Genomic DNA, 144,179 nt, shown 5'->3' with positions numbered 1-144,179 from the left:
TCAACAACTTTTTTCCTTCAAATTTGTAGTGTTGTGATTCACCTTGTAGCTTGGTTGGCTTGGTTCATGGCTTATAAATCTTAAACAAAGACTATTTTAAAATAAAAATAGTGTAAAATAAAAAAACTTTCAGAACCAGCGCTGCTGTAAAAACGGGTGGGCACTGTTGCACTCTATTAGCGATTGGCTCTTTTATTTAAATGGCAGCACTTATTCCACCGTATTGTGAGTTGCACTTTTTCCCATTCATTTATAGTAATATGAGTGCACCGTCTTTGTATATATAAAGTCTTTGTTATTAATAACCATAACTTCACAGTCGTACAACACGTTCACAATCCGTCTGTCTTGAAAGGGTTATTCATTACCACTAAAAATCAATTTCTCTATGGAGAAAATGCATGGGATTTTAACTTCCGGACTCCGACTGTAGCGCTCTATAATGCTCGTCTTCCCACATGATCCATGAAGATATACTGGTCTGTCATTCGTACTGCTTATCCAATGCAGTACAATTTATCAAACAACTTCCATTTTGCTAACGTTCAGCTTTCCAGAACTGCAACAAATAGAGATGCACAACTTTTCTTTTAACCTATATCTTCACATCGCCAAGAGACAAAATTTACATGAAAAGAACATTGTTGCTCCCTCTCGCTCAACACTGAGCATGTCCTACAAGCAACATTTCAATGTACAGTATGTGTCAGGAAACGTGACAAAATTGGGACAAAGGATGAGGAAATATATATGGATGCGGGAATAAGCTTGTTTCCTTTAGTGTGTGTGTGTGTGTGTGTGTGTGTGTGTGTGTGTGTGTGTGTGTGTGTGTGTGTGTGTGTGTGTGTGTGTGTGTGTGTGTGTGTGTGTGTGTGTGTGTGTGTGTGTGTGTGTGTGTGTGTGTGTGTGTGTGTGTGGAGGTGAACAGAGGACAGGTGGTGAGCTAAGAGTGCTGTGTGTTGTGTAGAGGTGCGAGACAGGCTCGTATGCCCGCCAGACGGCTCAATTTTCCCATCTTGAGCTCCCATTTGGGAATTTGATTGCACAAGGAACGTGTGTTTACTAGGGTTGAGAAGTAGGTTCCATCTTTTAAAGCAGACTGCAACCGAGCCATAAGTAGACTTTTTTTTATGCTGAAAATGCAAAATTAGGGTTAGCTTGTAGTGATTATAATTTGTTTTATCTAAAAAAAAAATCAATGATAGACCAACCAGCACACAGCAAAAAGTCATTTTCTTCCTAATTATTTTTGTGTTGATTTGCAGTACAAATATCTAATCATTCTTTAATAAAGATATATTTATTTGAGATGCAATATGTTGTTTTCTGAGAAGCGGAATTTATGCTTAAAATAAGGAAAATATCTGCCAATGAGGCAAGAAAAATAAACTTAATTCAAAGTGAAAACAAGTTTATTTTTCCTGATTTCTTCATTTTAATTTTTATTATTTTAATCAATTTGTTTATTTTATCTTACACTATTTTGCATCTCAAGTAAATGTTGAATTTAAAAATATTTATATATGTGAACTGCAAAATAACACAAAAATACTAAGTAAGAAAACTTGATATCTGGCCATTTTGAGAATATAAAATAGTCAATAACATGGCTGGTTAGTTGATAAACCCATTAATCCAATTCAAAATCTAATGATAGGATTGCTATTGGAAAATAATTGTCTTTTTGTCCTCAAAGTTCTCATTTGGAATTGTATTATGAGTATACTGCATTATATCAACCATTAGTCAGCCTCGTTTTTAGATCAGTAACACATCGGTTCACCACTAAAAGCAACAAAAGTCTCTGGCATGACCTTATTTAGATAACTAGATAGCACATCCATTACAACTCAAACAATATAGAGGAGAGTCTCATCTTATGGAAAATTTCTTTGTGCCAAGAAGCAGGTCTCAACGGGACGGTCATGCAATGTGCACGTCCCACAACCAAAAGGATTGTTATGTCCATCCCAGCAAGAGAAATCGTGGACGCATTATGGCTGCAAATTCTGCCCGCCTTCGAGCGAAATCATACAGAGACCCCAGGCATTTGCGTTGTCATGGTTACATTGCCTAACCAGCAGGATGGAAACATATGAGCCGGCTAAGATGTGCAAGTGCACATCCCCCTCAGAACAAAAAAACGCACAATCGCAGGGCCGGGTTCAGATCACCTCTCCACTGATCCCTCACAGAGTAAGAGGTGTGAGGGAGAAGTGTCGGATAAAGCTGATTACTTTCTCTCCTTCAAGCCGCCACAGTGCTGATGTGAATGAAGCAGCCGTAAATCGGAGTAAGGTGTGAGAGTGCAAACGCTCACTGCAGACACAGTGTAATCCATTTAGAAAAGAGAACTTCTAACAGATCAAAAACCACAACAGAGTGTCAAATGACATGCTTGTAAATGCCAGACATGCAGAAAAAATCCAACTGATATGACATTCATAAGAATTGCAAGGAATTCTGGTTCTCATTTCACAAACGTACTAAAGAAATTGTGAATGGAAGCATCTCTGATAACAATAACTTTATACTAAACAAAACAATACGCTAACATTTTAGTAATGCAACTCTGTTCCAAAACTGTATCTTTCTGTTAGGGGTTGCTGCTTTATGGCAAAAACAGGGCCCTATAATTTCGAAATCACGGAATACAGTCCAAAAAAAAAAAAAACAGAATTTACTGTATAATGCGGAATGTCATGGATATGTCAGGATAAATAAAAAGTAGGTTAGTACACTTAAATCAATTTGCGATATAGAGCAGCAGAAAGTCAAATCTGCGTGTGTGAATGAATGGCACGCGCTTTCATTTTCCACAAACACACTGAAGCAAACATGATGCTCGCTGTGTTTTCAACCTCTGCTGCCTCACTATGAGAGCACATGAATGCATGAACTTCTTCTCCAGAGCCCGTCTGAGAGTCACTTCATGAGCATTTTATAGTTTCATTTGAGAAAAGCTATTGTCATATCATAAACCCACAGAAACTCAAAGCAGGTCTTCACGGCAACCCGTCAAAATAAAAGTTTAACTTGGTTGTCTCAATGTAATAATAATACTAACACTAATAATAATAATAATAATAATAAATTAATCAGCATATCGAATCATGATTCGGATCACGTGTCAAACCGCCAAACTGCTCAAATCACGTGACTTTGGCGTTCCCAACCGCTGATTCGATACACTGATTCATAATGCTGCAAAGCTTCCTGAAGCAGTGTTTTGAAATCAGCCATCACTATACAAGTCGCTATTTTGTTTTTTTGCCACACCAAAAATATTCTCGTCGCTTTATAATATTAATATTGAACCACTGTACTCACATGAACCGATTTAAATATGTTTTTAGTACATTAATGGATCTTGAGAGAGGAAATGTCATTGCTCCCTATGCAGGCCTCACTGAGCCATCGGACTTCAACAAAAATATCTTAATTTGCGTTCTGAAGATTAACGAAGGTCTTACGGGTGTGGAACGGCATGAGGGGGAGTAATACATGACAGGATTTTCATTTTTGGGTGAACTAACCCTTTGAGAGCAGCAAGGAGCTAATATACTGTAACACACATGTGTTTTCTTTCTGAACTGTTTACATTCATTTAAGACACAACCAACTGTGTTTACAGAGATAACTGCCAAAATGGCATTTCAGCATTATTGTGTGTTATTTGACCATTTAGGTTGGTATCTGAAGCCCACAGTATACTTTGCTTATGCGTGTTCCGCTCCATCTCAGAGCACACGGACAGAGAGGTGCCTAGGGAACAGTGTGTCTTTTGAGGCTTAATGTGCTTATTATAGGGTATGTTTACACGACAACAATGCACTAAAAACGTATAACTTATAACTCATGAGTTCAACAGTGATTTAGGAGTCATTGATTCATTAAAAAGAATTGCTCATATAAGTCTATCAAAGATACACCTCTACTTTATATTAATATGCACTGTTTTAGTGTTTGATAGAGTACAAAGGTGTTTCTTTGAATGTGTATGACAGGGTTATTATAGTTAACTAAAACTAAAACCATTAAAATAATCAGTTAAAACTCTTCAGAAATACTGAACTCATGGTGCAAATTTAGTTAAAAATGAGCTTTTTGCCAAGTATTACTGTGAGGGTAAATCCTTAAACACAACAGCTTAGGCTGACATTATTATTCCGTGAAGAATGGGGGTCAAAAACGGCATGAGCTTTACATCTCACAAACGGCCTTCTGAAAAGACACACACAGCTGTCAGCTGTGAGGAACCGAGGGGCCCCATTCACAGATTAGCTTCTGCTGGACACCTCCTGTCTGAAAGCGCTCGGTAATCTCAAGAGGAGCCGCAAACTACGGGCCGATCGGTTTCTCTGAAAGACGGTGGTACAGTACAGATGACAGAATGCTCTATTGTTTTGGAAGTGGCAGCAGGGATTTGTCCAATCGGAGGGTTTTGTATGACAGGACACTTCCCTGGGGCCCCGGCTCTTGGAGACAAAGGAAAATATTTACATGTGAATTCAGCGGAAAAGTACATTACAGACACTGAGCAGGGTTGTCTTCTCCATCACATGTGAGTTATGTTTCGGAATATCGAGTGTAAAATGAACACTGACTGATATCCCACTGAACTAAATGAGCCTTGGATGTGAGCAGAAAAGGCGAATATTGCACATTTAGCACCTGTAGCGGCTCCCAAAAGAACTGGGAAGAGGTTTGACACATGGAATATATAACAAAAATGACAATGGAATTGAATGCTGAAAGCTTTGGGTTTCTAGATTGAAAAACCTACATTAAAAGAATGAAATCAACCAAACATGACTACAGCACACCATAAAAAATTATTTTCATGATTTATCACAACATTTTTTTCTTTTGTCAAATCAACATCAATAATTAATGTGGTACAGATAACATAATATTTTGAGTTTCTGTTGATTGAACCAATTGCCTTCATTGTATTAATTAATGTACCTAAATAAATTTACCTTCACTGTAAATATATATATATATATATATATATATATATATATATATATATATATATATATATATATATATATATATATATATATATATATATATATATATATATATATATATATATATATATATATATATATATTATATATATATATATATACACACACAATATATACACATACATACAATTTACATACATAATTTACGTTTATGGAATTTAGCTGAATTTAACTTATGCTTTGTAAAGCTTATTTTGCTAAATAAAATTTCTAAAGCTTATTTTTCTAAATTCCCAACACAAATTTATATTGATATTGATAAACTGGGGGAAAATAAGTATATAATGTAGGCCTATATAGTGATTAGTTTGTCATGGTATTAAATTGTGAATATTTTTTTAGTAGAGCTCACACCTGGTTAAAGGTTTAAGAAGTAAAATTTATTCTCTGTAAAAAAAGAATTGTTGGTTTAACTTAAAGTAAGTGACCTGGTTGCCTTAAGTTCATTGAAATTAAAAATTTGAGTTAATGCAATGAAGGCAATTGGTTCAATCAACAGAAACTCAAAATATTGTGTATTATTATTATTATTATTATGCATTTGGCTGATGCTTTTATCTGCTATTTACTGCATTGATTCAAGATAACAATTTATCAGTTCATGCATTCCCTAAGAATCAAACCCATGACCTTTGTGTTGCTAGCGTAATGCTCTACTGTTTCAGCTTAATCTTGACTTTTGATCTTAACTCTTGAAATTCAAAAGAAAGCTGTTTGTGTCATTTTAACAGTGCTGAAGCACTCACAGCTGAAAGTGGATGGATTTGTCAGTAGATAAACTCTTGACTCTTTACAGCTAGAGATGTGCTGGACATCAACTGTGTCCGTCCGCCGGATATAATGGCCGAATGCCAGCGGAAACCAGAGTCACTACAGAAGGGAGATAACTAGCAGCTTTCAGCCAAGTGGAAAGGATGTGTTAGTCCTTAAAATAACATATTATTATGATCTTCCACTCTGGTATAATGATCACTGGGACTTACAAATGACAAACTGTCAATATCAGCTTAGTTTTTAGTTGTAGTTCTGTCCTGGTTCAGTCCCAAACATTATTAAACTTCAGCACACAGCTTGTGACTTAGCCTATTACTTTTACTAGCAATTAAACTATGACTATTCCACAAAATTAAAAAGGAAGATTAAGTTGATCACATCTTTTTTTTTTTTCCAATAGCAAACACCCATTGATTAAGTGTACACAATAAAAGCAGAAACATTGATTAAAAGAAAATGTAAAATGGTTTTTGATTTTGTTGTGTGTAGTACAAATGCATAGATGTTTGAGGGTTGTTAAATAGCAACTCTCGTGTTGAAGAGCTCTTCTGAGCAGCCAGCCAGTAACACAGCGACACAGCTGTGTTTGCTCGGCATTAAAGAGGATCTCCATCCCGTCTGTCTACTCACAAAAAAAAACTAAAACAGATGCTAACAATGAGCAAAATGACCCTGCCTCTCAACAATTACTCACCAAAAGGTGTGCACAACATTCATAACTTACATAGCACATGTTTAGTGTATTCAAACTGAAAAATTGAAACATGCAGTGCTAGTGTTTTAGAGAACAAAATACATTACTAAAAAAATACAATGTCCAAAGAGAGATTAAAGTAGCTTTAGTGTTTGGAAAAAAATCAAATCTGCTCACTCACTGTAGGACTGGGCTGTATCACCATATACAAATGCTCTATCATTTAAACTTCAAAAATGGGCTATTTCACAATTTAAAGTTTGGTATTCCAAAATTTGTTTTATTTATTTTTTTAATACCGACATTAAATTACTCATACTGTGATGTATCATTTTGGTCCTAAGGAACATTATGAAATTGCCTGGTATCATAACACACTGTACTGAGGGTCTGTCATATTTTGATCAAACACATCCACTCAAGCTCGAGCTGTTAGGTCATTTACAACAATCCTTTATTATATTAACTGGTCTACTAACACAGTAAAACCGTAACATGGTACGTGCCTGTTCAAAGCATCCATGCAGAAAGACAGAGGCTGGCGGCAACACAAATTGATTGTGCGATGAAGCAGACAATGAAATAGACAGCCACCATCAAATGGCACATTACAATTGCCCAGAATGCCTTCAGACCTGTTACATCCATCAAAGATGGTCCATCAACATCAATTTGATGTAGAGTATGTACTACAAATTAGCCTATAATCTTTACTCTACATTTGGTTTCTATTTTTGGTCATAATAGTAGTACTTGGGTACCAGCATAACCCAAGCCATATCCAGAGCAGGCCTTTGCAAGAATGCCTTAAGCAAACCCGCAGTTGATATGTGGCAAAACTGAAGATAACTAAACAATTAGGATGGAAAAAAGTGCCTGTGGCGGTGACATCTCATTGTTTTGAGATCATAATATATAGTATTGTGCAAGGAACCATGCAAATTAAGTCTTTATTAATCAATAATGTGCACCTGTAATCATAATTTGTGTTCATTTCAGCTGGAAAGTGCATTGAATTATATGTATAAGTACAAGTTTTGCAGAAATATATGCAAGTAGTATTTCCAATAAGCCTAGGTTGTCATGAACATCAGAAACCACTGCTGATGATGAAACAAAGTTGAGCAGATATTATGCAAATGTGCAGTGATGTGAAGACCAATGGGAGTTCAGAAAGGGGAGGTCATCTGATCTGCCTAATGATATCAGTTAGATATTATAGTCAAGTACTAGGAACGTCAATGGTTGCATTTGTGCACTGTGCATTTGTGTTTGAAAATATTAACTTTTTTTGGCAAATCAAATGCAAATCAGAAGATCAGATTTGCAGAGGTATGTTTATTTGGGATCACTCTGCTTTCACATGCATCAGGAACCAAATGTGTCTTTGGACCACTGACAATACTGTTGAGACTAATTCAACTACCACACAAGGAAAGTTGACTAGTTTCTACTTTACGCCATCTTAAGACTTAATAAAAACAGCACTATAATGACCAATCAGACGTCTAAGTGGGTCTAAAGCGCTGCTGTTGTTCTAAGGCCACAAGTTCATGTGAAATGACGCTCATATTGGGTGGTAATCCTTCAAAATCCAAAATCTTAAAGCGTTCGGGTCACAGCTGTGAGACTGGATCACCCCTCACCCTCGGGTCACCCAGAGATCACAACGCAACTCCAACCAGAAAGCCAACAAAACCCATTTATGAGCTCAGAAACTAAGGAGTGAAAAGTCTGTAGTTCAATGTGGGATGAATGCAGTGCAAAAATGCAGTACTAAAGGGTAAGGGGTTTGTTAAAAAAAAAAAAAAAAGAAACTTAGATGCAAAATCTCCTCAACAGAGCTCTGATGTCCCTCCACAGAATGTTTCTGTCAGACTTGTTCAGAAAACACATCTCTGATGCCCACTCTGCTGCCAGTCTGTTCTCTGTCCCAGCTTAAAACTGACAGGAGAACAGATTCACTCTGATTTAAAAACAGCAAAGTAATACAAAGTATGACTCCAAAACATGATGTAGTTTGTTCTGAAAGGACGGGCTATTCGAGGAAACTTCTAAAATGTCTCTGCGGCCGCTGCCAGACAGAAACCTGAGAGAAATGTTCAAAATCACACAAACCCTTTGCTCAGATGTAATAAAAGGTCAGCGGTGCTTTTCAGAATGCTGCACTTTACAGTTTGTGCCTGAATCTTTCATGAACATTATCCAGTGGCTCCAGTTTCTTCCATCCTAAGAAAATGCAGACTTTTATTAGCCTATATGATGTCTGGGGGGGGAAAATAAATAAATAAATAATCACTTCAAAATGAAAGTCATCAGTTACTCACCCTGTGTCGTTTGAAAGCTTTGCAATTCTTTGTGGAACACAAAATAAGCAAATCAAGTTGCATTTAATAACAGTAACTGTGTCTGTCAAGCTCCAAAATGCCACTTCTATGATGAACAAAAAATAAGAAGATGATTGATGAGGAATATGTATTGTTTTACAACCCCTAATGACCTACTACATAAATTGAAATACTTGATTAAATAAAGTCCAGCTCTACTTTTTCCCCTTAGTGAATGGGGGTGTCGCAATATACCAGTATTGACAATAACCGTGATATTCAAAGCATGAAATATCGATATTGTGTTAATTTAGGGTGTGACGATATACCGGTATTGACGATAACCACAATATTTAAAATTAATAAGACGCTTATGATATCATGACATGTAAATACTCCAGCACCAGTACCTGGTTGAGCTCTCAGGTGGCAGTATTGCACCTTAACGCTGACACCTGTCAAACGTAGCGCGCACAGCTATTCTGAGCGGGAGAGTGAGAGGCTCTGTTCACACCCGAATAAAGTAAAGTAAGCTCGACAGTATGGGAGTTTTTCGGCTCCTTAGACAGCCCTGTTAACAGTGATTTTCTGTGTTCATATATTTAAATAAAGCGTGATTCTTTTAATAAGTAGCCTACCGCGTTCTCTTTACTCGTCTTATTCAGCGTGATGTAGTTATGCAAGCAGTTATATGCCCTCAAAATTCAAGATACATAGGTATGTTTTGCCCCGACGATTTTTTGTCATTATATCATATTATAAGATTTAGTTGTTTTACAATATCACACGAGCAAAAGTGCCGTTTTCCCCAAATCAGCACAAATTCAATGTTCCTTCAATTTATTGTTAAATGAACAATGTGAGTTGAATTTTAGACACAGTACTGTTAATATTGTTTTTTCCTTTATTTTGCCAGTGAAAATTTCAAAATCATGAACAGCATAGAGTCCCCATGAAACAATAATGTTTTGTTATACTGACTGAATCCGCATTTAGAACGAATGAATCCGAGCTTCGTTCCTGAATGAATCAGTCATTTGAACAGATCGGTTGACTCACTCACTCATTAAGACAATGACTTGCTGCCACCTACTGGCAGTTTAGTTTAGTTTCATATTTAAGGGACATTTTAAAGCTGCAGTCCGCAACTTTTTTCATGTTAAAAATGTACAAAAATTATATAAGGAGAATATACAACATGAATCCATTTTCTAAACTGTGTTTTTGTCATACTCTGAATCATTATGGTACACTTATAATAAGTGTTTATATTCTGACTATTTCAGACCGGACTGGTAGGACTCGCCGCAGAGTATCACAGTAACTGCGTGACTCGCCATAGAGAAAAGTAGCTCCGGCTACAATGTTCTTCCGCAAGACGCGTGCAGTTCTGTTTATTAACTGCTAGAGGGCCAAAAATCACAGACAGCAGCTTTAATTAAAAAGTTAAAATTAGAAAAAAAAATTTAAATATTGAATTAAATTTATGTAGACAAATTGTAAATGCTGTGTAAATATATTAATGCCACTTCTCATTCTGTGTCACCTCTGTATTGCAAAGATGGATTTTGTTGATAATGATTTAATTTGATTGGTAACAGCCATAATGTATAGGCTAGTATTAATTTTTATTTCTTCAGGTCTTAAAAAGCCTTACATTTGACTTTAAACATGTGCAGCAACCCTGAAAGAGAAAAACTAAATAAACAAAGTAAAAATTATTTAGACTGATATATTTTTCGCCCCAAGGATTCTATAAATATCGATATTCTATATATATATATATATCGATATTGTGAAATTTTTTGGCCACAATTACCGTGGTGTGAAAAATCTATTGTGACAGCCCTATTAGTGAATTTAATTCAGAAATTCTTCAGTCTCGCTGAAGAAGTAAAACAGATTGTGAATGCCATTTCACGTTGACCTTAAACAAATTTTTCAGGCAGTAAAAACTAATTTAAATGTGTAAAACTTTCCACAAATGTTTTATGGCAGGAAAATTGATGCCTTAAATTAGTTTTAAGCCCCAGTGTAAGGCGTTTCCTAACTCTGCTTACATATGATGCACAAAAGAGATTTAGAACAGCCCAGCGGCATGACGGCCCACATGGACCCAAAAACAAGATCTGAAAAGCCAAAACAAAGCAGCTCCAAAATACAGCTTAACCAGATTAGTGGCTTTGTCAGAAAATATAGTTTCAACAATAGTTCAGAAAGCAAAACAGCACGTCAACAAGCCAGACAATTTGAGTCGTCATTTATATCCAAAAAGTGAGGGATGAGTTATGCATTGAAGCACATTAGGTTTAGAGGTGAGATCAACCTGAGCATTTTCCTAAAGCACAGTTGCATAACAGCATTTCAACCTTAAGTTAAAAGCGTGCCATGCAGAATAAAAATCAGGGCGCTGCTTCATAATGTAAAGAGACAAGCTCCTTCTGACTCACTAATGAAGCCAGAAAGAATATGCAATTGATGCCTTGATCACTTATGCCACATGCCACAAGGACCTGCTCACCCTGACCAGACAGGATTCATCTGTTTTGACACACGCTTCGGTTACACAAGATTTTTGGAAAGACTAGTTTGGAAAAGAACATTTCATCCAAGCATATGCCAGCAAAGCACATCTATTTGTAATGCAGCATTTACAATCAAGTTCCTACTGCCAAGACATATCCAAACAGACTAAATGGTGGCTGGATGTCTCATGTTCTGCCTTGATACAAAACAATCTGGAGAAATCAGTAGAGCCCGGCACAAATGTTGAAGTACAAGTTCACTCAAAATGTGATATTACTCTCTTTGTCATTCCATTGCATACAAAAGGTTAATTTTTAGAGACATTTCACTCACTGTTCATAGTGACTGTGATGAGCAGGGTGGGTGAGAGCCGTGAGGGAACAGCACGAGTGTTAAGGGGCGTCAGCTGCGTGTTGCACCGGTCTCGTATCTCTCACGGCTCTCGCCCACCCTGCTCGCTACAATGATCAACTCACAGGAGCGTTTGAAAGCACACAGAAGTGTTTTGAATCCATCAGCGGACCAGTCTGCTGATAGACGCCTGCTTTCAAACGCTCCTATGTGTATCTGTGTAAAGGCAGGAACACACCAAGCCGATGAACTAGTGGTGACGAAAGCAGACTGTGGGGTTGGCTTACGTCGACAGCGTCTGGGTTCAAAGTTGCCCTGACACTCCAAACAGACACTCAACGGCCAAGTAGCACATCCGTTCGGCGCCTCTGTAAGATGAAACGCCTTTCTGTACCAGCAGGTGGCAATAGCTGAACAGCCAATAGGAATGATCAGATGATCTAACAAGCTCAGATGACGATTCAACATGTCGAATCGTCTGAAAAAAAAGCAGACGAGGACCAACTTCAGCTGATGGTGCGGAACACACTGAGAAAACTTCCGTCGGCTTGGTGCGCTCCTAAGAGCTCTGTGTAGAGTGTCGTTGATGTCTATTTACTAGGGCTGGTTCGTATACCTTTTTTTTTTTGAGCTTCGAAGCTTCGGTAGTAATCAACACCGAATATTCAAAGCTTCGGAGGGAGGAGGCTGAACATATTCTTCTCTAATAAAGGCAGTGTAACGAGTAGAAATATGGTTGTATGTGCGAGCACTGCATGTATGCGGGTTATTTCCCAAGGGAGTGCAGTCACATTTGGCGCAATATGGACACACAACATGTTCAGAATTAATAAACTTTTAAATAAACTACAGAACAGTGAAAAACTAGCTGAAAGCAGCGCCAGCCCTACTATTTACAACATGTTTTGAAGCGTTGGTCAATGTAGCCAATCACAGACATATCTGATGAGCATGTGAACACAATGGCCAATCAGAAGTGCTCAAAGTGTCACATTTTTAAAATTTCAGTACTGACTTGGTATCGAAGTGTCCATTGTGTTCACACACTCAACAGCTATATCTCTGCCGAGATATCTTCGCCGAGCGCTTACACAAATACATAAGAGAGCATCTGATAGAGGCCTGCTTTCAAACACTCCCGTTTGCCAATCACAGACATATCTGTTGAACATGTGAACACAATGGCCAACCAGAGTTGTTTACGAATCTGCTCAACAGTGCTCAAAATGCTAGGGGAAAATGCTGGTATCGGCACATTTTTCAAATTTCAGTACAGACTGCAATAGCTTTGTTTGAGGATCAGAACAATGTTTAAAGACCTTGTTTAATGAACATTCAAAACAATAGGTTTTCAAATATCATTTTTCATTCCACATAATCATTGTATTTATGACACATGCAAGGACCAGGTCAAACCTGGCAAGACCTCTAAAGACAATTTTTAACCATGGTCAGAAATAAGATCATATGATTACGGTCAGTAGTATGAACTTTTGTTCTAAAAAGATCTGCAAGAATATTCTTCAAAAGAATAAATGTTTGCACATCTAGAGTAAGTAAACCATTTGGGGTGAACTATTTGTTTCAGCCCTATACTGTATGTGATGTTAACTGCAATCGCTTCAAATTCTTCTCAGTCCACGAATGCTAAGTCTGGAAAACCACAAACACGTTTAAAACAAGCTCATTCGAGCACACTACGTTGTTAGTTGCAGCATAAATGCAACTCAATTTGCAAGACAATTTGGGAGGCAGCAGTTCACATACCGTGAAACCAAAGAAGCAAGAGAAAACATTTTAAAAGTGGGGCACTCTTTACAAATGCAAATGGCAGTAATGATAATGAGGACTTTGGCATCACATGAGACATTAAATGGCTCTCTAAGCTCAAAGCACGATGAAGCCATCTGTCACCAGAGACTCATCACTGATAAATGTGCTGATAAGATGGCATAATGGAAACACGACTCGGACGAGAACAGAAGCGGCGGTGGAGTCCAGTGACAGCTCAGCGCAGAGACATGACAACCAACCGTTCAGAGAGCCGCACTGCTACAGGTTGATACGCCACTGAATGAGTCCCTTTCTGCTAATGAAGACCATTTATCATATATACTGATTTGAGGAGGAAAAATGCATTACAATAAAATTCATTTATTCATTTTTTTTTTTTTTAGAATCGTTACTTATGATTAAAATGTAGGACTCTCTTGGTGGAAACAGGCCTACTGCAAAAAAGAATGGTTCTCTTTCACCAAATGATTTTGTGTGTGAAATCAGTGTTCAAATGTTTTACAAACAAATAATGATTAATCTATAAGTTTTGTTCTAAATTTTATTTGAAAAAAATTTAAGAAACCACACATACGCAAAAAAAAAAAAAAAAAAAACCCACATATTTTATACATACATATTTCATCATATAATCGAGCTGTGAGTTTCCTCTCCATAAAGATTTTCACATTTTCGTGCATGTGCATCTGGATAATCAGAGGTCTGTAATCTGGGTCTTTATTAAAGGTGTTAACTGAGTTTGAACTTGTTTTGAGGATGGCACACTTGGCATTGCTCGAGGATCTTTCTTTTTTGCTGCATCTTTTCAGATGAGAACGCATCTTTAGAGAACGTCAAGTTTGCTGAGAGCGACGAAAGGAAAAAGTGTGCAGAAAGCCCTTATATGGACATGGTTTGGGTGTGCTTTATGCAAATTACTAACCTTGGGCATGTGATCGCTCATTTAGGGTACGTTTATAGACAACGATGTACTAAAAACAGAAAAGTCTTACTTTTGTGTTTTTCTTGTACAGACAACAAAGTTGTCAAAACGATCCCCGTTCACACAGATCCGCGAAAACAATTAAAAAACGCTGTTCTCTGCTGCCAGGCCAGTAGTTGGCGATGTCACTTTGTAAAGAAACACTACACTCCTATGAATACATAATACGCGTGCACATGACATCACAGTTTTCACAATTTTGCGTTTTTGTAGTTTACATGAAGGTATTGTTTTCAAAAACGTGCACTTTGAAACCCGTTTTCAAAAGTTTGCATTTTCAGGCCCCCAAAACGCCGTTGACGTGTACAGTAAATGAACGAACAAAACACATAAAAAGTTTTCCATTTTTAGTTGAGAATAGGGCTGCAACGATTAATCGCGATTAATCGTTTGCAAAATAAAAGTCTGTGTTTACGTAATATATATGTATGTGTTCTGTGTATAATAATTATGTATATATAAATACACACACATACAGGTATAAAGTTTAGAAATATATGCATGTATTATAAATATATATATTTATATATATTTTATATTACATATAAACATAAATATTTTATATATAAATATAACATTTTTCTTAAATATATACATGAATGTGTGTGTGTGTATTTATATATAAATAATTATTATACACAGAACACACACATATATATTACGTAAACACAGACTTTTATTTTGCAAACGATTAATCGCGATTAATCGTTGCAGCCCTAGTTGAGAATGATGTAAATGTCCCCCTTAGTATACTCCAAATTCATTGGCATTTAAACGAGGTTAAGAATAAATTCATGTGCGTATGCACGTATTGTGAATTATGCGGAAAGTTGTCTCATGTGCGTATAAATACGAAAAATCCACACAATTATTAGTAAATGTGACCGATTTTCTTAATCAGTATTTGTGTCTTGTTTCCAGTAAAAACATCACTATTGTGTACAATAAAAAGACTACCCTGTGAAGGAACATTGAATTAAGTTTCATTTTATTTATTGTTTTAAGCAAGAATATCACTAAATTGTGTTATAACTAGGGCTGACCGATATGTCGCATGTGATTGTCACGCGCATTTCGTCAGTAAAGCCGGTTCCCTGATTACCGCTAAATCACCATCACCTGCTTTCAAATGAAGCAGCATTTAATAGACAGAGATTACTGACAAGCTACGCAATATCGTGTTCATTATCGAAGGCGATTCATCTGCGATATGAACGCGATATTGCGTGGCTTGTCAGTGAACTACGGTTCTGTCTATTAAATGCCGCTCCATTTGAAAGCAGGTGATGGCCATTTAGCGGAAATCAGGGAACCGGCTTTACTGACGAAATGCGCGTGACAATCGCATATTGCCCTAATTAAAACTATGTAAAAACAAGAAAAAACTATTTTCATAATAGTTTAAAAAAAAAAGTGTAATTAAGAAAGTATTTTATGAAAACAAATGTTAATAAGCAATTTTCCTTTTACAGTAAATACATCTAGTTTTAAGGATGTTTATTTTTACTGGAAAACAAGCCAAATATACAGTGAATGTTTGAAAGGATCCAACATTACAAGCATTTGTTTACACTTTATCCGGTTTAATCCATGATTGCACAATTAAATCATATGAATGAATCACTTAAGTTATTCTGCAAAGCCAACGGCCCCTAATTGCTACTCAAGGTCTAAAACATCACTTTTATAAGTCCAAATCTGATCATGTAAAAAAGCAAAGTGCAATTACTAGAGGAAATGTTTCTAAAACCTTTAACATACATTGCATTAGCCTGCCTATTATTTAAAAGCTCTTAACCTTCAGATGATGTTAACTGCACAGTAAATCACTCTTTTAATAGCATTCAGTGTAGATAATGGATTACAGTTCTTGTTCTCTAGGTTATCGATTAGAGCCGAGACTCGCCTGCTCTCAAACCCCCAGAGTGCACTAATGAATAACAACTTCAATTAAGGTTGTCTAATAATTTAACGTCTCCAGCTGGATAAAATCATCTGTCTTGGGAAGCATCAAGCATTCCACAACATGAACTTCAATGCTACACTAGACCAACAAGATTAGGATTACTCAGCAGTTCGATTAACAACATTTCCCATGCATCTCTACATGTCAAAATGCAGACCTTTGCATCACATTACATACTGCTCCTTTCTTTGGATTGAGATCAACCGATGTAAACATGCAATTCATTCATCCAAAACTATACGATAACCATTAACTGCACCATGTTCACTGCACTGCAACTCCAAGCAACTGCTTGGCTTTTCCGATGCACTAGAGATGGACCTATATATCAGCCAGAATGCTTATTCAAGCAATATTTGGACTTTTAAGCATGGGTCAAAAACACTGGACATTCGGCCTAGAGTTGGCCAAAAGTTTTAGTGAATTTGAAGTAAATATTATAAAGCAATTCAGCATTTCATTTCAGAAATTGTGTGTACATCATACACAAACTGCAACCATCCAGTTTCTGCATCAGCCACCAAAAGAAACCCCCATATCGGTCGACCAGTAATGCACAAATAAATATAATAATGGTTGACATTTTGCAGACACAGCCTCCCTAGGATGTTTATTACCCCAAAAATGAGACTAAACACACACACAACAGGTGGGTAAATTTCAAGCCAACGGGTAACCTTTCAAGGCGGGAATAAAATGTCAATATCTCTGCGGCAAAACAAAGAGATCGTGCAAACATTTTCAGGTGATAACAATAATGACATAAAGGTTAGCACTCACCTTATACGAGTAGGGCATTTTGCTCAGGTCTATTCCATCCTTCACCAGCTTATCCCTTATCATTATCTTCAGCTTGAGTTTAGGATACACCACCGGCTCCTTGTGGTTCTCTAGTGCTTTGAAGTCGTTGGAGAGTCCAATCCTGGGCCTGTCCCAGGTAGAACTGACCCATGACTTGGTGCATTTCTGTTTGCAGTCACCAATTTGAGCTGTGTTTGGATACGTGCCATGTGGAAGGGGTTCTAGTGTGAAATACAGCCCTGGTGACACCTTCTTGTCTTCATCTCGGAGTCTCTCCACGGCCCGGAGAACCTTTTCCCGGTGGTGTGGTGTGATGACCCCGATGGCATCCAGGTCAGGGTCTCCTATCTGTTTGCACACCTCCAGGTCATCATAGCCATTATCAACAAAGGACTCCACATACTGACACAGCTGGAGGGTTTTCAGCCATTCATAGACGATAGTGGGTCCGTTGTTCATCATTCCCAAATCACTGGACATTCCCAAACTCCATATGATACAGTCTTCCCATCTTCAGTGCTAAATATGTCAATCCATCATTAGTAAACAAGACTTTCCAGTGCTGATTTCACTATCAAAAGGCAATAAAACGATTATTACATTCCCAAACAGATGAAGAAATACCAAATCTCATCAGCATCAATGTAAACAAAGTTTAAAGTGCATCATATTTACCTCAATACCTTGATAACCTGCCCTTTCATATCGGACATGAAACGAATACAAGGTTTGACATATGAAAATGGAAAAAAATCCCGTCGTAAAACTATATTTCATTACATATCCGAGCTTGTTAGAGTATCACAGCTTGCAAGTTGATGATGGACGCTTGTTTCTTTTCAGCAGACGCACTTTGGACCTCAGAGCATCAGATGATCACTGTCTGAAACGCCGTTTGTATCCAGTGTCATTGAGTCGCTTTCTTCCGCGTGTCGGTTTATTTTCCATTGAACCGATACTTAAATAAACATAGGAAAAGGAAAACAAAGGAGATGCAGCTTCTGCTGAGCACTGATCCAGGCAGACTGAGAGAGTTTAAGTAATTCAACGGAGCGCTAGACGCCAAATTGAAGTTTCCCTCCCCTTCATTCTGATGCGCCTTTCGTAGTTGCTCTGGTTGATTTTGGAGCCCCCTGCAGGCCGTATGAGGAACTGCAGCGCTATTTGACATTCAGACGGACTGCAGTCAGTCCAATGTGCACTACTTGACTTTTTTATTTCTTTTTGGACAAAAAACAAAACAAAAAAAATGTGTCAGTTTTTATGAACAGAGCGTTATCAGTCGCCCAAAATGACCTTATATTAAGGAACACACAGCAGATTTTTGTCAGCTTTATCTGCAGTTTTATACACACTTTATTGTTTAAATAGGCTTAGGCTATAAGTAGCTAGTATTTTTTACTCAGATAAGTAAAAAACTAAGAGTTAGTGAAAGGTTGTAGAGAGAATGAGCATAACTGGCATCACACCTCGTTAAAAAGTTAAATCAATTATTAATTTCTATAAAACATCAGCTTTAGTGCATTCTAACACTTGCTTGCAACATGTATGTTTTCATATTCGATAGCCAAGGTTTCTATTCAGATTATAAATTTATTTCTTATACATTTACTTATTTACACTACCATTCAAAAGTTTGGAAACATTACTATTTTTAATGTTTTTGAAAGAAGTCTCTTATTACTCATCAAGCCTGCATTTATTTCATCAAAAATACAGAAAAAAACAGTAATATTGTGAAATATTATCACAATTTAAAATAATGGGTTTCTATTTTAATATACTTTAAAATATAATTTATTTCTTTGATGCAAAGCTGAATTTTCATCAGCCATTACTCCAGTCTTTTGTGTCACATAATCCTTCAGAAATCATTCTAATATGCTGATTTGATACTCCGCTATTATCAAAGTTGGAAACAGTTGTGTTGCTTAATATTTTTTTGGAAACTGTGATAGTTTTTCAGGATTCACTGATGAATAAAGTCAAAAAGAACAGCATTTATTCAAAATAGAAATATTTTCTAACAATATAAATCTTTATCACTTTTTAACAATTTAACACATCCTTGCTGAAAAAAAGTATTAATTTCTTCCAAAAAAAAAAAAAAAAAGAAGAAGAAAGAAAATACTAACCCAAACTTTTGAACAGTAGTGTATATTGTTACAAAAGATTTAATTTAAATAAATGCTGCTCTTTTTATTCATCAAAGAATCCTGAAAAAAAGTATCACGTTATAAAAAAATATTAAGCAGCACAACATTTGTAACAAATCAGCACATTAGAATGATTTCTGAAGGATCATGTGACACTGAAGGCTGGATTTAATGATGCTGAAAATTCAGCTTTGCATCACAGAAATAAATTATATTTTAAAGTATATTATAATAGAAAACCATTATTTAAAATTGTAATAATACTTTACAATATTACTGTTTTTTTCTGAATTTCTGATCAAATAAATGCAGGCTTGATGAGTAGAAAAGATTTCTTTCAAAAACATTAAAAATAGTAATGTTTCCAAACTTTTCAATGGTAGTGTAATTTATTTATAAAGGGTAAAATAGATGTAATCAACCAGAGTTATTATTTAATTCTTACAAACTGAGAGTTCAAACTGTGACATCTAGTGGCCAGAGTATGCAAAATGAAGTGTGGAATCAAAACGGCTGGAAGTAAATCTTTCTGTTACATTTATTTTCCATTGCACAGTTATGTCTATAAACATGTTTCCTAAATTGTTGGGTGGCAGCAGATTAAGACAAACATTCATGTGAAAGTCTGATTAATAAAACTGTACAATAAGTCGGCTATACTGAGAAAACCTACAACCCCGCGGAGAATCATCCCCAACGACTCCTAAAACCGAACCTTTGCAGGATAGTGCTTCAGGATTTCAGCTAGGCATGTTCAAATGATCATCATGGAAACTCAATTAACAATGCTCTGAGTATACTATAGAAAAAAAAGAAACATAATAATCAATAATAGAGAGTAAATACTCGTGATTTGTTCCTTTACAAACATCTCACTAGCAGGACTAAAGGGGAAAAAGAGCCAAAACATAATGTAGATGGATGTTTCAAGTTTGTAAACACGATATCATGCTGCCTTTTGTGCAAGAGAAATCAGAGGACAGACAGTACAGAGAGATGGCCAATGATTTCAGAGATCCTTTAGCTCGTCTTTCCCTCTTTAAAGGATTAGTTCACTTTCAAATTTAAATTTTCCTGATAATTTACTCACCCCCATGTCATCCAAGATGTTCATGTCTTTCTTTCTTCAGTCGAAAAGAAATTAAGGTTTTTGATGAAAACATTCCAAGATTATTCTCCTTATAGTGGACTTCACACTGTAAACCCTAATGCTCAAAATACTTAATTGTTTTGAGTAGGACAAACTTAAATTGAACAAATTAGTTCAAAAGAACACTGAGATATTTCAAGTAAACTGAACTGTTTTATTGTTTTGAGTTGTATGAACTCATTTCTTTTAATTTAGACTAACATAAGTTTAACTGAAACTGGACGGTTGAAGGTCAAAATTACAGTTTCAGTGCAGCTTCAAAGTGTTCTACGCAATCCCAGATGAGAAATAAGGGTCTTATCTAGAGAAAGCATCACTCATTTTCTAAATAAGTAAATAAATAAATAAAATTGTATACATTTTAACCATAAATGCTCATCTTGAACTATAGCTCTCCTCTTCTTCTCTATTTGAATTGCAGCAGTGTAGACACTGCTAAGTGTATTACTGCCCTCCACAGGTCAAAGTTTGAACTAAATTGTCATATACAATATGCTAGTGCAAGTATATAACAATTAGTTCAAACTTTGACCTGTGGAGGGCAGTAATACACTTAGCAGTGTCTACACTGCTGGAATCTAATAGAGTTGAAGAAGATAGCTATTTCAAGATGAGCATTTATGGTTAAAACATATATAATTTTTAATTTTATTTTTAGAAAATGAGCGATGGTCTCTCTAGATAAGACCCTTATTCCTCGTCTGGTATCATTTAAAGCGCTTTGAAGCTGCACTGAAACTGTCATTTTGACTCAACCGTTTGGAGGCCATTGAAGTCCACTAAATGGAGAAAAATCCTGGAATGTTTTCATCAAAAACATTAATTTGATAAATTAATTAAACCTTAAATTTATTTTTGACTGAAGAGAGAAGGACATGGACATCTTGGATGACATGGGTAAATTGTCAGGAAATTTTAATTTGAAAGTGAACTAATCCTTTAAGCAGATGGCTCGCCGTAAAAGGTTTCAGTGAGAATATATACATATATATATATATATATATACACACACAACCAATTTATATATCTTAAAATGTGCCCTTTCATTCCAAATAATAGAATAAAAGTATTTATTTGTAAATATCTGAAATTAAAAGTAAATTATATATATATTTCAAATGTATAAATATATTAGAATATCATTAAACTGGCAATGAGGACAAATGTGAGAGTGTGAGCCACCTCATTTACACTTAGCATCTGTCTCAGTTTGGTCTTCCTTCTTAAAGAAACAAAATGTCCAAAATGAAGAACACCACCAACTACAAAAATAGTAATAATAAAATGACTCTGATGACATTATAATATAAAACATAGTGCAAAACCACACAACTGCTCATAGAAAAGAAAAATATATGAAGCAGAGAAGCTGGATTAGATTTTCAGTAGATCAAAATGGCTATTTTGGTAGATATTTACACAAACACCATGGCAACTGAAGGAGTGGTTTGCTATCTATATCTATATCTATATATATGTGTGTGTGTGTGTGTGCAGATTCCATGACACTTATGTTTTAAATTATAAGGAACATCCTCTTCGTGAGAACAACTTCCACAGCAAAGCAACTCTTTGGAGTCTAGTCAAATCACGGCCTCCATCTCAGTCACTTTGACAGCATCGTCAGCACTCTCAAGTTTGTCTTCAGAAGTATTCATATTTACAACATTTGGCAGCAATGTGGCAAACGAACAAAAAACAGAAGAAGCGTCAACAGATGCTCTGAATTAAACACAAATAGCAGCAATTTCTTGCACCTCATAAATAAGAAAACACACTTAAAGAAAACATATGCTTTCAAATATATTGTATCTTTAGTTTATATAAACGTGAGCATACACATATTCTTGCGTACATGTATGTCCACGAACACACACGTATACGCACACGAGTCGAGGTTAGCATATATTCATGGGTCGCAAAGCAAAGGCAGAAGGTAACCCCTCTCGAGGGCTGCTGATCAAGAGTATGGAGCTGCATTGAACATTTAGTGGTCACTTCCACTGCAGCAACAAACACAGAGATAGATATATTCACCTCTCTGTGAGGATGACAAACTCATGCATTAGTCCATCCAAAAGGCTTCTTAGAAAATACCATTCGGATGAGGAGGTCACCCGGTACTGTACTGAGTCCCCCATGAGCCATTGCGGGAACCTGTTTTGCATATGAAGATTCAGTACTCTCGGCACATTCCGCCGGTGTCCCGTCCGTAGGAGCTCGCCGGAGAGCAGAGCAGAGCGGGACGGGTTTCTGACATGTCAATCATCACAAGGCACATAATCAAGATCATGCCTCACACTTGCGTTCAAAAATAACCCGCTCCTTTAGAACAAAAATAATTGACGCTCTTCGGGTCACTGTTTGTATATAACCAGCAAACATTCAGCAGTTATTCACACGGGTGAAACCGGTTAAAGGAACGCTCCGCTTTTTTTGAAAATAGCCTGATTTTCCAACTCCCCTAGAGTTAAACGGTTACCGTTTTCAAATCCGTTCAGCCGATCTCCGGTTCTGGCGGTACCACTTTTAGCATAGCTTAGCATAGTTCATTGAATCTGATTAGACCGTTAGCATCGCGCTCAAAAGTGACCAAAGAGTTTCGATATTTTTCCTATTTAAAACTTGACTCTTCTGTAGTTACATCGTGTAATAAGACCGACGGAAAATAAAAAGTTGTGATTTTCTAGGCCGATATGGCTAGGAACTATACTCTCATTCCGGCGTAATAATCAAGGAACTTTGCTGCCGTATGGGTTCAGCAGGCACAATGATATTACGCAGCGTCTCTCACAAAAGTCTCCATGGTTGCAAGGCACACTCCCTGTGCAAACAGGGGGTCACAAGCTCTGCGTAATATCATTGCACTGCTGCACCCATGGTACGGCAGCAAAGTTCCTTGATTATTACGCTGGAATGAGAGTATAGTTCCTAGCCATACCGGCCTAGAAAATCACAACTTTTCATTTTCTGACGGTCTTATTACACGATGTAACTACAGAAGAGTCAAGTTTTAAATAGGAAAAATATCGAAACTCTTTGGTCATTTTTGAGCGAGATGCTAACGGTCTAATCAGATTCAATGAACTATGCTAAGCTATGCTAAAAGTGGTACCGCCAGAACCAGAGATCGGCTGAATGGATTCAAAAACGGTAACTGTTTAACTCTAGGGGAGTTGGAAAATGAGCCTATTTTCGAAAAAAGTGGAGTGTTCCTTTAAGAGCATGTCGGGGTCATGTTTCAGCCCAAAAAAAAAATATCGGCGAAATACTAAATTAGATTTTGTTTACAGAAATCTAAGCCCATTTTTTGCACTTTTTCATGACAATCAGGCACATTTTTATTCTGTAATGCAGGAAAAACAAATAGCGGGGGGAAATAAATTTAAATTTAAAAGAAATATTTATACATCATGATAGTATTTGTAGCCTTTAATTCTGATTTAAATTTAATGTATTGTTTTCTAAGCACAATGCAAAATTCTGGGGTGAAATACGAGCCGGACATGTTTCTGTGAGATTCACCTACGTGTTCTCTTTATATATTTAATTTAAAAATGAACAACTTTCTCCAGTGTCAGCGCAGCGTATAGTGTACATCATAGTCAGAGCTCTTCCGTAAAAGCTCTTTGAGACCTGATCAGTGTAAACCAATACGTCGTTTAGACGAAAGAATCAACAAAATGATGCATGATCAGATCAGCTTCACCACCCAGGCCTGTCTGCAATTTCATATGGCAAAATAATCACATGATATGTGGTAAATACAGCAACTTCCAGCCCTTTAGAGGTGAAATTAAATGGTACTTCATCACACCTTATGTAAGACAATCCGGCCTTTTCCAAAGGTAACATGATTACTGAGTGAATCTCATGAAATCCAGGTTATGTTTCACCTTAAAATCAAAATAAACAAGAAATAGTTTGCTTAAAGAGTGTTTTCTTTATGCAAAATATTGATTTCGAGGTGAAATATTATCTGGATGAGATTCACTCTAATTCGTAAAATAAGAAAAAGCACTAATTTCCTAAATTAAATCACTAGACATGCAATCTTTTCTTGCTCTAGTGACAGATTATCAGAAGCATTAAGCTTGGCTATGCAGACATTAGACCTTCTTCTGTCAGCTGTATATCTCTCTAACCCATTCATTCATCTTAAATAATTTCTTTTCCCAAAATGTCCCACAATCCTTTCTGTAGTTTCTTTGCAGATAGAATGGCAGTAAAAATGACAGCGTGGTGAATGAAGGTATAAGACAGGGGGCAGCACCAGTGACAGACCCCCTCTCCCAACTCCAAGACAAGATACACGGCTTTGTTTTTTTTAAGGAGAGGAAACTCAACTGCCACCGAGAAGGGAAGGAAATCCCGGCCTAATGCGCCTGTCCTGTTCCTTCCCCTCCTGTCTCCTCTGTCTTTCCGCAGCTCCTCAGCTTGAGGTAATGCCGCGTGACGTTGTGCTGAGCGAGAGTGGCAGTCTCTGGACATCACAGAGAGAGAGACACAGGAAGAGAAGGAAGAAATGGAGGAGAGATGATGGATCTGCTGTTTTCACAGGAAGGTCCGCTGACTCCCTGCAGGGACCTCAGAGCTGGTACCATTTCTTGTCCTTGTATTTCAGCATTATCTGGTGAAGAAAGACAGATGGTTTACCCTCTAGGAAACAAATTATCCAACACAATCATCCTTGTTTGACAAAGAATACGGCTGCATCTTAAAAACCTAGTGAGCTGCCAACCTAAACAGCATTTTTGGACCCCAATACCAACCAAAATCACTGATTCTTAAAACTCAATAGCAACAACACAATGAAATCAGTCCCACCAGGACTTTGCAGGAGATTTTCTGGATTTTGCGAAATTGCCACTGCGCTGCAATCGAAATTACATGTAATCAGGTACCACCTGATGTGTAATCAATACTATTTACTATACATTTTAAATTAAAAAATCATTTTAAATTCAAATTCAAATTTTAATTTTTTTTTTTTTTTTTTATAATAGTATTATCAGTGATTGCATTCACTAGAAATATTTAAAAAGTATATATACAGTAAATCTAGTGGTGAAATCAGACATGGGGACTAGCAAATATTTGCCCCAATATACATCATATGCAGAATTACAAATAGAGGATTAATGCTATCATTAACCTCTAGAAACTTTTATTTCGTCCAACACACTTAACACGAAAATATAAACAGGGTTGGTTTACTTGCACAGCCGGGTCATTCCTACAATTTGGTGGATTTTGGATTGAGCAGACTTGATGAAAACATTTTTAAAATTCAATTATTTTTTAAGTCTTGTCAGAGGAAGAAAATGCCTGTCTATCATAAAAACACACTGGTCAAGCTCAGGTCAGTATAATCTAGTAATCCTGAGCGAATATTTCATATTTCACATTCACATATGGAATGTGTCCACACTGTTTCATGACATTTTTACAAAGCAGCGTGTAACAGGGTGGACGTTATTTTAAAAATAAACATTTTCATGTCCAATATAAATTGACAACAGGGTGGACATGTTATGTTTTAAGCTATTACGCTATTAAAACGTAACACAAATTAAAACTGACTTATCCAGCGAAAATTCATGACTGATTCTTATTTTGTTCTTGGAGCTGCTTTCCCTCCAAGTAATGATGTCACTTCCAGCAAGTCATGAGATTTAGTGCATACGCTTAAGATTTTCAAAGGCAAATAGCACCAGTGTAACAGGGTGGACTGGAGTTTGAGGGACACAAATCATTTTAATGGTTTTACACATTATAAAACTATGTACGACAATAAATTGTATTGTATGTCAAAGAGAAATGTATATAAATGTAAATGTATATACTAATACTTAATTGCTAATTTAGAAATCTACATGTAACATTTATTTCAAAGCGAAGTTGAGAAAACATGATTGGGAACATGGGAATTTGCATGTCAAGTGCTTCAAAAAGTTTTTTTTTTTTTTAATAAATGATTCTTAGGTACTAATCATTATGAATTTTTGTTAATTAGGGTACATCTATGCATGAAAGACCATGTGGCATGAAAGTTGATTAACATTTTATGTAAAATATGCAGTATTGTTTAATAGGGACATAAACTCCACCAAACCTTAGGAATCACCCGTCTGCGTCTCTCTTGCATATTTTGGAAGGGAACAGGTTGAAAAGACAATAGACAAGTGAAGGTCATGAACAAATGATGGGGATATATAATTCGATATTAAATATTACCCTGTCCAATGCTCAAATGGGCTGTGTGTTACAATTTTTCTTTCCTTTCAAAACATTTGTATAAAATCAGGTGTCCCAGTGCTTCATATGGGGACTTTACAACGGAATTTACTGCAATGCAGTGGCAGGACACTTAAACATGTATTGATTAACTTGTTTGGACTTTGAATCATAGATTTGCAGAAACAAGAAAAGCTTGTTTGATTTTTTGCATTAAATACTGCTATTGCGAAAATCCTGGAAGGACTGCCATATGCTCACAAGTTTTGAAACATAGCCTTTGTATCACTCTAAACGGCATCAGTCGTGTTGAACTGCAAGTGATCATCTTACATCATGTGCGTGTCTGGAGAAGGAGTCTGCACTGGACATCATGGCTGCTGTCCTCTCCTCCAGCTCGCCTAGTTTCTGTCCTCTCTCATCCAGAGCTATCCTCGCCCGTGCCAACTCTCCCACCACACCAGACGCGGCCCCCTTCATGCCCTCCATACCACCTGGACCTGGGATGTGCTGTGCCAGACTGCGCGAGGCCTTACCAGCAGCCACCTCTCCAACTGTAGATGAGAAGAAACATGAGAGATCTTGAAACTAGGCACATTTCTGACAATATCAAGTATGAAAAGAGGCACCTAAAAATCAGTACTGGCCAAAGTAGGCATTTTTTTATAGGGGTGGGAATCTTTAGGCACCTCATAATCCGATCCCAAAACGATTCTTGATCTCCTTTTTATTATTATTATTAATTAGTTTACTGATTTGAAAATCTTAAAATCTTTTTTTTATTATTTAATTACATATGTAATTATAAGTCTTTCATTTCTCCCTTTGACAAGTTGGTTCCAAATGGCTTCATTATGACACACAAGTGCCCTGCTCCTTCCAATCCCCTCTTCAAGGGCTCTGCCCTTCAGAGTGAGTAGGGCATAGAGATGCTCACTTCCGATTGGAATTTGCCCTCTGACATTACATGGCATTTCTGGAACAACAGAAATGCAGCCGTTAACCCGGTAACCCCTATAAACAAAGCAGCTGCGCTACTTTCTGTTTCTGACCCACTGATCTATGATCAGAACAGTTTTTAAATGTTTTAAAAAGCCATTCAGATTTTTGCATTCACTATGGTCATTATCATCAAAGCACCAAATACCTAAATACTTATTAATTAAAGAATTAACAGTCTATCTATTTTTTAAACTGAAACATTTTTACTTTTAAATCGGGACTAAAACATGTCCTAGATATTGACTAAAAAAGTTCTGATTCTTTATTATTGTTCAATAACACTTTACAACAAGGTTCTATTAGTATGTTTGTATGTTTTACTGAAATATAAATCTGCAAATATAAAAGTTATATTAGTTGATTCATTAGTTAACATAAACAATAAAAAATGCTTCTAAAGCAATTTATTAATATTAGTTAATGTTAATTTCAACATTTCCTAATACATTATTAAAATCAAAGTTGTATCTCTTAATATTTAAATGGACCTGAGCTAACATGAACTAATAATGAACAGTTGTATTTTTATTAACTAACATTAGCAAAGAATAGTAACTACTGTAACAAATGTAGCTATTGCTCACTATTAATGTCAGTTAATGCATTAACCTTATAGTAAAGTGTTATCTATTGTTATTTATAGTTCTTTTCCACTTAAAGCTGCAGTCCATGCTTTTTGGCCCTCTAGCGGTTAATAAACAGAACTGCACACGTCTTGTGGAAGAACACTATAGCCGGAGCTACTTTTCTCCGTGTACGTCTATGGCGAGTCACGCAGTTACTGTGATACTCTGCGGCGAGCCCTACCAATCCGGTCTGAAATAGTCTGAATATAAACACTTATTATAAGTGTACCATAATGATTTGGATAATGGATTCATGTTGTACATTTTCATTATATAATTTTTGTACATTTTGAACACAAAAAAAATAATTACGGACAGCAGCTTTAAAGGTGCAATATGTAATATTTTTGCAGTAAAATATCCAAAAACCACTAGGTCAGTGTTATATATTTTGTTCACTTGAGTACTTACAATATCCCAAATGTTTCCAACAAGCATTTAATATGATATTCTTAAATTGATCTCTTACTACAGTGCGTCTCAAACAAGTGTCTCACGGCAGCCGCCGAGCGAACGCACAAAGTAACGTTATTCATTTTCAACGCACTCAAATGTATCTAATATAATAAACAGAGCTGCGTTAGGTTCATATTCACGATTTTGAATAGGCCTCTAGCGGACAGAAAATTGTACATATTGCACCTTTAAATCAGTTTGAAACATTTGTTTACTATATACATTTTTTTGTATTATTTTATTGTATTTAAATGTTCAGAGTTCTCTTTCTTATAAGAAAAAAGTTCTGTTAGGAGGACAATACTTATTATAACTTAATTCAATACCATGGTAATACAATATACCATGATAAAAGCTTCAGTAATTATCGTTAAATGAGAATCTGATACCATCACATGCCTATTTCACACATTAAACCTGGTAAATTATAGTAAAATTACCAGATTGACTTTTACAGTAAATACACAATTGTACTGTTCACAACCAACAAGTTTTCTGTTTCTTTACTGTTAAGACACCATTCACACATCAGAACCAAAATACCAGTAAACTCTGTGATGTCAATCAACAGAAATGACCTTTAAACACTGCAGTTTTCTTCATCCGCCCAAATGAGGAGAAGCTCTTAAGATTCACAGTCCAATCTGACATTTTTTTACTTCTGAATGACAGGCGTAAGGGGCTTATCATACAGAACATGATTTTGTTTTTAAAAACAAGAGACTCTGCACAACAGATTTAAATCCAAAGCCGCAGCACTGATGAATGGAAAGGAAGGCTGGGTCTCAGGATGTGACGTTTATGCAGAGATGGTGATAAAGCAAGACACAACACCATCCATCTAGCATACGTTTGCAAAGAAAAACTATTAAAATTATTACTGTAAACGGTGCTGTCGCGTCATCTACATCAGAACCTTTTGGGTCTGTTTATACCTGGTGACTTCATGTGTTTTCTCTGATCAGATAGCTATCCTATTGTGAAAAGATGTAAATGGGTTAAATGCCCTCTGAAACGCTTCCGGGACAGATTTAAATCCGGTCACTCAAATCACTTCAGGAGGTGGTCTAAGATGCATATCAGACGAAACTGAACAAGAGTAAATGCATCTGGTTGTTGAAACCACATAAGTAAATCTTACTCTTCCCAAAATGTTAAAAACAATACAAGTGTGGGAGTGTGTTATAGGCTAAATAAAATGTAATAGCCACATATGACAGAGATACTGCATCATGCATCGCCGCAGATGAGTAGCTGAGTATCTCTTCAGCAAGCCGGCGCGCAAACAGCCACAAATGAAACTAAAAGTAAGTCGCAAATGCTCGAAACACAATCATCTTCATTAAAAGTAATGAGACTAAATGATCCTACCAGCGCTGATGCGGCTCTCTCTCCTAATGCAGTCTTTGATCTTGAAATTAGCTGATGATAAATAAAATGCAGCGCAGGTCTGTTGCTTTCGGTGACGTGAAATTCGCATATAACGTGGGATCTTTTTTATATTCATGTGGCCAAGTGTAAATGGAACCATTTTAACAAAGCAGATAACTATCTGATCAGTAAAAACACATGAAGTGACCAAGTGTAAACAGTCCCTATGACTGGCCCTGAAGGGGGCGGATTCTGGAATCCACTGCCGCTTCAATGTACATCTTTTGAGTGATTTTATAATGAAGTTATTGATCAATATTTATCTGTCTAAATATTAAATAATTTGAATGACCTCCTCAACGTATGTTAATGCATTTATTTTACTTTTCATCCTCAAACTCTAGAGAATAATGATGAATATTGTCTGTACCTCTCACTGTGAGAAAAGTACAACTTATCTATATGTTTTGGGGAAATATCCTGCTCAACCAACTTCAACCTTGGAGAAGCTACACATCCTTTGTATCTTTGTAGGTGTGCTGGTATTCTTGTTGCAGAGCAGTATTGGTGAAAGATGAACAACTGGCACCCTGGATGATGGAACGACTTGTTTTTCTCGACAAGTTGGCGCCTAGAAGAGCTGTTCTGTGACCTTGGTGGGTCACTCTGTGCCTAAACCATGGTCTTGTCGTCATCTGTATCATCTATGGAGACATGCTTATGCCCATCAATCCATGTGTGGACAATTTCTAATTTGTATCTATTTCTTAGCCAATCAGAATCCTTTTCACCTGAAGTAATGATGTAGTTAGTGAACTCGGTTATATAACTGCTGCTGTATTGAATGTATGCGGGTGGCCTACGAACTCCTTGTGAGTGATGAAGCTGACTTCTGCTGATGAAACTGCATTTTAAACTATTCTTCAGTAAAATTTTCTTCAAATTAGTTTTTTTAAAACTCTGACTCCAGGTTTTCATTCATCATATCTGGTCTTTTGGTCAAAGCAGACCTTGTACATGCTCATTAAGGTAATGCTTTGTTCACACATTCAGTAGCATCATAACTAGGGGTGTCCCCGACTATGGATTTACATGTCAAATTAGGTCTGGGCGATATGACCAAAATCTTATATCACAATAGTAATGAGTAATTTTATATCACGATAATAATACATATCACGATATAGTTATTTTTGCTGATGACTGATTGAAAACAGTATAGATATCAGCTAAGGCTGATAGGATTTTGTATCTGTGAGTGACAGATTAATACTTACACAGGTCCTCTCTGTCCAAGGACTGAGCACCGCCTCCAAATAAGCCCTTGAAGAACCCTCTGTTCGGAGCCTCTGGTGTCTCCACTGGAGTAAACAGCTCTCCAAGCATCTCCTGCAGAAATGAGCACCTCATAATAAATGGATATGAAATGGATATCTGATTCTTAAAGGATTAGTTCACCAACAAAATTTCTGTCAATAATTACTCACCCTCATGTCGTTCCAAACCTGTAAGACCTTCGTTCATCTTTGGAATGCAAATTAAGATGAAATTCAATATATTTTTTTTATCCCCTATAGAAAGCAATGTAATTAACATCAAAGACATCGTTACAATAGTCACCGTGACTGCAGTGGTTCAACCTTAATGTAATGAAGCGAAGAGAATACTTCTTGAGAGCAAAAACCAAATAAAAATGACTTTATTCAACAATTTTTTTCTCTACACTGTCAGACTCATACGCAGTTGGTGCAGTGAACGCATTGTAGCGCTTCCGTGTTTACAACGGAGCACTGGCCGGCTCCTACGTCAGGCGTTGGCCAATACTGAAGCGCTACAATGAAAATAGTGTAGGAGAATGACAGGGGAGAGACAGATTTGTTGAATAAAGGCGTTATTTTTATTTTGTTTTTGTTCACAAAAAGTATTCTCGTCGCTTCATAACATTAAGGTTGAGCCACTGTAGCCATGTTGACTACTTTAACAATGTTTTTAATACTTTTCTGGACCTTGAATGTGGTAATTTCGTTGCTTTCTATTGAGAACAAAAAAAACCCCTCTCAGATTTCATCAAAAAATATCTTAATTTGTGTTCTGAAGATGAATGAAGGTGTTATGGGTTTGGAACGACATGAGGGTAATTAATGACAGAAATTTGATTTTTGGGTGAACTAACCCTGCAAATAAAGGCACTGCAAATAAAGCACTACAGACTGCGACTAAATGGTTGCATTTTTCAATCTTTTTTCCTGCTGCTGTGACTGAATTTTGTTAGAAGTCGCACTGGTGCCACCACCACATTGCACAACTGATAAAAGCTGCTCAGCACGCTCTGATCTCGATCAAGTGACACTGCTTACTACACATCACTGGGAGATCCAGTGAGAAAGCATTTTAATTCCCAGCAGAATTAATAACATCGCTGCAAGATCTAGCAGGAAGCATTCAAATTCAGCACAGAATTCTTTAAACCACAGATATCAGATCAAAGAACGATGACGTGGAAACCAGGAGAAACATTGTGCCATGAACAAGTTATGGCTCCCCAGTCCACAAATCACCATGGATTAATGTAGTAACGCTTACTGAAACTAGGTATTGTGGCAGAAATACTCAAATGTTTTGACATTATTAATTTCAGGGTCCATGCAAACTTATGAGAGTGAAATTAAAGCACTTTTCAAGAACTATTTAAAGTGCTTCACACTTTTACCAGCACTTAAAAGGTCTACATATTATCCAATTTAAATGTTATTTCTAATGTGATGATTTGTAAAACTAAAAGTTTAAAGGTGAAGGAAAACTACTATAATACTTTTAGGCAAACAAAACAACAACAACAACAACAACATGAAATTACCAATAGATGGCGGCAGAGAAGCACTCATTGACTCCCTATTATATGGAAAAGTACAAAAACCCTGCATCCCAATGTCCATACTATCCATCCTAAATAGTATGTGAGATTAAAATAAGTGTGTCCCAAAGCATAGTATGTTGAAAAGAGTATGCCAAAAGTCCCCGGATGGTCTACTATTTCCGGTAGATTTTCGAAGTGTGGATCCGTGCACACTATAAAGGCTAATATTGCCCACAACCCATTGCGCATTGGACGAGGATTCAGTTAAGAACTACAAACACGAGTAAAAAGTGCTAAAAAAACTACAAAACATGGCGGATATGCGCGATCGACGCTGAGAGGTTTGAGTGACTAATAATCGGTTCAAATTGATAGAAAATATTTATTTATTGTTATCTGTGTTATTTTTCATCTGTAAATACCAATGTGGACTTTTATAAAGATTCGATTGGCAATTAACTTTTAAATGTATCATTATGCATTAATATGAAGAGAGTTCTCCACATGAAAGACCCGACTGCAGATCAACATGGTACTGCATTTCTCTCCGATATGGCAGGAAATTTGCTAAATGAAATGTGGAGGATGTAAGATGATTGACAGGCCAGTGACTGGATGCGACAGAGAGCAAAGACGCGATTGTATGATGTGATAGTATGTCCCAAAGCTTGTCTACTATTTTGCTACACACTCAAAAGTAAGTACTTTTTGTTCACAGAAAGAGTACATACTTTTAGGGCATAGTATAAGTAGGCGAAATGGGACGCAGCAATAGTCTCATGAAAAACAAAAACTTATTTGTGACTGAATTACACAGAAAGAAAATAAAGAGCATACCTTTTATAATCACTAAAGCTGCTATATTTAAAAAGAGTAGACTATTTAAAAATAATAACAAATGTTTTTGCACGTAACTGATAAGTTAACTGGTTACAGGTGTATTACAGGTGCTGGTCATATAATTAGAATATCATCAAAAAGTTGATTTATTTCACTAATTCCATTCAAAAAGTGAAACTTGTATATTATATTCATTCATTACACACAGACTGATATATTTCAAATGTTTATTTCTTTTAATTTTGATGATTATAACTGACAACTAAGGAAAATCCCAAATTCAGTATCTCAGAAAATTTTAATATTGTGAAAAGGTTCAATATTGAAGACACCTGGTGCCACACTCTATCAGCTAATTAACTCAAAACACCTGCAAAGGCATTTTAAATGGTCTCTCAGTCTAGTTCTGTAGGCTACACAATCATGGGGAAGACTGCTGACTTGACAGTTGTCCAAAAGACGACCATTGACACCTTGCACAAGGAGGGCAAGACACAAAAGGTCATTGCAAAAGAGGCTGGCTGTTCACAGAGCTCTGTGTCCAAGCACATTGGATGTGGTAGAAAAAAGTGTACAAGCAATAGGGATAACCACACCCTGGAGAGGATTGTGAAACAAAACTCATACAAAAATGTGGGGGAGATTCACAAAGAGTGGACTGCAGCTGGAGTCAGTGCTTCAAGAACCACTACGCACAGACGTATGCAAGACATGGGTTTCAGCTGTCGCATTCCTTGTGTCAAGCCACTCTTGAACAACAGACAGCGTCAGAAGCGTCTAAAGACAAAAAGGACTGGTCTGCTGCTGAGTGGTCCAAAGTTATGTTCTCTGATGAAAGTAAATTTTGCATTTCCTTTGGAAATCAGGGTCCCAGAGTCTGGAGGAAGAGAGGAGAGGCACACAATCCACATTGCTTGAGGTCCAGTGTAAAGTTTCCACAGTCAGTGATGGTTTGGGGTGCCATGTCATCTGCTGGTGTTGGTCCACTGTGTTTTCTGAGGTCCAAGGTCAACGTAGCCGTATACAAGGAAGTTTTAGAGCACTTCATGCTTCCTGCTGCTGACCAACTTTATGGAGATGCATATTTCATTTTCCAACAGGACTTGGCACCTGCACACAGTGCCAAAACTACCAGTACCTGGTTTAAGGACCATGGTATCCCTGTTCTTAATTGGCCAGCAAACTCGCCTGACCTTAACCCCATAGAAAATCTATGTGAAGAGGAAGATGCGATATGCCAGACCCAACAATGCAGAAGAGCTGAAGGCCACTATCAGAGCAACCTGGGCTCTCATAACACCTGAGCAGTGCCACAGACTGATCGACTCCATGCCACACGCCGCATTGCTGCAGTAATTCAGACAAAAGGAGTCCCAACTAAGTATTGAGTGCTGTACATGCTCATACTTTGGCCAAGATTTCTAAAAATCCTTTCTTTGTATTGGTCTTAAGTAATATTCTAATTTTCTGAGATACTGAATTTGGGATTTTCCTTAGTTGTCAGTTATAATCATCAAAATTAAAAGAAATAAACATTTGAAATATATCGGTCTGTGTGTAATGAATGAATATAATATACAAGTTTCACTTTTTGAATGGAATTAGTGAAATAAATAAACTTTTTGATGATATTCTAATTATATGACCAGCACCTGTATAAGTAACTGCACTTATTTATGCAAAACAATAATAACATGATTAAATTTACCTTTACAATTTACTACTACTTCCTAATATAACTCATTGGAGTCTCATTTCATTGAGTTTTTAGCTTTTCTCACACTGTTAGCGAGATGTTGTATTTTGATATGCTCTCATACTCATTGGATAAAAGATGCTCTATTCTTTGTTCAGTTGGAAAAGATTAAACACTGCCTACATGGTTCCATGGTTCCATTTTCAAGAATTTGGCTATCCTTTTTAGAGCACGTTAAACCTTTGCGGTTGGATGCAGTCTCTATTGACTGATTGACCATCTACACTGCACTATTATTCTTGTCATTCCTGGACAAGCACTTGTCTTGATAGTAGCACACAGTATTTACTGCACGCATGACCAGATTAGGCGTGGGGGTGTTACTCCCCATTATTTCGTATTAAGGCTCTTTAGCCCTCGTCTGTAATATCATATATGGTTCTGCTATATTATATTGTACACATTTGTTTTACGGACTGTGTGTGGTGTTTTTTAGGACCTGAGCACCGATGGTGTGAGGACCCTATTGTAATTGCTCAGTCAAATATTCTTCTTCAAAATTAATCACATTTTTGAAGGTCTAAACATGCTTGACAACTCATGAAACTTTGCACAAATGTCAGAAGTGGTGAAAATTTACATCTGATATGGGTTTCTGAATTAAGTGTGGCAAAATGGCTCAATAGCGCCACCTACAAAAATTCAATTAAACGCCTTTTGCACTAAATGAGATATTTTGAAATTTCTTTGCAATTTTTTTTTTTATCAGATTAACATCATATTCGGTCAATCTAATCTAATGGCCTTTGCAACATTAAATTGCGAAGATCTTTAGATTTCGCTGAAGGGCGTATCCGTGGCGGCCTGACAAAATTCTGATGTTTCGCCATGAAAGAGGAAGCTGTTGTAACTCTGGTATACAATGTATGATCTGCCCCAAACTTCACATGTTTTATTAGAGGCCTGAAGACATCTACATGCCAATATTCAGTTACAGTCATAGCGCCACCTGTGGGTAGCAGGAAATGACATGTTTTACACTGTGATTAACTCCTGATAAAGATTTAACCAGATCAACATCATATTTGGTAAGTCTAATCTTAAGGCCTTAGTGATGATAAATATCAAAGATCTTGAGTTTTTGTTGAAGGGCGTGTCCGTGGCGACTGACAAAGTCTGATGTCTCGGCATGAAAGAGGAAGCTGCTGTAACTCAGGCATACCATGTCCGATCTGCCCCAAACTTCACATGTGTGATAAGAGTCCTGGCCAAAAGACATCTACATGCCAATATTCAGTTAGTCATAGCGCCACCTGCTGGAAATAGGAAATGGCATGCTTTGCACTGTAATTCACTCCCTGAAACACATTTAAATATGCCATGAAGTACCAAACATGCTAGAAACATGTTAAATCATGCAACACTTGGCTAAGTGCTAATTTATGTGATTAAAGCCACAAAACAGGAAGTTGTTGTAACTCAGGCATACAATGTCTGATCTGCTCCAAACTTCACGTTTGATAATAGTCCTGGCCTGAAGATATCTACATGGCAATATTCAGTAATAGTCAAAGCACCACCTGTTGGCAGCAGGAAGTGTGGCACTTTGAAATGACTTTGCTATATTTTTCCTGTATTTACTTGCTTACATACACTGTTTTCAAAGGTCACCGGGTGGTGGTGTGCCCTGGTGCGAGGGCCCTTTCATCGCTGCTTGCAGCTTTAATGTATTTTTGTATTGCTGTGGGGTTTTTTTTATTTGTTTGTTTGTTAGTCTTTCTGTTGTTATGAAAATTCAATAAAGAAATCATTAAAAACACAATGGTAAAACTATTGACCAATAGTCATTCATAATAAGTAATATTATTATGTGTCATTACAAACAAAGGCAGTCATGATAATAATCATGATTATCATTTTTGAGCAAAACAATTGCGATTATCAGTTTAACCATTATCATGCAGCCATAGTCTGAATTAAAAGGTTTATATGTTGTCGCTAAAAATCCCTTTCTATGTATGAAAATGAACGGGATTTTAATGGGACAAACAACATCCTACACACATAAAACATAATGGACACATTCTGACCTGCAGGTTATCACAGGTTTCCTGGCTATAGGTGATTCTTTGGATCTCAGTGGGTGATGTGAGGTACAGGGCCTGTCCTTGGTTTGAGAAACAGAAGGTTCTGGCTATCCTCATGTCCGTCAGAGGAAGGTAGTTCACATCCAGCAGTGGCCGCAGGCTGGGCACACTGAAAACAGATGGTTTACAGGTTTAGGAAAAAAAAAAAGAGAGAGAAAAAAAAATTTGGTGGCATTGATTATCAGGTCATTCAAATTACCTGAGGGTCATAATGTGGCCATTGGCACAGAAACAGGCGAGGCCGACCCCTGCGGGCATCGTCACCACATCAGCTCTAAGTACAAAGGAGGCCTCGGTGATGTTGTGCTCGTAGATGCAGTTTTGGGAGGGCAGCGCCACCACCTTAGCCTGCTTCTCTGAGCAGACCACAGCGTACTGACAATCCTGGTTCTCCTGAGAAGAAGGAGGGGATGTGGGCCGGCGTCTCCGTGGCCGTTCTTTCTCTTCCTCAGGGGCGTTGGGCTCATACCAGGGCTCATAAACATGGGGCAGAAGCGTCCCGCTGGCATCCAGCTGGGCCATACGCAGAATGCCTCCTTTCAAGCGCACCACTGAACCTGTGATGGCAGAAAGTGTCAAACCAACAAGCGTGTCTTTTTCCATCAATAGTGATTTCCACAATGCGGAAAAAGCAGACGGAATTGTGAAATAGTCAAACAAATGGAATTTACAGTATATCGCGGAATGTCAAGGAATTTGGCAAAAATTGGATGAATAAATCAAAACTGAAAAGTAGAACTTAAAGGGTTAGTTCATCCACAAATTTAATTTCTGTCATTAATTACTTACCCTCATATCATTCCAAACCCTCAAGACCTTTGTTCATCTTCAGAGCACAAATTAAGACATTTTTGATGAAATCTGAGTGGTTTTTATCTCCCATAGAAAGTACGCATTCAAGGTCCAGATAAGTAGTAAAGATATCATTAAAATAGTCAGCGTGACTACAGTGGCTCAACCTTAATGTTATGAAGCAACGAGAATACTAATAACTTTATTCAACCTTATTTCCTCTTCAATAAAGTTATTCTTGTTTTGTTTTTGCACACAAAAAGTGTTCTTGTAGCTTCATAACATTAAGGTTGAACCACTGTAGTCACGCTGACTATTTAAACAATGTCTTTAATACTTCTCTGGACTTGAATGTGGTATTTTTGTTGATTTTGATGGAAGATAAAAACCTCTCAGATTTCAACAAAAATATCTTAATTTGTGTTCAGAAGATGAACAAGGCTCTTACAGGTTTGGAACGACATGAGGGTGAGTAATTAATGACAGAAATTTCATTTTTGGGTGAACTTACCCTTTAATCAAATCACAATATATACTAGTGTATGTGAATATTAAAGCGCAAAAAGACTGTTATTTATATTAAACATTAAAGGATTAGTCAACTTTCAAATAAAATTTTCCTGATAATTTACTCAGCCCCATGTCATCCAAGATGTTCATGTCCTTCTTTCTTCAGTCGAAAAGAAATTAAGGTTTTTGATGAAAACATTCCAGGATTATTCTCCTTATAGTGGACTTGATCGTCTTGCATGTGCTTCAGCTGTCCGTATTCTTCAAAAAGCTTACTCTGTATGTCCTACGCCTTCCCTATTCTATTTACGAAAAAAAAAAAAAAACAGAACTGGCGCTGCATTCGTTGGTAAGTTGAATAGGGAAGGCGTAGAACATACAGCGTAAGCTTTTTGACGAATACGGAAAGCGGAAACATGTGCAAGACGATCATTTGTGTTTAAAACGCATATACAGTTGTATTTGTTTCGAAAATGACCAATCGTTTCACTAGATCAGACCCTTATTCCTCGTCTGGTATCGTTTAAAGCTCTTTGAAGCTGCACTGAAACTGTAATTTTGATCTTCAACCGTTCAAACCCACAAAATAGAACCAGAGTCCTATTCCATTATTCCAAGCTGTGGTATTCAGTGCATTGTTTTTTATTCAAAAAATTTTATTGAATCATAAAATACAGAATTTCAGAGGAAAAATATTTCATAGGGCCTTATTATTAAAATTTTTTTATTAATTACACTTTTTTTATTAATTAAATTGACAGGGCATCCTTTATAAACCATTAAAAAATTTAATCCGGAGAAAAAAAAAAAAAAAAGGAATTTCATAACTTCGTAAATTTTCATATTTACAAGGACTTCCACTGATTTTTACAGAGCTGTAAAGCAAGTCTTACCACAGAAACAGACGCCCACAGGCTGTTGCATCCTCTGCTCTGGTGTGGAGGGCACAGTGAGGGCGATGGTCAGCATGCTGCCCAATGAGGTGCCCACCCACAGGCTGGGCAATGCCACAGTCTCACTCTTCTTGGACAGGGAGTCACAAAAGTAGAAGGAGGAAATGACCTCACGTGACTCTCTGTCAAGGCTGGTCACACTGGAGCTGCGTGAGCGGCTGAACGAGTTGTCCCTGGCATCTGAGAACCATCAGGGACAAAAAGACAACAGAAGTAGACAATTAACATGATGCTATGAAGTAAAATCAAGTCTGAATCACCTCAGGACACCTGAAACCAAAAATATTTGAGCAGTTAATACAGTATATATTGATGATATTCTTATGAAAGTTGTTTTATGTGCAGTATTAATATAAACTTTACATTTCAGTAACATGTAGTGTGGAATGAGTAAAACATGCAGTTACTGCACACAAACCATTGCCATCAAATCCCCAAAAACACCTAAAACTCAAACGTTTCCATTGAAAATGGACAAAACTAGCAGTCACCAATTACAAAACATTGTTTTGCGGTTTTATTTGACTCTCAAACACTGCATACATTCAGCATGCATTCAGATATATTTCTGGCAAACCTATAACACTAATTTTAGTATAAATGCAAATTTTAAAAGCAAAGCAAAGATGATTCTCACCAAAACTGACAAGAACACGTCTAGCTCATGTTTCACATTCATATGAATATTAATAAAATAATTATGAATACAAATATTGAGAAAAATATTTTCTGCAAAGACAAAAAAAAACAAAAAAAAAAACATTTATACATAATAGCAGAATTTGTATTTAATTTATTCTGACTTTTAACCTTCATTTCCTGTATGCAAAATAAAATATTCTTCTTTTGATTTGGAAATGACTCTTGATGAAGCATATTGGTCTGTGAGATTCACCTATAAAATGTCTGCAGTTGGTTAATAAATCATAAAAAACAGCTCATACAAGTCAGTAGCAAATCAAAAAGAGAGAAGTTAATACGACACAGGTTATTGTTGGTCTGATGTTGTGTGCTGCTGATCACTGTAGACGACCGGCTGAAAGAAATATAGTGTGCTACGATCACACCATTGGGAATCTAAGGATTACACAGCAAACGTGAACAGTATTTTGAGGTCAGAATCCATAATCTGCTTTGTTTCAGGATGATGAAAGTGTGTAACTTGTGTGTTGCACTAAATATATTAAACCTTAATCTGTAAACAGTTCAAAATAAATCTGTGAAAAAAAGGTGATTACGTTTCACTGAAACCAAAATTGGGCGCCACCATTCAAACAATCGACAAACTGCACACGGCAAGCTCCAGTGAGGGTTAGTATGAACCAGTCCAGATCAGGTCAGCCTGTAATAGGGCCACTCACTGGGGTCACGTAATGAGGTCTCACGGAAAGACGCTGCTTGTTTCCTCTTCATTTCCTTTACACAACTCTGTTGTTTCTTAGCAGGGAGAGAACAGTGACGCCGTACCCTCCTTTCTACACGCGGAACAGTAAGTGTAAAGTTTAACTGCTAATGTATATATTGCACCTAAATACATTTGTACCAACATCCATGCATGCAAGTCTACAATCTACACAGACCTAAATTATAGGTCTACAATACCTGGAGCACCTCTGGAAGCAAGTAGGATTTAAAGTTATTTATTGTCAGCAAAAAATACATTATTGTAGTGTTTACCATTTCAGATTTATTCAAACTCAGCATAAAAACAAGACTGTAACTGGTTTGATTTCAGACCTTTACTGTCTAAGTGGCCAGTTCTAGGCCAGAATAAGCTTTAAACCAGATCAGACTTCATTGCGATAGTCTATGTAGACTACTGACTACTATGACTTAAGGCTCTTTCACACTGAGCGTGACGTGAAAAAGCGAGGCGAATCGGGGAAAAACGGATCTTTCACACCGAACGCGAAACGACTGATCATCTTCTGCTAATTCACGCTAGGTGGCGCCAACCAACGATGCATTTGTCTTCATGTATGTGTCTCATATATGGCTTTAACATCATCCACTGCATAATATACAGCATTAAATGAAAATGAATCAAGTTTGGTACTACATTAGAAACACAAACTATCTATAATGCTTCAAAGAATACATCATAAAATATAATTAGAGGTACAATTAGCATCAAACTACATTTCAAAATTAATGATTATTATTGTCTTTGCTCGAAACGCACTTTAAACCATCGAGTTATTGTAATAACTTCGGATATAATCTAAAGTGGGTTTTGATTCGATAATGGCCAGACATGCATTATTTGTATGTTTTATAAAGGACTGAACGCTAAATCTGCTTATCATTTGTCATAAACATTCTTTCATGGTTTAAAAACACCATGTGGTGCACATAGAAAACATATTGTCAAAATCATGTCTATTTGCCTTCATATTTTATCTGTAGAAAAGTGTTTCTCTCAATTTTTATATACGAAAGAGCAGGAGATATGATTGACGGATCTAAAACTCTCAATCATAACACTCGCGCACATGCATTCTGTGCAACAGCAGCTGCTTTGGGAATGCGCAGCTCTAATTGGCTGCCTGTTTCATCATGGAGCGACAGGGGAAAAAATTTTCGTGCCGAATTTCGTATTCAGTGTGAAAGGGCCTTTAGTGTTGTCAAAAGTACTGAACACGATACCAAGTGGGTACTGAAATTCAAAAAATGTGACACTTTAAGCGCTGCAGAGCAGATTCATAAACACTTCGGATTGGCCATTGTGTTTACGCGCTCATCAGATATGTCTGTGATTGGCTACAATGATCAACGCTTCAAAAACATGTTGTAAATAGACGTCAAGCAGCAACCTTCCTCAGTTTCTCTTGAGGCCAAAACTGAAGTGACTTAAACTGCAATTCATCGACTGGCCGCTAGGGACAGGCTCCAAAAGAGAGCAGAATCTCATTGACCCACATGTTAAAATGGCCAAATTTAAAACAGAAAAAAACATGTTTACAGCTGGTACAAATTGTGGTTTAGGTCTATACTGCAAATTTTGCCCTTCATGACAACTCTGAGGGGGGTTAATTTTTTATAACTCATCCGTTTAAATTATATTAAACTTTAAAGTTCTGCATAATTAAGGGCGTGGTCACTTGAGTGACAGGTCAATTGCCGCTACTTACTGTAAGCCGTCACTTTACCTCAGATAATTCCAGCCGCTGAATTTGGCATCTCTGCCGTGTTTGTGCTTTTTTCGGGATTATTTTATACAATTATAAAATAATATGGCTTGCTGCGTTAATGGTCGAGACTCAAGAAAGATGAGCGTCTGTGTAGATGTAAATGCATGCGAAAGATAAACAGAACACATGTTGTTGGATCATCTTGGCATTGGCTAAAAGTTCGGTTCCTGAGATTTACTACAATGACAATGGCGGGAAGATGTAAAACTCAGACAGCACTGCTTGGATATTATAACTAAAACTGCTGCATTTTGAAAAATTATACTCTGGATGTGGGCTCATTTGTTTGTGATATACATACGATCATATATAGTTTTACAACATAAACGCTGCTCAGGTTGCATAATTTCTTGTGATGTAAATGTGATGCAAACAATGGATAATATATCAATATTTCATGGATTTAATGCTTATGTGGACAAAAAGTATTGTTTTTTGTTTTTCAATGGAGACGCATGGAGTACCATGGATTGTATTCATCTCATGACCGCCATTTCATTATAAAGGTATGAAGTCCCGTCTTGATTTTTCGTGTTGTCATTTGCACACCCAACACAAATTACAATAACTGGTGCTGGAACATCTATATCGTAAAAAAACACCGTAGATTGGCAGTAAACCTTTAAAACTTTCTAATGATATAACTTGTTTGCCCATTTTCAGTTATCCAAGAGTGACGAGCGATGGCGTGCTGCTAAGATGGCAGCGGCCTTATTTTCGCTTCAAAAATGCTCTTCAGAAATCTACGGGTGACATCACGGACATTACATCCATATTTTTTACAGTCTATGATAGACATCAATGATGCTTTTCACTGAGCACTTACACAGATACACATGGGAGCGTTTGAAAGCAGTCGTCCATCAGCTTTCAAAATACTTTCAAATTCAAACACTTCCATGTGCTTTCAAATACTCCCAAGCATTGATCAATGTACAGTGGCAAATCACAGACATATCTGATGAGCATGTGAACACAAAGGCCAATCAGGTGTTTACAAATCCACTCAACAGCGCTCAAAGCCATCACATTTTTTAAATTTCAGTACTGACTTGGTTTCGCGGTCAGTACTTTTGACAACACTACTATTACTATTGCAAATAATATAGATAGTAAACAGTGATGCAGCTGAGCAGGAATACAGTATTAGTACTGTACATACTGCTACATCAAAAGCTGCCCTTTCTATTTGATGACAAATGCCCAGTTCATGTTGGAAGAAAATGATCACCTGCAAAAGATGCACAGCTACTCCTAGAAACTAAAGTGAGAGAACAATAGCTTACCATCTTTCTGATCAGCAATCATGTTAATTTTCCGGGATATCTTAGCTGGAAAAAAGAAAACATTGTTCTAAACATATAATCAAAACCATATTTTGCATATCTGGGAAATCATTGTTACTAAAAATGTTAGATAAGGATGAATCAACAGGTTTAAGAAGACAGAAAAAAGCAGATTGACAATAAGTTGGAGGATCATGATGTAGAACGAAGCCATAGAGCAGCCATGAGCCCATCAGCAGCCTTTAAAAGAGACATTTGATAATCTAGTATGTTACATTCAGAAGCAACTCGATCATGCTGAGAAAATTACATTGAGATTAGTGGCAATGAAACAAGCACAGATCAAGAGTCAGAACACCAGGAAACCTCATTTCTTTCTAACAAAATCTGGCATTGGGTGTAATCGGCCATATGAAGATCTATCTATGATTTCTGATGTTTGGTAGAAATCTGTGAGTAAACAAATGATTCAAAATCAAAGATATGTGGAATGTCTAGCATCATTTTCATTGCCCTGTGTATTTTTACCCTTGACACGCACCAGAGCAGAGTAAAAGCCTGTAATGTTAAACAAGGTTAGAAAAAAGCATTCCAGCAGGAGATACAATTTTGAAATTGTGAGAATAAAAACGTTTTAGATATTAAAGGGGTCATGAATTGAGAAATCAACTTTTCCTTGAGCTTTTGATATATAGGAGGTCATCGTACTATACGAATATTCTAGAAGTTCCAGAACTGAAAACTTATTTGTTAGTCCAATAAAAGCTTTATTGACACCAAGCCCAGCAAACGAATCGGTGTAACGCCGCCTCTGCAGAAGAAATCAACACTGAATTCATCGGTGCATTTCACTGTGGATTCTTTGGTAAAACAATGGCAATTCGGCGCAGGCTTTGCAAACAGACTTTTACGATAAGGACTCGACAGTAACGCAACATGTAAGTAACTGTGTTAATTCTAATGCCTTATCTGATATGTAATGATTCATGTACAGTCAGATGTTCTTTGTCTGTGTTAGCAAATCAAACTAGTGACTAAACGGTCAACTTATTTAAACAATGATTAAATGATACACAGAAAACAATATATAGAAAGTGATCAAAGCTGGAGCTGTCAATCAAACAGTGACAATTTATCAGTGATTGAGTTCTGGACTCGTGCCAAAACTCCCATTTTATTCAACAAATCTCTTTTTGCACATTTTAATTATGATGAAAGCATTTGTTAGTGTGCAGAAATTGAGTTGCAATGACGAGATCACTGCTTTCATGCGCTAAACAACATGTCTGTGATCGGCTACAGTGTTCATCACTGAAAGCTTTCATGGCACAAAACTAAATATAATGCCACAGATCTAAATATGATCAACACTTTTCACGATTAGTTAACCTTGAGAGCTGTAAGAGTAAAAATGTGCTGAAAGTTTTCGAGAGAGAAATATTTAGCTTTTTCATATTGCAAAGATATTAGCCAATCTCAGCAGTGGGCGTGACGGCTAAAATCAGGGTAGGAAAAATGTCTTTTAATTCTAAATTATGACAATTTTTGATGTAAAAAGCATACTAACATTATAAGTGCACCCCAGTAAACATTATAAAACACTGCAGTTCATGACCCCTTTAAAACGGTTTACATTCAACATGGGTAGCATTTACTATTCCTTTCAGGAAAAAACAAAAACACAAAAACATTTCTCCTTACAGTAACATGCACTCATGAATCATTCACAAGACTACAAGGATATGTATATTAAGAAAGTTGACTCTGGTTTCAAACAAGTTAAACAGTGAAAAAGTTCTCACTGGTCCACCATTTATTGACACACTCAACCACCAAGCAACAGACACACAAAGCTCAAGTTCAGCTCTCTATGCACTTAAGCAAACCCATTTTTTATTTTTTTTTATTTGGTTAGTTCATTTGGTTAGTGTACAAGAGCCCATTAGCACAGAAACTGAAAGACCCAGACGGCCATAATATGAACATTATACAGTACCAAAGTCATTGGCAACATTCTTGGATATCTGCTTGCTTTTGGACATCACTGGAAAATGTGTTGAAAAGAACCAAATCAATGAAAATAAAGGTTTTCCTAAGACAGAAAATGGGTGTGTATAATGTACTGTACCCTTGTCAATGAACTTTTGTTTGGTGTCTTCATCAGAATTGCATGGTGAACTGGATCCTACACAGTAGCAACAACACAGTCTGCATAATAATGTGACACAGCCAATGGGGTCTTATGTAACTTTTGGCAACTATCTGCATATCAAAGTCAAACTCCTTGTAAATGAAATTTCCTTGGTCAGCACACCTGACTCCAATTCTGACAACGCTTGCAGAATCGTTTTAATTTTTTGCTGTGCTAAAGACTTTTCAACTATAATAGCTTCACGTCCAATACTCTGGTATAGCAGTGTTTGTCAATATATCTGTCTTTAAGTAGCAGTGTGCAATTTCTGCGTCACCAAACAGAAATGCCAGAGGATTAGCATGAGCTTGAGGGACTAACAGTTTGTCCAAGCCATGCTGACAGGGGCCTTTTTGGGAAACCCATTTTGCAAAAAAGGTGCATAATTATACATTTCACTTTAAAAGGCACAGTCCACAAAACATTTTGTCATCATGAACTCACCCTCATCTTGTTCTAAACCTATAGATGTTAGGCAAAATTTACAGGCTGCACTTTTCAATTCAATGAAAGTAGCTAGTGATTTATTTTTTGCAAGAAAAAGCACTATAAAAGTAGTCCATATGGCATATTCAATGTCTTCTGAAGTCATATGTTTTCTGTACGGTTAAACCATAGCTTAAAAATCTAATTCATGCATGTTTAATAAAAATAAAATGAATAATGAATACAATTTTATTATATTGATCTCAGATATTGTATAGTTTCAAAAGACTTGAAATATGGACACATTAGTATTTTTCCATTTTTGAAGGTTGATTTGTTTGTTTGTTTTTTTAATGTCATGCCAGCTTCTGTTGCTACAGTATATATAGAAGCTTGTTTCCGCCACTAAATAAAAAATAAAAAAGGTAACTGCGACTTTTTATCTCACAATTCAGACTTTTTTTTCCTCAAAATTGTGAGATTTAAAGTCACAATTGCGAGAAAAAAAAAAAAAAAAAAAAGAATTGCGTGTTATAAAGTCAGAATTGTGAGATTTTTCCCCTCACAATTGGATATTATAACACTCAACTGCATGTTTATATCTCAATTCTGAGGGAAAAAAAAGTCAGAATTGCAAGATTTTAAACTTGTGAGTCATAAAAAAGTCAGAATTGCGTGATATAAAGTCAGAATTGCAAGATATAAACTCGCAATTCAGACCTTTTTTTCTCTCAACTGCGAGTTTATAACTCGCAATTCTGACTTTATATCTCTCAGTTTTGTTTGTATCTCGCAATTCTGAGAAAAGTCAGAATTGTGAGATATAAACTCGTAATTGCGAGAAAAAAAAGTCTGAACTGTGAGATAAAAAGTCTCAATTACCTTTGGCAGAAACAAGCTTCCATAAGTATATCTAATATCAGGTTTTTAAAATCTATTTTTGCTAAAAACTCTAAAACCATATTTGGTTTAACTTTGTTAAAAATTTCTTCCAGAGTGTTAACTGGATAAAAAGGTTTCTCAGCACAATCTAATAAAACATGCTTCATGGATAAAGGATTTTGACAAAGCTTGGCAGTATAAAATGAAAGTGGGTGGTGATTTATCAAAAACAAACACTTTCTCCCTAAGATCTTCTTTTATTTTTCACGAAACAAAGAAACACATGTTTGGAACAACACAAGGGTGAGGAAATCATGACAAAAGCTTCATTTTTGTGTGAACAATTTCTTAAAGATTTGTCAATCAACTCATGAAACTACCATCAATTATCTTCATGTTTCACCAGTAAATCCTGTCATATAATCAGGGCAATCAGAGCATGTTTACCTGAAGTTGGTGATTTACATTTCTCCTCTGGAGTGGCTGAAGCATCATTACCATCACAAAGACCTGTTGAAAACAAACACATCTAAACCAAACAGCCAGGCGGACTTCATACAGGAAACATCATAACAATTAAAACTGATAAATAAACATGAAAAAATATAGACTAAAGTGTTAAACAAAGAGAAAAAGAAGAATGCAGACAGATATAAAGAGAAGGACAAGACCTTTGATGAGTGCCATGTGACTTACTGAGGTAAGAAGAACGAAGCTTTTTCACAGATTCAGAATAAAAGTTAGAGAGGCCGGACATGCAAGACTTCTTATGTAGAGTGTCTTTACGAAATCACAGAGAAAGACGAATATTGAAAGGGTGAGACAAAACAATGACACAAAATCAAATGAACAGCTGAAAGGCCTTTGAACTCCCAGATTCAAGAGACTAGATTCAGGACAGTTCGGACACATTTCTTCTGCTTGCTTATTTTTCAATAAATGAGTGAGGTCAAAAAATATTGTATGCCGTATACTGTAATTGTCAGCAAGATTTTCCTCAAGTATGAGTAATAGTAATAGCGATTAACATTACATAATCAATAAATTGCTTTATCAAACATCACTTATAATTGGTATTGGTCAGGTTTTCTGTATCAAATCATCGCTAACAATAATGTAAATGTCCGTAAATTCAGTCTGTTGGCATCTGTGTATTTCAAAGACTGAAACTCATGAGTGAACAACAAAAAGAACAAGCAAAGACAGAGGAGAGAAAAGAACAAACACCAGCACCCCTGTTTTTGAGCATATGGATCGGATGATTTTCTAAGATCAGGGGCAGATGGTTCCTCGGCCAGAGATGACCACCCGCAGGAGCACCACGGTTCGTAGACTGACACTGCTCATAATGAGCATGTGCTTTACTTTATCAGACAGAAAGTGATACACACAGACTGACAACATGCAGAGGTTATGATTATTAGTAAGAAGATGAAGCTTTCTTAGATTTTTGTTCACCTGCCGAAGGCTGTCTGGCTTTGCGGGGTGAGCGTGGTTGTCTGTGATGAGGATCTGTTGAGCCGTACAGCTCGGCTATGCTCATGTTCAGAAGGAGAGTTTTCTGAAGGTAATCAACCACTGCAAGTCCATTACCATTGCCAAAAGCAACTCTGTAAAACACAATGCAGATATACACTATGAGTCAAAAGATTGGAATCATTAAGATCTTTTTATGTTTTTGAAAGTCTTGTCTGCTCACAGAGGCTGCATTTATTTAATCGAAAATGCAGTAAAAACAGTAAAATTGCCCAATTGCCATGGGTATTGTCAACATTTAATTAAAAGTAAAATTACATATTTAAAAAAAAGAAAAAAAAAGAAAAAAGCTTCCTTAAAAGGTGCCGTAGAACGTCTTTTCAAAAGATGTAATATAAGTCTAAGGTGTCCCCTGAATGTGTCTGTGAAGTTTCAGCTCAAAATACCCCATACATTTTTTTAATTCATTTTTTTACTGCTTATTTTGGGGCATCATTAACTATGCACCAATTCAGGCTGAGGTCCCTTTAAATCTCTCACTCCCTGCCCTCCCGAGCTCTCGAGTGCAGTTATACAGTGCATAAAGTTCACACAGCTAATATACCCCTCAAATGGATCTTTAAAGATGTTCGTCATTCATGCTGCATGCATACATCGATTCCTGTGAGTATAGTATTTATTTGGATGTTTACATTTGATTCTGAATGAGTTTGAGGCTATATGCTCCGTGGCTAACGGCTAATGCTACACTGTTGGAGAGATTTACAAAGAATGAAGTTGTGTTTATGAATTATACAGACTGCAAGTGTTTAAAAATGAAAATAGCGACAGCTCTTGTCTCCGCAAATACAGTAATAAACTATGGTAACTTTAACCACATTTAACAGTATATTAGCAACATGCTAACGAAATATTTACAAAGAATTTACAACTATCACTAAAAATATCATGTTATCATGGATCATGTCAGTTATTATTGCTCCATCTGCCATTTTTCGCTATTGTCCTTGCTTGCTTATCTAGTCTGATGATTCAGCTGTGCACAGATCTAGATGTTAATACTGTCTTGAACATGAGCTGGCATATGCAAATATTGGGGTCATACATATTAATGATCCTGACTGTTACGTAACAGTCGGTGTTATGTTGAGATTTGCCTGTTTTCCAGAGGTCTTTTAAACAAATGAGATTTATAAAAGAAGGACGAAGCAATGGAGTTTGAAACTCAACGTATGTCTTTTCCATGTACTGAACTCTTGTTATTCAACTATGCCGAGGTAAATTCAATTTTTGATTCTAGGGCACCTTTAAAGGTTTAGCTCACCCCAAAAAGAAATGTCTGTCATTAATTACTCACCCTCATGTCATTACAAACCATTAAGACCTTCGTTCATCTTCAGAACACAAATTAAGATATTTTTGATGAAATCCCATACTAAGCAACATAATTACCACATTCAAGGTCCAGAGAAATAGCAAAGACAAAATGACTACAGTGTTTCAACCTTAAGCGTAGAGAATACTTTTTTGTGTGCAAAAACAAACAAAAATAATGACTTTATTCAATAATTTCCTCTCTACACTGTCATTCTAATAAGCAGTTTATGTTGAAGACACATTGCAGAGCTTCCGTGTTCTACGTCAGAACGCCGCTCAGTATTGGCCGATGCCGTTTACGTGAGCAGCACGACGCATGTGTGTGATACAGAGTTGGCATTCTGACGTAGAACCTGGAAGCTCTGCAATGCATTCTCAGCAAAAGTATTCTCATCGCTTCATAACATTAGGTTGAACCACTGTAGCCATGTTGCCTATTTTAATGATATCTTTTCTACTTTTCTGGACCTTGAATGTGGTAATTTTTTTGCTTTCTATAGGAAATTTAAAAAAAACAACCACTCAGATTTCATCAAAAAATATCTTAATTTGTGTTCCGAAGATGAACGAAGGTCTTACAGGTTTGGAACGACATGAGCGTGAGTAATTATTGACAGAAATTTCATTTTTCCCTAACCCTTTAAGTGCACTTAAGCATCTGTAACTAAAAAGTAAAGTTCTATTGGGTTTAAATGAAATATTTTTGTTATAAGAGACAATAAAAACAACTTTGTACATCAAAACCACTCCTTTCCTAGTGAGAAAAATTTACTTGATTTTCAAAAGTCAATGAATTTCCAACAGCTGAATGTAACATTTTTGACAAGCCAAACATGTCAGTCTCTGAGTAACATGTAATTTATTTAAGGCACAAAATAAACATCATTCCGTAAAATAAGTATAATGAACTTCGCAAAAAAAGTGTTTTGAATGTCTCCAGCACGATTTATAATTAGCCAACAATCAAACATTATCATGTCTTTCAAGAACTTGGCTGGCTGTTGGTTGGAATAACTAAAAACATGGACATACTGTAACACACTCATGGGCATCAATCACTTCACTGAATACTTGCTGGCTAAGAAATAAATAAGTATTACCATAAGATCCATCCATTTTCAAATCCACATAATTTTGATGTCTGCCAAAAAATAACGTGCACAATACATAGCAGTATTTACGAGAAGCAGAGGTCCAGGGAGTACACACATTTCCTGGAAACCCACCCTACCAGATGTTTTGACTACTTCATTGCTTTCTGAGAAGAGGAGAAAAAATAGTGGGCTGAGCGGCTTCAACATGCTGTCTGTCAGAGACGATAATGTACATAATAGATAACGCAAATGAGTAAAAAATGTTTTCTTCACTCACTGAAATCAAATCGGAATGATGTGAAATACTTCACACTGCATGCAAAACAGAATAAACACCAATCCAATTAAAAAGATTCAGCGTGTTGGTTTTGACAGACATTTTTTCTATTCACAAACTACACATTCTGATTCTGACATTATTGATTTGAAAATGTTCAATAATTTTCTATTCTTGACTGATCTTTGCGTCATAATTTTGGCAATAGAAGAAATGTTTAATAAGTGATCTTGACATGAGTCCCTGTAGTCATCCAATTTGACTCTCATGTGCTGATGTAATATATATTATAAACTTGAAACAGGTGATTATAATAAAATGTAGTTTGATCACCATCTTCTCTGTTGTTTAAAAGATTAAGTTGGATAAAATGTTGTTTAATTTTACAATAAAAGAAGAAAAAAAATTACATGACTTGTTACATTTAATTATTCCTTAGCAGCTTTTGATTTGTTTTTTACCTTTAAAATTGACCGCTTTGCACAACATTCATTTAATTAAAATTTTCAACTCAAGGCTATATGTTAAACTAAAAATCTCCATTCTGAAACCAGTTCAACTTTAAATTCTGCAACAGATGGTTTTATGGTTATTTGGCATTTGTTTATACATAGTTTATAGTTGTTTATAGACTGATAGACTGAATATCAAACTCAAACATCTTCAGTGATGGTATTGTCATGACTCATTGTCATGAGCAGCCATTATTGTTTCAATAGTGTTCAAGTACAGTTCAAATTCCCCTAATTAATACTTAATTATTGCAATGGAGTACAATTATTCAAGTACTTTACATGCCTGCTAGGCTTTATTTTAATGGATCATGTCACATAAAACTTGTCTGAAAGACAATGAACAGCTGTTGTGGAAGGGAAGCATTTTTAAATTGCTCAGTAAACACATCATAGGTGCAGTAAATTAGTTAGTGGTGTCATTTCGTGGACTTACAGGCCATATGCAGAGTTGACGGCCAGGCTAGTGATCTGTTGTGGCGGCTCCCCGCTGACCCACACCAGCTGAATGAGCAGCTCCACCTGGTAACCCGGAGACTGTTTGAGAGGAGAACTCCTGACCCTGGCCAAATAGGACACAGGACACAATTTGACATTTGAGCAAAATAAATAAATCTGATTCATATCATAGTTTATGTTGTTGAAAATTAGGGCTGCACGATATTGGAAAAAAACTGACATTGCAATAAAAAAAAAAAAAATTACCAGATGAATTGAATAGCTCTGTTTGGAAAGAATTAATCATTCTAGGATGATTGAAGTGATTTTGTAGGTGAGTAAATACACATAGAAAATAAACACATCACAAGCAAAGAAAATAAAGACAATAGAACAAAGATATAAATGAAATAAATAGTGCTTTATATATTTTTCAGGTAAGTCTAACAGTATTCAGTTACGGAAACTGAATAATCAAATGTAAAATATCAATAGTTTTCACTGTATAAATTAAATATAATTAATCTGTTTTAACACTACAAAAGTGATTTTTCCGTTTTGCTTTTGTTGTTTGATTATCATTCATGACACAGAAAGCAGCAAGAATATTAGGCTGCTGTCACTTTAAGACTAAATGCACGGATCCAAAACACTATTACACATCCAGTTTTCCTTCTCATTTGAGAATCGTATACTCATCATTCATATATTCATAAACAAGAATGTATACGAGGGTACTTGATGTTTTACGTGCATTTTGACTTTTTTTTTTTTTTCACATGTGTCCGTTCTGGCACAAATGTTTTAAGAAGAAGAAAAAGAAATGATAAACTTTCACTGTATGAGGGTCAAACTTTGCATATTATCCAAGAATCACGTGCGCTTTGAACTGTGGTGCCTGGTCCGTATGGATTACCGATCCCTATACTTGATATCGCACATCACGATTTCAATGCTAAAACGATACATCGTGCAGCCCTATTGATAAAGCCATTTAATCAACATGTTAAAGGTCCCGTTCTTCGTGATCCCATGTTTCAAACTTTAGTTAGTGTGTAATGTTGTTGTTAGAGTATAAATAAAATCTGTAAAATTTTAAAGCTCAAAGTTCAATGCCAAGCGAGATATTTTATTAAACAGAAGTCGCCTACATCGAACGGGCAGTTTGGACTACATCCCTCTACTTCCTTCTTTAATGACGTCACTAAAACAGTTTTTTGACTAACCTCCGCCCACAGGAATACACAAAAAAGGGGGCGTGGTCTTGTTGCGCTCCCACGGAGAAGAGCAAGAGTTGCGTTTGTAGAGTGTGTTTGTCGCCATGTCGTCGAAACGCTGTTATTTTCATCCCGCAGTCCAATCACCTTTGTTTGGCCTTCCCAGGGACGCTGTACTTAGAGATCAATGGTTACAATTTATGTTTAACTTGGTTCCCGAAAATTATAATTGTGGTATCCTTACTGCAATAGTTAATGTTGGACTGCAGTGCACATAATGGCCACAAGAGGGGACTATGTTTATGTATATGGCTGTTTTCCGTATGAGGTACTCTTCTGAGTGAGTGCTAACGTTGTACATTTTCTGTCGCTACTTGTGGAGATTAAAGAGTTCAGTCTCTCGGGAATTATTGTCTTTTGTGTTCATTCGGCACAACACCACAAAAATCCACATGTAAAACTATGTGCAGCACACGTTATGGTAAGAGGCGTGACCTTTCCGGGCAAGGAGCGCTAAGCTGCTGTCGAATCACAACACAGGAACCGCTGGCACAATCAGAACTCGTTACGTATTTCTGAAGGAGGGACTTCATCGAACAAGGAAGTCATCAGCCCGTTTTTATGACAGTGGAAACAGAGGTATACAGATAAGTAAATTATGTGAAAAATACTGTGTTTTTTTACACACGAAACATGAACATGATATATTGCACACTATAAACACAATCAAAGCTTCAAAAAACCATGAAAAACGGGACCTTTAAGTTTTTGTTTGGCTGTTTTTACATGCCGTTTAGGGGCGAGTAAATCTGAAATAGTTTGTACTTGAGACAGGGCACGTTATCTCGCAGGCCGTCAGAGGAGTTGTTGCTGCTGGTGGAGGGGTGGGACTGAGGCAGGCTGGTCTGAGGGCTAGATGAGGTTCCTGGGGTGGAAACGGCCGATGCCTGCTCGCCTCCGCCCTCTGGAGACTCCACTTCATTCAGTTCACACTGCATACGCACCTCCAGCAACTAAACACCAGAAAAACTTTCGTTACATCAGCACACAGATTCATATAAACATATACATAGATCTGCATGTCTATAAATAGAGATTCAGATTTCCATGCATTTAATTAATCTTTCTCTCTGGTTTTATTTTCATAAATTATTTGGACAGAAAAGAACACAGATTTTGTTCATAAAAACAAAATTATCTATGCAAATTGTGTAATATTTTAGCATTTTTTTTTACAAATCTGCCTGTCCTCATCATGACCTGTGAGATACAGAAATGAATGATATGGATAGAAATATAAAATATATAAGCATTATCTCATTGGGGTATTTTTGTTTTTAGAAATGATTGTTGATTCTAGAGGTTGATTCTACAAATTACTTTATATAATTCATTTTTAAGCAAATATATATATTATTAAAGTGTTCTGATAAATAAAAAAAAAAAATAATATATATATATATATATATATATACAAGTCTATTCAGCAAATTCTTCTGTAAAGTGGCTCATAAAATTAATTTATAATTGAGCAATATCTTGGGGAGCCTTAATATTATATAACATTGCTAATCAGGACCCCGACAGGAAGATATTTTCCCGGCATGAAGCTGAAGAAGAGTTTTACCTGCAATTAATTACATTTGTAATATTTATGTGAAGCTACTTCCGTTTTAATTTATTCAGTCCTGCAGTGTGAAACCTACTCATTAAAAAGCAAGGTTTTAGGATTAATAAGCATAAATAAGTGAGCACTTTACTCATTTGTGTGGATGCAGCATATGGTAGACTAACTGTTGGAAATCATGTGTCAAAACAACTCAATTCTTAATGAAATATCCTGCAGTGCGCAAACTAAACTCCACTAAAATGGCTTTAAATAGCATTTTTCTAATTGCATTATAATCACCATGCAGTTTTTTAGGACCTCATATTAATATTAACCATTTGTCACATAGCAGGACCATTTAAAATGAACTCAAGGAATTAAAAAAACGATTAGAAGAAGTAAAGAATGTAAATCAAATGGTGAGCAGCAACATCATCTAAAATTTACCTTAAACAAATACATGCATTTTAAACTAATATCTTGTTAATTTGTCAACTATACATATATACGTCCTGCGTTAAAATGGGTCAGACCTGGACCACTTCAGTGGTGACTTCCTGTTTGCTGAACCTGTAGACTATGACATGAGCCGATACTCCAGCCACACAGAGCACACGACTCTCTGGACACCAAGACAGGATCTGGATGGCAAATGGATCTTCATCCACAATTTCGGTGCTGGATTTCTCCTCTTTACCACGGGGCTTCTCAAAAACCTTTGCTGTTTTCAGCTTATACAAAACCTGCAGCATTACTGACAGACACAACAGAGAAAAATCCATGAACAAGTATCTTTATTAGTTGTTTCTAATCATTTTAGTTTTAAATGAATTATTAGCACATACAAATCTGCAATTTTTTTTGCATTTTCTGAATTTGGGGTAGAGGTCTGCATTCCCGCGGCTCTCCCGCGGCAACCATGGGACCCGATAAGATTTCTTGCTTCTCGGGATTAAATTCTGAATGAATGGCGGATTGCGGTCGGTAACTATAGTGTACTTTAGGCGGGAGCAGACGGTCTGACAATAATCCGGTTGCTCCCGAGATGCTTTGACATCAGCGCATCTGTGCTTGAACTTGAAGTGAACAAAACTTTCTGCAGTGGTGGCGTTCACACAGCCCCAGTTCTCTGTCCGAAGAAACCTATGTTCTTTGTACTAGAGGTCTGCGTGAGTGCACCTTCAGAGAACATTCAACTTTTGTGATCGGATTTTAGAGGAGAGACGTTCTGAAACGGTCGTCAGATAGGGTCATTCTGTTCTTTCGTGGATGTTAAAAAGATTTCATTTTGCAGTACAGCTAGTAAGCCAACAGTTTTCGTTTATGTATTTTTGGCTTAGACTATAGTTTTGAGGGACATGTTGTAGGCTATTTAAATTAGCCTATTTTTCTCTGTGATATTTGAGCCTATTATTCTTTGTGACATTTTTTTCTCTGACATTTTTTAGGGTGTTGACAGCATCATTACACAATCTAAATTTAGCGGGACCTGTCGGGTGGGGAAGAAAATCAGTATATGCAGATAGCGGGTGAACACAGAGTTAATTTTTAGGCGGGGACGGGAGCGGGTGTGTGCGGAATAGAACCTTGTGGGAGTGGGCAGGAGCGGGACGAAAAAAAAAAACAGTCCCGCGCAGACCTCTAATTTGGGGAGCATCTGCAGAATTCTGCAAAATGGATGTAGACAAGTAAAGATATGTTAAAATGTGGCTGAGAGTGCTTTACTCTTATTAGTAGTTGAAAGCAAAATCGGTAGCACTTTATTTTACAGTACGTGTACTTTCCTGGTACATATATAGTAATTATGTTGTACATACAGGTAAAAGAGTGGTAACACAAGGTACTTACCTGACATGTATGTACATGGGAACTAATAAGAAACACTGCTGTACTTTCCAATGTACATACATGGTAACTACTTTGTACCTATAGACAAGTGTTGGGTAATAACAGGTGCTTACTTATAGTGTCCGTATATGGTAACTAACAGACACATTAGTGTACTTACTAATGGTATGTACATGGTGAATATTATGTACTTACAGACAAGTGTGGGTAATAACAGGCACTTATGTGTGGTAACTAGTAAGACACATTACTGTACTTACTAGTGGTATATACATGGTAACTATGTTGTACTTTTGGACAATTGTCAGTAATAACAGGCACTGACTAGTGGTATATACATGGTAACTATGTTGTACTTTTGGACAATTGTCAGTAATAACAGGCACTTACTAGTGGTATATACATGGTAACTATGTTGTACTTTTGGACAATTGTCAGTAATAACAGGCACTTACTAGTGGTATATACATGGTAACTATGTTGTACTCACGGACAAGTGTGGACACAAATAACAGACACTTAACTACTGTGAAACAAATGTGCTTACCAAAATGATACACTGCAGTAACTATACAGCACTTTAACATAGTGTTAATACTTATCCTTTTAAGCAAGGGTTTTGACACATGACAACTGAGTATACCAAGTACAGTAGTGTTACTGATCTGTATGTATGTCATCAAAATACCCCTATTAAGTGAATTATTGTCCTGTAAAGATTAGGCAAGTTGAACCGCAAAAGTATACCATCCAGTACTCAAGACGTATCTTGAACCATGCTTATACCTCACCCTAAGTAATGTGTAATTTACGCATTAACTAACTGGTATATTCACTAGTACGTTCATAATAAGTACATGGAAATAGCACTGTAAAATAAAGTGAACCCTTGTACATAAACATTACATAGGAATTACCAGCTCTTACCAGATGTAACTTACACATTAACTAACTGGTATATTCACTAGTACGTTCATAGTAAGTATATGGAAATAGGACCGTAAAATAAAGTGCATCCTTGTACATAAACATTACATAGGAATTACCAGCTCTTTAACCTTTGATAATAATAATAAGCTTAAGCATTTTAAACAATTAGTAAGTACAGTAATGTGTCTTACTAGTTACCATAAATAAGTGCTTGTTATTACCCACACTTGTCTGTAAGTACAAAATATTTACCATGTACGTACTATTAGTAAGTACAGTAATGTGTCTGTTAGTTACCATATACGGACACTATAGGTAAGCACCTGTTATTACCCAACACTAACTACTTTGTATCTATAGATACATAGTAGTTACCATGTATGTACCATTGGAAAGTACAGCAGTGTTTATTAGTTCCCATGTACATACATGTAAGGTAAGTACCTTGTGTTACCACTCTTTTACCTGTATGTACAATATAATTACTATATATGTACCAGGAAAGTACACATACTGTAAAATAAAGTGCTACCGCAAAATCAAATTAGCCAAAATATTTATTTAACAAACAAACACACACACACACACACACACACACACAAAAAAAAACATTGTGAATGATGGTTGTTCCAATTCTTTGGAAATCTGCAGAACTTCCCTGGTCCAGATTCTGTGTGCATCTGATAATTTCTATTTTTCCAACCCAAAACATTTCCATATAATCTACATGTGACATAAAACATAAGTGTTTATTTTCTGAGACAAACTCACATGCTGAGGCATCCCAAAACTTGATCGATCCATCAGCATGCCTGTTGTTTCAGGAAGAAAAAAAGAAAACAATAACAGCTCTGGAATACTGGCTCCAAATTGAAAAGTATTTTCCTTCCAACAAGTAAAAAAGGTTTCTCTCTCTAATCCAATTATAAAACGTGAATAGGCTTCAGTACAGCAAAGAGTTTATGTATGTGCTTGGAGATCACTTACCCAGTGATGATGATCTCTGAAAAACTTAGCGTTCCCTGGCCCCAGTTACCTCCACTTACTGGCCATTCCTGCATAAACACAGGTTTGTATCAGTCATTTAGATATTTCCTTTTTTTTTTTTTTTTTTTTAAAGAGGACCTACAATGTTTTTTTTGCATTTCAACTTTCTTTAGTGTGTAATGTTGCTGTTTGAGCATGAATTCAAAGCAAGATGGCGCCACGAACGGCCGCCTCTGTGTAGAGCTCTCCAGTTGTTTTACTGTTTTTGTTTGTTTGCCCTGTTTTTTTATACAATCAGTTTCACCAGGGATAAATTCGGCAATACACACCACCCAATATTTCCCCGGTTTTCGACTACTCGTACATTTGCTGGACATTTTAGTTGGAGGGGCAGCTGCACTTTTCAAACGCTCCAGGATGCGCAAAGGTGGGAAGCAAGCCGGCGCGCTATTTAAGCTCAGATAGCGCGGTTCTAAAGCCAGTATCCATCTGGCAAATCTCCGCTTCTTACCTAACAAAACAAATGCTTTCTTCTCTCCCGAACAAATAAAGACATTTCAAACTCTGCTGCTCTGTTTCATGGAAACCTGGCTGAATATCACTCTGTTCCACATACAGCTTTGGAGCTCTCTGATCAATGTCTGGTTCATCTTATACAGACCTACAGGCAGAAACTGAAATGAGCTAAACCTGTATTAAGGACTGTAAAAAGATGAACTAATGAAGCAGAGCGGGATTTACAAGCCTACTTCAAATGCACTGATTGGAATGTTTTTTGAGGCTGCTGCCACTGATCTGGATGAGTGCACAGATTCTGTAACAACATATATCAGTTTCTGTGAGGATACGTGCATCCCAGACTTCCAGGCCTTCGTCAGGCCAAAGAAGATGCCTACAAGAACAGGGACAGAGTCTTGTTTAAATGGGCCAAATACATACTGACAAAGGAGATCAGAGTGGCTAAAAGGAACAATTCGGAAAAGCTGAGAAACCAGTTTTCAGCCAAAGACCCTTCATCAGTGTGGAAAGGCCTGAAAGACATAGAGACATAGAGGTCTGAATGGGCTTTAAACTCGACCCGACCCGACCCCGAACGGCTCTGTAAGACAGCTTTGTAAGACCTACACTGCACATAACCGCTGAGCTACTTAAAAGTTGAATGACAAGATCATATCGTTCAACTTTTAAATAGATAGAAACATCAGACTAAGTAGTAGATATGACACACAGAGGCCATTTGACATGCTCTCGCGCCTCATTTCATTCTGCACGCAGTCATGTATCATATCGTACAATGTTTTAAACATTTAAATACACATATCAAATAAAATAATACAAAATGTGTATGATGTAGTGTTTTACATGGTAGTAGCCTACTCTTGACAAAGCTGATTTCTGAGAGACGCCAAGAGAAACGCGGCTATTTGATTTATGAATGCGCTTGGTCATTTCATTCATATAATTTACACTTATTCGTCTATGATATCATACAATGTTTAAAACATTTAAATATAAATTATATAGCATTTTACAGTAGACCTACTCTATTATGCAAGTGACATATCAGTAAGATTTCAGTAGAATAAACGTTCAGATTTTAGTTTTTCTAAGAAAAAGTTTGTTTGTTTATTTATCCATGTCTTTTCAGATACCTGCTATAAATTAAAATAATTTGCCAGGTCTATGAAAACCCTACTTAGAGGTCGTTCCACATTATTAAGCAAGTCACAGTTCTCATGCAATATGGGGAGGAAGAAAGATCTTTCTGAAGATGAAAAGCATGAAATGGTGCAATGTTGTGCAAAAGGCATGAAAACAACTAATATTGTGTGAAAACTGAATGGAGAATTATCATAAGATTTGTGAGTGATTTAGAGCACATCAGAACACAGTCAGATAAAGGCTTATCAACACTTTGGAGTCTGAGGTATCGCCAGCGATACCACCTCGGTTTTTTTCTTACCAGTGTGAAAGAGACTCAAAATATTCAGTCAATGTTGCACATACAATTAAGAGTTATAGACCATCTGTCGCCTCCCTCTGAACGAAGTTCAATCTGATAGTTCTCAGAAAATGAACTATAACTTAGTGAATACTAATCACAAAAAAATTAGACTTATGTCTAAAGAAACTATGAAATGTCAGGTTTTAAATCGTGTAAGTCAAATCGAAAACAACAATTCTCTGTTTATGTAATCTGTATGAAAAGAGACACATGTCAGACGCCCGTGATTCAGCTCATTATCCGCTAATGCGGCCACACCCACAGAGCCAGCGCTATTCAGATGCAAATTCTGAGGCAATACATGTATACTTTGTCGCAATCATGTATTCATTGTCTTGAAAAGTGTTTATCTGGATGTTATAGCGATCTCTGGAAGCCTCTGTTACTTCCTGGAATGTCACATGATATGCCTCTTATTTGTGGACTAAAAGTGCACAGAGCGCCCTCCGGCTGCACGTATGAATTGAAAACACAGTATCCAGTGCTCACAGTGATGACAGTAAATATAGAAATATTACTCTTCTGTATAGAAAATTGACATAAACATATGAGAATCCATCAATATTTCTCCAAATGTGCATGCTTTTAAGCAATTTAAAGAAATTATGGTCAATATAAGATTTTAAGAGTCAAAATGTGAAGCTTGAGTCTTAGATCTTTTTAATGATGTATAGTTTGTCAACTGCACATTAACATTATCACAGCATTATTCATGATGATTCACACCTCCACGCATTCTGTGTTTCTTGACAAAAAATGTCTTAGAAAATTTAAATCTCTCTATTGTTTTAAATGAACGAGTAGGCAGGATAATTTTTCCATCATTTTTAAGCATAAACTCTAGTCTACAACCTCCAATACCCAGAAGTCGTGTGAACACAGATTTCATATATTTTGTTGGCCTTATTTCAGTGACTTAAGTTTTTTGTTTTTTCAATAACAACGCATAAACATTATTCCTTCAAAAACACAAACATGTACATACATATTCCTCACATATTATTGTAGCCTAGTTTGTGCTGAATACAGTGTAATAACACTTTTGTCATTAATATGTTTATGAACAACTGAAAAAAGCACAAATGTCAGGGCAGTGTTTCCCATACAATGACTAGACTGTGGCGGCCCGCCACATTCTAATTTGTCCCGCCACAGTCTCAAAATGAAACGGAAATTAGGTTTGTTGCGATATTTAAATAACCGTCTGATAATTGTGCTCTTATATGGCAAAAGTGGGAGTCATAGAGTAAAATAAGTTGACTAGCACCAATTAAGTTTTCGTGCACTATATTCAAATTAATCTGAAGCTGTTCCATAGCCTCATGTGAGAGAATATGTACATCATTAAGTTCACGGTCAGAAAATCTTCTTCCCTCCGCTGCAGCTGTCTGTCAATCATTCTCTGTTCAGCAATCAAACAGTGCGTCGCGTTCGGTAACGACAGTCAGCACGGTAAAACTCTCCAATATGATATATTCCCATTTTAATACTTGAAATGTAGATAAAGTGCTGTGGATTTGCATAAAATGACTTTATCTTGCTGGAGTTTTTTGCTGTTTCTGAACGATGTCATCATACTGGCTATAGTGTGTCTGTTAGATCGCACAACACAAGGACTATGTATTTGCATCACACGCACAATAACTGGAATTAACATATGTTTAATAAACTGTTAGATGCAGATATACACAGGGACTCTCTTTGTACCGTGAACTTTTCAATGCGTAGCGCAACTGCGTGCTCTGACTCCACATTGCTTCAAGCACATCATTCTACACCCGGGATGCGCATAAGCGTTTTTTTTGCTGCTGTTTTGAAGCGTTTCATATTATAAAGGTTTTGCACTCTGAAAGATTATTAATAGCCTATTTTGTTCTGTCGTATCTATCATATTTTTTTGCCCCATTAAAAAGCTGCACAATACATTTAAAATAAGCTTAAAATAAGTATTCTTTCTTTAAATACATATAATTATTTACATATAAATTGTTTTTTTATTTCTTAAGAATACAACATTTGAAAAACATTTGGATTTATAAAATTACTGTGCAAAGGTGTTTTTGCTCTCAGAATGCACCAGATTGAAGCATTTAAATTTAAAATGTACAAAATGTTCCTCCGGGGGGGCATGCCCCAGACCCCCCTAGAGGAACCGATGTCCACCCACCACAGTCTCACAAAATCCTGTGGGAAACACTGCAGGGCATGTCAAAACTTTTCCAGGGCCCCAAAAATCCTCAGTCCCCAGAGGGTTAATGAAAGTTCCTGTCAAAAAAGATGTGTGTCGGGTCTACCGGAAACAGAAGATGAGGAAAACACCAGGTCCAGATGGTGTTCCACCAGCCTGTCTGAAATCCTGTGCTGACCAGCTGGCCCTTATCTTCACAGATCACTGGAGCTGTGCAAAGTTTTTTTCCTGCTTCAAGCGCTCCACCATTATTCCCATCTCAAAGAAACCCAAAATCACAGTACTGAATACTACAGACCTGTTGCCTTAACATCTGTGGTCATGAAGTCATTTGAAAGACTGGTGCTGGCGTACCTGAAGGACATTACTGGACCACCTGCAGTTTACTTATGGTGCAAAAAGGTCTGTAGAAGATGCAGTCAAGATGGGACTGCAATATATCCTACTACATCTGGACAAACCAGGGACTTATGTGAGGATCCTGTTTGTGAACTTCAGCTCGGCCTTCATCCCAAACCTCCTCCTGTCCAAATTAACCAAGCTCTCTGTGCCCACTTCAATCTGTCAGTGGATCACCAGCTTAATGTCAGATTGGCAACAGCTAGTGAGGCTGGGAAAATTCTCATCCAGCTCCTGCACGATCAGATCAGCACTGTTGCCCCTAGGGGTGCATTCTCTCCCTTCTCTTCTCCCATCAACAACTGCACCACAAAAGACCCCACTGTCAAACTCCTGAAGTTTTCAGACAACACCACTCTCATTTGCCTCTTCCAGGATGGTGACAAGTCTGCTTACAGACAGGAAGTTATAGAGCTGGCTGTCTGGTGCAGTTATAACAACCTGAAACTTAACATGCTCATAACAGTGGAGATGAGTGTGGACTACAGGAGAAACACCCCAGCATTAATCCCACTCGACATCATGGACAGCAATGTAGCAACAGTGGAGTCATTCAGGTTCCTGAGCACCACCATCACTCGGGACCTGAACTGGGAGTTCCACATAGACTCCATTGTCAAAAGGCCCGGCAGAGACTGTACTTCCTTCGCCAGCTGAGGAAGTTCAACTTGCCTGTTTCTTGTCACTGTCATTCTGTTTGTGCTGTGGAAGCTTCTGTCACCAAAACAAATTCCTCGTGCAAACATGTGCAAACATACCTGGCAATAAAGCTCTTTCTGATTCTGAAAAGGTCTGTAAATGTTACAAAGCACAAAGTCAATCCAAAGGGAGTTATTCTCTATATCAATAAACAATGTTTTTGAACTCCCTGAAACGCCTCGATTGTAGTCTCGAGTTTTCTTCCGGGAACAAACATATCACAATATTCCTCATTTAAATAATTCCAGCCCACAACATACACAAAATAAAGAGTTGAGTCTTAGTTGATTTAGTAGTGTGTTGGAACTCACGTTATGATAAGGTGTGTGACATTTCCCAAACAGAACACATTGCGCTTTTCAGAAGGATGGGCTTCATAGAGACCGGAACTAAACTGAGTGCTACTAACAAACTGGGAAGAGAGGAGCTGCAACAATATATGTGGAAAAATAATGTTCTTCTTTTTTTAACATTTAAGCATGAAAACCTATTCAAGTAGCCTATTCAAAAGGGCAGAATATTACCTTCTTACTGAAGCCCTGTCTTTTTTGTCTGGAGCCAACAGAGTAAAGTGCAGGAATGACTTCAGCAGGACAGTCAGCAAAATATTCGCAGCAGGTCACCGGAGACTCGTGGATGGAAAGAGGATATGGATTCTCGAAGATCGGATACCTGCACAAAGAGCTGTTTAGAAATAAACTGAGCACAAAGGATTAAAGTGTCTATCACATTTGGCATTTATTCACCCAATTTGTGCAAGGTCAATAACAACCAAATCCTTCTCCAGCAGGACAACAACAGCATAAGGCTCCTGGAAATCTGTGGAGATACAGAAGGAATATTTCTTTTAAAACTTAGATGAGACATCATTACAAAATATTTACATTTACATTTATTTTTCCTTATTTATTCAATGAAAAACTGTTAGTAGAAAATAATTTAATAGCTAGATTTTCAGTGCATTTTAGTGCTTGCATAAATGTTTAATCTACATTGCAATGACTGTTTAGACCAAATTATAGTTAATTCAATGTATATATTTTCATTTAGATCACCCAGTCAAACATACAGCACTCTAGTTCTCATTTCATATATATGTATATATGAAACAACCAAAGAAACTTTAAATCAATTTTTTGCTTTTTTTTTTTTTTTTTTTTTTACATTTAAATTTAAAATTTTACAGAATTTACATCTCTGTTGTTTTTATAGGCACTGTTACGAATGCAGTAAAAGTTATTGGAAAATCTAGCGATAGGTTCTTAGGTGACTTGCCGTTTGGATATGGGGTTTCACACAGCGTAAGGAAATCCACTATGGGGTAGTCCATCTCCAGCACTGCAGTGCTTTTCCCATGCATCACAGTCAGACAGGCTCGCCTACCCACTGTATCATATGACAAACCTCCACACAGTATCATGAATGGGTCCCTTAACAAAACAAATGAACAAATCTCAATTTTCCATGATGCAAAGTGAAGCCAAGCCGGAAGTGAAACAAATTAGTGCTTCATTCAGAAGGAGTGGAATGAAGAAAATGATTAAATGCAAAACTAGGCTTTCATTTACAAAATCTATTGTCATATTAGCTTTATATTTTATGTCAGTCCTCTGTAAAACATCTTGTCATCTCTGTAAATAAAAACAGAAGCCACACAATCTCTCGCAATGCAACGTTGCACAAGTCTCAAACCAATGCATCATGCTCTTTTTGCTTACTAAATGCAACCCTGAGTTCAGCTTCCACCCAAAGCCTTACCCTGCTCTGGTAGTTTTGTACTCCACTTTCAAGATGGGTTTGCATGGCTCTGGTTTCTTTCCATCCTTGGGCTGTTTTCCTGAGAGAGAATGCTGCATGTTAAACAAAAATATGCCTTCACGTGTTTTTATTTCCTTTCATCGTTTCACTTTATCTCCATTGTTTTTTTGTTTTTTGTTATTTTATCATGGGAACCCCGATAAATTAAGGTCCGGAATCTTTAAGCACCTCATGGTTTGTTTTTGATTCAGGAGCCACAATATGATACCAAAAAAATGATCCTTGTAACATCTTTCTGCAACAGTGTAGGGACACAAATCTTTGACACATTAAGGTGGCTTGTCCCACATGTCCCTTATTTGAACAGAATTATTATTCTTTTTAAAAAATAACAACAATAAACATTTCTGATGATTCATTTCTGTGGACGGAGTTTTTGAGAAACAATCATGATGCACTTGTAAATAGACTGTTTTGCTCCACCTCTATTAATGATATGGATTTATTAAGTGAAAAGACTATATTATTAAAACTGAAGTTTGTCATTTTTGGGGGATGTTAAAATACATTCTCCTTCTTATCTAATTTGCAGTAAAAGCTTTAAGTAAACCATACAGTATCTCAAAAAAAGTGAATACACCCCTCACATTTCAGTAACCATTTTAGTTTATCTTCTCAAGGGACAATACTATATAAATTAAACTTGGATATATTTTAGAGTAGTCAACGTTCTGCTTGTATAGCAGTATAGATTAACTGTCCTCTGAAAATAACTCAACATAAATCCATTATTGTCAAAATAGCTGGCAAAAAAAGTCAGTACACCCTAAGGCTGCATTCACACGGGGCGCCAGCGTTAACGCTTCTCGTTTACTTTGAATGGGTGACGTCATGCGTTGCCGAACTGAATTGTGGGTTCCGTCGCGTCGCTTCACTCGCGTTGCAAGCGGCAGAAGTTGAAGATTTCTCAACTTTTCAAGCGCCAACGCAGGCGTCATCCAATCAGATTGCCCTATGCAAATACCCTAGAGCAGTCGCAGCCAACTGCGTTCGTGCAACACCGGAAAGTAATGTGATTGGCTGTAATCACTATAACGGTTGCGTCAGCACAAGCTTCAGACACGCCCTCCGTCAAGCGTTGACGCTGACGCCCCGTGTGAATGCAGCGTAAGTGATAACAGCTGTATGTTGTTTAATCATGCAAAGCCATATGTCTTATTCATCATGTTCATGTTTTTGTCTGCTTGACAGGACCATACAAATTTGTGCATCTTGTATTAGAGCAGTTAAAATTTGGTGCTTTGAGTACAATTCTCTCACACTGATCACTGGATGTTCAACATGGCACCTCATGACAAAGAACTCTCTGAGGATTTGAGAATTAGAATTGTTTCTCTCCACAAAGATGGCCTAGGCTATAAGAAGATCTGTAACACCATGAGTTACAGTACAGTGGCTAGGGTCATACAGAGGTTTTCCAAGATGGGTTCCACTCAGAACAGGCCAAAGAAGTTGAATCAAAGAAGTTGAGTCCTTGTGTTGCGCAACAGGTGCAGAAGCTGGCTTCAAAAAACAGATGCATGAGTGCTGCCAGCATTGCTTTAGAGGTTGCAGAAGCGGAAGGTCAGCTTGTCAGTGCTCAGACCATACGCCGCACACTGCAACAAGTTGGTTTGCATTGCTGTCGTCCCAGAAAGAAGCCTCTTCTGAAGCAGGCTCATAAGAAAGCCCACAAACGGTTTGCTGAAGACAACCTGTCCAAGAGCATGAATTACTGGAACCATGTCCTGTGGTTTGATGAGACTAAGATAAACTTGTTTGGCTCAGATGGTGTCCAGTATGTGTGGCGACACCCTGGTGAGGAGAACCAAGAAAATTGTGTCTTGCCTACAGTCACGCATGGTGGTGGTAGCATCATGGTCTGGGGCTGCATGAGTGCTGCTGGTACTGGGGAGCTCTGCTTCATTGAGGGAAACATGGATTTCAACATGTACTGTGACATTCTGAAGCAGAACATGATGCCTCCCTTCAGAAACTGGGCTGGACGGCATGATAATGACCCCAAACACACCGCCAAGATTACAACTGCCTTGCTGAGGAAGCTGATGGTGAAGGTGATGGAGTGGCCAAGTGGAAGAGGATCCCAGCAACAACTTGTGCAGCTCTGGTGAATTCCATGCCCAGGAGGATTAAGGCAGTGCTAGATAACAATGGTGCTCACACAAAATATTGACACTTTGGGCACAGTTTTGACATGTTCACTGAGGGTGTACTCATTTTTATTGCCAGGTATTTAGATAATAATAGCTGTATGTTGAGTTATTTTTAGAAGACAGTAAATCTGTACTACTATACAAGCAGCACATTGACTACTCTAAAGTATATCCAATTTTCATTTCTATAGAATTGTCGCTTTAACATATAATAAAATGATTGCTGAAATGTGAGGGGTGTACTCACTTTTGTGAGATAATGTATGTAGACTTATTTCCTGTATAAACAGAGTGACATCAATGTGTTTGAGAAACCTGTTTGGAAACAAACACTTCCAGTGCTGCTAGCAGCACACAAATGACACACTTCACCCCTACGGTACTTTGATATTTATTCTGTGCTCCCTAAAGCGTTCAACCTGAGGAACTTGGAACAGAGTTTGTTTTGGGCAGAAGCTTACCATGCGGTGTAATGATCTGGGCAGGCTTGGCTGGAGCGCGTACATTCCATGTGGTAAGTGTGCCATCTGAGTGACTGCACACAAACTGTTTCCCCTCGTGATGCCAAGCCACAGAGTGGATCGCCTACAGGCCAAACAAAGGATGAGTAATTAACCACAAGGGAAACCAGGTCAGGCAAACTACGGTTCATTTGATGCGACAGCAAATATGAGTTGACAATAAATACAATCACACACAAAAAAAAAAATCTTAGTTCTGTTCTTCTGGAATAATTTACTTCTTGCAGACTAGAGTTGTTCATTTGAGTACTTTGAGTCTGAACTGCACTTGAATGACAAATTACCGCCAAAAATAACGTCACAGCCAATCCTAAAATTAAAAATGTGTATAGCTGTCATTGAAGTAAATGTTTTTGTGTTAAAGTGAATCACATGCAATTATTCATGTTTTCATGATCAATCACTGCTGTCACATTTGAGTACCAGAAATCCAGACTGACATTAAGTTCTACAGATGGTGGCATCAGCACCTGCAAATTCAAATGCTTTCTCACTGGATCTCCCAGTTCTGTGTTCACTGTAAAAACTTATTGTTGGTTTAACTTAAAGTAAGTTACATGGTTGCCTTAAAATTTTAAGTTCAGTAAAATAAAAAAAATTGAGATTGGTTTAATCAACAGACACTCTGTTAAGACTCTAAGATATATTGTCTGTTTTCATCTGTCATTGTATACTCTCTTTCTCTGTGTGTATAGTCGTGTTTGTGTTCCACGTGGGCGTGGTTTCCATTTACCATTCAGGAAACACTGATTGGTCCAGCTAAGCACCTGACCTGTACTTTTAGGACCGCCCCAAACACTCAGCCTTTGCCTTGTGCCTCGTTGATTTTGTGCTATCGCCATCGTTCTTCGCTTCCATTGACTTTTGATTATACTGTTTGTTTCGTCATCGTATGTTTGAGAGTGTCGTGCCAGAGAGATTGTGAGTGTATAAGGAGATTGTGAGTGTTTGTTCATCTTTAATAATTTTGATTACCTGGTTTATTTGATCTTTGCCTGTTTGACTACACCAATTTAATTACGAAACTGATTTGTTTGCCCAAAACCCTGTATATACTGCTGTAAAAACTCTAAATATTATTTTTAGGGAGGTAGGGGGTTTGACGCCAATTTATTTGTATCTTAATTTCAATTTGCTTATGGTTAAGGCAGATAGGTAAGTTAAGTTGTATTTTGTTTTCTTTATTTTTGGGTGAGGTAATTTAGTTTCTAAAAGAAGATTGTTTTGTTTATTGTTTTGGCCGTGTCTACCCCTGATGTTGAAGCCCTTTTTTTCATTGTGAATAAACTTTGTATTGATTTTGATATCTCTCTGGTATTGAGACACGCTTCTGTTACGGCTGAATCCTAGTAACACAAAATATTACGTTATCTGAACCACATTAATTATGATGATTTGATAAAAGAAAAAAAGTAATAATTTTTAACATTGTAGTAACGGTGTCAAGTGATCGAGATTGGCCTGTGAGTAAACCTGTTCTGAGCTCACACTTCGTATCTTATATTGTGCTGCAAAGCACAAATGAGAAGCATGGTTTTGTTTCATTTGCTATTTGATGTTTTTCATATGCAACAGAAATGGCAGCTCTTATCAGTTGGTCAAAGTGGTGGTAGCACCAATGTGACCTCTAAGAATCATTCTTTGAGGGATGTTACTGAAGTAACTGTGTTTTAAAAAATGCACCAAATTTGTCTTCTGAGACCTAGACCTCAAAATCTGAGATTCAGTCAGAATACAGAGAGGCAACTTTAATCAACAATAACAATGTCTCACCTCATCATAGTTGTAACGGTAGTCAGCCTTCTTCGATTTCAAGTCCCACAGCACAACTATGCCACACTCAAAACCAATTAAAAGCTGCAAAAAAGAAACACAATTTTTCTAAAATGGTACAAACTAAAAGCTGAACAATCAGAAAATATATTTTATCTTCGTACTTTCCCTTCGTCCATGGGGTTATCGCTGATATGAACTACAGGTCCAGGGTGAGTCTTTGAGGAACTGTTGAAGAAAGGAAAATGTTTTGACAAATAGAAAGGCGGTATGCAGAGATCATGCGTGATGATCTTGTGTAAATATCTGGCATAAGACCTTTAATTAGAATTCTCAAATCTAAAGGAAAAAAAACACATAAAAATCACAGGAGTTCACGGTGTGTATACATGAAGCCCTTACAGTTCAATGGCTTTGTTCCACATGATGACATAGCCTGAGAGGGTGAAGGACTCCACATTGACAATGTGAATGTTCCCTCTTTCCGTGCCCACGTACAACCATTTACTCTGAAACGGCAAATGGCAAAACGTGATCCTGCCAAAAGACAAAGAGAGAACTGACCTTAATCAAAGTGAAATATTCACTGTGATTATCTCACACGATGGTGAACATTTGACTGATTTGTGCATCGTGATGCATTAAGGATGAAATGGCAATAACAGCAGAGTGAAATCTGTGCAAAATGAATGAGTCACGGTTGATAAATCAACTGGCATTACTGTGGACGACTGTGCATTACTGCCATTGTCTGTCTTATGAAAGGGACAGCAATCAAGTCTATATGCATTTAAGGACACTTGAGAACACTGTCCTGCCCTCTTGTCTCTGAACAATCATTCATTTCAACCCTTTATTCTGAGTTGGTCTGCTGTTTAAGAGAAAATGGAGAAACCCAAATGGGCACTTTGTCCAGGTAAAGGCCAACTTTTGCATTTTCTGAATAAAATGTGAGTGGTGTTTGCCATCTTGCTGCCACAACGCTAGAGTATTTGGGGTGGTTGCTGGGGCATTGCTAAGCGGTTGATAATGTGTTTAGAGATAACATGGGTGGGTACTAACTTATGCTGTGGCCACGAGGGGATCAGAGGTAACGTTATAATTCTTTAATAATACTATTATTATTATTTTTAGTATTACTTTATTCTTAAAACTATTTCCACTACTACTATTATTTTTATTTGCCCTTTTCCTCATCCTCCATAACCCCCTTTAAAAAAGTAATTAGTTATAGTTACTAACTGAGTTAGTAACAGAGTACATCATTATAAAAGTAACTAATTACCAGGGAAAGTAACTATTGCATTAAATTTTTTTCCTTTTTTTATATATGTCAAATAACTTGGATGCCCCCAATATTAAATATAAGTCTAAAAATAAATTATGCTTAATCCGACTCGTGACTTATGATCCACTCTTGCTCACGACATGAAATTTCTCTATACTGTACTATGTGTTGGTAGCCATTAAAGAAAACGTAGTTTCATATTTATGTTTAAATAGGCCTATGTTATTTTTTAAAATCAACTATTTGATTATGAACAGCATGAGTAAGATAGGATACATCATAAGATGCGCAATATATCGAGAGACATGGAGTGGGTCAGACATGATTTTGACCACTTCGTTAAGTTTTGTTTTGTAGAAAGCCTTTCTTTAAAGTGAATTTCATTTTGTAAAAATTGTATCTTTAATTTTAAATCAATGTTTCATCAACCAATTGCCTGGATTTAATAAATAAGAAGCAAATATAGCAGACAATATAATCATGACATGGAGGCGCCGGTGCGATCACTTGCACGTGAACTGGAGCGCGTCTTTTAAGCTAAATGAACCGAAACTCAGCATATAGGCTGCTTGCCATGTAGACATGAGAAATATATCTATAGAAAGCTTGAAATGTCTACTTTTAAACTAAATAATTCAAAATGAAAAGAAATAGGCTACTCTGATTATGTAATCCGAATGAATTGCGCATTCTCGCTCTAGGTGCGTCCATGCAGAGATGATGAGAGTCAGCAATGTCAACTTCATCTTCCCAGCCGACACTGATTCAGAAAACATTAGTTTATTAATAAACAATTAAAATGTCTCCTTGCTGTTTTTGTCACATTCATAATCATTACTTTTGCCAGTTCTTTATTACAAGCTTTATGCGTGCGCTTGAGTGCTATATAGCCTATGTTATGTAACGCTCATTATTATGGTTTATTCTCTCCATGTATTAAGAAATTAAGTTAATATAAATGTGATTAGTCAACTAATGGCTTAAATGAACAACTACTAGTTGACTAGAAAAAACTTATTTCACATATTTTCGATCCAGCATGTCACAAAGCGTATTCTGGTTTGAGCTTGTGCTCCGCTCGCATGCTCTGACACCCACACACAGAGAGAGAGAGAGCACTGTACATTATTATCAGTTTAAAATTATATTTGTGTATGACTAACCTGTACTATTTCTTTATAACAAAACGCTTTGCAGGTCTATTGTCTCTAGTCACACACCAATCGTCATCAATTAGCATGTGTCACGCCCCAACACACACCAGAGAAAAAACTTTGCAGATACTATGGATAGAGCTATTTGGATGAAAACCGCTTCAGTGTTCTCAATTACAGTAACACGGCATTTTTTTTGTCAGTACCGGTAACGGCGCTGTAACGGGGGGAAAAGTAATTAATTTGATTACTTGTAACTGAAAAAAGAAACGCTGTTAGTATCGGCGTTTATTTGTAACGCCATTATTCCAATCACTGGTGAGGACCCCATTGTAATTGTTCAGTCAATTTTTCTTCTTCTCTGAAATTAATCACCTTTTACGTGCTAAACGTAAACGTGCTCAAAACTCCTCAGAGATTTAACCGGATCAACATCATATTTGGTAAGTCTAATCTTAAGGCCTTAGCAATGTTAGATTGAAAAGATCTTGAGGTTTTGTTGAAGGGCGTGTCCGTGGTGGCCTGACAAAATCTGATGTTTCGCCATGAAAGAGGAAGCTGTTGTAAGTCAAGCATACAATGTCTGATCTGCCCCAAACTTCACATGTGTGATAAGAGTCCTGGCCTGAAGACATCTCTATGCCAATATTCAGTTAGTCATAGCACCACCTGCTGGCAACAGGAAATGGCATGCTTTGCACTGTAATGCACTCCCAGAAACACATTTAAATGAGCCATGAAGTACCATGTATGTTAGAAACACGTTAAATCATGCAACACTTGGCTAAGTGCTAAAGTATGCGATTAACTCCATGAAACAGGAAGTTGTTGTAACTCAGGCATACAATGTCTGCTCCAAACTTCACATGTTTGATAATAGTCCTGGCCTGAAGACATCTACATGGCAATATTCAGTAATAGTCAAAGCACCACCTGTTGGCAGCAGGAAGTGTGGCATGTCGTAATGTCTTTCTCCTGTATTTACTTGCTTACATGCATGTCGTCCACTATTCACTGTTTTCGTAAGGCCACCGGGTGGCGGTGGCCCCGGGTGCGAGGGCCCTTTCATCGCTGCTTGCAGCTTTGATTAATAATTAATAATTTAATAATAATTAATATTATTAATTATTTTTATTAGTATTTGTTGGTTTTACTATTGTTATATTTGTTATACTTATAGCTACTCTCTGGTTTATATTCTCTGGTCTATATGCTTCCACTCCCACACCTAGATACACACACACAGACACACACAGACACACTCACTCACTCACTCACTCACTCACTCACTGTTAGTATGTTTGTTTGTCTTGGTTATTTTGTATTTAGCACATGTATATAGTGTCACAATTTGTGTTTGCACACGTACACGTATTCATACCGAATGGTTCACGAGGCAAATTCCAAGTGGAACTGATCATCCCTATGTGAGCAGGGCAAGCGTGTGCCGTATGTAGCCGTTTGGAAGGCACTTGGCAAAGGGAGCGGCGTAATTTCCTCATTATCTTCAGCTGGGATGTTCCCGTGACAACGCAGCAGAGTGTCCGTCAGCAGATGTCACTGTTTTAATAACATAATTCTTTTTCTTTTTTTTTAGCCAAGCTGTTGCAAATAAAAAACACACATTTTATATTTTAATAATTTTTTTTAAATATGCTATATAATATATAAATAAAAATATAAATTGTAAAATTATTTATGCCGGCGCTGCGCTGTCACGGGAACATCCCAGCTGAAGATAATGAGGAAATTACTCTGCTCCCTTTGCCAAATGCATTCCAAACGGCACGTAACCTGCTCACATAGGGATGATCACTTCCATTTGGTACTTGCCCCGTGAACGGTTCGGTATGAATACGCCCCTAATACTTTTAATTTTTTTAAAAAGCATTTTGCAAAGATGTTTTGAATAAACCCTTAATCCGATTCCTAAATATGAGCAATAGTAACAGTTAGGACTGCACGATTTGGAGAAAGAAAAAATAAATAAATAAATTGCAATTTTTCAGATAAAAATTGAGAGTGATTAAAAAAAAAAAAATCCAGGGTTGTTGTGCTTGTTGGTAGGGCTGCAAATTTTTGTCACAATCTGTGAATATTTATGAATATGGTTATAAAATAATAACAGCCATAGTGTTTATACTAATATGAAGTCCTTCATTTTCAAATGTTAAACCATCAAATATTCATTTTTTGAATGAAAACCACAGCAGCTTTTCTTTTTGATTCTCAATACAAGTTTTGGAAGATAACTGGCATATGTTGCATTCCCAAATGCACACTAAATTGTCCAAATGCAGAGCAGATGCAGAGATGAAGTTTGTGAAAAGCAGCATTTATTGAGAACCGAGCCGCTCTGAGCCGCTGCAAACACCGGTGGATAATGAACTGCTCACATGTTAATGAACACATTGCCAAACTTCACTCTGAGATATGCAGCCTATTTATTTATTTATTGTAGTGGTGCATGGTTTATTCGTATGCAGAATGCTTACCTCTCCCGATTAAATTTTAGAGAATGGAGAATGGCTGGAAGTTTTTGCCTCAGATTCCACAAATGAATACTGTCATCTGCCAAAGCACTAACCAGCGCCCCCTATGGACCAAACACACAAACACAAAAACACAAAAAAGACAGCTCTAAATTTGTAATTCACTACATACTGAACATATTTATTTTAAAAGACTAAACATTTTACCAAAAGCTACAGGCAATGTCAGGAAGAGGGATGAAACCAAGAGAGAAAGTAAGAGAGAGGAAATGACCATACAGATGAACAGGGCAGAACTCACTTCATTGACAAGAAACTCCAGCTGGATGACAGCCGATCCGCTCTCATGCTGGCAGTAACACTCCACTCCTGCTCGGCCGAATCTGCAGGCTCAGTTAAGGTACATACATCTCTGAACACCTCAGAGTACCTGTCAAATGTGCTAAATCCAGAATATAATTATTGTATGAAAATGCATTGCATAATTAAAGGGATATTTCACTCAAAAATTAGCATTCTGTCATCATTCACTCACCCTCATGATGTAATTCCAACAACAGTATTTTTTTATTTTGAGATGAGATTTTATTTAGGCAGAATTCAATATGATGAAACTGGCTGGTGATTTTTCCCGCCAAGGGAAAAAAAAAAAAATAATCACCATAAAAGCAATCCATATGCTTTCAAGTCTTCATAAGTCATATCACGTCTTGTCTGTGTGAGGAACAGACTCAAATTATATTACATTATATTTCAACAGAAAATAGCTCCAACTTTCTGACCATAATTCTCCTTTTGTGTTTCAAAAAAGAAAAAAATACAGAGTTGGATTACAATTGAGAGACTACATACTAGGGCTGGGGAAATAAATCGATGCATTGTGAATCGAGAAATTGTTCTGAATAGATTCTGATATTTTTCCGAAAGCATTGCGATTCTCTATCGAATCGATTCTGAGCTTAGTTTTTAACAGAAGATGGCACTATGTGCTTTAGAAACAGCCGTACTCTGCTTGCATCCAATTCCTTACACAAACCACTTGAACCTTCAATAAATAATCATTCATAAAGTTTGAAAAGTTTGAAGCGAAAAAATCGTGTCCACATGAAAACGCGAAAATGCAAAAACATGCTATGAAGTGCTGTCAAGAGCATGCAAAACATACAGGTGGTGATATAACCCTAACTGTTTAGCCATGTTGGCCAATCAGAAGCCTGGAAAAAATTTTTATTACCGGTTCTGGTTCCGACATCACTACACAAAATCTCCGGTTTCACCGTCTACATGACAACACTGCAACCAGAGTTTCTGAAAATCTTCACCCTGGCAGGAGTTTTCAAAAAAGTTCAGTTTCAGTGACAGGCAGTGTTGGGCACGTTACTTTAAAAAAAGTAATTAGTTATAGGTACTAGTTACTTCTCACAAATAGTAACTGAGTTACATCATTATAAAAGTAACTAATTACCAGGGAAAGTAACTAAAAAAAATCAAGTAAAAAAAAAATCAAATATGTAAATTAACTTTGATGTCCCCAATATTAAATATAAGTCTAAAAATAAATTATTATTTGTTTATGTAGGACTATGTTATGTTTTAAATTCATCTATTTTATTATGAAAAGTGAACAACATGAGTAAGATACGATACATCATAAGATGTGCAGACAATTGGTTTCATCAACCAATTGTCTGGATTTAATAAATAAGAAGCAAATATAGCAGACAATATAATCATGACAGAGGCGCCGGTGCGATCACTTGCACGTGAACTGGAGTTCGTCTTATAGGCTAAATGAACCAAAACTCAGTGGCTGCTTGCCTCACAGACATGAGAAATATATCTATAGAAAGCTTGAAATTCAAATTCGAAATTCAAAACGAAAAGAAATAGGCTACCCTGATTATGTAATCCGAATGAAATGTGCATTTTCTCTCTAAGCGTGTCCACGGAGATGAGAGTCAGCAATGTCAACTTAATCTTTGCAGCCGATACGGCTTGATATAGCTTGAGTGCTATATTACGTAATATATTATATATATATATATATACAAAGTATATTACGTAAACGATCATTATTATGGTTTATTCTCTCCATGTATTAAGAAATAAGTTAATATAAATGTGATTAGTCAACTAATGGCTTCAATGAACAACTTCTAGTCGACTAGAAAAAACTTATTTCACATATTTTTGATCCAGCATGTCACAAAGGGTATTCTAGTTTGAGCTTGCGCTCTGCTCGCATGCTCTGACACACACGGAGCATCGAACATTATTATCGGTTTAAAATTATATTTGTGTATGACTAACCTGTACTATTTCTTTACAACAAAACACTTTGCAGGTCTATCATCTCTAGTCACACACCAATCGTCATCAGTTAGCATGTGTCACGCCCCAAAACACACACCAGAGAAAAAACTTTGAAGGTCCTATGACAAAGAGAGGCTACTCGGATGAAAACCGCTTCAGTGTGCTAAATTTTTATTGTCAGTAATGGTAACGGCGTTGTAACGGGGGAAAAAGTAATTCATTTGATTACTCATTACTAAAGAAAGTAACGGCATTAGTAACGCTGTTTATTTACAACACCGTTATTCCCATCACTGGCGACCGGATACTGCGTTTGCGTGTGGACGAATGGCCAAACCACATAGAAAAAGCTGCGGTTTTGAAAACCTCAGATTCGACGCACAAGCGCTCTTCTTCATGAGCATTTGAGCGTGCAGTTAAAAACTAGCCTAGAGCGCCATCTGCTGTTAAAAACAAAGCTCAGAATCTAATTGTGATGCATCTGGAAAATCTTCTCTTTCCACGAATCGAGAAGCATCACAGCCCTACTACATGATGTACTGTAGGACTATTTAAACGAACCGCAAAAAGTCACAGCACCTATATGCATCTTACACAATCATATAAATTGGAAAAAATAAGGTTCATATACATGTTACTTCTCAACTAGCCATAGACACCAAAAAACAAGGCAAGTAAACGAACAGGGTTCAGCACTAACAGGAATCTGTGTTCCCAGAGGTCTGTGCGTCCTATTACCGAGGGTCTTGTCCATTGACTTAACTAAAAGGATTATACAAAGTCCCTAATCGGAGTCTTAAGTCTTGTCTGTGAATGCTGTTTCAGCCCTCTGGAGTACTGCACTCTAAATGCTCCCATAAACCCCTTCTCTAGTATGACAACAGTGACTGTCTACAGTCAAACAGTCATTCATATTCACCAGCACCATGTTGCACTTCATGCTTTCTATGTCCATTTAGGAACAAATACGAGTACTATTCCATATCAGGTTGCTGATTCCAGGGCTTCATAATGGGTGAAGAAACAGTTGCGCTGTTGTGCGTTTACACTAACAAGAGCTCTTTAAATTCTCTGTTAGATCATAATATCTTTCAAACAATCCCAAATAAAACTAGCAGATACTTTACAGCCTGTATTATGTAAAATACAATACTGGTGAGTAAAAAGAGGCTCTCGCTATAGCAATAACCTCAGATTAGAAAGCTACTTATCTGCCAAATGAAAACACTGCAAAACAACATATGGACACTGTATGTTGTTACCTCAGGACATCTAACACACTTCTTCATGCCAGAGAAGGAATTCTAAAATAGTTAACACTATAAACAGGAAATGGGTTTCTCGTCCGTATTGAATCAGCGGTTTCCTGCAGCAATGTACTAATTTCCTCTCAAGTAACTTGCAATTGCGAAAACATATTTATAAACCAGAGAGCCCTACAAGCACACACCAGCAGCTAACAGTATGTGAATCTTACTTGATGTCTGATATGTTAACTCTGTGCTGTTCGGTCACATATGTCCTATCTCTTCCAGCTAATGTATCTCTGTTAAACAGATCAATTATGGTAAACAACATTGGTAGGGCTGTGCTCAGGAAGAGAGCCATTACACTGAAGATGAACTCACCTTGCTGACACAACGGTTTGCGAACAAGACAGCACCAGAGAGTACAAGAGGGCAATAAACTAAAAACAAGACAAAACTAATGCTTGTTCTATGCATTTAGTCATGTTAATATTTCACTGTAACTCTTATGAAATGCACTAGAGACCAGAAACTTGCAATTAGTCAGCCACTATTATATTGGATTCAAATCCCTAACCTACAGTACCTATTTGTTTAAATTTATAACCTTATGTATTACAAATTCAGGGAGTAATTTACTGCCTGCAAATCATAAAGAGGTGAGCTTTTTTGACTTCGCTGGAGCCCCAGCCCTATATCATAGAGAAAATATGAGAATAACTTATATATATTATGGACATTTTAAACATTTTGGTGGCAATTTATTCATTTATTTTTGCATAGGCAAGCAGCACCATATTCGATGTGAGAGATAACCAATACTATGGCAAATATTATATATCAAAATTGGTTTAGTCTGTTTTATAGAACAGTGTTCGCAACCTCTAAAATGTACTAAATGGTAATTTATAGTAAAACTGGACACAGACATTTTTTAATGACAGAGAGGAACATTCAGTGCTTTTTCCTTACAACTGAAACAAACTGAATTTCACAAACATGTGAAATACATACTTTGCACATAGGAAACATGTGGTTTTAGAACAGTTTCCATGTGAAATCTGTGTGATCACATGTGGAAAATATGGAAAATTTATGTGGTTTTTCTGTAAGTACCATAGAAAAAGAGTAGGCCTATAATGCTTTCAAAGAAGAAAAAAATAGGTGTTATTTTCTGCTTCCAATATCAGCCAGTTCAGTGATATATTACCTACACCAGTGGTTCTCAAACTATTTGGAATGTCGAAATCATTGATCGAAACAGTGACATATAATTAGTACTTCTCTGATGATGTGTTTTGTTTGTTTCAGCTTTTAATTCACGCACACAATCTGGAAAATAATAGGTAAACATGTCAGCAATGTGGACCAATAACGATGCAATGAGTATCAATATGTAAAATTTGTTCAGTTGAAAAACCAAGAACATAACTCGGATTAAATTAATTTCTAAAATTCATACATTTATTTTTGTTTTTTGGGTAAATAAAAACTTGAATTTTGGTTTCTGTATAAAAAAAGCATAGCATTTTGCTCTCTCTCACGTCTTATGTCTTTAGATGCCTTAATGGGAAACCAAACAGGGATGTTTACACAGGAGGCTTGCCTATACCATATTTGGCAAACGAACTGAATAAATAATAGAGGGCTGTTATAAATAAGTTGCAGTGGACCACTGACTCATTATTTATTCATAAGTGTAAGCATCAGGCCCTTGACCAGCCAGTTTCTCCTCAGTTTAAGCTCTCTGTGATGCTGGAACAGAGCCCAGGGTCAGACTCAGCCAGCAGCTCTCCACGTTCCATGGGAGCCGGAGACCAACCGAACAAACAGATTGCTGTTCGATTCTATTACTGAATATCTTGTCTACACTCTGTGTCGACAACAGATAATACTATGTCAGAAGAGACATAGAAGGCACAAAACTCAAGATAAATGCAACGATATATAAATATTAGGGCAGTTAAGCGATTAAAATTTGTAATCTAATTAATTACAAGATGTTGTGCTTAATGAATCTAATTATTTGCAAATTAATCACACATCAAATTTGGCTGAGAAATTTAAAGTCATTATGGGGTTAAAGGTGCCCTAGATTCAAAAATTTAATTTACCTCGGCATAGTTAAATAACAAGAGTTCAGTACATGGAAATGACATATAGTGAGTCTCAAACTCCATTGTTTCCTCCTCCTTATATAAATCTCATTTGTTTAAACGACCTCCGAGGAACAGGCGAATCTCAACATAACACCGACTGTTACGTAACAGTCGGGATCATTAATATGTACGCCCTAATATTTGCATATGCCAGCCCATGTTCCCCACCCGAATGAAAGGCATTAGACAAGGGCAGGCATTAACGTCTGGAGCAGCACAGCCGAATCATCAGACTAGGTAAACAAGCAAGGACAATAGCGAAAAATGGCAGATGGAGCAATAATAACTGACATGATCATTGATATCATGATATTTTTAGTGATATTTGTAAATTGTCTTTCTAAATGTTTTGTTAGCATGTTGCTAATGTACTGTTAAATGTGGTTAAAGTTACCATCGTTTCTTACTGTATTCACGGAGACAAGACTGTCGTTATTTTCATTTTTTAAACACTTGCAGTCTGTATAATGCATAAACACAACTTCATTCTTTATAAATCTCTCCAACAGTGTGTAATGTTAGCTTTAGCCACGGAGTACTATCAAACTCATTCAAAATCAGATGTAAACATCCAAATAAATACTATACTTACGCGTTATATTACTTTGTTTATGGACTTTGTTTGTGAACTTTGTTTATGGTATTTAAGGCAAGCGCGAGCTCTTGGGGCGTGGAGCATGAGATTTAAAGGGGCTGCGTACCCTGCACATTTATAATGATAGGCAGTTAAAAAAATTAATAAAAAAAAAAAAAAAACTATGGGGTATTTTGAGCTGAAACTTCACAGACACATTCAGGAGACCCTTAAGACTTATATTACATCTTTTGAAAACATGTTCTTTGGCACCTTTAAATGAGAAAAGCATTAAATAGACATAAAAAAAAAAAAAAACGATAACATAAAATTATTACACGTAAACAGCCATGAGGGTGAGTAAATGATGACAAAATTTTCATTTTTGGGTGAACTATACATTTATTTTTTTTTTTATTAGTATTATTGATATGGAATATTTTTTTTCCATTTCCATTTTTTTCCATATTTTTTTTGCTACAAAATAACATTCTACATAAGAATCTAAAAACTGCCAGTAGGTGGCAGTAAATGTCTAAATGAGTAAGTCATTGGGCCCCATAATACACCCGGCACAATGCAACTCAAGTGTTGTTTGCTAGTTTCAGTTCGACGCAGTTATTATTTTCACGTCCTTTGCCACAATGTTTAAATAGCAAATGCATTTGTGCCCATTTGTGCGCCCATGGGTGTGCTGGTCTGAAAATGAGCTGTGTTCAGGTACGTTGTTGGCGCGTTACTATTTTGAGGCAACTGAAATAGACTGGCCATTGAAATATTGGCGCAATATTTATTATTTAAAGAGCGTGTTAGTAATATGTGCCTATAGGCGGGTACACAAAGCGCGTACACTCTGCTTATCACACACAGGGATGCGCAGCAGCACACAAACATGCCAAATATTAAAAATAAAAGGATTACAGTGTAAAAGATTATTATTGTGTGCATAAAGATAAAAATGCTTTGGTGGAATCCGGCTGTTTCCGTAGATGGTCTGCTCACGCGCTTTAACTTCACACACGTGAGGCTTGCCATGGTGCGAGCAAAACTGGCTTTTAAAAGGAATGGGAGACTCTGATTGGTTTATTGCACGTTAAGCCCAAAAAACACAGGGACAAGCCTTTTAGACCATGCTCCGGACATTCAACCATTTTTCCTGTCCTTAAACTAGCAAAAGTGGTTTCGGACAGGCACTAAGCGCCGTGCTCTTTAGACAATGCGCTTAGATTTTTAAAATAGGGCCCATTGAGTCATTCATTCATTCAATTTGTTCAAACAAATCCAGAATCATTCAGGAATTAAGTAAATTTGCTCCCTCTATGAATGGGCCATTGAATTATTGGTTCACATGATTGATTTGATCAAAACGCAAATCCATTCAAAAACACCGCTGCAAAATATGAATGTATTATTTATTGAACGGTTGCATAAAATCAGTTTCACATTTGCACTTGTGCTAGTCAGAACAAAACAGCACTCATGTGATATTGCACTCTTTGCTCGAGTGATATTGCTTAACATTGCTTCACATGATGAGGCAAAAACTCATACAGGGGCATTTTTGCCCCAATATCTTGAATTTTAAGGACATATAACTGCAGTTTATTGGCTACATCACACAGTGAGTTGTTGCACTGCATTATGTTCATCGCCATCAACAGAAATGTACATTAAATGCATTATTTTTAAACACGTAATTTTTTTCCATAACAAATTAAATTAAAGTGTTCAATCGACAGCCCTAAAAGATACACACACGCACATAGAGAAAGAGAAAGAGTTTTTCAAGCAGCACATCACTGTAATGCATATTACAAAATGTAACTGTGAACAAAACTATTTTGGCCAACTGAAAATAAAATACAAAAAATGCATGCCAAAGAACAAATTTAAAAAGTATGCAAAACTAAAATGTGCCCTTCATTATTAACAAAAGCTGAGCAAAATGTATTTTCCCTATTTTTTCAATGAATGGCTACCACATTGTTGCACACAGGTGAATTTTCGTTGTATATAAATTCACCTATAAATATACATTTAACATAAGTGCGTGGAAAAGCTAACTGACTGGTTGTGTGAAATGTCAGTCAAATGGTCCCTTTCTGTCCAAGTGGGCAGTTCTTGGCCAGAATACACCATAGGCTGGCTTGTGAGACTAACCTAAAACAGACCATCCACTAAACACAGGCTTGAGATGAATGCTGGAAAAGATGATTATGTGTGCAAATGCCAGGACCTGGATTCTCTAAAAACAAAAATTCCAGCTGGGTTCAAGACTAGAGACACTTTAAAATGACTAAACACAAAAATCGCTGTCCTGTAGTGCACAACGTTGCTGATCTGTGGTGTATCATCTGTATAAAACAGCCTAGGTGCTCTTCTGTACACATTCTTTAACTTTTCCATCGCTGTCTCAATCTTTTTTGCATTGTGACATTTGTTTTCATGACAATTTCTCAAAAGTAATTAATAAAATGTAAAACATCACCGTAAAAGAATCTATGTTGATTTATATCAAAAGAATCTAAGGCAGTACAACAATATTCACCCTGACAATGATCAACAGACTTCTTTCTTTGTTGATTTGAGGGTAAAATATGACTTGGATGTGTTCTTGACAGGTTTCATGAGATTCACCCTAAAATCCCTCTGATTAACGTTTGATATTTACATGCAACACGGTTTAAGTGCCATAAAGTACAAATGAACAAAGCCCTGTGCTAACATTTCAGATGTGAAATCCACACAAAAGTTTTACTTTCTAAAGCGTCATATTGCTGACCACAATGGGTGACTCACTTCAAACAACAGGGGCTTCCGCTGAGAACAAACAGACGTGCAATCTGATAACGTGCTGCCCTAATAATACAGGCCTCAAGTGCAAAAGATTACAATGCAGCTGAAGCAGACAAACTTGTCAACGGTCCCTGCAGCCGCTGACATTTGTTACTGGAAACTGAACAGTGCCAACAAGGCAGTAAACCAGCTCTAAAAAAAGAGAGAACAAGGAGGAGAAGAGCAAAACAGAGAGTAGATATGAATACTGACGAGTCAAGGTGACTAGTCAGAGAACTATTCACACACACATAGGTTTTGCACAGCATGAAATTGGACATCTATAATAAAACTCATCAGAGCATAATTAAAATTCTGCCTCTCTGGCCAAGAACACTTGATTAGTTCATTAAAGAAGACTTGAATATATCTAATGAAAAACACAATCTATTAACTGAAACTGAAAGCCAGTTCATTAAGACAAATTTTGATTGGTTTAACAAAGTTTTGCCTGGAAGCTGAAGTTTGGAGGTTATATACAGCTCAGTGAGAAAGACAGACAGATAGATAGATAATAGCATTGCTAAATGTTGCAAGGATGCTGATAGGTGGTTTAACCCTCTATGGACACACTGAAACTCACCACTGGCAAGTATTTTTATTTTTATTTTACTCGCCCGAGTTTTTACATGAAACACAAGAACAATGCAAATGAAAAAAAATCTACATAAATATATAATATATTCATTTCAAACACTATTAAAGTCAAGTAAACAGTCTACAATAAATGAAGGTCAAATAATCAAACTACAAAGAATAGCACAAATAAACAATAGAAAAGATGCGAAAAAGACGTGAAAAAGAGCTCAATTTAGTTTTTGTGTGCTGTCAGACATGGTTTTCTGGACAAGCCCTCATATGTGGCACACACAAAACTTCTCACACAGCAAGTTATCTTTTGAGTCTTCTTGCACTTGAATGTGCAAAAAAATTGGCTTAATAACTTGCAAAATGATAAACTGTCATGACAACGAAGCACTGTTCCGATCAGGACAAGAACTTTGGCTAAAAAATACATTTTGTAGTCACCTCTCATGAAATTTGGTCACATATGGGACTGATTTACTCGCATTGTAAAGAGGTGTGGTTGCTATTTTTTTCCCCACAGGGCTGCTAGGTGGTTGCTAGGGTGTTGTTAGGTAGGTGTTAAGGTGTTCTAGTTGCTAAGGTGTTGATAGGCAGTTGCTAGGGCATTGCTAATAACATAGAGACAGACAGATACATAATGGCATTTTTAGGTAGCTGTTATGGTGCTCTGAATGGTTGCTAGGACACTGCTAGATAGATAATAAAAATATTAATATCTAATATCCTCCAATCTACAGCAGAATCTTGCATCCTTCAAAATGCTGCTGAAAACAGATATACACATAGCACACTCTTAGCACGCACAAGCTCTTTGCGCAATGAAAAAAAAAAAACACATAAAATTATAGAGCTATTTGACTCCACGGCTTGCACTCTGCCTCCCTGTTCAAGTCGAACTTGAGCCATTAGTAGGTTTCAGAGTGATAAAGTAGAGATAGGATCTGTCCAAACAAGATTAAGAACAGTAATCAAATAGGCCCTGGGTGCCTTAAACAAACTGGAGGAGTCTCAAATGGCCGTTATTTAAAGCACTTATAGTCGGATGCTGCCAACAGCAGCCTACAAGAGGAGCAGAGAGGAGAGGGTCATAGATCACAGGGCAATCAACACTGAAACAGCACTGATGATACTAAAAATAGCACTAATCAATTCAATTTATACCATGCTGAAGCCTAATAAAAAATTCTTCAAGCATGAATTGTAAATAAGCATGAAGAGAACTGAAGATGATATCAGGTTTCAGCACACAGTTCCTGGATGGCACTTCCTCATTCAGATACGTTTCTCAACATTTCTTACTCCACTTAAGTGGTTTAATTTACTGTTGTATATTAAAGGGGACCTATTATGCCCCTTTTCACAAGATGTAATACAAACCCGATTCCAAAAAAGTTGGGACACTGTACAAATTGTGAATAAAAACAGAATGCAATGATGTGAAGTTTCAAATTTCAATATTTTATTCAGAATACAACATAGATGACATATCAAATATTTAAACTGAGAAAATGTATCATTTTAAGGGAAAAATACGTTGATTTTAAATTTCATGGCATCAACACATCTTAAAAAAGTTGGGACAAGGCCATGTTTACCACTGTGTGGCATCCTCTCTTCTTTTTACAACCACTTTTATATTACACCGTCTGCAAACGTCTGGGGACTGAGGAGACAAGTTGCTCAAGTTTAGGAATAGGAATGTTGTCCCATTCTTGTCTAATACAGGCTTCTAGTTGCTCAACTGTCTTAGGTCTTCTTTGCCGCATCTTCCTCTTTATGATGTGCCAAATGTTTTCTATGGGTGAAAGATCTGGACTGCAGGCTGGCCATTTCAGTACCCGGATCCTTCTTCTACGCAGCCATGATGTAGTAATTGATGCAGTATGTGGTCTGGCATTGTCATGTTGGAAAATGCAAGGTCTTTCCTGAAAGAGACGACTTCTGGATGAGAGCATATGTTGTTCTAGAACTTGGATATACCTTTCAGCATTGATGGTGCCTTTCCAGATGTGTAAGCTGCCCATGCCACACGCACTCATGCAACCCCATACCATCAGAGATGCCGGCTTCTGAACTGAGCGCTGATAACAACTTGGGTTTGTGCTTGTCCTCTTTAGTCCAGATGACATGGCGTCCCAGTTTTCCAAAAAGAACGTCAAATTTTGATTTGTCTGACCACAGAACAGTTTTCCACTTTGCCACAGTCCATTTTAAATGAGCCTTGGCCCAGAGAAAACGCCTGCGCTTCTGGATCATGTTTAGATATGGCTTCCTTTTTGACCTATAGAGTTTTAGCCGGCAACGGCGAACGGCACGGTGGATTGTGTTCACTGACAATGTTTTCTGGAAGTATTCCTGAGCCCATGTTGTGATTTCCATTACAGTAGCATTTCTGTATGTGATGCAGTGCCGTCTAAGGGTCGAAGATCACGGGCATCCAGTATGGTTTTCCGGCCTTGACCCTTACGCACAGAGATTGTTCCAGATTCTCTGAATCGTTGGATGATATTATTCACTGTAGATGATGATAACTTCAAACTCTTTGCAATTTTTCTCTGAGAAACTCCTTTCTGATATTGCTCCACTATTTTTCGCCGCAGCATTGGGGGAATTGGTGATCCTCTGCCCATCTTGACTTCTGAGAGACACTGCCACTCTGAGAGGCTCTTTTTATACCCAATCATGTTGCCAATTGACCTAATAAGTTGCAAATTGCTCCTCCAGCTGTTCCTTATATGTACATTTAACTTTTCCGGCCTCTTATTGCTACCTGTCCCAACCTTTTTTGAATGTGTAGCTCTCATGAAATCCAAAATGATCAATATTTGGCATGACATTTCAAAATGTCTCACTTTCAACATTTGATATGTTATCTATATTCTATTGTGAATAAAATATAAGTTTATGAGATTTGTAAATTATTGCATTCCGTTTTTATTCACAATTTGTACAGTGTCCCAACTTTTGTGGAATCTGGTTTGTATAAGTCTCTGGTGTCCACATAATGTGTCCATGAAGTTTCAGTAGAAAATACCCCTAAGATTATTTATTATAGCTTATCAAATTTGCCCCTATTTGGGTGTGAGCAAAAACACGCCGTTTGTGTGTGTGTCCCTTTAAATGCAAATGAGCTGCTACTCCTAGCCTGCTTTCCAAAAGAGGGCGGAGCTTTAACAGCTCATGCTTCAGTTGCTGATCAACAACAAAGCATTCTTGTTAGGAGATGAAAGCATTATTAAATGAGTAATACTACATAAAGAAAACATGAATGCTGGAAGTTTACATCCTGAGCAAATTTGTAAAGATTCCTTTTCACAAGTCACCTGATTTGAGATATCATTTATGTCTGCAGGACAAAAATGCAGACTAAGTTACACACAAAAGTTTAATATTTTGCATTTTAGTGTATTGAATCTTTTTATCCAAGCATGGACTATAAATTGTAACATTTGGCCTTACAAACACTTATACTTATAACCCACAACAGCAGAGATAAACTGCACCATTCATACACTTGTGCACTAATGTACACTTTAGGTCTTCCAAAATTAATCAAGAACCCAAGTATGAGGAATGACCTGGCTCAGTAAGCTAGTCACAAGCTTTTTAACCCTATGACAGCATCACCTGACTGGTTAAAATTCTTACAACATTATGCAGTACTCGTCTTTAGTGACACAGCTGCAAAATAAAAAAAAAAGATGAAAGAAGTTGCATTCTAAAATGAACTTCCTCATTTGGTAAACCACAGTGGTTTGTGGTGTTTCTATCCACAAATGCAAAAGAGGGTTTCACAAAATGTGAAGCCTGAATCAGACTCAGGCTCAAGTTTTGCACAAATCTTTTTGTGTTAAACACAAAAGATTTAGATTTCATATAGAAAAATATCCATTAAACTTAAAAGCTTAATCGATTATACTGCCAATGAGCGTGTTTAAGAAACACTAAAGTCTTTGTTTTAGCATGCACAAAACTTTATCAGATCACATAGTATAATCAGAACAAAAAGCTTTCAACAAGAATCAATTTGTAAATTATTCATGCATAAAACCTAAAAAATGTTTGCTCCTTATTGCTGCAGTTTGTAAAAACACTACCAAGCAGCGACGAGACTGCATATTAAAGTGCGCTTCACTGTTTTTGTGCTGCCAAACATCTTAAACTGCTTGTATTTATAAGAAAGCCAAGACAGCTGAAACTCCACCAAACCTCCTGGACGTCTTGCAAGGCTTCTATATGAACACACAGATTGAGACACAAGGGACCAATCATGTAAAATTAGATATTTACTGTTAGTAAACAACACATTGAGTTTGTGTCTGCTGAGCTGTGCCGGTGTTCCCCAATGCTGGGGCCAATGAGGCAAATCGATACATCCTGTCTTTTGATAAATAGCCCAATCGACTGAATGACAGTAAGCCCATCAGCTCTTGCTGCACATTAACACATCCAGGCAACAGCTGAGCATGAGGACTGAGCCAATCAACTCAACTCTTCACAGCAGTGAAGACTGACCTGGTGGGTGGCTTGTGACTTTCTACATTGACAAAATGCCATTGATACAGTCAAGTCATGGACCATCTACTGCACACCATTACAAAAGCACAATACCAGTGCACTCCCACTCTCAAAACTAAAATCTGACAACACCACGTCTGGCCTTGCAACCTTTTTAGTAGGGGTGGGTGGTATAACACATTATACAGACCGGATGCACCAGAGAAACCAGACCGTAGCTGTCTTTAGAATTTTGTGTAAGCCCTGAAGGCATTTTTAGAGTTGTTTTTTCTGAGTGACATACACAAAAGTAAAGACTGATAACTAGGTATCGATTGATAGAAAACTTTTTCAATTTTAAGAGGAAAATATTAAATTATTTTATTACATTTGACTATTGTCATGCTGAGGAACTGCTGATAAAATACAAAAAAATATATTATTTTTTATTGTAATTTTACATCATTTCTTATTTGACATGCAATAACTCAGGAAAGAAATAAGGTAGGAGGACAACTCTTTTTTGAAGTTCCCCTACACGTGAGCTGCATCTGGACCAAATTTTGTGGTGATAGCATAAAGTAATCAAAAGTTACAGCATTTGGAACCAAGGTTGCCTTTTTGTTTAGTCCTTGACACCCCCTAATGGGCATTTTTAAAATTGTTCCTCCATAAGGAATAAGGAGATTATGTTTATTTTGGACTCATTTCAATCAGGAGCATCCACTATAAGTAATGATGAACCATTTTTCTACGATCTATGCATGTTTCTTGAAGTTATAATTGAAAATGCCACGTGAAAGCTACATCTGTTTTTAGCCAGCGTCTGTGCACCCATGGGGTTTTATGTGTCGTAATTCCATCAGGAATATCTCATGATCGACTCATTGTATTATGTTTGGACCAATTTTAATCAAGAGTATGTGCTGTAAATAATGATGTGCATATTTCCACAATCTGAGCATGTTTCTTGAAGTTACGAGCGTTGTGCAGCATTGGTATATTATTTACATATGGGTCTTGCGAGGCTTCATGTACAAAAACTCATTCAAATTTAGTCAAAGCATTTATGCTTGTTGTATTCTACTCCGCAAGACCTTTCAAATGACACATGACTATCTGAGCTGTATGATGTTTCTGACACTGCACTACATACAGTAGTACAAAAAATATTTTATAAATTATGAAAACATTTTTTTTCAGCAAATAACTACTTAGGAGTTAATCAAATTGGCTACATTCATTGTAAAGTTCAGACTGTGGGATGACTCAGCACTCATTAAGAGTTGAACAAAATGGTTGGAAGTAGTGATGGGAAGTTCGGATCATTTTACAGACTCGGACTTTTGAGTCTCGTTCAACAAAATGAACAAATCTTTTTTTGAGTCATTTCGTTCATTTGAGCAAAATGTAATTAAAATTGTTACGTGTTACTTCCCTAACACATCTACTACTTATGCAAACGTTGATCCAATACAAAACTACACTGCTATAAGATTCAGAAATTATTAATTCATTACCTGGGTCTTCAGTTTATGACAAGCTGATTAAGCTCACCTCACCTCTTATCTGACAAGTCTTTGGGTTTAAGTCATTCCTTAACGACGTGACAGGCAGCCCCATGCTAAACCAATGCAGTCTGAGCCGGTAGGAGAATTGATTAGTTCATTTCATGAGTCTTTCGGGTTTTGAGTCGTTCCTTAATCACGTGACAGACCCATACGCTATTTCTGACATTTCTGTCACTGTTTTTGTTACTGTTTCTTGAGGATCTGTGGTGTGTTATTATAAATAAATAAAGCCCTGTTATAAATAAAATATTGATTAATTTATCTTTTTGACTGTCTATCTGTAAATAAACACTAGGCTATATAATAATATAATAATCCAAGCCTACAATACAAAGTATTTATAGCCTAGTTTGTTCATTTTTACTCCAATTTTGAGTTTGCTGTTATAATAATTGCTTTTCCTAGGCAGACTTGACATATTGGTCTAATATATGTATAAGAAGATTGCTCAAAAAGGACATAATGACATAAATTAAAAGCAAATAACATTTTGAATTTGAATTATTAATGTTAGTTTAAAACATCAAGGTTATGATAACTTCAGCTTTAACAGTTGTAACACAAACTCAAACAAAACTGGAGAGTTAACGTTATTTACTAATAAATATAATGTGCTTGGGTCACACAGCATAGCGTATGGGTCTGTCTCGTGATTAAGGAAGGACTCAAAAACCCGAAAGACTCATAAAAAGAACTAATCAATTCTCTTTCCGGCTCAGAATGCATTGGTAGCGTATGGGTCTGTCACGTGATTAAGGAAGGACTCAAAAACCCGAAAGACTCATAAAAAGAACTAATCAATTCTCTTTCCGGCTCAGAATGCATTGGTAGCGTATGGGTCTGTCACGTGATTAAGGAAGGACTCAAAAACCCGAAAGACTCATAAAAAGAACTAATCAATTCTCTTTCCGGCTCAGAATGCATTGGTTTAGTGTATGGGTCTGTCACGTGATTAAGGAACAACTCAAAAACCCGAAAGACTCATGAAATGAACTAATCAATTGAATCAACAGGTGAACTACTACTAGCAGTACAGAACCTGTAGAATATTGCACATGCGCGACTGAACGAATCACCCCCCGAGACGACTCGTTATTCCCGAGTCACATTAAAGATTCGTTCAAAATGAATGAATCGTTCAAGAACGACACATCACTAGTTGGAAGTAGTGTTAATTTCGTTAACGAAATCTATGAGGAACGCGGAAGCATGTGCAAGGCGATCATTTGTGTTTATAAAGCATATACAGTTGTATTTTCTTCGAAAATGGCCGATCGTTTCACTAGATAAGACCCTTGTTCCTCATCTGGTATCGTTTAAAGCCCTTTGAAGCTGCACTGAAACTGTAATTTTGACCTTCAACCGTCTGGAGGCCATTGAAGTCCACTATAAGGAGAATAATCCTGGAATGTTTTCATCAAAAACCTTAATTTCTTTTCAACTGAAGAAAAAAAGACATGAACATCTTGGATGACATGGGGGTGAGTAAATTATCAGTAAAATTTTATTTGAAAGTGGACTAATCCTTTAAAGGGTTAACTTCAGTTTTTGCGGTAGCTGTGTATATTTCTATGGCATTGCTGTAGAAGAGTAATTAACTGATGAAGTGGATTTACTTATTGTAGAGTTAACAAATGTTATCATGAGCATTGTAATGTTTGAAACAGATATTATAACAAAATAATGTCAGTATACCGGGAAGCGAGCAGTTCCGAGCAGTTCCTTATAAGCAAAAACGGTTCAAATACAAACATTACATTCTAAATGTAAAACAACTGATTGCTTACCATTTAAAAGGAGAAATTAATATGACTAAAAAAAAATGATGAACAAAAATAAAAGCACAAAATGTTTACTTGTACGAGGTATGAAGAACACACAAATGTGTTTGGGAAGTAGACATGCTATACACCAGAACTATTTTAATGATGAACTCATTTGATGATACATTTTAATTTATTTATCACACCGCACAGCAGTGAAGTGAAGTAGGAAAAAAGGTCAAAATTTTGTGTGACCATTTACAGAACATAAGATGTACACTAAAATAGATATTAAAGGGATAGTTCACCCAAAAATGAAAATGTGATGTTTATCTGCTTACCCCCAGGGCATCCAAGATGTAGGTGACTTTGTTTCTTCAGTAGAACACAAATGATGATTTTTAACTCCAACCATTGCGGTCTGTCAGTCGTATAATGCATGTCAATCTATAAGGCCGTGTGTCCACCAAAGTGTTTTTTCCAGCGGCTAGCATACTTTCAATTGTTTTCAATGGGAGCGCCGCATTTTTTTAAACGACAGGAGCGTAACGAGGCGCTGAGCGTCTTTTCATGCTCAAGTGCCGATAGCTCTGCATTTTTTACCGGTCGCCTCGAGTTGAAGAATGTTCAACTTTGAGTAAAACGCTGCGCTCATCACTGTCACTTTTTAGCCAGCCGTCCAATCAGAGAGGAGGAGGGGCGGGACAAATACAACTCCGACCACTTGTCACACTCTTGCTGTACAGCGATATCAACAATCAGAAACCAAATGGATGAGAAATTAATATTGCTGGTCTCCGAACATACATAGCAAGTAATTCCACATTGTGTGAACATTTTTAGTCTGAAACAAATTACCTGCAAAATCAGTTATAAGTAACAGTGACGCGGATATTCCTTATCATAGCAACAAAGTGTCTCAACGGAAAAAACGCTGCGCTGCAGAAGCGCCCTCAAGCGCTCACTGCTAAGTGTTTTAAGCAGAGCGCCAAGCGTTTTCAGCTGGCTAAAAACGCTTTGGTGGACACACGGCCTAAGAGTAAAAAAAAAACATGCACAGACAAATCCGAATTAAACCCTGCGGCTCATGACGACACATTGATGTCCTAAGACATGAAATGATCGGTTTGTGTGAGAAACTGAACAGTATTTATATCATTCTTTACCTCTAATACACCACTATGTCCAACTGCCTTGAGCATCCGGTGTGTGTCTGAAAACACGTTCTGATGACGGAAGTGATCTCTTGCGCTTATACTTCAATGAGTGCGAGACATCACTTCTGTTGTCAGAGCGCGTTCAGACCTCACTAACCGGATGCTCAAGGACATAGTGGTGTATTAGAGGTAACAAATTATATAAATACTGTTCGGTTTCTCGCACAAACCAATCGTTTCGTGTAGGGCTGTCGCGGTTAAGGAATTTCCCTTGCGGTATTTTTGAGTGGCTCAATAGCGCGATATGCGGTATTACCGCCATATATATATATATATATATATATATATATATATATTAGAGAGAGAGAGAGAGAGAGAGAGAGAGAGAGAGAGAGAGAGAGAGAGAGAGAGAGAGAGAGAGAGATCATATTCAATAACGAAACTAAAAAGAGCATTGAAGTAAAGAGAATGTCAAAATAAGGGTCTACAAAACAGAACATAACCCTGACAATAAGATGGAAGAGCTGTTGTATGTATAATAGTTAGTTACGATCATCGAATCTGACTAAACAAGACTTTCTGCTGATATTTCACGAGTATAAGCAGAACTAACGTTACTCATCTCTGCGCGTTCTAGACGGGCTGTCAGTCAGTGCAGTTACATTGTTATGACACAAGGTGGCGGCAAGGGACTGTTTTTGAGTCTTTAAACTGTTCATTCAACTGCACGTTCGAAAACGCAGATTCATTCCAAGAGAGATGAAATGAAACAAGCTGTTGAAATCATTTTAACGTTGAGCGCCACTTTATAAGGCTCAGCTGATCAGTAATGCTTCGATGCTTAGGCAGAGATTTCGCTATCCTTGGACACGACAACTTTTTTTCACGAATATATCTCGGCCTGAAGGACAGACGCAGGTAATCGCACGCGCTCAGTCGATCTCTCTCACATTCACTGTCTGTTTAGGCTTGTTTAGTGCAAATCTACGGAGCCTCTGTACAAATCACCATGGTACACATTATGCTATCATTATTACCTTATTTAATATTTAGTACACGTGTATGAATTGTAAAACGAGAAGGACATAGCCTTTCAAAAAATAGAAAACATGCAAATATCGCGGTTGCTGCGGTTTTTGCAGTGTTCTGCGGTTGGCTCGTAAAAAGCGCGGTATTACGAAATTGCGGTTATCGCGACAGCCCTAGTTTCGTGTCTTAGGACATCAATGTGTCGTCACAAGCCACAGGGTTTAATTTGGATTTGTCTGTGCATGTTTTTTTTACTCTTATAGACAAAGTTCCCATTGTCATGCATTATACGACTGACAGACCGCAACAGTTGGAGTTAAAAATCATCATTTGTGTTCTACTGAAGAAACAAAGTCACCTACATCTTGGATGCCCTGGGGGTAAGCAGATAAACATCAAATTTTCATTTTTGGGTGAACTATCCCTTTAAGCCACAAGAGTGGTACAGAATCTCAACCAGTTAACAAACGTCTTCCGTTGCACAGTATACACCACCCAGCTATAGCCATGTTTCCTTTGACAGAAATAATGGTGTGGTATATATCTGAAGGTGAAAACACTAAGTTGGACTAAATAAGCTGGAGCAGCTTGGCTGAGTGTGTGTGGCTCTAACAGACGTGCCCAGCAGGACCAGCGATGTTTCCAGCACGTGCAAGGTGGCATTCTGGCAGATAGTCGGCAGCACCAATGATGAGACGAGCTCTGCAACATATGGCAACAGAGCTGCTCATGCCACAGTGGATATCATTAATGAGCGCAGCTCCTCTAGGAATAAAGACCCTGCTTCTAGGAAATGTGCCTGTGAAATGAGGCTGCTCGTATACATGACTCTGTGAGAAACGGGCTCCTTTGATTTTTACCGCCTGGAATCAACTGACCTTCTCACTGATGACTGAGCATATGAAGCACCACTTTTGAAATGCTCAATGTTTATATATTTATTTTGCATTTTAGTCAAGCAATGGAGGTACTCCATGTATCGGCCAGGCCATTTCATATCTGAGAATTTCACCATTGGTGGCCAATAACTCTGCCTACTTGTCTGAATATTAAAGTGTGAACATTTACTGAGAATAAATGCATAAACACATCTGTTTACATTATAAAAGCAACGAGCCACATGGTTTTACTACAGTTAAGAGCGTTTTACCCACATAAAATATCATTATCATATTATAAATATCATATTGCCTTAATGTCATATTCCTGCCTTCACATCACATCAGTCAATCAATCAATCAAATCAATAATACTAAGCATGTTGATTTCTAGGCATGTTTTTATCATGTTCATACAAATTTTCCCACAAGCTTGGGTGTTTTTCCTTTAGTTGTGTTGAGCCTGTAGCTCCAATGATGGTTCTCTAGGGTAAATATTCATATCTCCTGGGGGAACAGAAAGGCTCTTAGAAGTGGATTTGCCAGAGGATGTTGTTACTTGTATTTTGCAACTTACATAATCAAATGTTTGTGTGGAGGTTAGGAAAAAAAGAGCTGCACATGCTTCGAACAAGTCCATTACTATGTGCAACAATACTTCCAACACAGAAGGGTGGGAGGACAAACAACACATCCCCATTTGACACTTATTTTTCCTAAGTAAGTTAGGCTAGCTAGGTTGCCAGCTCTTCATAAAAAAGGATACAGTCTTAGGGCTCCGCTCTGTGTGCCAATAGCCAGAATTTTCTGTACTGGGTCAAAAGCCATGGAAGAGGGTTGATAGGGAAAGCCATGTCGCAGTGTCTGTGAAGCAGAACAGGATTTGCATTAAACTACAAACATGACAATGGTGTTCTTAAAGGAATAGTTCACACAAATTAAAGTTCTTGCATCTAAACCTGTCAAGGTCTATCAAGTGCACTATATTTGAATTCTTCTGAAGCCACTTTAAAGAGAAACTGACAGAAATGTAAGTTGTTATTTGCTGATAATCTTCCCTGTGACCAAACACAATGCACCAATAGAGTGCCTCAGGGATGACGCATTTTTGTAGGCAAAACCCGGAAGCGAGTTAGCATTTTAGGACTTCCGGTTCCAACGCCGTAAAGTCTATGGGTTTTTTGAATGGGTTTTGGCTAAATCGCCTGAAATAAGGTCTGTGGTTAACAAATCCTCTAAATACTTTCACGTTTTGATCTATGACATAAAACACACCCGTTATAATGATTTTTTAAACTTATACTGTGTCTTAAAATCGGCGGTTGCTAACAAATTGCTAAAAGGGACTACTTCCTTTGGTAGGGACTTTAGACGTCATCATTAAAAATGGGACAGGAAATATCCTATATTACAATCTGTCCCTCACACAGCCTCAGAAGACTAGAATATGAAGCGTGCTTTTACCATGCTTTCAATGAGATTTGCAGACGTTATTACATGAAAAAGATCTGCGTAAAGATGTACAACAATTCTCCTGTTGTGTTCCATTGGGAATACTACATGAAGGTCAGTAAATAACAATAATTATCATATTTTAATTTTTCCTTTGGAAAATATGCAGGACAGATAACATCATTCCATGTCAATCATTCATAGCAAAATAATCTCTGAAAGACTTGAACAAAGAAAACACGATATTAATTAAACATTACATTTGTAGAAACATCCTAGGTCGGTGCATACTCATCATGAGATACTTTGAGTCAATATACATGAGGTAGATTGATCAAAGAAAAACAAATAGGAACAATATATCAATAAGCCATGTTGAGGAATACAAACAAGGAATAATAATTCATTCCAATTCAAAACACAAATCACTGAAAGTCAGCAAGGCCTTTTTTTTTATTAGCGATAAGAACTATTCCACCATTATCATTCAAAGTAGGCACGTGTTAACTAATGTTAAAGTGATACTGTTTGTTTGTACTATATAACAGGGTTTGAACAGGGTGCGGTATAGTTTTGCATACATTTTTAAACAGTCAATGCAACAATTCACAAATGCACAAACAACATTTGAAGAGTTAAACAGTTGTTATATAAAGTATATTTACAGTTTATGAAAATGGAAATACTATAATATAATTAGAAAATGTTATAAAATATATTTTTTTGTTAAATAGTTTTAGTTATCATATTTACTACATTATTATGTGTTTTTGTAAAGTAAATTATAATAGGGTTATTCTGTGTCAAATCAATTCAGAAACTCATTTCAGAAACTTCTCCAGCTCAAATTTTTGATTTTGTTAACATTTTTCTGAAGAAAGACATACATAAATAGTGATAAAAGCCAAAATATTAAATGTCATGAATTTATATTTACTGAGTAATCCACTATTTTGTAGAGAGACGGTATCTTAAGTGGTATCTTAATAGTCCTATTGTAATTTCAGGTCATTTTGACCCAGAGTTCCCTGTTGAGTTGATACAGAATGACCCAATACTATTTTAACCTGTTTCCTATTTGCAATAGCTACCATTGCCTATTTTTAGTGAATTGTAATAAAGCCAGTTAGGGTCAGTCTGACCCCCAAACATCATAATAATTTTAATAATAAAATAATAGTAAATGGAACCCACAAAAATTAAAAAACAAAATTTAAATAATTTGACTACTGAACAAGGAAATGTCCCCGGTTCTTCCAAAATATGGTCACCCTAAACTGTGGTCACTTTTAAATGGACTTATCTCAGGTATGAATCCTTTAGCTAAGTTTTTTAAGCATCCATTCACACTAGTAAAGGAGGCGTTTTGTTCTAAAACAGACAAGAGAGGTAGGCTATTTCTTGACAGATGAGTATGACAGAAATTAGTCCATCATTCTACCTTGAATCTACTTGAATCAGCTTCCCTTGTTTCATAATAACCTTCAGAAAACCAACAGTACCAACATTAGAGGATGATTATGATGAAGATCCACTATCACTCATCGTGATGGCTTTTCACAGTAACAAATCTTGAATATTGAATCAATATCAATAAATAAATGGTATCAAGTATTATTTAAAATGTAGTATTTTTATTATTATTGTTACTATTATTCATTGTAATAATAATAATAATATCAAACAATATTTAAAGGTGCAATATGTAAAATTTTCTGTCCGCTAGAGGTCGCTAGAGGCCTATTCAAAACAAAGGCGTAGCTTCATGACGCCACGTTTGAGTGCGGAATCTTGGGACATGTGGTCTCCACCTCAACGAACGGTGGAAAAGAATCGGGATAGGACTCTGGAAGAAATCATGTTCATGGATGTGATTATTAACGTTACTGTAGTATGAAGCAGAGCAGGGCCGAGTGTTGTGGGAGCTGAAAGAGGCCGCTGGAGCGATTGCGCAACACACGCCTCACTAGCAGCGGAACTTTTATTATGACACAGTCGCTGGCGCCTCTACCGCTTCTCCGGTCATGAGTATGAGGTAACACAGCTCTGTTTATATTTGAGTGTGTTGAAAATGTTACAACGTTACTCGGTGGCTGCTGTGAGACACTTGTTTGAGACACTGCAGTAAGATCGATCAATTTTAGAATATCATATTAAATGCTGGATGGCTTGTGTTGATAAATGGCATGCGATTAATTTTAAAACATATTGTATGATCGAGAAAATTCTGTATTACTGTTACTAAAAATAAAGCTGCATCTGATTATGCTATGTTAGCTACTTGCCAATATAGTGTTTTTCTCTGATGCATGGTAAAGTACTCACAAAAAAAAATCAAGAAAATTAGATTTAAACAATAAGACTAAAGGTGTTGAGCTATATAACAATAATAAGTTTTCTGTCTATAAATATATCAAAACAGTTGTTCCCTTGTCTATTCAAACATGTAAATATTAAAGCGACTTTGGTGTTTCCATGGTTTCTACAAAATAAAATGGTATGACAATTGACAGGCGACTCCTCTCACGTCCCGGAGCCTTGGTTAAAGTTGCAATTTTCTCACAATTTACAAACAGTTGGAAACATTTGGGATATTGTTAGTGAACAAAATATTTAACACTGGCCTAGTTTATATATATATATATATATATATATATATATATATATATATATATATATATATATATTTTATTTTATTTTATTTTTTTTTTTTTTTTTTACTGCAAAACAACAATTTAATTTATTATTATGTTATTATTATCGAACAATATATTTTTTTAATTAATAATTTAGAAAATTTAATACTACTTTATTTGTATTATTAGTTTGGCTACTACAATTTTCAACAGGCAGCGAACTACAACATAAACCATCCATTCACACTAGTAAAGAGGCCATTCTGTTTTAAAATCCGAATTAAATTGCTAGACAAGATATTAAGCACAAGTATTTCTTGACAGACGAGACTGACACGCCTTCCGGTGTGACAGAAATTACCCTGTCATTCAAAATGACTCATTTTACCTCATACTAACTAATCAGTTTCTCTGTTCCAAAAGTGATTGAAGAGTAAATGAATTCGTCTTAAAATAACCCCCACCTATTAGTCAACTGTCAATTCGGACGTGATTTATCTCGATGAACCGACCTGTGGATGATTATTCCAGTCGGTGACTGTTAAAAACGAGTATGGGGTGACTTAACCGACTGAGTTGAAAACCATCGATCGCTGGCGAGCTGCTCTTATATGCAAATTAAAATATGATTAGAATATTGAGGCGAGTTGGCGCCACTCACATCCACACTCACCCCCCCTGAATGAGATCACAGTAACTAATCCCACCTTGCAGAGCTGGAAATGCTCTGACTGCAGGGTCTCCTGAATCATGTCATTCTCCCTGTTTCCCGACTGAAGGGACGCGGCGGCAGCGGCGGAGGAGGAAGAGGACGCCGCAGTCAAGCCGTCCAACACCTTCCTGATATTAAACTTCTTCATATTACCTCCAGCAAATGCAAAACGAATGCAAAATGTGCATAAACAGAAGGTGGCGGAGACAGCCACACAAGCGCACTGTAGTTGTATTCGTCCTGATGTCTCACATGTCAGGCAGTGTTGTCATCCCGTCTCGTGCCCGAGCGAATGTCATAATCCCATGCTCATTTCCTAAACGAGGCCGGAGGATCAAAATGTCACTTCTTTTTCATTTTAATCGCGACACAGACCGCGTAATCCAGTTAGATTTGGCCAATCTCGCTGTGTTCCGTTCCCTCCCCTCAGCTGGTTCCCCCACTGCTAACGCGGAAACGCAGAGCGCTGCAATCACCGCGACGAGTCTGCGCTGTCGAGCCGACACCCGGATGTGCAGGAGAAACGCCGCTGCGGCGCACTGACTCGGGATCAGCGCGATGGGTCTATGACGGTCTATGACAGTTATCTATAATAACCTTCAGCAAAGTCAACAGTACCAACATTAGATGGTGATTATGATGAAGATGAGGGCAATCACCCACCGTGACACTCAATAACAATACAGTTATACTGAATCAATGGTAATGAAATAATAATAATAAAACAATTCGATTTATTTTAAAATTATTATTATTATCAAACAATATTAGCTAATAAACAAATACCATTTTATTTATTATTAGGCCTAGCCTATTATTTTTATCCTCATCGTCATCATCAAACAATAATAAAACTAATACTTTTTAATTGTAGGCTATATTTATTATTATTACTAATATTATCCAACAATATTTAGCCTAATAAAATAATACTATTTAACTAGGAGACTAAGACTAGAAAAACATGCTTTTCCACTTTTAATGTTCAGGAAAAAGATGTTGTTATTTGACCCTTTCTGACAACATTCCCTGAAGGGAAGGCAACACTTTGCAGTAGTTCCCACAATGGGAATCTGCCATTGTAGTCTATTATGGTAAATGATAGCCTACACTGTAAAAAGTAATATGCTACTCCATTAAATTTTGGCAACAGATTACAAGCAATATTATTAATTAAATTCAACAAATAGAATTGAGTTAGAAATAATCAAATAAATTCCTTAGATGTCAACCATTTAAAATGAGTAAAATTTAATTTAATCAAAAATATCTGAATAACAGACGTCAAAGATGAATTAAAAACTCTTTGAACTTTTTGAAGAGTCAAAGTGGTAGTTGTGTAGTCTGTCAATGGAGTGACATAAACCTCTCAGATTTCATTAAAAATACAATTATTGATCACTATCGTGGTGATCAGTGTTTTATTTAGTTGGCCAGTTTGACTCTTTGCTTTTTATGTCAATTTGTGGGGTTTTGTAATGGTGTTTGCTAATTTGACACATTTTAAATGGTTGACTTCTAAGGAATTAATTTGATTAATTCAGATTTTTATATGTTGAATTTAATTAATAATATTGCTTGTAATCTGTTGCTACAATTTTATTGAGTAGATTTTTACAGTGGCAAAATAAGCAAAGAACAAGTCATAAAACAGCAACATATAGAAATATCCATTCATTGTTTTAAATTGTAGCCTATATAACATATAAAATACATGACAGCTTCCCTGATATTAATGTGGCAATTTGCTCCCAGCTAAAATGAGTGAAAAACACTTTACCAATAGGCCTACATAAAAAACATTATAACAGACTCATATTTTTTTAATGTGGTTTAACCGGTTTTAGTTTGACAGACCCAATTCTCAAAAATGTAATGCAGTTTTAATGGCAACTAACTGTCATGATCACAAGTTGGAGTGCCCTAGTTAGCCACTAGAGGGAACTCCAACCCAGACTAAAAGTGGTGAAGCAATAGTCCGGGTTGGAGTGCCCTCTAGTGGCTAACTAGGGCACTCCAACCCGGACTATTGCTTCACCACTTTTGGACCTCAATTCCCATAAACCACTTCCTGGACTCATTATCCCCTTTCATTGCACCCAGCTGTTTTGTGTTTGTTCATTAGTGTCTCTCTATTTATTCCTGGGTTGTTTCTGCTTTTGTTATGGTGTTTTCATGTATGGTTTCTGGTTTCTCCGTTTTGGTTGTCCTTGTGTTTTTCTTGTTTTTGTATGGACTGTTTGTGTGGATTTTGACCCTTGCCTGTTGGATTACGTTTCTGGATTACCCCATTAAAGCTGCACATGGATCTTACCTTCTCGTCTCTGTGCCATACGTGACAGAAAACACCATCATGCAAAGGTCCAGCAGTATGGGTTTCTGGATCCTTCCTCCAGCTACAATGAGGGAGCGAACGGCTGGACTTCGGGCGTTGATGACTCTACGCCAAGAGGGATGGGAGGTAGGATGTTTCACCCAGACCTTTTGGACGATGGCGGTGGGGCTAAATTATAATGAGGATGCTCTTAAGGAGATTTTTAATAAGTGTCTCAAGGACCTTCTGCCTCAATGGGAGTTGGAGGGGCTTCAAATCCTGGATTTTTGTGGCTTTGTCAATTATCTCTCCCAACACCTGCTCAGCCAGAGCCCGAACCAGCCCGTGAGTCCGTTCCAGAGCCCGTTCCAGCCCGTGAGTCCTCCCCAGAGCCCGCTCCAGCCAATGAGGCCGCTCCTGCTTGTGAGACCGCTCCAGCCTGTGAGTCCGCTCCAGTGCCCACACAGGAGGTAGGCACAGAGCCACCGCCTCACCCACGTAAGAGGAGGAAGAAGAGGAAAAAGGCTTCCTCCTTCCCTCAAGGCCCGGAGGCCTTCCCAGAGCCCGTGGTAGGCCCGGAGACCACCCCAGAGGTCGTTCTTTGGCTTCCCAAGCGTCTTGCCCTGTCGGCGCCACCTAAGCACCTTGCCCTGCTGCCGCCGCCCAGGCCGTCTGCCCTGCCGCCGCTGCCCAGGCCATCTGATCTGCTGAAGCTCTCCTGATCAGTTCCTCCAGTACCACCCTGGCATTCAGCCCGGACTCCAGACCTGCTGGAACCCGCCTGGTCAGTTCCTCCAGCACCGCACTGGTACTCAGCCAGGACTCCAGACCTGCTGGAACGCGCCTGGTCAGTTCCTCCAGCGCCGCCCTGGCAATCAGCCAGGACTATAGACATGCTGGCACCCGCCTGGTCTGTTCCTCCAGTTCCCCCCTGGCCTTCAGTCAGGGGCTCTGGACCTGGCCCACAATCCCTCCCCCTGGTCCTCTTCCAGTACACCTCCCTACTGAGTTTTTTTTGTTTGATATTTTGTTTGGTTGGAGCATCTGGGATCCGCTCCGTAAGGAGGGGGTACTGTCATGATCACAAGTTGGAGTGCCCTAGTTAGCATAGGCGTAATTTGCGGGTGGGACGGGTGGGACATGTCCCCACCACTTTTTGAAATGGTTGATGTTGTCCCCACCACTTTTTGAAACATATCGCAGCATCTCGCGGATATCTAATACAAAAGAAACACCTCTAGTTGATTATCAATTTGTGTTAATAATAGGCGATCTGGCGCTGGGATGTGTTGTTTTTGAAATCATGTTGAGTGCTCCTTGTCGCTGTTATCAGAGGCGCAACAGTGTTCTCTTGGCGCTCGTGCACACTGCGCAGTGTTCACACGGACGAGTACTTCAATGTAATGCTTAACTGTTGCAGAGACTCTCTATTCGTTACGTTGAATCACAAAACAAAATACACATAAACGTGTCCCTGCTCTTGATATACAATCACTGACGAACATCTTTGGTTTTAATGAGAAAAAAAAAAAAATAATCATACATGGCTGGATTCGAACCCAGAATCTCTTGCATGCTAAACGAAAATAATGCTTCCAGTCCATCAGGACAATCTATTTTTAGCAGCGGATCCATGTATTTATTAACTAATATACATACTCTCGAGACATATTGTATTATAGCAGATGTAAGGAAGAAACTATCATATTAGTTTTAATATCATATCATTATTATTGTAATAATACAATTACAATACCCCCCCACACACACACACACACATACACATTTCTGTCCCACCCACTTTTTAAAACAAAGTTACGCCACTGCTAGTTAGCCACTAGAGAGCACTCCAACCCGGACTATTGCTTCACCACTTTTGGACCTCAATTCCCATAAACCACTTCCTGGACTCATTATCCCGTTTCATTGCACCCAGCTGTTTTGTGTTTGTTCATTAGTGTCTGCCTATTTATACCTGGGTTGTTTCTGCTTTTGTTATGGTGTTTTCATGTATGGTTTCTGGTTTCTCCATTTTTTTGGGATTACCCCATTAAAGCTGCACATGGATCTCAATTTTTTTTTGATTACCCCATTAAAGCTGCACATGGATCTTACCATACGTGACACTAACAGAGAAAATTTTAGTGCAACTCCCTGTTGTTTAATATAACCTCAGCAGAATTACTTATTTTATTAAATTAGTTATACTTACATACATTTACAACAAATTTCATTCAAGATTCCAGCTCACAAAATGGGAACTTGTAGTTTGTGAGTTGTGTTTTTTTTTTTTTTTTTGTCAATGTTTAATTTGTATTTTGTGTAAAAAAAAAAAAATAAAAAATAAAATGTCCAAGCTCAAAGTGCTTTAGAAAAGAGTGGAAAATAAGACTATAACCAGTTTTGGTTACACTAATTAATTAGCTACTAATAACATCTTCAACAGTGTAATTAGTTTGCTGTACTAATTTCTCTTTCCAAAAAGTATTGCATTACTTATTACTAATTAGCCTAAAAAGCCTCTAAATCCCTTATCATCTTCGCCCAGTTGAGTTACACAAGATGGTGCCTGTGAGCTTCGGCGCAAACAAATCACCCACGTTGCTTAATAAAATTTTTAAAGTTACAACACATGGAATACTTTTGGAGCTTGAAAGTGGTAGTTGCGTAGCTGTCAATGTAGAACAGAAAGCTCTCAGATTTCATTAAAAAGATCTGTAATAAATTGCTCTCACCCTCATTACTGCCGTATCCAGTATCACTCTGGAGACTGTATGTTTTGTATTGTCCCTTTGTATTGACATTCGTTCACAAAGCAGTCCGGTGTGAAATGATTCGCGCAGACATAAACAAATTTTGTCAGAGCTGACGGAGCATTTTCTTCAAAAACAAAATCAATCCACCTGGTTCTCATCGGCTCAGATTTAGGGAGTAAATGGAGACAGCTATGTGGATTAATCCATCCAGCTACAGAACAATTAAAACGCTCAGAGCGGTTCTATGTTAAAACAGCAGTGTCTGTCAACATTCGTGGGCGGGGCCTGTGGCTTTTGTGATGTCACACTGCCAGGGATCTGGAAACGGCTTGTTCTGAGACACTGCTTATGATTTATAGGGATTTAAAAAAAAAAGGAGTGGTTGGATTTTTATCATTATAGGGTGGTTGTGTACACACTGCCAAAACACATTTATGTCCAAATACCATGCAAAAGTAAATTTTGCATAATAGGTCCCCTTTAATTTGTGTTCTGAAGATGAACAAAAGTCTTACAGGTTTGAAACGACATGAGGGTGAGGAATAAATGACAGAATTTTCATTTTTGTGTGACCTAACCCTTTTACCAACTATTGTTTATATAGAATTGTTCTAAGCTATTTAATGCGATTACATCAAAAGTAACTGTAAATATACAGAAAAATTAAGAGACACCCTTACTTTACTTTTTTGAGGGAAAAGTAATTAATTACCTAGTAATGCATTATACCCAACACTAAGTATAACTAACTAACCCAATTTCTGGATATTATTATCTCTGGCAACAGTTTTTTTTCTCTGAGACATGAGTGATCACAGTACTGAGTTTATCAGATCATCTGGGAGCCCTCAGTCTGGGTACAAAATATTCTCACTGAAGCTGGTGGCAGACGCATTTGGCACTTCCCTCCTGTAATGACTGGTGTTTCCGGATGCTTGGTAACACAACAGTCTCTAGGGTTTCCTCTCAGAGTCTCAAGAGTTTAATGATGTAATTTTCAATACAACACTATTGTGTTGCATAAAATATTATAAAATGCTAAATAAAATTGTACATATGCAATTACTGCATTTTATGATGCAGTTATATTGGATCCAAATATAATTTTGTATATTAGTTGCTTCTTCACAATAGCTTCAAACTAATCTCAGCTGTACTTTTTTACATTTAAGTTTTTATGTCAAGTCAAGTCACCTTTATTTATAGTGCTTTATACAATAAAGATTGTTTCAAAGCAGCTTTACAGTGATAACAGGAAAATTATGCATTTCGGCTGTTGTTAAGCTAAAGTTAGTTCAGTGTTGATTCAGTTCTGTTGCAAAGATCATAAATTATTAAATTAGTTAATTTCATCTAAAAAACAGTTTGGCAAAAAATATAAATAAATAAAAAAATTAAGTGTCCCCAACTAAGCAAGCCAGAGTTGACAGTGGCAAGGAATCCAAACTCCATCAGGTGACAAAATGGAGAAAAAAACCTTTGGAGAAACCAGGCTTAGTCAGAGGGCCAGTTCTTGAGTTTTTGAGCCTTTCTGTAGAATAACACTTTCCTTCCACGAAATGTGAAATACCTCTAGTTTTGTTTTCTTCCAGCTGCGCTCTATTTTTCAGGCAGCTCTCTTGAGGGCCCGAGTGTGTTTGTTATACCACAGCATCTGACTATTTTCCTTAATCTTCTTTAAGCACAAAGGAGCAACCATGTCTAAAGTGATGGAAAAGAGAGAGTTGGTAGTTTTTGTTGCAACATTGAGTTCTTCTAAGCCAGTGGTTCTCAACCTGCAGCCTGCTTACAAGCAAACACTTACAAGCGCGCTTTGGCAGAATTCCAATAGTAGCCATTGTTTTTTTAAATTTAGTGATCAAAATGGACAAATTTGTTATTAGAGGAGAAAAACGAAACGAGGAACATATCAATGAAGGAACACATTGCAAACAACAAGAGTCGTAGCATCAGCACAGTGGAGGTAAGAAGAATGGAAGAATCAGTTGCTGTCAATGAGCGAGATGGGCAGCCTTTGTTTGCTCTGTAATAAAGTACTTGGCATATGCAAAAACTACAATGTCAAATGACGTGTATGTTTGATGTACTTGTATTTTAAATCGATAAAAATAACTGCATTGGCGCACCAGCGGCTGCTGGCAGATGCTGCGTGAAGGATTGCGATGTGACAGAATGCTTGTTATCATCAGAGATTATAATTATAATGTGCTCAATGTTGTTTATAAAAAGAGTTGAGAAACATTTACTTAAAGTGTCATGAAACCCCAAAACACTTTTTTTGAGATGTAAACAGATATGTATAGGCTGCACATCATTGAAAACACTAAAGTTACTCATTAATGTTATTCATGTACCAGCACAAATGGAAAATATGTTCGCGTGAGATCGCATTACAGCGGAGAATTCACATGTCACAAAAGTGCGGCTCATTCTCCTCTGCCTGCTCTAGCTGAGTTCAAACATGTGAGCCGTAGGCTGTTTCCTTCAGCACAGCAGCACGTGTTGTTTGTATCTTGCTCGTGATGGGGTCAGAACTGGAGTTTGAATACGAACACATGAAAAATACGACTGTTATGATATACACGCGGAGCGCGCATATGATCGGTTTCAGCTCCGCGATGAGTTTAATTACACTAGCCACGTGGCACATAGCTCATACAGAATAAAGTATCCGTGTTTAAAGTTTTTATTTCACACATTCTCCTGCATCAAACATTAACCAGCATGGTGTAGTTTTGCACACATATTTCATCAAGTCTTCTTCAAATGAATTATATGTGCAAACTGGACACTGATACAGTGGTGTAGCTTATCTGAACGTGACGACACGATCATTCTAATAGACAAAAGACTGATTTTGAGATTGCAGTGCTCGTAAACGTAATCAAAGTAGCCTATTATAAGCCCTATTAAATATTCTTTTGCATTTCTCCCTTGTGTTTGTTGTCATTTTCTCCATGCTCATATATTAATATTCATTATTCTGTATAATGAGTGTGTTCTATGTCTGTGCTTCATTGGTTGTTCTCTCCCCTCTTCCCCCCCTCTACACTCTCACTTTTCCAGAGCTTTACACGCCCATTTTTACAGAGTGTTTCCAGCTCAGAAGTGTGAATGACCAGGCTAAAACAGGGGGGTTTCATGACCCTTTAAGGCATTTGTGACCTATATAATATTTTGTCATTGTTTGGTAACTGTTAAAACTTTCAAATCATTTCAAATCACATGAGCCAATATTTTATACACAATAGAACATAAATAACATAACAAATGTTTAAACTGAGAAATTTTACACTTTTATCCACTAAATGAGCTCATTTCAAATTTGATGACTGCTACAGGTCTGAAAAAAGTTGGTACAGGGGCCACAAATGGCTGAAAAAGCAAGAAATTTTGAAAATATTAAGCTGGGAGAACATCTAGCTACTAATTAAGTTAATTGATATCAGGTCTGAAACATGATTAGCTATAAAAGGGATGTCTTTGAAAGGCAGAGTGTCTCAGAAGTAAAGATGGGCATAGGCTCTCCAATCTGTGAAAGAGTGCGTAAAAAGATTGTGGTAAACAATGTTCCTCAATGTCAAATTGCAAAGGCTTTGCAAATCTCATCATCTACACTGCATAACATCATCGTAAGATTCAGAGAAACTGGAGAAATCTCTGTGCGTAAGGGACAAGGCTGAAGACCTTTATTGTATGCCCGTGGTCTTCGAGCCTTCAGACTCGGCATGATTGTGTCAATGACATTACTAAATTGGCCCAGGAATACTTCCAGAAATCACTGTTGGTAAACACAATACGCCATGCCATCTGCAGATGCCAACTAAAGCTCTATCATGCAAAAAGGAAGCCATATGTGAACATGGTCCAGAAGTACCGTCATGTCCTATGGGCCAAGGCTCATTTAAAATGGACTGTTTCAAAGTGGAAAAGTGTTTGATGGTCAGACGAGTCCAAATTTGACATTCTCCTAAAGAAAAGGGAGACCTTCCAGCATGTAGTCAGCATTCAGTTCAAAAACCAGCATCTCTGATGGTATGAGGATGCATAAGTGCATGTTTTGGAAGGCACTATGAATGCTGAAAGGTATATAAAGGTTTCCAGATGACGTCTATTTCAGGGAAGGCCTTGTGTATTTCAGCAGGACAATGCAAAACCACATACTGCAGCTATTACAACTGCATGGCTTCATCGTAGTCCGGGTGCTGAATTGGCCTGCCTGCAGTCCAGATCTTTCACCTATAGAGAACATTTGGCTCATCATTAAACGAAAAATACATCAAAGATGACAACAAACTCTTCAGCAGCTGAAAACTTATATCAGGCAAGAATGGGACCAAAACTCCAGAAACCTCAATGCCCAGACATTTTGAAAAGAAGAGGAAATGCCTCCCTCCCAACTATTTTGAGATCTGTAGCAGGCATCAAATTTGATATGAGCTCATTTTGTGCATAAAATTGTAAAATTTCTCAGTTTAAACATTTATTGTTATCTATGTTCTATTGTAAATAAAATATTGGCTCATGTGATTTGAAAGTTTTTTAGTTTTCATTTTATTCAAATGTAAAAAATTTCACAACTTTTCCGGAATTTTGGTTTCAGTATTTGTTGATTTTTGTGTGACAGAAATAAAATACTGTATGTGCCACCAGAAAACACCGCCTCTTCTGTGTGTGCAACATTTAATAATAATATTATCTGCTAATACCATAGCATTAAATCTGTTTGGTTTTCATTGATGAGGTCATATGTAAATGATAGTGGCCTGTGACACTTTCACTTGGACCATAGTGCAGCCCACTGGGAAAAAAGTTTGAGAACCACTGTTCTTGTAACGAGGCAGGAGAATCAGAGAGATCCATGTGCAGCTTTTATTATCAATAATCGTGGCCATACAGGCAGGGGTCAGAGAACAGCAGAGACAGTGTCAGAGGCAAGACGTAATCAGAATCAATACCAGGCAATGGGTCAGGACAGGCGGCAGACAAGACAGGAGAATCCAATAAGACAGGCAGAGTAATAAGGCAGGCAGCGGTCCAGGGGCAGAGGTGATAAACAGTCCAAGGTAATACACGGGTAATCAAACAGGATAGGTATTTGGGCGAGGGTGCCCTCAGGTGGCGATCGGAGGGAGCCACAGAAACCGTATTCGTGACAGAGCCCCCTCCCTGCGAGCGGCTCCTGAAGCGAGGAGGCTGTTGACGCTGGGGTCTTCCGCGAGGACGAGGGGCAGTACGTGCCGGATGGGTCCTATGGAACTCGGTAATGAGGTTTGGGTCTAGGATGTCATCGGCATTGAACCAGGACCGTTCCTCCGGGCCAAACCCCTCCCAGTCGATGAGATATTGGAGACGTCGGCCCCGGCGTTGGGAATCCATGAGCTTGTGAACTTGGTAAGCCTCCTCGCCTTCCATGATGAGGGGAGGAGGTCTCTGGTCACCGGTTTCATCTAGGTTCTCCACTCCTCTCGAACCACCAGCGGGCTTAAGCAAAGAGACATGGAAAGTGGGTGAGATATGGTATTTTTTTATATGCCATTGCTCCAGAGCAGCCTTCATTGCTAGGAGTTCACAGTCTCCTACGTCATAGTTCTGTTCTGGTGGTGTTAACTTGCGTGAATAGAAGGCGCACGGATATAGTTTGGGTGGATTGCCTTGACGTTGGGACAGGATGGCACCTATACCAAATTTGCAAATCCCAAGAAGCATTGCAGTTCCTTAATCGTGGTGGGTAGTGGCCAGTTTACCACCGCCTGAACTTTACTGTCATCCATGGCTACTCCCTCTGCACTGATGATGTAACCTAGGAACGAAGTTGATGTCTGGTGGAACTCACACTTTTCCAGCTTGGCATAGAGTTGATGATTGATGAGCTTTTGAAGAACTGCCCGGACCTGACGAACGTGATCCTTGAAGTTATCGGAAAAAATCAGGATGTCATCAATGTACACGATTAGCCATTTATTCAGCATGTCCCGGAAGACGTCATTGATAAAGGCCTGGAAGACGGACTGACTATTGGACAGGCCGAAGGGCATGACCCGGTACTCATAGTGGCCAGTGGTGGTGGAGAAGGCCGTCTTCCACTCGTCTGTTTCCCGGATGCGAATGCGGTTGTATGCTCTGTGGAGATCGAGCTTGGTGAAATAGTGGGCTGTGTGGAGCTGTTCCAGGGCGGCAATGACTAAAGGCAAAGGCTAACAGTATTTTATGGTGACATCATTTAATCCACGGTAGTCAATGCAGGGCCTTAAACCTCCATCCTTCTTCACGAAGAAGAAACCCGCTGATGCTGGAGATGTTGAGGGTTGAATGAAGCCCTTGGCTAGTTCCTCCTCAATGTAGGCTTTCATGGTTTCGGACTCAGGCTGAGAGAGCTGGAAGATGCATCCCTTTGGTGGCATGGAACCAGGGATTAGGTCGATGGCGCAGTCACTAGGACAGTGAGGTGGCAGTTGGGCGGCTCGGGTCTTACTGAAGGCCTCGGACAGGTCCTGGTATTCGGTAGGTAGTTCATTCTTGGGTGATGTGACTGGCTTGTGACGTTGCTGGGACTGGAGACAGGTTTGTTGGCAGTAACTGGACCATTGCGTGATTTGATTCTCGATCCATGAGATTTGAGGGTTTTGCAGACGTAACCAGGGTAGCCTGAGTATGACAGGGATCTGAAGAGATTTAATGATGAAGAATCGTATGAGTTCTTTGTGCATGGACCCGACCTGCGGCGTCAAATCAGCGGTGGTGTGATGAACCTTTCCAGTCCCCAGGGGCTGCCCATCTAGCACTGCCACTGACAACACAGAGTCATAGGAAATTTGAGAAATATTATGAGCTTTAGCGAAATCTTCATCCATAAAATTGCCAGCTGTAAGAAGTATTGCCAAAGTATAGACACAGACCCTGTTGTACCCGTCTATCTCTCTCTGCCAGGGACAGGTGAGTGGTCCCGACCTGCATGGGCTCGACTTCGGGGGTGGTTGGCGTGGGGACGGGAAGCAAAGATGAGTTTCTCCCTGGGCGTCGAGATCTGATCAGGTTGTCAATGCGAATAGCCAGGTCAATAAAACTGTTCAGGGTTCTTCCCTCGTCACGACAAGCCGACTCAGACTGAAGTTTGGTGTTTAAGCCCTTGCGGAAAAGCAACTTGAGCGTATCATCCACCCATACAGTTTGTGCCGCCAATGTGCGAAATGTGAGAGCATACTCTGCCGCGGTTTGTTTACCTTGGCGAAGCGCCAGCAATAGCTCCCCAGCCTTTTTCCCTCCTTCAGCGTGTTCAAATATCTCATGGAACCGCTGCAGAAACTCCTCCAATGTTGAAAACGAAGCTTGACCATTAATCCACACCGTGGTTGCCCATTCCAAAGCTTTACCCCTCAGCAGAGAACAGATGAAAGCAATACGACTCTCGTCCGAGGGATATAATGCAGGTTGCTGAGAGGTAAAAAGAGAGCACTGCAGCAGGAACCCCTTACAACGAGCCGGCGATCCGTCGTATTTCTCGGGGAAAGCTAGACGAGGGTTGCTTGTGGTGTTGGCTGGTGGAGGGACCGCTGCCGCGGGTAGCGTGGTTAATGGCGGACTTACATCGGCGTGAGCAAGGCGCATACTTTGCAGCGTCTTGACGAGCTCCTCTGTGAATGAAGTGAGTCGAGTGAGCTGCTGCTGGTGAACAGCTAACACGCTGGCTTGAGTGGATAGCTCCGTAGACAGACGATGCATAGCTGCTGGATCGTGATCTGGCGAAGTCTTCTGTAACGAGGCGGGAGACTCAGAGAGATCCATGTGCAGCTTTTATTATCAATAATCGTATCGTACAGGCAGGGGTCAGAGAACAGCAGAGACAGTGTCAGAGGCAAGACGTAATCAGAATCAGTACCAGGCAATGGGTCAGGACAGGCGGCAGACAAGACAGGAGAATCCAATAAGACAGGCAGAGGTAATAAGGCAGGCAGCAGTCCAGGGGCAGAGGTGATAAACAGTCCAAGGTAATACACGGGTAATCAAACAACAGGATAAACGCTCAGAAATGTCAGACTAGGCAGAAAAATACTTCGCGAAGCATGATGGGGAATGGCAGTCTTAAATAGTCCGGGGAAGATATGGAACAGGTGTGTGTGTGTAATCAGTCCAGGTACGTGGTTGGGAAATGTAGTCCAGACAGGTTAGTTTTCGGGCGAGGGTGCCCTCAGGTGGCGATCGGAGGGAGCCACAGAAACCGTATTCGTGACAGTTCTAAGCTGATGAGAAACTGATCAGGAAGATAATTTATAGCAATTATTATAAAGCAATATTTAGTGGTAGAAGTGATAGTTCGACCATATTTGTAACAGAGAGTTGGTTTTGTAGCCTTGGCTAAATGGAGCATACACAAGACTATATAATGATCTGAGATTGCGTCACTCTGCTGCAGAATTTAAAATCACCAACAATTAAAACTTTGTCTGCAGCCAGCAGGGCTGGCCCGTGGGCATAGGCAGAATAGGCAAATGCTAGGGACACCAAAATGAGTGATTTTTTAAATGTTTTTAATTTTAATTTTAATTTGAAATATTACAAAAAAAGCGAAACCCTCACAAAAACTTAACTACATTGCTTAGTCACCCAATTCATCTCGGTCTGGCGTGTCAATCTTCCCCCACCCAGTGAGTGCTTAAAGTATGTTAGAAATAGAATGGGTCATCATTTTAATCTTCAGGAACTTGTTGTGTCGCGTCACATCCAGTGTAGACAGCATTTCTTTCGTTTGAGGGAGCTAAGCCCCCGTAGAACCAGGCCTGGCCGCTTGCGTCTTTTGTAGACACGGTGGAAGTTATTGTGACGGATGGCCTAATTCAGATGATTCAGAAATTAGCCTAATTTCTGCCTAATTCAGAAATTAGCATTATAATCTGCCAAAGATAGCCGACAATGTCAAAAAGACCAAAGCCCTCTGGTGCAGGGAGAAAAAAGTAAAAGAGAAGAGGAAGAAAAGGGGATAAAGAGAGAAGTAAAGTGATATGTAACAAATGAACAGTTTATCTTATTGCATATAAGTAAGTCAAGTCACCTTTATTTATATAGCACTTTTTACAATGCAGATTGTGTCAAAGCAGCTTTACATTGATAACTGGTACATAATTTGGCTGCATAGCAGCTCTTAAATAATAGTGTCAATGCAGGTATATCAGAAGCACTGTTGAATAAATGTCAATAATACTACTGAATATCAAATGTCAAGTGTCCCCAACTAAGCAAGCCAAAGGCGACAGCGGCAGGGAACCCAAACTCCATCAGGTGACATCAGGTGGCAAACAAGTGGCAAATAGGTGTTAAAATGGAGAAGAAAAAAAACCTTGGGAGAAACCAGGCTTAGTCGGGGGGCCAGTTCTCCTCTGGTGAACAGTGCTTTGTTACAATCAGGTTGCTATCATAAGTCCGATAGGATTGCAACAATCAAAGTATTTATTTCAGTTCCATCCAGTTGAGGATTGTATTCATCACGCCGGTATGGGCGGTCTGTTGAGGAACTGTGCTACTGGCTGTCGTGTTGATGATGTTTTCACAATGGATGATCTAGTTGACTCGATCTCTGCTGATACTTCAGGGCTGCGTTGTGGTCGTGTCCAGTTGAGGATCGTATTCATCACGCCGGTATGGACGGTCTGTTGAGGAACTGTGCTACTGGCTGTCATGTCGATGAGGCCTTCACAATGGATGATCTAGTTGACTCGATCTCTGCTGATACTTCAGGGCTGCGTTGTGGTCGTGTCATGGCACCGGTCCTTGGTCTCAGCTGGATACGGCCCAGATCCGGTTGACTACGGTAAACCTCGGGATAAACAGAAAGACTAATATTAGCGTAGATGCCATTCTTTTTCTGATGTAACGAGTACATCTGGTGTTATAGGAAGTGTTCCCGGTTTCGGCTGACCTAATTTATGCAGCCTAATAATCCTTTAACGGATTTGATATTCTAAGTAATTAGCAAGATTTTAAAATCTATACGATGTTTAACAGGAAGCCAATGCAAGGCTAATATGGTCATACTTCCTAGTTCTATTAAGAACTTTAGCTGCTGCATTTTGTACGAGCTGTAGTTTATTTATCAAGCGGGAGGAACAACCACCCAGTAGAGCGTTACAGTAATCTAGCCTTGAGGTCATGAACGCATGAACTAACTGTTCTGCATTTTTCATTGAGAGCATATGTCGTAGTCTGCAACCCTAACCCTACCAAACATATGTAATCAGTTCCAAATAAACAAACACACAACAAGGCAGTGAACATGGGCAAAAGTTAAAGGATTAGTTCACTTTCAAATTAAAATTTCCTGATAATTTACTCACCCCCATGTCATCCAAGATGTTCATATCTTTCTTTTTTCAGTTGAAAAGAAATGAAGGTTTTTGATGAAAACATTCCATATAGTGGACTTCAATGGAGCCCAAACGGTTGAAGGTCAAAATTACAGTTTACAGCAATCCCAGACGAGAAATAAGGGTCTTATCTAGAGAAACCATTTTCTAAAAAAAATGTAAACATTTTATACATTTTAACCATGAATGCTCATCTTGAACTAGCTTCTTCTTCTCTATTTGAAGTCCAGCAGTGTAGACACTGCTAAGTGTAATACTGCCCTCCACAGGTCAAAGTTTGAACTAAATTGTCATACAATATGCTATTGCAAGTATATAACAATTAGTTCAAACTTTGACCTGTCGAGGGCAGTATTTTTAATATTTTTTTAGAAAATGAGCGATGGTTTCTCTAGATAAGACCTTTATTCATAGTCTGGGATCGTGTAGAACACTTTGAAGCTGCAATGAAACTAATTTTGACCTTCAACTGTTTGGGCTCCATTGAAGTCCACTATATGGAGTAAAATCCTGGAATGTTTTCATCAAAAACCTTAATTTCTTTTCGACTGAAGAAAGAAGGACATGAACATCTTGGATGACATGGGGGTGAGTAAATTATCAGGAAATTTTAATTTGAAAGTGAACTAATCCTTTAATCCAGAAAGAGTCAAGAAATCCAAAAAAAAACCAAAAAAAAACAAGAGACATGAAACCAGGGAGAACGCTCAGAATTACAGTGTAACTACTAACAAAACCTCTTGAATGGCGTGAATGACAAATTGAACAGGGTTTATAGACTGGCCTAAACAAGGTTTATGAACAACAGCTGAACATAATGAGTGCTGATGAGTCCAGGCAAAGGATTATGGGAAATGTAGTCCTTGATGGTGTGGCAATAGTCTGGTGTGGATTGCCCTCTGGTGGCAATCACGGGCACTCTCACTGGTGATCATGACAAAGAGTTTGACTAATTTAAATCAGCCAAATAGCTTATTTTATATTTCAGCTTGTCATTGTTTAGACAAATGTTTTCATTTATCACACTTCTGAATCAGCTAGATCAGAAATTTGAATATGAATATACAAAGTCCAAGATCCCAAGCAAAAGGAACACTAACCACCATTACAGTTACTTCAAAACAGTGGTCACATTTTCGTATTTATTTGTATGGCACTTTAATTCAATTCAATTTAGAGAATGCAGTTAGCTAATAATGTAATAATTTAGGCAATTTAATTTACAATCACTGTTAGCAGCTTAATTGAAGGTAGAAGCAATGAGCTCCTGGAAATAATGAATTATATATTAACAATAATTAGGATATATAGAAATTTGGGAATGTGCATGTTGATCCAGATATTGCGTCAGTGGTAAACAATATAATTTCTTACAATTGCATGGTTAAATACAACCTAATAATGTGAATTCACAGTAAAACAAGAGCCGTAAATTACTGTGAACTAAGTATCATTTTGCTGTTGATTACCAGTAATTCGTAAGAAAATGAGCATGCATGCATTTCACTGTAAATTTCGGACTACAGTAATATATTGTAAAATAATACTCTTTAATCCTGTAAATTCCTGGCAATTTTTTACAGCCTGACACAGCACATCTAGGATATGGTCTGTGATCACATCATTTAAAGTGCCTTTGTTGAAAATTGTTCATCTGTATTATATCTGTTTTTTAGCATCAATAAAAGTGTTACCCTTAAATGGGTCAGGGAGTTTTTTGTATTTTCTAGTTCAACAGACACAGTCTCTATATGATGATATCTAGTTGACAGAGTCACTATGTGTTGGTATTTATCTGACTTTTGTGATATGAGACAGCTAGCAGACGGTTGGTTTAGCCAGTCTGCTTCCTAACCTGGTTCCCAGTTAGTCAAGTTTCAACTCTAAGACTTTGTGTCATATTAAGAGAGAGAAGAGCGGCACCACCCAAGGAGGGTCGAAGACCATCTCTTTTCAACAGGTCAGGTCTGCACCAAATTTATTTTCCAATATTGTCTATGAACCCAATATTACTCTGTAGACACCATTCAGACATTTCTGTCCACTTAACATATCTGCTATATTGGGGCCAAATGACAAACCTCTAGAATTTTGCAGCAAAGTCTGAGAAACTATAAATTTACTACAGCACAAAAACTGGTCTTCTTGAAAGCACTGAATTAAAGGCCAGTATGTATTTTACCCACTAGATGGTGCCATAATCATACTTAGATCACCAAATTAGCATTGCCAAAGATGTGGTTCAGACCATGTACATTGTATTTCCACTCCTTCATATGCTGGAGTATAAATGAAAAGAAAACGGTCACTATATTACAAAAGACTATTGCTTATTTATAGCATCATCAGCAATATACTGTAATTTTTTTTGTGAAACCTTTCTTATTTAACTTCTTTCTGCTTATGAAAATTCCATATTTTAATGTGACCCCCACCATATATACATTTTATGGCTTGCCAAAACACAAAAATACAACTGAAGTGCAAAAAGGTCATGTTTGGTTTGCAGTAGAATCATTTGCACTTGAGCTCTTCAAGTGCGCCCTGTGGATTCTCTTCTGTCCAGCATCCCTCCTACTTGTGCGATTCTCAGGATCTGTACGTCAGCAAAGTCATCATCCGCTTCTCCATGAGAGCCATCTGCTCACACACATGGAGCTGCCGCTTTACCCATCAGACACAAATGCAGTGCCTTTTGTGTCCCATGACACAGTTTGTTAGGAGGTAAGCTGTCATGTGTAAAGGGTTGATGGGAATATGTAAATGATTTAAAGTATGATCCCTTATTTTTCTGCAAATTATTCACAATGACTCACAAAACAGACAGGAAAATATTTAATATTCAGAACACAATTTCCCCTTAATTTCAGACAGAGTACTGACAATGAGACTAATATAAAAGTATTTGATGTTGTTTTATGAGCCACTGACACACTTTACCCCACATATACCAGTTTGGGCTTCATTTAATAATGGATTCATGGATTTTTAGCAAGACATTTTTCATGGTTTATACATTAGAAAGTCTCTAACATACAATATGTATCATGTATATAAACCATGTAAATGACTAATATGATTAAATGATATACTGTCAGGATCTATATACACTGGACAAGAAGGTAAGTTTAAATCCAACACTTTATTTGGTCACACAGCGGGGTAAACTCAAGCAGGTGCAGCTATAATAGTAAGGACTGGAGCAGAGTGCAGAAGTACTAGTGTTGTGTCACAGAATGTAGGTTTATATGTAGTTTATAGGTGAGACTATAGTTATTTAGACCTCACATATGTGACTTATATATAAACATAGCTCCAGGCCGTCAGTGGCCATTTTGCGCTCATGTACCCGCCGAGAACAGCTAATTCTCGGCCAGTCCTTTGGGAATTTGCCGCTGGCTCTTAGATAATGTTTAAAAATGAGACATAATTCATTTTGGGTATATCAAATGGGCAATTTTTGATCTTATTTAATCTACTTATTACATAGCAAATCAATTTGGCTAAGGGCAAAGAACATAACATTTTTTATTTAACTGAAATCCTGTACTATAACTAGCGATGTGGCTCTGTATTAGCATGGCTGTGATTGCCTACGGCACTTAGCCACAGCCAAATCACAGCCATGGTGATATACAGGTGTTGGTCATATAATTAGAATATCATCAAAAAGTTGATTTATTTAATCAAATTCCATTCAAAAATTTAAACTAGTATATTATATTCATTCATTACACACACACTGATATATTTCAAATGTTTATTTCTTTTAATTTTGATGATTATAACTGACAACTAAGGAAAATCTTGGCCAATCAATTAGAAATCATGGCCAACTGAAAAGTATGAACATGAAAAGTATGAGCATGTACAGCACTCAATACTTAGTTGGGACTCCTTTTGCCTGAATTACTGCAGCAATGCGACGTGTGGCATGGAGTCGATCAGTCTGTGGCACTGCTCAGGTGTTATGAGAGCCCAGGTTGCTCTGATAGTGGCCTTCAGCTCTTCTGCATTGTTGGGTCTGGCATATCGCATCTTCCTTTTCACAATACCCCATATACCCCATTTTCATGAAGTGCTCTAAAACTTCCTGTTATATGGCTGTGTTGACCTTGGACCTCAGAAAACACAGTGGACCAACACCAGCAGATGACATGGCACACCATCACTGACTGTGGAAACTTTACACTGGACCTCAAGCAATGTGGATTGTGTGCCTCTCCTCTCTTCTTCCAGACTCTGGGACCCTGATTTCCAAAGGAAATGCAAAATTTACTTTCATCAGAGAACTTTGGACCACTCAGCAGCAGACCAGTCCTTTTTGTCTTTAGACGCTTCTGACAATGTCTGTTGTTCAAGAGTGGCTTGACACAAGGAATGCGACAGCTGAAACCCATGTCTTGCATACGTCTGTGCGTAGTGGTTCTTGAAGCACTGACTCCAGCTGCAGTCCACTCTTTGTGAATCTTCCCCACATTTTTAAATGGGTTTTGTTTCACAATCCTCTCCAGGGTGCGGTTATCCCTATTGCTTGTACACTTTTTTCTACCACATCTTTTCCTTCCCTTCGCCTCTCTATTAATGTGCTTGGACACAGAGCTCTGTGAACAGCCAGCCTCTTTTGCAATGACCTTTTGTGTCTTGCCCTCCTTGTGCAAGGTGTCAATGGTCGTCTTTTAGACAACTGTCGAGTCAGCAGTCTTCCCCATGATTGTGTAGCCTACAGAACTAGACTGAGAGACCATTTAAAGGCCTTTGCAGGTGTTTTGAGTTAATTAGCTGATTAGAGTGTGGCACCAGGTGTCTTCAATATTGAACCTTTTCACAATATTCTAATTTTCTGAGATACTGAATTTGGGATTTTCCTTAGTTGTCAGTTATAATCATCAAAATTAAAAGAAATAAACATTTGAAATATATCAGTTTGTGTGTAATGAATAAATATAATATACAAGTTTCACTTTTTGAATGGAATTAGTGAAATAAATCAGCTTTTTGATGATATTCTAATTATATGATCAGCACCTGGTAGAGCCATATTGCATTTCTATGAGTGTGATGTTGCATTTATACAACAGTTCAATGGCACAAGTTTGTAAATAAATAAGAAACAACAACAGAGTGTCTTTAAAAACCCTCTTTTGTTCTGAACTACTTCCTTCCATCATGGATTCAAATCTCAAATTGACAGTTTAACATGACAGCGTTTGGTCAATGCATTTGTAAGTTGTGTCTTATAAGGTGTTGTTTAAAGTATTTTGTTCTGACCAATTGCGTAGCTTGAGCAAAAGATTAACAGATGTACAACTTGAGAAATGAACTCCAGAAAGCAGTCTTTATAACTTCAGTGACTTTATCTGTGATTTCTCTTCTCAATATTTTTCAGCGGAACCACAATTCTAGAAGAAAATAGTGTCAGTTTGAGTCAGTTCAGTGTTGATTTAGTTCCAATTCCAATTTATTAATTTAGCGCATTTCATCTATATATATTCATTTATATAATATTGTTGAAAAGTAGGTGTCTCCAACTAAGCAAACCAGAGGCAACACTGGCAATGAACCCAAACTCCATCAGGTGGCAAAGTTCCAGTTCTCCTCTGGTCAATAAACGAACGCTGTAAGATTATGAATCATGTGGTATCACAACTCAGAAGTCAGATTGGGATTGGAGCCAATCTCAGAGCATTCAAAATATTTAATCCAGTTCCATCTGGTTGAAGCTTCATCACTCCAGAATGGAGACGGGTTTTGCTGAGGATCTGTGCCGATGGCTGTCGTGTCAATGAAGCCTTCACAGGGGATTGTATAGTTGACACAATCTCTGCCGACATTCAGGGCTGTGATGAGGTCATGTCTATAGGTGCAGATCCACCATCTGGATATGGACCAGATCTGGCTGACTTTGGCCACATCGGAATCAGGATGAGACAGACAGACTAATATTAGCATAGATGCCATTCTAATTACGATGTAACAAGTACATTGGGTGTTATAGGAAGTGTTACCAGTTCTGGTTGACCTAATTTATGCAGCCTAACTATCATTTAACTGATTTGACTAATATAAATTGATGATGTGTTGTGTATGCCAGGTTGAAGAGATGTGTTTTTAGTCTAGGTTTAAACTGACAAAGTGTGTCTGCTTTCCAAACAAGGCTAGAAAGACTATTCCAGAGTATGGGTGCTAAATAAGAAAAGGATCTACCGCCTGCAGTTGATTTTGATATTCTAGCATCCATCACACCTGATTCAACTCATGAGCTCATTAGTAGAGACTGCAAGACCTGAAATGGGTGTGTCAGATATAGGGAGACATAAAAATGTGCAGGGCTGGTGGTCCAGAACAGGTTTGAGAACCACTGTTCTAGGTATTAGCAACTGGACAGAATTTTGAGATTGCAATAGACGTGAAAGACTATAATGCAGGGGTCTCCAATCCACTCCTGGAGGGTCACTGTCTTGCAGAGTTTAGCTCCAACTTGCCTCAACTGTTACGGGTGGCTGGTAGAGAGATGAGGCAGATACGGATTTCCACGATAATAGAGACTTTACTTCAAACAATGGCAATGAACAACAGACAGACACCTTAACAAAACAGAGAACGGACGAGGAGTGCAGGGAGTGAGTGCATTATATAGGGAGTGCTGACAATAGAGTCCAGGTGCAGGTGATGAGTGACGATGAGGAGCTGACGAGGGAAGTGAGTGCAGGTGTGGAGAACAGGAGGATACTGGGAAATGGAGTCCAGGGAAACAAGGGATCTGTAACAGTACCTCCCCCTCCCGGTAGGCGCGTCCTCGCGCCGTAGATGTAACAACCGGGAGGGGGGCGGGCGCCCTGGAGACCTCAAACCGGAGCAGGGGAAGGAGTAAACTGGAGTGGAGGTCTCCAGGGCAGGTCCAAAAACCATGGCGGGTCAGGAGCCGTGGGCAGCCATGGAGGGTCAGGTGCAGCGGGCTGCCATGGAGGGTCAGGTGCAGCGGGCTGCCATGGAGGGTCAGGTGCAGCGGGCTGCCATGGAGGGTCAGGTGCAGCGGGCTGCCATGGAGGGTCAGGTGCAGCGGGCTGCCATGGAGGGTCAGGTGCAGCGGGCAGCCATGGCGGGTCAGGTGCAGCGGGCAGACATGCAGCGGGCATACATGGCGGGTCAGGTGCAGCGGGCAGCCATGGCGGGTCAGGTGCAGCGGGCAGCCATGGCGGGTCAGGAGCCGAAGCCTTCGAGGCGTTGAGCCCAGGCGTCGCTGAAGGACTGGCGGGTGATGGCGGAACCGAAGGCTCCGCCGACCGAAGCGCAGCCGGGGCTCCAGAAGGCCGCAGTGAAAGCAGAAGGACAGCCAACAAAACGAACACCGGGGGGAGTGAGGAGGCCAACTGAATCCGAGGGACGGAGTGACGGAGCGGAGACGGAGGAGTGAAGTCCAGAGGGGAGGGCAGGCTGATGAATGACCAAGGTGTGAGTGGAGGCAGGATGGAGACTGGTGAAGCTGGAGGACTGATGGGCAACGGTGGAGCAGAGGGAGGTTGGAGCCGGGGTGAAGGTAATCGCCCAGAGGTCCGAGGTGGAGATCTGGGCGAGGGGGCTTGAGGTGGAGGTGCAGTATAGACATGACTTGGAGGAGGCGGGAGAGGGAGGCAGGGAGGGAAAACAGTCTTTGGGCTGGAGAGTTCAATCACAGAGACCATACTAGGAGCGGCTGGCTCGGCGGCGGCGGCTGGAGCGGCAGGCTCGGCGGCGGCGGCTGGAGCGGCAGGCTCGGCGGCGGCGGCTGGAGCGGCTGGCTCGGCGGCGGCGGCTGGAGCGGCTGGCTCGGCGGCGGCGGCTGGAGCGGCGGGCTCGGCGGCGGCGGCTGGAGCTGAGGGCTCGTAGGCGGCGGCTGGAGCTGAGGGCTCGTAGGCGGCGGAGACTGGAGAACTTTGCTCGGCGGCGGCGGAGACTGGAGAACTTTGCTCGGCGGCGGAGACTGGAGAACTTTGCTCGGCGGCGGAGACTGGAGAACTTTGCTCGGCGGCGGAGACTGGAGAACTTTGCTCGGCGGCGGAGACTGGAGAACTTTGCTCGGCGGCGGAGACTGGAGAACTTTGCTCGGCGGCGGAGACTGGAGAACTTTGCTCGGCGGCGGAGACTGGAGAACTTTGCTCGGCGGCGGAGACTGGAGAACTTGGCTCGGAGGCGGAGACTGGAGAACTTTGCTCGGCGGCGGAGACTGGAGAACTTTGCTCGGCGGCGGAGACTGGAGAACTTTGCTCGGCGGCGGAGACTGGAGAACTTGGCTCGGAGGAGACTGGAGAACTTGGCTCGGAGGAGACTGGAGAACTTGGCTCGGAGGAGACTGGAGAACTTGGCTCGGAGGAGACTGGAGAACTTGGCTCGGCGGAGACTGGGGTTGAGGGCCATTTCATCCCCTCAAATACAATTAAAATCCCCACAGGCACTGGAGCTGGCTCTGTGGGGACTGGAGCTGGCTCTGGAGATACTGGAGCGGGCTCTGGAGATACTGGAGCGGGCTCTGGAGATACTGGAGCGGGCTCTGGAGATACTGGAGCGGGCTCTGGAGATACTGGAGCGGGCTCTGGAGATACTGGAGCGGGCTCTGGAGATACTGTAGCGGGCTCTGGAGATACTGGAGCGGGCTCTGGAGATACTGGAGCGGGCTCTGGAGATACTGGAGCGGGCTCTGGAGATACTGGAGCGAGCTCTGGAGATACTGGAGCGGGCTCTGGAGATACTGGAGCGGGCTCTGGAGATACTGGAGCGGGCTCTGGAGATACTGGAGCGGGCTCTGGAGATACTGGAGCGGGCTCTGGAGACATTGGGGCCGCTTTCTTCCTCCTCCTCCGCTTACTGGGCCCAGTAGCGGAATATGGGTCCAGCCTGGGGCAGGCAGGGAGTTCGCTGGAGCGGTGTGCGGAGGAAGCCGGAGGTTGACTGACTGGCCCGGCCAACCGTGTTTCTGGATGGACCGGACGACAACACTGATCCTGAACCTCTTCTACTAAGAATTTGGAGCCATTCAACCACAAAATTAAATTGATAGTTTCGCTTAAGGAGAAACAAAAAACAGGTTCATCAAAACGGATAGTGTCGTCATCCAATCCATCCAAAAACAGGGAGATCAACTGAGCGTCGGGCCAGTTAGACAAGTAAGCAAGCTCAACGAACTCCTCCACATACCTCTCCAGCGAACGTCCTACCTGCAGGAGCCCGATAATGCGTTCGCTGGCTGTTAGGGTGAGAGGCGATGGAGGAGCTGGATCCAGGGAGCTGGGGAAAGTCTCCATTTTTTTTTTCATGGAAAATCCGGTCGGTTTAGGTCCGTTCTTCTGTTACGGGTGGCTGGTAGAGAGATGAGGCAGATACGGATTTCCACGATAATAGAGACTTTACTTCAAACAATGGCAATGAACAACAGACAGACACCTTAACAAAACAGAGAACGGACGAGGAGTGCAGGGAGTGAGTGCATTATATAGGGAGTGCTGACAATAGAGTCCAGGTGCAGGTGATGAGTGACGATGAGGAGCTGACGAGGGAAGTGAGTGCAGGTGTGGAGAACAGGAGGATTCTGGGAAATGGAGTCCAGGGAAACAAGGGATCTGTAACATCAACACACCTGCTTGGAATTTGAGGGTATGCACGTAACGTCACTGTCGACCGTTAGGACTGCGGTCACGGCCACTGAGTGGCAAAAGACTGCGCGGTAACGTTTGTTTTCAGCGTGAATGTCGTGAAAAACGCACAAAACACTTCCAAAACGGGAAAGAGCTTTTTGATTGACTGTACAAATAGCTTTGACACAAAAGATGAGGTATATATTTAAAAACTGCAGAAAGCAACAGAAAAATAAACAAATGGATCACTGAAATTCACAGAAACAGCTGGACTCCAGCAGAGTTGCAGTTATCATTTTTTGTCAAATTGTTGGATTTTGAGGTAAAATCATACCGTATATATTGTATTGTTATATATTATGTTGACAACTCATCAATTAAATTTTTACCATCTTACAGTCTGCATAATTTGGTGTTTTTAAATAAACAACACTGACAAAAACTATACTATAAAACTATATATGTTTTAAGGCTGGACATTATGACGATATAACACTGATATAAGTGATTACGCAGATTTAGATCTACCGATATTGGAGTTATATAAAATATTCACAGGCAGATTTGCTTTATGTACGTTATTTCCGTCGAAATAAACACGATTCCTGGCTGCATTTCAATATCCATGGATTAGGTTTATTTGACATGTTATAAGGAACACTTTTGAGTCCAACCTTTAGTGTAATTCGTTAGTTTTAGTCACGTTTTCGCAGTTTCCTCTATTAAATCCAGTCATGCAGCAGGTTCTTTTGCCACTCAGTCCAGCTGAGGGAGCGCATTTTCGGCAGGAAAGTGACGTCGTTGCAATATTAGCCTGGGTGCCAGCCCGAACCTCGCCCACAACATTTTTTGGACGGGAAGTTCGGTCTGGACTCGATCCATTGTGGAGTAATTATGCTCGGCTTCCAGAAGGCCGAGCCAATCAAATTGCCAGGGCGGGCTTTAATCGATGATGGACAGGCTATCTGCGGTTACGTAACCACCCACGTCATCAAAGAGCACTTGGGTTGAATTGGTTTTCACAAACGATGACTGCAGCTGGAGAAGTAAGATGTTTAGATTCCGCTATCACGTCTGTAATAAAAGAAATCGACAGCGCATTAATTTTAAAAGATGAACAAAGAACCGCAATCAAGGCATTTGTCGATAGGAAAGATGTGTTTGCTGTCCTTCCAACGGGATTCGGCAAAAGTTTAAAGGTGCGTTCACGCGGCCTCGTAATTGCTGTAGTTACAAGACTCTAGCTTGTAAAAAGCGTTCACGTCCTCGTAGAGCTCGTAATTACAGCTTGTAAGCTGGGAGTTTTCTGAAGGCTCCCAGATGTACCACCTGACCGCTGTAGATTGATTTATTAGGCGTTGATAGTTGTGCCATGGAAACGCATAATTCCCAGTCCAAGGACCAAAAGGACGTGAACAGCTCCGAATATAACGTCACGTGTTGTCATTTCAAGATTCCGGTAAATACAAGGTGACGTGAATGCAGCTTAAATCAGTCTACAGCGGTCAGGTGGTACAGCGGCCACGTGGTACATCTGGAAGGATGTGAACGCTTTTTTCAAAGCTAGAATCTTGTAACTACAGGAATTACGAGGCCGCGTGAACGCACCTTAAGTACAAGTTCAACATACGTCACTTACTGCGTTGCTCTGATTGGTTGTAGGTCTATCCATTTGTTGTTTTTTTACTGGTTCAGGTAAAGACACGCCCCATAATTCAAGTGCAATGGAGCAGTATCAGACTCACATTCTGCCTAGAATATGAGTATGACGAAGTCAGGCTAACCCTCTATAGTAAGACCTTGATTAGCTGGTTCAGGTGTGTTTAATTAGGGTTGGAGCTAAACTCTGCAGGACAGTGGCCCTCCAGGAGCAGGATTGGAGACCCCTGCTATAATGCGTTTAGATATTGCTCAAGTACTGGGGAGCTAAACCATTTAGTGTTTTGTAAGTAATTAGCAATATTTTAAAATGTATATGATGTTTTAATAGGGAGCAAATGCAGTTTTGACAGAACCGGGCTAATATGGTCATACTTCCTCGTTCTAGTAAGAACTCTAGCTGCTGCACAGTGGTGTATAAAGTACTCGAAAACCATACTTGAGTAAAAGTATAGATATCTTACCAGAAAATGACTTTGGTAGAAGTTAAAGTCACTGTTTAGAATGTTACTTGAGTAAAAGTTTTTTTAAAGTATGTGATATTTTTTTTTTGTGCTTAAGTACGAAAATTATTTTTTTGATATTAAACGTTCTTAAGTATTGAAAGTAAAAGTACAAGTAAATGTAAAATACAAAAGGAGCAAAAAATATTCTTAAAAATTGTTTTATACACAGTTTGAGCAGCAAGATTGTGTTCAGTTTTAACTCTTTCTTACATTTTGTTTCTTTGAATTAAAATGGCTAAATTTTTATTGTAATTTTTAAATATAAAAAATACTAATATATTAATTATACATTGATCATTCATGTTAATTCATAGTGCATTATAACTAATGTAAGAGACAACTTTAAAATGTAAATGTTGAAATTAAAAATGAACAATACTTTTATTAACCTTATTTAATGTTACAACTGCACTCTTATTTTAAAGTGTTACCATTTCATATAAATCCAAACAGTCATGCTCAAAAATTACCATCTTTACACAAAAAGGCATAGCATGGGTCTATTATATGTATACTTTCACACATTATTTGCCTCTATTTTAGAAAACTTGATGATTATCTAATCAAAATGTGTTACAGTGCTGATAAAAAAAAGAACTGAAATCGAATACATTTCTGATTTGTTATGTTTTTGTCACTGCATGAGGAGAATACAGCTTAAATATGCAACTATGCTGGGTAATGAACAGCGAACAAATGGATATAAACTACATCAAATGAATGGTAACAATCGTGACATTAAACAGTTGGTGTTTTTGTCACATTGTTTTAACCGCTTGAGATACTACTAATGTTAGCATCCTCTCAGCCTCAATGCCAAACATACTACTGTTCTCTACTAATACTTTATAAGGATATGAAAACATGTACTGTAGTGTACACTGTATAACATACCGTTTTGTTGTCTGTTTTAAATCCGTTTTTAAGTGTCCCACTCATCACGTGTCAAAACAAACTCTACGAGGCATCAGTGATCATCAGGCCGCTCTCATACTGTATAATGACAGCACACATTTCTCCGCCGCTCCAGCAACGGACGCAACCCGGAAAATGAAATAAACCGTGGTTGTGCGAGCACTTCTTTGCATGCTTGCTTGCAGTCTGTGTTCTTCCGACTTCATTTTGTAGTAAGTAACAAAACTGCTTTGGGAAAATGTATCAGAGTAAAAGTATACATTTTATTTACGAAATGTAGTGGAATAAAAGTACAAGTTGACAGAAATAGAAAAACTTAAGTAAAGTACAGATTTTCTCAAAAAATACTTAAGTACTGTAACAAAGTATTATTACTTTATTACATTACACCACTGCTGCTGCATTTTGGACCAGCTGGATTTTGTTTATTAAGTGTGCGGGGCAACCATCCAGTAGAGCATTACGATAATCTATCCTCGAGGTCATAAACGCATGTCTGTCCAGCATTTGTCATTGAGAGCATACTCTATGTCATATTTTAGATATATTTTTAAGATGGAAGAATGTGGTTTTACAAATGCTAGAAATGTAGCTTTCAAATGAAAAATTGGTATCAAAGAGCACACCTAGGTTTCTAGCTCATGACAAAGATTTGACAGAGCAGCCATCAAGCGTTAGACAGTATTATGTGCAGAGGTTTTTGGTCCAATAATTAAAACAATAATTTTTCTTTTTTTTTTTTTTCAGAATTAAGTAGTAGAAAATTACTTGCTATGCATTCTGTTAATTTTGTGAATTGATAAGTTTCATCAGGGCGCATAAAAAATATAGAGCTGAGTATCATCAGTGTAACAGTGAAAACAGACGCCATGCTTTCTAATGATATATCTCCCAACTATATCATGTACAGGGTGAACAGCAACGGTCCTAGTACTTAGCCTTGCAGTATTCCATACTAGGAATACGCAGTGTACCGGTACTGGGAAAATACCAGTATATATTTTATTTCAATTGGTACAATATTATGGTTTTGCTCATTTCTGTATATGCTGCTGTTCTGCAAACTGACTGAAACTGAGCTGACAGAAAAAAAAATTATACATTTCTAGTTTCAACATTATTTGTTCTTCAGATATTCCTCTTTAAAAGAAAAAAATGGAAATATCAGTTGTATGCAAAGTGATCCACATTTGGTTTCTGACCACGAAAATGTGTACAATTTACCATGTACTCATGGAACCACATTAACATGTCCATATCTCTGGGATTGAATCATTGAGGGCCTTTAAAATAAAGATACCAAAAGAAATGTTTGTTAAAAACCAAAAAGCATGAAAACTTGAGGCTTTTTGCCTTTTTTGAACTTTCACTGTTGGCATATAATACAACAAAGATTGCTAAAGTCAACAGATTTTACTAATAGATCTACCAATCTCTGTGTAAAAATAAAATAGTGATGCTGCCATCTTTCTAAAGTCATTTTTACACCCCTCTAATTTGGCTCCAAATCTCAGGTAAAAATATTCATTTTGAAAATAGTGGATTACTCAGAAAATATACATCTGTGACATTTAATATTTTGGCTTTCATCAATATTTATGTGTGTCTTTCCACAGAAAAAAATTATTAACAAAATAAAAAAATTTGAGATGGGACCTCTGGTTGAGTTGACACGGAATGACCCTACTACACATCCCTTCTGCCTTGCGGACATGCAAGTGGAAATCTCAGGAATAGTCGGGAAGGCCCAATGCGGGTGCCATAGTGATGGCTTGTTTCAAGGCAATGAAATGTAGCTCTGCCTCTTCAGTCCATTTTAAAAGAGTACTTGGGGGAGCTTTGTGGTCAGTCAGGTTTTGCAGGTGTCTATCATGTATGGCACAATCAGGTATCCAGGATCTAGAGTAGTTCACTAACCCCAGAAAACTTTGAAGCTGCTGTACAGTTCAAGGGGACTTCATTTTTCTGATAATCTGGACCCTATAATATGAGCTCACTCTCAAACCTGGCATTATGATGTGTCCCAGGTATGTCACTTTAGACTTGACCCACTTAAGCTTGTCTCTCGAGGCCTTGAATCCAGCTTGGGCAAACACATTGCAGACGACGATGGAGGCCTTTTCACAGTCCTCTTTTGTCTCCTCGGAAACCAGGATGTCATCTGCGTATTGAAGCACACAGACTGTAGAAGGCAAATCAGTCATTTTAGCTAATGTTCTTTGCACTGCTGCCGAGAAAACGGCGGGCAAATCAATGAAGCCCTGAGCAAGGCGTGTCCACGTCAGCTGTTTACCCTAAAACGTGAAAGCTAAAATGAGCTGAGTATCTGGATGTACAGGTACGGAGAAGAATACTGCGCAAAGATCGGTAACCGTGAAATATTTGTGTGCACATGCAATAGAGTTAACAACAGTTGGAACGTCAGGGACGATCGGTGCCAACGATGTTATCAACTGATTTATAGCCCTTCATAGTCATAGGTCAAGCACCATGTTTTTTTTTCCATCAGCCTTGACCACTGGGTTCACAGGCGTGTTGTACGGCGAATGTATCGGTACAAGGAAACCCTGCTGGACGAAATGATCAATTAATGATTTGATACCAAGTTCCTTATCTTTAGACAAAGGATATTGTTTAATATAGACTGGTTTGTCAGTCTTCAGTTTAGTAGACAGGTTCCATGTCTATGAAACCTGTGTCGTCCTTGTATTTGACCACAATGATGGGTTAATCATGAGATGTACCATCTGAAGTGTGTCAGGCTGTGGGGAGACAGGCTGTGGCTTCACCCATTGCTTCCTCTTTTGGTGACCTTTTAATGCCCTACAATCACGGCGTATGACCTTCTCGCCTACAGTAATAGCAGACTACTGCTGAGTTTCTTTGCTGGGTCAAGGGTGGTTTTACTTCTGCTTTCTGGTCATGCACTTTCCCTTGAGGTTTCTGTTTTGCACCTATGCGTTCGACTAAGAAAGCTCTCAGTTCCTTAAAAAAGGTATCATGGTTTTCAGGGTCTTCCCAGTAATAAACATGGGGTGAGGCAGCTGTGCCCGAGCCATTTTTAGTGGTTTCACAGATATCGCATTTCCAGCTCTTAGCCACACCATTGTATTCAGGTTTGATGCCTTTTTTTTTTTTTTTTACAACTTTCAAATTATTTTACAGTGTTTTAGATTTCATCACAGATGGCGCAGAGGGTTTTATGATTATTTCTAAAAATAAAATCAACTGTTTTAGATTTCATGATTTCATTTTGCTTTGACTATCCTGCCATATTACTGACGTATGGTTCAGTGTAAAATCCCTGATTATTTCTAAAAATGAATGGTAGTGGTCACAATATTGAACCCTCCATCTTCCACTTTAATGTGTTAGTAATTGATTTCAGTATTAGTAAGCTGTGACGAGCAGGGCGGGCGAGAGCCGTGAGGGAACGGCGCGAGGCCGGTGACGCGAGTGATAATGAGCGTCACCTGCGAGGCGTGCCGGCCTCGAGTCTCTCACGGAGGAGCTCCGGAGGCATAAAAGGAGGAGCGACATCAGTGAAGGACGAGAGAGGACCAGGCCTGGACTTTATTTTATGTTTTATTATGTTTGTGTGGCCGGCAGACGTCCGCGAGGGTCTGCCGGCATTACTTTCGTTTTGTTTGTTTATTTTATATTAAAGTTTTGTTGAATGTTCGCCGGTTCCCGCCTCCTTCTTCCCACATCTACTAACCTTTGTTACATTGGTGCCGAAACCCGGGAGGAAGGAGGGACATGCTGTCGGAGAGCCCTCGCTGCTGAGGGGGATCGCGGTGCTGCGGAGTTCGGGCAGCGCGGAAGTGAAGACCGCGAAAGGCTGCCCGAGGCGGTGGTGCTGGAGCCTTGTGAAAGGTGGGACGGAGACCCGGATGCCGTGCTCCTGGGGCGAGGTGGGGTGGCTGCCGTCCTGGACCTGGAGGGAGCGGAGGAGTCGCCGCCGTCTGCCGTGGGCCGGAGCCTGCTGCCGTCCGCCATGAAGGGGAGGAGCAGGGGACGGGGGACTCGCTGCCGGCTGCCCTCAGTCGGAGGAGCCATCGCCGGCCGCCAGGAGGCGGTCGAGGATCGGGCCGTCCACCGAGCGTCCAGTGCCACCGCATGGCACCGCGAAGAAGAGCCTCTTGGCAGGCTGAGGACCGAGCGGCAGTGTGTCTGGGAGCCGGACCCAGCATTTTTTTTCTCTCTTTCTTTTTCCTCTCTCCCCTCTCTCGTCCTGTCGCTCCCCTTGCTTCCGTCTCCTTTCTCTCGTCTCGTCTGTCCTTACCCCCAGGTGCTGCGGCCGCCGAGACAGGCCCCGGGGGGGAGTAAAGCGCAGTCTCGGAGGTACCCCCCGGCCTGCGAGGGGCGTTGGGGGTATGTGACGAGCAGGGCGGGCGAGAGCCGTGAGGGAACGGCGCGAGGCCGGTGACGCGAGTGATAATGAGCGTCACCTGCGAGGCGTGCCGGCCTCGAGTCTCTCACGGAGGAGCTCTGGAGGCATAAAAGGAGGAGCGACATCAGTGAAGGACGAGAGAGGACCAGGCCTGGACTTTATTTTATGTTTTATTATGTTTGTGTGGCCGGCAGACGTCCTTCGAGGGTCTGCCGGCATTACTTTCGTTTTGTTTGTTTATTTTATATTAAAGTCAGTGTGATCAGTACTGTACTTCCAACCACCTTGGTTAATATCTAATCAAAGCTACTGTTGCCAGCCGTAGTGTAACAACAATGGAACCAAAATTCCACTAACAATTGGTGATTCAACCCAATCACTCTTCACGCTAATTAAAACTACTGTTGCCAGCATGAAGTACATAAAAGGACTATTCGTTTACTCATAACTATGACATGAAGGCTGAATCCTTTTAGGGTGTACAGAGAAAGATCACATTATGAAAAGAGACAGGGCAAAAGATGTTTCTAGAATCTCACAGGAACACTCCACTTTTTTGAAAATAGACTCATTTTCCAACTCCCCTAGAGTTAAACAGTTGAGTTGCAATGATATTATGCCACACAGGGAGCGTGCCTTGCAACCATGGAGACATTTGTGAAAGGCATTGCGTAATATCATTGCGCCTGCTGCACCCATGGTATGGCAGCAAAGTTCCTTAATTATTACGCCGGAATGAGAGTATAGTTCGTAGCCATATCGGCCTAGAAAATCGCAACTTTTCATTTTCCGTCGGTCTTAGTACACGATGTAACTACAGAAGAGTCAAGTTTTAAATAGGAAATTTGGTCATTTTTGAGCGAGATGCTAACAATCTAATCAGATTCAATGAACTATACTAAGCTATGCTAAAAGTGGTACCGCCAGACCCGGAGATTGGCTGAATGGATTCGAAAACGATAAAACTCAACTGTTTAACTCTAGGGGAGTTGGAAAATGAGCCTATTTTCAAAAAAAGTGGAGTGTTCCTTTAAAGAGGTACTCAGCAGTATTTCAAATACACTGTTTAGAAGTTAGTCTGGCCGATACCAACAAACGAATAACCAATCAGCGTATGATGGTCGAGGAGAGAGAATGAACAAGAAGGAGATTTGAAAATACAAAAGAGCTCAAAAGAATATCACTGGAATGAAGGTTTAGGACCTGCGTTTATATTAGAGCTAAGTGGGAAGGCCTGAAAACAGACGCAGAGGCTGCTTTGACCCAGCTACTCTTGTAAGTAACACTGGGTTTGGGGATGGTGTGCTGTTTGCGACTAACAACGAACACTTTGTATTTACTCTTGTGTACTGTATGTTCATTTTTTGTGCTTCCTTGTCATCCGTTCATCAACTGTAATTTATTTTTCGTGAAACATTTTGTTGTGCGTCAGCTGTGATAAACAGACATCCACAAGTGAGAGTTGTGCAAGTAAACCACTGCACACTGACAATCGCTAGAGAATGCAGTGTTTAGCGTCATTGTTAATGTACTCGCCTCACCTGTCAGTGGTAATCGGCCAGGGTTCGAGACTGACTCAGAGCAGGGTGGTTGGGATTGGAGTGTGAGTTTTGGAGGCGGAGCAATGAAGAGAAGGGTGGGTTTGTTTGGGTTTATTTCAAATATCAATAATGTCCAACAGCGCTGTTCAAATTCTGCTTAGAGCACCTTTTAATACTTCTATGAGTCTCACTTGTGGACTTTCTGCACGAGGGCGCCCTCCGGCTTCCAGGGAATGAAACAGAAATAACATGACAGTGTTTAGCTCCATATTTTTTTTTTTAACATTGCCTAATTTTGGGTAAAAATAATAATAAAGTACTTTGTAATGTAGTAACGTGAGTAGTTTTAAAGCAAACTACTTATTTACTCTTACTTATTAATCTACTTATTATTTTTCAGTACTTCTACTTGTACTCAAGTCAATTATTTGTTAAGTAGCAGTACTTTTACTTAAGCACAATTTTTAGTACTGTTTCCACCACTCCCAAGTACTACTGACTGATATAAAATCACTTGGATGTTCAAATTGGCAAGGTTTAAAAAGACGTGGGCAAGTGATTTCTGCCAGCTGTCCCAAAACGCATATGAAAGTGTTGTATTACAACTTGCAGCTTGCTTTTATAGTGCAGGCGTGATGTCTTTTGAGGTCAGAAGCAATTTGCTAATTTTGAGAGCTAGAGAGGGGAAAACTTCTCACAAGAAGGTTTTCAAATTACTGATTTGATGTGATAATCTGTGTTGATTCATTTACTAATAAACATTTGCGATAATTTCCCACTTTATAAATGCGAAATCTGCGAGAATGAGTAGAATTAGGTGCAATACCCACGCCAAAATTCAGACCCTGTATAACATCCGTTTAATATCAATATTTTGGTATTAGATTGTGGTACCGTACCGAAGCCAAAATTGTGGTATCGAGCCATTCCTACTCCATACTGAACTTGTGATCGGTATGATACCTATTCATTCGCTGCTACAAAATTATTACGATATTATTAGTTATCATGATTTGAACCGTGCCAATGCAGTTCCACTAATGCCAATGTATTTTTCAAGTCTATTCAAAACAATGTTGTGATTGATTATCAAATGCATCACTAAGATCCAGTAACACTAATAGAGAGATACAACCACGATCTGATGATAAGAGCAAATCATTTTTAACTCATTTGTAACTATCATTTGTAATGAGAGCAGTCTCAGTACTATGGTACGATCTAAATCTTGACAGGAAATCCTTGTAGATACCATTTCTTTTTAAAAAGGAACATAGTTGCGATGATACTGCCTTTTCTAGTATTTTTGACAGAAAAGGTAGATTCGAGATTGGCCTGTAATTGACCAATTCTCTAGGATTATTTTGTGTTTTTTTAAATAAGAGGTTTAATAATAACCAGCTTAAAAGTTTCCGGTGATGAATTAATGATATTAAGAAGAGGATTTAAACATCTCTTTTAGTAGCTTAGTCTGTATAGGGTCTAACATACATGTTGTTGATTTTGATGATTTAATGAGTGTAGACAATTCTTCCTCTACTGATACTGATGTGATACTGTAGTAGACGGTTGCATGGTGCAACCATAATCAAAGTACTCTCTCAATATTCAAAGTGCAAATGGAGACCAAATTTTTCTTCAAGCATGATACAGAGCTAAGAGATGGTTACAACTACACAGCCCAGCCTAAGATAGCTTTCATATTAGGATATATTTGCATGCATCAGGGAGTCGCTTTAAAAATGCGGGGTATTGAAATGCCGTTTGAATATGTGATTGTTTTTACTTTCGCATGCAGTCTGTGAATAGGGAACTGTGGCAACCGTTATAACTGAATTAAATGGTTTTTATTTCTATAAAAAGCAAAACGACAGTGAAGGCATAATGTAAATGTAGCGGTGGCATATTCTATACTAACTTCACCCTCACACTCTGTCATGGCAATATTGCAAGACAGCTTTTCACCTCAATGAGAAATCTATATCTAAAAAAATGTGTCCTTGGCTGACATTAATGCTAATCAAAATTAAACAAGTACTTTGAAGAGAGTAAAATTCTGAAGTTTTTGAAATACATTATACATGTAATATTATTGCTTATTGTTCAAGGATTTCCCACAAATATTCCTTCACTCTGGCTCTGAAACTAGGTCTGAAGTAGGACACAGGCTGTTTTCTTTGATGTTTTTCCTCTAAGCAAAATATCCACTTCAAATGCAACCAGAAACAGTTATAATGCATGTACATCCATCAGAGCAGAACATTTCAAGCAGTATGAATCAGTCACATTTGATACAAACTACAAAAGAAATGCTAAAAGTTTTATGTGCTAAGATCAATTATAAAGACTCTCTGCTTTTTCAGGACAGATGTATTCACTCCACATTATTTGTAAACAACTGCAGCGGAAGGGCTCAAATAAGTGGTATGTAGAACAGATCCCTAGACGCACACCAAGGACGCTACAAAGTAAAACTACGGGACAGTGTGGAACAGATGGGAGAGTAAAAATATCTGCCCTCCTATACACACCATGTCAGCAAAAACCTGCCTTCAGGCACAGCGTTCGCATGATGAACCAGAATGAGACCACCACAGTAATGATTTAGTCCACATTGAGACCAGCACAGTAATGAATAAGACCAGATTGAGAACAGCACAGTATTGAATGAGGCCAGCACAGTACTGAGTGAGACCTGAATGAGACCAGCACAGTAATGAGTGAGACCTGAATGAGACCAGCACAGTGATGAGTGAGACCAGAATGAGACCAGCACAGTAATGAGTGAGACCAGAATGAGACCAGAATGAGACCAGCACAGTAATGAGTGAGACCAGAATGAGACCAGCACAGTAATGAGACCAGAATGAGACCAGCACAGTAATGAGTGAGACCTGAATGAGATCAGCACAGTAATGAGTGAGACCTGAATGAGACCAGAGCAGTAATGAGTGAGATCTGAATGAGACCAGAGCAGTAATGAGTGAGACCAGAATGAGACCAGCACAGTAATGAGTGAGATCTGAATGAGACCAGCACAGTAATGAGTGAGACCAGAATGAGACCAGAGCAGTAATGAGTGAGACCAGAATGAGACCAGCACAGTAATGAATGAGACCAGAATGAGACCAGCACAGTAATGAGTGAGACCAGAATGAGACGAGAGCAGTAATGAGTGAGACCTGAATGAGACCAGAGCAGTAATGAGTGAGACCTGAATGAGACCAGAGCAGTAATGAGTGAGATCTGAATGAGACCAGCACAGTAATGAGTGAGACCTGAATGAGACCAGCACAGTAATGAGTGAGACCTGAATGAGACCAGAGCAGTAATGAGTGAGACCTGAATGAGACCAGCACAGTAATGAATGAGACCAGAATGAGACCAGAGCAGTAATGAGTGAGACCTGAATGAGACCAGAGCAGTAATGAGTGAGACCAGAATGAGACCGGCACAGTAATGAGTGAGACCTGAATGAGACCAGCACAGTAATGAGTGAGACCTGAATGAGACCAGAGCAGTAATGAGTGAGACCTGAATGAGACCAGCACAGTAATGAATGAGACCAGAATGAGACCAGCACAGTAATGAGTGAGACCTGAATGAGACCAGCACAGTCATGAATGAGACCAGAATGAGACCAGCACAGTAATGAGTGAGACCAGAATGAGACCAGAGCAGTAATGAGTGAGACCTGAATGAGACCAGCACAGTAATGAGTGAGACCAGAATGAGACCAGCACAGTAATGAGTGAGACCAGAATGAGACCAGAGCAGTAATGAGTGAGACCTGAATGAGACCAGCACAGTAATGAATGAGACCAGAATGAGACCAGCACAGTAATGAGTGAGACCTGAATGAGACCAGCACAGTAATGAATGAGACCAGAATGAGACCAGCACAGTAATGAGTGAGACCAGAATGAGACCAGAGCAGTAATGAGTGAGACCTGAATGAGACCAGCACAGTAATGAGTGAGACCAGAATGAGACCAGCACAGTAATGAGTGAGACCTGAATGAGACCAGAGCAGTAATGAGTGAGACCTGAATGAGACCAGCACAGTAATGAGTGAGACCAGAATGAGACCAGCACAGTAATGAGTGAGACCAGAATGAGACCAGCACAGTAATGAGTGAGACCAGAATGAGACCAGCACAGTAATGAGTGAGACCAGAATGAGACCAAAGCAGTAATGAGTGAGACCTGAATGAGACCAGCACAGTAATGAGTGAGACCAGAATGAGACCAGCACAGTAATGAGTGAGATCAGAATGAGACCAGCACAGTAATGAGTGAGACCTGAATGAGACCAGCACAGTAATGAATGAGACCAGAATGAGACCAGCACAGTAATGAGTGAGACCAGAATGAGACCAGCACAGTAATGAGTGAGACCTGAATGAGACCAGCACAGTAATGAGTGAGACCAGAATGAGACCAGCACAGTAATGAGTGAGACCTGAATGAGACCAGCACAGTAATGAGTGAGACCTGAATGAGACCAGCACAGTAATGAGTGAGACCAGAATGAGACCAGAGCAGTAATGAGTGAGACCTGAATGAGAGCAGCACAGTAATGAGTGAGACCTGAATGAGACCAGCACAGTAATGAGTGAGACCTGAATGAGACCAGCACAGTAATGAGTGAGACCTGAATGAGACCAGCACAGTAATGAGTGAGACCTGAATGAGACCAGCACAGTAATGAGTGAGACCTGAATGAGACCAGCACAGTAATGAGTGAGACCAGAATGAGACCAGCACAGTAATGAGTGAGACCTGAATGAGACCAGCACAGTAATGAGTGAGACCTGAATGAGACCAGCACAGTAATGAGTGAGACCAGAATGAGACCAGCACAGTAATGAGTGAGACCTGAATGAGACCAGCACAGTCATGAATGAGACCAGAATGAGACCAGCACAGTAATGAGTGAGACCAGAATGAGACCAGCACAGTAATGAGTGAGACCTGAATGAGACCAGCACAGTAATGAGTGAGACCAGAATGAGACCAGCACAGTAATGAGTGAGACCAGAATGAGACCAGAGCAGTAATGAGTGAGACCTGAATGAGACCAGCACAGTAATGAGTGAGACCAGAATGAGACCAGCACAGTAATGAGTGAGACCAGAATGAGACCAGAGCAGTAATGAGTGAGACCTGAATGAGACCAGCACAGTAATGAGTGAGACCAGAATGAGACCAGCACAGTAATGAGTGAGACCTGAATGAGACCAGAGCAGTAATGAGTGAGACCTGAATGAGACCAGCACAGTAATGAGTGAGACCAGAATGAGACCAGCACAGTAATGAGTGAGACCAGAATGAGACCAGAGCAGTAATGAGTGAGACCTGAATGAGACCAGCACAGTAATGAGTGAGACCAGAATGAGACCAGCACAGTAATGAGTGAGACCTGAATGAGACCAGAGCAGTAATGAGTGAGACCTGAATGAGACCAGCACAGTAATGAGTGAGACCAGAATGAGACCAGCACAGTAATGAGTGAGACCAGAATGAGACCAGCACAGTAATGAGTGAGACCTGAATGAGACCAGCACAGTAATGAGTGAGACCAGAATGAGACCAGCACAGTAATGAGTGAGACCAGAATGAGACCAGAGCAGTAATGAGTGAGACCTGAATGAGACCAGCACAGTAATGAGTGAGACCAGAATGAGACCAGAACAGTAATGAGTGGGACCTGAATGAGACCAGCGCAGTACTGAGTGAGACCAGAATGAGACCAGCACAGTAATGAATGAGACCAGAATGAGACCAGCACAGTAATGAGTGAGACCAGAATGAGACCACAGCAGTAATGAGTGAGACCTGAATGAGACCAGCACAGTAATGAGTGAGACCAGAATGAGACCAGCACAGTAATGAGTGAGACCTGAATGAGACCAGCACAGTAATGAGTGAGACCTGAATGAGACCAGCACAGTAATGAGTGAGACCAGAATGAGACCAGCACAGTAATGAGTGAGACCTGAATGAGACCAGCACAGTAATGAGTGAGACCTGAATGAGACCAGCACAGTAATGAGTGAGACCAGAATGAGACCAGCACAGTAATGAGTGAGACCAGAATGAGACCAGCACAGTAATGAGTGAGACCTGAATGAGACCAGCACAGTAATGAGTGAGACCTGAATGAGACCAGCACAGTAATGAGTGAGACCTGAATGAGACCAGCACAGTAATGAGTGAGACCTGAATGAGACCAGAGCAGTAATGAGTGAGACCTGAATGAGACCAGCACAGTAATGAGTGAGACCTGAATGAGACCAGAGCAGTAATGAGTGAGACCTGAATGAGACCAGAGCAGTAATGAGTGAGACCTGAATGAGACCAGCACAGTAATGAGTGAGACCTGAATGAGACCAGCACAGTAATGAGTGAGACCTGAATGAGACCAGCACAGTAATGAGTGAGACCAGAATGAGACCAGCACAGTAATGAGTGAGACCTGAATGAGACCAGCACAGTAATGAGTGAGACCTGAATGAGACCAGCACAGTAATGAGTGAGACCAGAATGAGACCAGAGCAGTAATGAGTGAGACCTGAATGAGAGCAGCACAGTAATGAGTGAGACCTGAATGAGACCAGCACAGTAATGAATGAGACCAGAATGAGACCAGCACAGTAATGAGTGAGACCTGAATGAGACCAGCACAGTAATGAGTGAGACCAGAATGAGACCAGCACAGTAATGAGTGAGACCAGAATGAGACCAGAGCAGTAATGAGTGAGACCTGAATGAGACCAGCACAGTAATGAGTGAGACCAGAATGAGACCAGCACAGTAATGAGTGAGACCAGAATGAGACCAGCACAGTAATGAGTGAGACCTGAATGAGACCAGCACAGTAATGAGTGAGACCAGAATGAGACCAGCACAGTAATGAGTGAGACCAGAATGAGACCAGCACAGTAATGAGTGAGACCTGAATGAGACCAGCACAGTAATGAGTGAGACCAGAATGAGACCAGAGCAGTAATGAGTGAGACCTGAATGAGACCAGAGCAGTAATGAGTGAGACCAGAATGAAACCAGAGCAGTAATGAGTGAGACCAGAATGAGACCAGCACAGTAATGAGTGAGACCAGAATGAGACCAGAGCAGTAATGAGTGAGACCTGAATGAGACCAGCACAGTAATGAGTGAAACCAGAATGAGACCAGAGCAGTAATGAGTGAGACCAGAATGAGACCAGCACAGTAATGAGTGAGACCAGAATGAGACCAGAGCAGTAATGAGTGAGACCTGAATGAGACCAGCACAGTAATGAGTGAGACCAGAATGAGACCAGAGCAGTAATGAGTGAGACCTGAATGAGACCAGCACAGTAATGAGTGAGACCAGAATGAGACCAGCACAGTAATGAGTGAGACCTGAATGAGACCAGAGCAGTAATGAGTGAGACCTGAATGAGACCAGCACAGTAATGAGTGAGACCAGAATGAGACCAGCACAGTAATGAGTGAGACCAGAATGAGACCAGCACAGTAATGAGTGAGACCTGAATGAGACCAGCACAGTAATGAATGAGACCAGAATGAGACCAGCACAGTAATGAGTGAGACCTGAATGAGACCAGCACAGTAATGAGTGAGACCTGAATGAGACCAGCACAGTAATGAGTGAGACCAGAATGAGACCAGCACAGTAATGAGTGAGACCAGAATGAGACCAGAGCAGTAATGAGTGAGACCTGAATGAGACCAGCACAGTAATGAGTGAGACCAGAATGAGACCAGCACAGTAATGAGTGAGACCAGAATGAGACCAGAGCAGTAATGAGTGAGACCTGAATGAGACCAGCACAGTAATGAGTGAGACCAGAATGAGACCAGCACAGTAATGAGTGAGACCAGAATGAGACCAGCACAGTAATGAGTGAGACCTGAATGAGACCAGCACAGTAATGAGTGAGACCAGAATGAGACCAGCACAGTAATGAGTGAGACCTGAATGAGACCAGCACAGTAATGAGTGAGACCTGAATGAGACCAGCACAGTAATGAGTGAGACCAGAATGAGACCAGCACAGTAATGAGTGAGACCTGAATGAGACCAGCACAGTAATGAGTGAGACCTGAATGAGACCAGCACAGTAATGAGTGAGACCAGAATGAGACCAGCCCAGTAATGAGTGAGACCTGAATGAGACCAGCACAGTAATGAGTGAGACCTGAATGAGACCAGCACAGTAATGAGTGAGACCTGAATGAGACCAGCACAGTAATGAGTGAGACCTGAATGAGACCAGCACAGTAATGAGTGAGACCTGAATGAGACCAGCACAGTAATGAGTGAGACCAGAATGAGACCAGCACAGTAATGAGTGAGACCTGAATGAGACCAGCACAGTAATGAGTGAGACCTGAATGAGACCAGCACAGTAATGAGTGAGACCAGAATGAGA

At 38.6% G+C, this 144,179-nt stretch overlaps 1 protein-coding gene across 7 annotated transcripts; it reads right to left on the bottom strand.

Annotated features, from left to right (window-relative positions):
- Nucleotides 1–23,726: 23,726 nt before the first annotated feature.
- stxbp5b (syntaxin binding protein 5b (tomosyn)) lies at nucleotides 23,727–102,180 on the bottom strand. Of its 7 annotated transcripts, XM_067368479.1 has the most exons (29): nucleotides 101,682–102,180; nucleotides 97,653–97,750; nucleotides 76,577–76,658; nucleotides 76,279–76,379; nucleotides 71,744–71,878; nucleotides 71,506–71,569; nucleotides 71,342–71,425; nucleotides 69,509–69,632; nucleotides 66,835–66,913; nucleotides 66,352–66,506; nucleotides 65,823–65,895; nucleotides 65,601–65,748; nucleotides 59,786–59,853; nucleotides 59,570–59,610; nucleotides 56,554–56,774; nucleotides 55,237–55,424; nucleotides 53,193–53,318; nucleotides 49,479–49,630; nucleotides 48,468–48,530; nucleotides 46,650–46,706; nucleotides 46,518–46,565; nucleotides 44,522–44,566; nucleotides 41,406–41,519; nucleotides 39,985–40,224; nucleotides 37,989–38,346; nucleotides 37,733–37,898; nucleotides 31,527–31,638; nucleotides 27,128–27,348; nucleotides 23,727–25,187 (listed from the first exon to the last, which is right to left on the bottom strand). In XM_067368479.1, the coding sequence occupies exons 1-29, from the start codon at nucleotides 101,832–101,834 to the stop codon at nucleotides 25,146–25,148; spliced, it is 3,558 nt and encodes a 1,185-aa protein (XP_067224580.1). In that variant the 5' UTR covers nucleotides 101,835–102,180; the 3' UTR covers nucleotides 23,727–25,145. The 7 variants fall into 7 exon arrangements, with proteins under 7 accessions (XP_067224580.1, XP_067224583.1, XP_067224581.1 ...); XM_067368482.1 differs by lacking the exon at nucleotides 41,406–41,519; XM_067368480.1 differs by lacking the exon at nucleotides 46,650–46,706 and having other exon boundaries at nucleotides 46,518–46,613.
- Nucleotides 102,181–144,179: the final 41,999 nt, after the last annotated feature.

This window comes from Chanodichthys erythropterus, chromosome 18 (assembly GCF_024489055.1).
Source record: "Chanodichthys erythropterus isolate Z2021 chromosome 18, ASM2448905v1, whole genome shotgun sequence".
Classification (NCBI taxonomy): domain Eukaryota; kingdom Metazoa; phylum Chordata; class Actinopteri; order Cypriniformes; family Xenocyprididae; genus Chanodichthys; species Chanodichthys erythropterus.
Note: the sequence above shows the minus strand (reverse complement) of the source record. Positions and strands in the feature narration are given on the sequence as shown.

Bases quoted from the DNA above. Each gene is read 5' to 3' on its own strand.
- stxbp5b (XM_067368479.1), bottom strand. From the start codon at position 101,834: ATGAAGAAGTTTAATATCAGGAAGGTGTTGGACGGCTTGACTGCGGCG. The intron at 66,914-69,508 runs GTAAGCTTCTGC...ATTCTCTCTCAG, and splicing joins CCAGATCATTACACCGCATG to GAAAACAGCCCAAGGATGGA. The intron at 55,425-56,553 runs GTCTGACCCATT...TCTGGTGTTTAG, and splicing joins TCACCACTGAAGTGGTCCAG to TTGCTGGAGGTGCGTATGCA.